At 43.5% G+C, this 144,179-nt stretch overlaps 5 protein-coding genes across 6 annotated transcripts; 4 read left to right on the top strand and 1 right to left on the bottom strand.

The window, feature by feature from the left end:
* The first annotated feature begins 24,376 nt into the window (after positions 1-24,376).
* carmil3 (capping protein regulator and myosin 1 linker 3) lies at positions 24,377-79,601 on the top strand. The gene is made up of 40 exons (XM_076162115.1): positions 24,377-24,434; positions 28,025-28,119; positions 37,175-37,225; positions 38,216-38,275; positions 38,351-38,472; positions 42,158-42,252; positions 42,703-42,773; positions 42,951-43,024; positions 46,730-46,805; positions 47,447-47,535; positions 48,406-48,500; positions 49,643-49,729; positions 51,881-51,990; positions 52,122-52,199; positions 55,110-55,186; positions 59,704-59,808; positions 60,881-60,950; positions 61,046-61,127; positions 62,678-62,774; positions 62,877-62,931; positions 64,128-64,300; positions 65,584-65,652; positions 66,082-66,175; positions 67,079-67,177; positions 67,373-67,492; positions 67,632-67,745; positions 67,864-68,039; positions 68,148-68,241; positions 69,258-69,383; positions 70,578-70,644; positions 70,944-71,134; positions 71,822-71,901; positions 72,401-72,520; positions 73,419-73,584; positions 74,314-74,677; positions 75,724-75,830; positions 75,967-76,162; positions 76,630-76,698; positions 77,045-77,164; positions 79,573-79,601. The coding sequence occupies exons 1-40, from the start codon at positions 24,377-24,379 to the stop codon at positions 79,599-79,601; spliced, it is 4,221 nt and encodes a 1,406-aa protein (XP_076018230.1).
* A 7,309-nt stretch (positions 79,602-86,910) lies between these two features.
* Positions 86,911-89,153, top strand: LOC143010006 (somatostatin receptor type 3). The gene is made up of 2 exons (XM_076162113.1): positions 86,911-87,317; positions 88,427-89,153. The coding sequence occupies exons 1-2, from the start codon at positions 86,911-86,913 to the stop codon at positions 89,151-89,153; spliced, it is 1,134 nt and encodes a 377-aa protein (XP_076018228.1).
* Positions 89,154-94,718: 5,565 nt separating this feature from the next.
* On the top strand, positions 94,719-117,830 carry rem2 (RAS (RAD and GEM)-like GTP binding 2). The gene is made up of 5 exons (XM_076162098.1): positions 94,719-95,134; positions 97,769-98,102; positions 100,133-100,206; positions 107,562-107,739; positions 116,338-117,830. Exons 1-5 carry the CDS (start codon positions 95,123-95,125, stop codon positions 116,664-116,666), a joined length of 927 nt encoding a protein of 308 aa, XP_076018213.1. The 5' UTR covers positions 94,719-95,122; the 3' UTR covers positions 116,667-117,830.
* A 5,342-nt stretch (positions 117,831-123,172) lies between these two features.
* nop9 (NOP9 nucleolar protein) lies at positions 123,173-127,004 on the bottom strand. Of its 2 annotated transcripts, XM_076162399.1 has the most exons (12): positions 126,990-127,004; positions 126,184-126,458; positions 125,720-125,956; positions 125,445-125,633; positions 125,250-125,357; positions 124,904-125,045; positions 124,627-124,819; positions 124,403-124,543; positions 124,101-124,220; positions 123,803-124,015; positions 123,536-123,641; positions 123,173-123,429 (listed from the first exon to the last, which is right to left on the bottom strand). In XM_076162399.1, the coding sequence occupies exons 2-12, from the start codon at positions 126,401-126,403 to the stop codon at positions 123,275-123,277; spliced, it is 1,824 nt and encodes a 607-aa protein (XP_076018514.1). In that variant the 5' UTR covers positions 126,404-126,458; positions 126,990-127,004; the 3' UTR covers positions 123,173-123,274. The 2 variants fall into 2 exon arrangements, with proteins under 2 accessions (XP_076018514.1, XP_076018513.1); XM_076162398.1 differs by lacking the exon at positions 126,990-127,004 and having other exon boundaries at positions 126,184-126,978.
* A 2,159-nt stretch (positions 127,005-129,163) lies between these two features.
* tgm1l1 (transglutaminase 1 like 1) lies at positions 129,164-143,776 on the top strand. Its single transcript, XM_076162148.1, has 14 exons — positions 129,164-129,347; positions 134,095-134,363; positions 134,457-134,648; positions 137,024-137,275; positions 139,242-139,360; positions 139,654-139,761; positions 140,014-140,191; positions 140,721-140,859; positions 141,398-141,590; positions 141,738-141,891; positions 141,989-142,273; positions 142,397-142,557; positions 142,881-143,017; positions 143,129-143,776. The coding sequence occupies exons 2-14, from the start codon at positions 134,096-134,098 to the stop codon at positions 143,271-143,273; spliced, it is 2,331 nt and encodes a 776-aa protein (XP_076018263.1). The 5' UTR covers positions 129,164-129,347; position 134,095; the 3' UTR covers positions 143,274-143,776.
* The last annotated feature ends 403 nt before the right edge of the window (positions 143,777-144,179 follow it).

Here is a 144,179-nt window from a genome sequence, read left to right as displayed (position 1 = left end):
AAATGAAAGTGATCAATCATTTAAATCATCATAAAGACCCCCCCCCCCCCCCCCCCCCCCCCCTCTCTCTCTGTCCACCAGGAAAACCCACAGTGAAAAATTAAAATAATTTCTGGATGTGATTCCCCCCCCAGCTTTATGTTGAGTGTTATTATGTTTACAAAGACACACACACAGACACACACACGCAAACACAAACACAAACACAGAGACTGATTAACTCCATAAGGCTTTGATTGTACTAAATTATGAAAGCAAATTCTATTATTGATCTTTTTAATGCTTTTTTTTTTTTTTTTTTTTACTACTTTTCATTTGTAACCCCCTCAGTCCCCCATGTGATATTCAGTATGCATGATTTCTGAAAAGAAAAAAAAAAAAAAACTGAAGGTGGCAATCAATTCCCATTTTGAGGTCTCTTACTTCCCAAATTAAAATCTCCATACATCGGTAATGAAATAATGGTGGAACACAGCGCGGAGCCTCCCGCGTCGGGCTCTCTGCTCTTGTTAAAGGTCAGGATGCTAATGAGCTGAGTTTTCAGCTGGAATGCACTTTTATACTGTGTGATGTTCGGTAATAGATTATGAATAATGTCAACAAAAAAATGAAAGTTGTTTTTTTTAAAGATGTCAATTTAAAAAATATAAAATGTTTGACTGTATGTAAAAACATTTCAAATGTAAATATCACTGAATATTATTGCATAAAGAGAGTATATTAAAAAGAGAACAACTAAAACAAATGTTACATCTCTTGTTAGAGCACTGTTGGGACTCTGTATGTACTGTAGAATAGATCTGGATTAACAGACGCCTGGACTGAAAACGACCCCATGTATTCAACATGTGTACCAAGCAACCGAGTTAGGGTTTGATTTTGTTGTGGTGCTTTTCGTTTTGATGAGCCAAGGATTCAATACATGCGTCCTCTACAAAAGAAAGTTGGCCTTATTTACACCTCGCATCAACATGTGCTCTTGTATATTGTGATTGGTTTTCAGTATGTGGGCCATTGCCATTACACTATAAATGTCTTGAACTCCATGGACGGTCATTAGCACCGATTTACAGCAAGTCCCAATTCCGGAACAACTTTATTGACGAGAAGATTCACTACGGTGCTTGGCAGATTTTATCCCTTGAATGTGTCCCCACTGTATGGATGGAGGTAGTGACAGTGTGTATAGCAGGTCGGATTACATTTCGATCGCATGGGGTCGACATGGATTTGTCCGTATTCAGATAGCGTATCTGGATACATATCACATTTGAGCTGCTTTTACACATTCCATCAAAATACAATCTCTGGATACGTTAGTGGCACAACAACATCTGGATGCTGCCTGCATGTTGATCAAATATCAGTAGATGAGTGTTACTCTATCACAAGCATTCTCAGGCCTTTAACCCAGCTCTGTGGATGATCATCGCCCATTAAAATGCTTTATGTGCCGGGTGTCACTGTCCACAGAATGAAACCGCACAAAGACAGGAAGGAGTTTTCAACTTTTCATCAACTGCTGTACATTTGCATTCATACGTCTTCTGGCAGATGACAAATCATTCTGAAAGTCGTTACACCATCCAGATAATACACCCAGATAAAGATTGGATGTTTATGCAGGATGTAAATGAGGCAAGTGTGTCCCCGCTGTATGGATTAGTCAAGACAGACTACATTGCCTTCCAATATCAATGTCTTCTGTGTGCATTTACTCCTTGCATAACACGGAGCAGTATAGGAGGTCAATACTCTCTTCCAATGGATACCATGCAAATTATTTTTCAATTAGTAACAAACTGTGAACTAGTATTATTTTAAAATATGCAAGTCAGTCAGTTTGCATTGCCTGAAGTTTATAGTTTTCTAGTAGTAGAAGTACAATCTACTGTCCATTTAAATTATTGAATAAAAGTGAGTTTATTTTTCACATTTCAAGCAATGCAACTGATTGACTGTAAAGGATTTCTCTTCGCCTTCAGCATTAGAAATGTGCAATTCTTTGGCTAATAGCCTTAATATCAATTACAGGTTTAATTTAACTGGGCTTTTGAGTACAAACAGGAATGTTTCCACCCATCCCAACCTGAATGTGGATGACGTCGTCTTTCGGTGTGCCATTTCTGAGAATTCATACTGTCCAGCTGCCAGTTATGCCAGTATGTTGTCCATCATAATCTTGTTGCCGTCATCAGAAAATCAAGCGACATAGAACCCCATGTACTGTTTACCTGAGCCACATATTCATGCCACTGTGGAGGCCAGATGTTTTAATGTGTTACTACTGCACAGGAACTGAAGAGACTGTTGGGGGTGCAGAACTGTGGGGAGCTCACATAATTGATTGTGGCTGATCAATAACCTGAACACCTCAGAGGTACAAACATCTCTAAAAAGATTCCATCAGAATGTGTGATATGCTTGTAATCCACAGTGATGAGCAAACAGAGCCATTGAAACAGAACTAAATACCTTTGAAAATTTTAATCAAGAAGTTTGCTGAATGATTTCCTGCACTTTAATTACTTTTTATAGGTTAAAATTATCGAAGCTTTACCAGAAGTAAAAAAGAAATGCTCAGAATTACATTTTACATAAATCAATGTTTCAAAACTAAGTTTTAAGCCTAAAGCCTGATACACATGAAGAATATGCAAAGTACTGCAACAATTTTTAATCTATCCCTCAGTGCAAAGACATTTTACAAAAATGTGTTTTTTTTGAACAGCTCTATAAACATCAAGCGAGGTCATTGTTGGTCAAACAGTAGTTTAGTTGGTTTAGTTAGGCAAATGTCACATTGATTTTTTTTTGGGGGGGGGGAAATCTGCGGGTAAATTTTGCAAAAATATATTACATATTTAATGAAAAACAAATATTAAAACAAATCAAAAAAATGAAATGGACAAACCCCTGCTAATTTAAACAGATTGTTGATTACATAACTATTTGGCTTCATCTTGATTCGAGTAAATTGCTCCAACATTTGATGGATCAGTTCAGTAAAACAGCCCTTTTACAATGCAGCGTGTTAGATGCAGAAAAAATGCCAAATTCAATAAAAAGTAAAACTGCTGAAAAGCCTTCCGACGCTGGACTTGAATTTGCCATTTGACTTTTCTGCACCGGCATTCTGTGGCATATTAGTATGGAATGCCAGTAAGTGACCTTTCTTGCCATTGATATTGCACATCTTTCTTCCCATTTTCTCTTTCTTTTTCTTTTCTCCCCCTCTCTGTGTACAAACTCTCCAAAATGTCTCATAACTGCATGCTCATTATCATGTCCAATGTGTGCTTCCAATGAAAATATTCCCCCCAAAAAAAAGAAATTGCACAGCTTTCTTCACAGTCTTGATTGTCTGCAGGTGTTTCATCTGTGCAGATTGGTTTAAATTCAAAGTTGTACTTCGGCTGATTGGTCAGAATCAAAGTAATAATTCTGGTGATTTGTGTTATTTGTGAGTTGTGAAGAGCTGCAGTCAGTGAAGCACTCGACAGAGCTGATTATCCACCTCCTGAGTCCAGAAAATTGGTTCAATCAAAACCATGATTAGCTGAATCAGTTGTTTGAAATAGAATAAACGTCTGCGGTCGTTTCAGCATTCCAAATGTTTGTATTTTTCCTGCAGTTTTTAAGTCAATCACAGTGGCACTGGAAAGTTTACCGCTCAGGCCATTTGTTAAAGAATTTGTCAGATAGAGGCTGCAAAGTGTGGTTAACATTAAGTGCTCTTCACAGACACATATATTGCAGCCAAACCATGAATGTGTCTCACTCAATCTGGTATAGAGCACCTTAAGACTTGCTCAGGACTCGAGACTTCCACCTTGGACATTTACCCACTTTACATTGAGCAGACAGAGAGCATCACAAGCATTCTGGTTAAGTCCAACACTCACTCTCTGGCAGTGCCCTCAGGAGTGTGCAAATTCTTTTTGTTGTTGTGAAAACATCACCATTTTGATTTCTAGCGGGTACGTAAGGGCAAATACTGAAATATCTCACCTAAAATGTGGTTTGTACCTTAGACCTCTGTTTGAATCCATTTCTCACTGTTTTGGACTACAATCAATTCCAGACCCACGTTCAACAATCGACCAATTTACATACAATAACAAGTCAAAACAACAGTAGATAGACAAAGAAGCATAAAAGGACCTCATGGGAGAGAGAAGGAAAGAGAAATGACCTTCGCATTAGATTAATATAGAGCACATTGTTGTTTTGCATTATTGTTCTTTCACCTCTGGTTAAAGTTTCATTTTACAATAAAGTTTAAGGGAAATTTCAAATGCAAATAGTGAAAATGTAAGGGTTATTTAAAGGATTATATTCAAAACTTCTGTAGTAATCAGGAGATTTGTGATGCCTATGGGTATTGATTATGTGATTCTTAATTGATTACCAATGTGAAATCTGTCAAAACTCCATCAAAGGACCCTAAACCTTCTACCCTCAATTTTTCTTATTTGATCATCAGGAATTCAACAAATTTTAGTCAATAGATCAAAAGTATTAAAGTCCAGCACTTAAGAGTTTAAGAATCTTCTCAACCTTGAAACGTTGTCTCCCTGAAGTTCTGCACTCCCAGTAACCTCAGAGCCCCTGCACGATGTTGACACAACTCCACAATGGCGTGCTGAATAAAGTGTATTTATTTCTGTTGTACTTTTTCTTTTTGTAAATTTGAATAAAAAATGAATATTTGAAAGAGATGAGTCAGCCTTGCTCTCTGCTGCTTTCTGTACTCTTGAATTTCAGGATAATCAGACTTCCGTTTGTGTGCGTGTGCATGCGTGTGTAAGAGTGTGTGTGTGTGTGTGTGTGTGTGTGTGTGTGTACAAGAGAAACACAGATGAAAAGAAAGAAAGAGCAATTGAGTGAAGTGCTGTGCAGTGCATACAAATAGGGGTGCACCTTGTGAGCGTGTCTCTTGCTGTGAGTAGGTGGGTGTGCTGTGTCAAATTGGCCCCTTGAAATGTTCAGGGTGTGTGTGTGTGCGGGGGTGTGTGGGTGTGTTGCTGCAAGCTCAGACTGCGGCATGAAAGAACACCTTGTCTGGTCTGATTTGGTGATGTGAGGTCAGTAATAGAGGACAGAGAGAGACACACCTTTAGACAGAGGAGGAGAGCCTCTCTGACAGTCTGAGCTCCAGAGCTGCAGCGAATAGAGCGGATCTGACAACTGTGGCCAAAGGTTTTCAGGAGGGGTGTGGACTCCAACTAGACTAGACAACTTTTCTCGGTCATTTGGGGAATACTGATGAAGCTGGGAAGACACTGCACAAGGTCATGTTAATGGTGTTCAACTCACACTACACCTTGAAATCATCAATTCTTCACAGGCAAAGGCTACAAATTCTATATTTACACCGTACGATCCAATCAACAAGTCACACTGGGGGTTTCACAGTGAGCGTTTGCATGCTACCTCCAATTTCTTTGTCGTTTATCCTTCCCAATAAAGTTTTATTCAGACAACATGGCTGTCATTGTCACACTTGCTTAGCTCTGCATTGTGAGGCAACGTGATTTAGTTTGATATATGAACCGAATAATGACTGAGACTGACCAATCAGTGAAGCCGGGGCTCTCGCGTTACATAATTCAGACCAAAGCAAACGGATAACAGGCCTTTAGACTCAACTCAGACTCTACTTGACATGATAAAAAAGACTCAGCTTTTATTGGATTATGTAGTTTATTGGGAAAGTAATTAAACACTCAAAAACATCCACAGTCTATGATGCATTTATTGCCAGAGTAATTATTTGTAAAGTTGATTTAAACGGTGCTTTATGACATGTTTAGGACCTGAAACTAAAAGTCCCAGTTTGATTTGTTGTTGTATATCACTTAATCATAACTTAAAACAGGGTAATTATTTGTATCGTCACTCTCTGACACCCTCAAGTAAATCCAGTCTTGATTTGTGGCTTGACGAGGGACTTGTTAAGGCTGGACTAGTAGGATAAGTAACGGAATATCAGGTTTAAAAAGATTTATTACAATAATCAAACCTGAATGAGGGGATTAGTTCATCATGATGCTTGAGAAGATTGCGTTAGCCGGTGTGATTATGATGATAATATCCACCTCAAATCAAGAAAGAGAGACTGAAAGAGAGAGAGAGAGGGAAGCAGAGCAATATTATCAGCTAATATGCAAGTATGCGTTACATAATCACTATTTGTGTTAGGGCTGAAATCATCCATCCCAGAGTTTTGGTGTAATTGTGAAATGACATAGGTAACATGCCCTCGAGCCCGGCCACAGAGAGTCAACCACCCACGACACACACAACTACATTCCAATCAACTTGCAGCATACACACCATTGTTATTCTTCAGGCCTTAATGTCCCAATGCAGATATCCCATTTATTTCTCTTTCAGTTTCTGGAAAACAGATTGCTTGCTCCAGCTAAGCTTGTATAGAAGCAGCAAGCTCACATTCCTCTTTCCCAAGCCGCATTCCCCAGCTCTTCCTGGGGGATCGTAGGATTGTCCCAGACAGTATAATCCCCCCCAGAGTATTCAGGATCTGCCCCGTGCTCCTCTCCTGCCAGTTCAGCGGGCCTGGAACACCTCCCCAGGGTGCCGTCCAGGAGTCACCCTGATTAGATGTCCCAAACCATCTCTGGTCGGTGTCCTTTCGAGCGGAGAAACAGAGCCTCTACCCTGAGCTCCATTCTGATGTCCCAGCTCCTCACCCTGTCCCCCTGGCTGAGTCCTGGTCCCTTGCAGAGGAAACATACATGACCACTTCATCCACGATCTCGTTCTTTCGGTAACTTCCCACAGCTCTCCAAGAAAAGTAAATTTTAGGTAACTGGACTTGAAAGGTGAAGAAGTCTTTACCAGCAAGTCCAGTTGTCTAAGATTGACTCACCTTTGATGTCATGACCTTCCCACAGCTCGTGGTCGCAGGTAGGACTTGAAATTTAGATTGACCTGTCCTCCATATACTGCATTTATCAAACAAGTTCTCCACTGCCCGCCCTTCGCTGTTGCATCTGTCCTCCCTGTTCATGAGCTGCTGATGCTGATTGATGATGACAGCGACATGCCTAAGTGATGAGGCCTAAAAAAAAAACAATACATCAAATCCAATCTGAGCTTTCACAGATATGAATCAGATCCAGGACCACATATGCAAGTGCAACCAATCTGATTTGGTTTGTTCACACTGATCGGAGCCAAAAATCGGATCTGCGTCACATTTGAATAGATTTGTGAAACTTCAGCCTGGGATATGAAGGTAACACTTGATTTATGAGTCCTATATGTAAGTTTATCAAACTCAGGCCCCGAGCATCAACACTGCAATGCAGCATTCTGGGTGAGATATGCTGTGACGGCACTGTCAATAATTACAGCATGCATAATTGATCATAGTATAATGGAGCTGGAGATGAAATATGATCGGGTGAAGCTGCACACCTGGGATGAGTACCTTACACTATACGGTAGCACTGCACTTACACACCGTACTGTGATCCGGCTCCTGCAGGATTGCGTCACAGGACACGAGTTTGTGTGCGTGCGTGCGTGTGTTTGTGCGTATGAACTGAGTTACATGGCGATTCTTCATTCCCTTTGATCCTCACTGACACTCAGAATCCCTCTGGCTATTCAGCACGGTGTGTGTACTTTACCTCTTTGTGTGCACAGTTTTGTTGTCTGTCTAACCTTTTGGTAACTTTTTAAACAACTTTTACAGGGCAAAGTGAATTTAAATGCCCGGTGTAACCCATGGACGTGTCACTTTCTGACCCACCGTCTAACAGCCGTCTAAGTAGCTTTTAACCACCTGTCCCTGCGGTTTTATGCTCCCCATTCCTCTTCCCCTCTTCTCCTTCTCATGCTCTCTCGCTCATGCATTTCACTCTGGATCCTCTTGGAGTTCAGTGGCTCATTTGAAGTGGAAAATTAAATCTTCATTAACAATCTTAATTAGAGTTCGATCTCCCTGTAGCAAACCGACAGAGAATCCATACTGTAACCGGGGGAGACCTGCAGCAGGAGTTGGTTTTGGTGAGGTGGGGGAGGATTAGAGGATAATTACTAAATAGGAACTTCAGGGTAAATTGCACAAGAGGTATTTACACTTCAGAGGCAGATGACGGATGGAAGAGGTGGATAATGAGTGTGGGCTCCTGTTTGATGGCGGACAGTGAAATTCCTACAAGTGTATAAGATACGTGGCAGGAAGACGTTCACGCATCCTGGGCTAAACATCCAGTCCAGGCGGGGAATTATTAAATTATTAAATTATTATTTTCATTGCGAATGCTGCTTGTCTTGGTGACACGGTGTTAGTTGAGGCGACATAATCCCTTATCACGCTTCCATAAGCATAGAGCATTTGCCTAATACCAGACAGTAATCATTCAAAGACACGGCTAAGCATGCAGCATAATGCTCCCTCTCTTATCCACGTTTACATGCTGTACTTCTACACACACATTCACCACTGCAAATCGGAAAAACAAGAGCCTAGCACATTTTAATGGGATATATTATATTTTTGATATTTGTTCTTATGTTTGTAATGTAGGGAGGAGCATGTGTTCAAATTTGAGACGTACCACGTTTTTGCAGCGGCCAGAAAGCTACAATTCCTCAGAATCCACCTGTCTTCATTCATGTGATTGCAAACATGTAACATGCAAATGTTTCTAATACTCTCATTAAAGCAGTAAATGTTTTTTCATTTTTCAAATGTCACGTAAACACCAGAGTTGGTTTGAAATCCAGTAAATCCATGTCATCTTTTTCTGTTTAATAGGCCTCGATGATGTGATAGTAAATCAATTTACTCCAGCATGAAAAACCTCCATTCCACATTCCCTCACCTGGTGGCCCACCTGCTTACACACCTGGTTGGACACACCCACCAAGTGTATTAATAAAAGCTATTAATATCAGTATCAGACAGAGGCAGTACCTATAATGGATTGTTCTCCTCAATTTACACAGCAGTGTTTCAACAAGGGAGACTAGAAGTGGATCAATGTCAATTTCATCACTCCAAAGTTTTGAAATAGACTAAAAAAGTGAAAGTCTTTATCGTGTTTGTCCTTTTTTCTGAGTCATAGTTAATTCTGTAGCAGCCTGAGGTCTGGTTTTACCAGTCGGTCCCTGAAAGATGAGCCAAGGTAGGAAGCCAAGCAAACGATGCTCCTTAATATCACCACAAACAGATTGCGTTCACTCAGTGTGCACAGCAATTCTGCAGCACGCTATGATAGATGTGGATCAATGTGTTTTTGCCCATTAAGACATTGCAAACTTTTTAAAATATAACTTCTTAATGAAACTTAACTACAGTAACATATCTTAAACTGAAGATATGTCATTGTAGTTAAATTGAAAGCCGTATAATCCGGTGAGATTTTATTTTTAACCATGCTTCTTTTCAATTGCCTCTCCACTGTGGTAGGTCTTTCCACAATATAGTTTTATCGTTGTTATCCTATGAGAAAACAGCGACATCCTTCTGCAGTCCTCTCCAGTTTGTAGATTCAATGAAGTGAGGAGAAGGAGATTTTAGCCTGAGGGGGACCGAGCGAGTGAAAGGGAACCATGACTTAATCCTGTGACAGGAAGGCAGAATACAACAACCTGGCTTAAGTGTGACAATCTGTGTCACTGTGATACGGATGGTGTATCAATCCCACTGCTGCCTTACTTTGCCGAGACAATAAAAGCCACGGTCGCGTGAGTATTTATATTTATAAATGTTAAAGGGGAAGGAGATAGTGTCTGGACCTTTGTTTTATGTATCTGCTCAGCGCTGCTTTCAGGGAGCAGAGCTGTGAACTGAGTGATTCTATCTGTGATAAGGCTCTTGTTGTGTGTGTGGGTGTGGGGAGGTGACAGACTCATCCTATATTTACACTGAGACAGAAAAGAACGAGACAACACAATAATTACATCCACATCCACATCCACAGACAGAGTGAGAAAGTACATTCATTTGCTCTTTGTGTCAGATTGGTTAATTGTTCAATGAAGTGAGTAGAATAATAAGATGATGGCGGTAATGTGCCTTTGGTGAAATATTCATGGGGATTTATTTATTCTCATCATCTGTGCCTCGCATTGTTTTACAAAGAGCAGGAAAAACAAAGCTTTAATCTGCAGAGCCACTCATTCTCTAACAGCAGACACTTCACAATGTTTGGCCATTAAGAATTCTCCTCTAATCTCCAGATTTTATTATGCAGCTCTAGACCTTTACTAAATAAACCTTATCTGTCTCTCTGAGTGCACATAATTGCTTTTGCTTTCTTTAATCATGGCAACAAGAATAAACAAATAACCATCGATTAGAAGAACCTCATGCAGGTGCGGGAGTGTAAGCTCACCCAGGTATCATCAGGTTCCTGAACTCACCATGACAGGTACAATAATGGGCCAACTCTCATCTGCCATGTTCTGTTAAACACCCAGCAGTTGAACACAGCATCTACAGCCAGCGCGCCATCAGCCACACTGACACACACACTGGCCCTGTCAACCTCATACCTTTAGTTTAGTATTTGCTGCCACCTGCTGGACTTTGGTCTTGAGAAACAACATTTTCTTAATCCTTACAGGTGTTGGATGGATCTTTTCCGAGCACAAGCAGGTAGAAGGAGCACCCACAGATAAATTGTATATTCTATCTTTCCACTCATTCTCTACACCAGTACTGATTCAAATATTTAGTTTTGTTAATTTAGGCTCCATAAATCCACCTCTTATCTTAACTATAATCCTACAAAGGTATAAAATGTGAGTTTTAGTACTTTCCCTCATTTTCACATGGTTATTCGGTCTTCTGTAGGGGACTGGAGCCTTATATAACTTATAGGTTGATGTGTTTTTCTGGGCTTAAGTAATTGTCCCCTTTCACTTGCCTGATCCCGCCCAGGCTGAAATCTCCTTCTCCCCTTTTCATTGCGTCTATAAACTGAAGCAGGCTGCAGAGGGAGATCGATGGTTTCTGATCGGATAACTAACAACAGTAAACTTTTATTGTAAGAAGACATTGCTCTCGCTCAGAGGAGAAGCAATTGAAAAGAAGCACAGCACAAAAAGTCAAGTCCAGGCTATATTTTTGGGAACATCCATTCATCCATTCAGTAGAACCACTGTCCACGGTCCTGTTCAGAGCTGTGCCTCTTATCATGGTGTGAAGGCCTTTGTACTCTCACACAGGCTGCAAAGGCCAGAAGGCTTTGTGTGTGACCTTTTGTTTCTTTCTCATGTCGTAGAAGAAATACAATGAGTTGAGAAATACATTGCCGGGTTGCATTTGTGGGTTTGACATCCTCTCTGCCTGTCATGGTCTGGCTTTTCCTGTTTCCTGTTTTATTTTGAAGTATCCAGTGTTTTTGTTTTGCAAGCGGTCTTTAAATGACCTGCGTTCCAGGAAATGAAACGCATGGCTAGAGCTGATGCCACGCAGTCACTGATCAACAGGCAGGATACGTCATGGATAGGTCAGCAATCTGTCACAGGACTGACATACAGACACTGACAAGATTATTCACAGTCATATTCACACCTTCGGGGAATTTTGATTTTCCAGTTCACCAAAGCTTTGTGTCGTTGGAGATGGTAGGAAAGCAGAGCACCTACGTGAAACATGTCAACACAGAAGGGACGCAGCTGGATTTGAAACCAGGACCTTCTTGCCACTGTGCTTGTTTATGATAGGGTTGATTGAGGTATAATTCAGTATTTTGAATATGAAAAAAAACACAAAAAGGGTAAAGGGTGAGGACTGGGAATCAAAATTGTCTCCTCTTTGGCAAGGCTGTGGGGAATACTGCTAAACCTCTTACTGATGCACCAAAGTCATTTGGGCTGAATCGGTTGTTTAAAAGGTTTATTAGGTTAATTAAATCAAATATGTGAGAAGGGATTATTTCAGCGTGGGGTTTTGGAGGATGATCATGTTAGTCGGATTCTCAGCGATAATACGAGGAGAGAGGCAGAGAATAAACCACATTAGCAGGTAATATATTAAAGATTGTGTAATCTTCTTTCAGGATAGAAAATATTACAAAATACACAAACGTGTTCCAGATGGTATCTATCATGCACATTGTTGGATTATGTGCCAACTTGCTGTCTGTTTACTGTGACATTTATATTGACTGTTCATCATTTCCCCTCATCTAAGCAACAAACTCATAAAGCAGCGAGGAGAGAGTTGTTTTAATCCCTCTCTGGTGCTTTACTTTTATGTTCGTAATCAGATTATCCAACTTTTATTGGCTTTGTGTGAAGTAAAATGCCTGGCCGAAAAATGAAATCATGACCAGGCTGATGTCATTTTTATAAAAAAATCCTAAGAATGCCAATATCACAGTCATTCTCCCTCTGTACTTTTTTTGAAGAATCACAGATTGCACCTTTAAATCTAGCATGATATCATTTATTCTCAGTGTCATTTGAATAACCTTCATTAATGTTTCCCTTATCAAGTATTAGACCAAGGTCATGCTATTTAAAAATTAAACTGATTTACTTTTTTTTAACATCAAAGTCACCTCCACATGCATTTCATCACCTGTCAGACTCTCCTCATGGTCCATTTATTTATAGGCATTATCGTATTATTGCATTAACAGCAGAGCAGGCAGAAATCAAATTATAGCGTGCATTTAAATGTACCAAATGGCAAACTGGTGAAATGTAGAGGGGGCTTCATTGACCTGTATTATAAATTAGGAATTGAAAAAGGTGTAATAGAAACACACAATACCGTACATCCATCTCATATTATTGTTTCATTTTCGGAAAAGCTGCTCCATGTTGCCCTCTGACCCAAATGTTGTGGGTACAATCAATTTATAAAAAAGTTGTACACCTGGCACGTGATTTTATGCTCTGTCTGTTCCAATTGGCCAGATGCATCGGTGCTAAACTGGCCACATCAACACACTGTGTGACACACATGCTGGCTGAACACTGGCTCATTAGTGTGTGCGTGTGTATGTGTGTGTGTAGTGTGTGTGTCTAACCAAGTGTGTTGGTGTGTAAATTCACGTCTTACTGGATACATTTCTAAATTTTCATACAACCATCTGGGATCCTTCCCAAAATCTCAAAATGTTTTAAAGCACCATTAGAATAGACAGCATTTTATGTGCTTTATTTAAGATTCATGATAGCATTAATTATAGACCAGTCAGCCCTTAGTCTGCATCATTTTTCTTCATCTGTGCGATCTCTTTTATCTTTTGATACAACAAAACTCTCTTGGTACCCATTCAGAATTTCATAGCTGCCCCTAATTTTATTGGCAGCTCTGTTTGGCGATCCTTCAAAAAGCAGTGGTGATCTATCATCTGGCACAGAGTCAGCGCTGGACTGATGACAGTGATCAGACCAAAAGCAGCCAGAGCAGCACCACAGCTTCAAAATCTGAGTCTACATGTCAGAAAAACATATCAATATTTAATCTTCAAACAAAAAGAAGAAGAAAACAAGAACATTCAATTGTGTGTCTTAATCTGAGCTTGAGGAGTAGCAGAATGGACACTGGTGTGGTAAATAGAAAAGGTAGATAAAGATGCTGTCAACAGCGTTCTGTATGGTTTGGTAGAAAGATGTGTACTGTGGTAGTACTGTGAGAAGTTTCCTGCTGTTGTGTTGCGAAATCCCTGAGGGAACGTCACCGCAATGCATTGAATGAGCGGGTCTGTCAGCGACTATGTTATTGGGCACTGAATATGAAATCAGGTCGCTGAGAAGATGGCTGAAGCCTGGGGGCAAAGCACGGGAGGCAGAGAGCGATTCGGAATGCACACAGTGAACTGAAGGACACGAGATGAAAGGGAATGAAGAGTGTGAGGGCTTCGAAGAAATTAAAGAAACAGATGAGAGAGGAAAATCAACTCAGAATCCCAAACTGTAGCAATAAACTGTTAATCTGCTTTAGACATTTTTTTTGAGAATGTTCATCTTCCAATCTCAGACAAAACTGTTGAAACACAAAGGACAGACTTCATATTGTCAGTCCTAATTCGGATACGTTCCTAAGAAAGGCAAGATCGTTGGCAGGACCTGGATGTACAATTCCCCCCAGGTGTGTGTTGTCGGGTGTAATGCATTAACATTGCAGGACTGTGGTTTCATTAACGTTATAATACTAAAATAATAAACTATGTGATTTGACAGAGACCCATAACGCTAACCGTCCAGGATCAATGTCAATTACACAAACAAAGGTAAAGAATGTTATTGATTGTTTTCTCCTGGTGATTGACAAGTAATTTTATTTATGTGATTTCTTTTCTTTCTCTTTTTTCTTTCATGCTGTGATGAACTATAAATGCAGTGTTGAAAAACAAATCTCAGCTTTGGTAACTCAATAACCTCTTATTGGGCCGTATGTTTAAAACAAAAAAAGAAGTAAAATCTATTTTCGTCGCATCTCAGCTTGTTCTGCAAGTAATAACCTTGAATAAACCCGATCTCTGATTAGTTCCAGGGATCTGATAAGCTCCATATGGAAGGTTTGTCAGTACAAATTGTATTTTTAAACTGAATATGACATCAGAGGAGACAGATACTCTGTAGGAATGGAAGGACTGTACGCGCAGCCTTGTTAAGGACGGAAGACTTTGAATAAGATATCTTCCAATGCTCATCATGCTGCAGTTCAGACTCTTCCTGGTGTTCTCTGTGCAAATCCCCTCAAGGTGAACTTTTGTCTTTTCCACTTCTTATACGTGCATGCTTTTCGAATTGGCCTCTGCCCACCGGCTCCTCACTCAGTGATATGAGTCATGTTTATGGATTATTGGGTATGAACTCTGAAACTGAATTTCTGTCTGACTTTTTAAATGACACTCATAACAAAGAATAACAGCCTTTTATGATCAACCGGTCATTACTCAGACCACCAAAACCACCATGACCAAACAACAATTTAAAGTAATTGTGATAGAAAAAAGTCAGTTAAAACATTTGTGCACAATTAGCATGTGATTTTTATGGGTGAAAACAATGTCTAATCTTGCTTTGGGGAAGGTTTGGGGTGAAGTCATGGATGAGAGGTGTTGTCATGTTGCAAGTCTTTTTCCATATTGAAGTTGTATCCCAAGTCAACAAATTTGTGTTTGCAGTCCAAATCCAGTCCACACGCATGTCGATTACAATCCTGTGGTTGCTTTGTCAGTAAACCTGCTTTATCCTGCTTTGTTATTTTTTTCTCGAGCAAACAGCCTGAAGGTTCTGCAGCAGTCGAAGCATCTTCAGTCATTTTTGCAATAACAAAACCCCCGTAGTTTTAATTTCCCACCTGGAGCTCTCCATCAGACTCTTTACAGTTCAAATCAAATTACTGATACGACCTCGTCAGGGTCGCTCCATGTGTATCAGGCCTGACGGCTCACTTTTGTCTGATACTTTATTGATCCCCAAGCCAAATTCTCTTTTTACTCACCCCTCTTGTTATTTCACCAATTGGAACTGACACATTGTATTTCATCCTCTGATGAATTGTTGTTTTCCAGGAGCCAGCAGCCTTTGTATTGATCTTGACTGTTTAATATTTCACCTTAGGGCTCTCAGACTACTTTCTACTTTTTGTGTGGAATCACCAACAACAGAAACAGAAGCAAAGCCAGAGAAATAACAGCTCTCTGTTGGTTTTCTTACCTGCTTCATATCTGCAATCCACATTGATGCAGTGAAATATTGTACAAGTATGCATGGGGGTTGGGGTTTGTGTGAGTGTGTGAGTGTCTGTGTGTGTCTGTGGGCTGTCCAGTCCAATGATTTTGGTCTGACATCAACAGAAAACATTGTAGTTTGGCTTGGGTTGAGGTTTTGCTTGAGGCAAGTGAGTGTTTAGGATACTGATGGATGGCCTGCAGGAAGAAGCTGTTACATAGTCTGGTGGAGAAGGAGAGGATGCTCCAGAAAACATTTCCCCAGTTGGCAGTAGGGTGGAGAGTCTATGGGAGGGCTGAGAGGAGTCACCTACAATACTGGAGTCTTTTTGGGCATTTCATGCTCTGTAGATGTCCAGTATATGTCCAGTCTGGAGGACAGAGAGACACCAATGACCTTTCCAGCTGTGCTCACTGTTCATTCCTGGGACTTGCCGGTGTAGGCTTTGCAATTCCTGTTCCAGACAGTGATACACTCTTGATGTTGCCTCTGTGTGAAGGGGGGTTCTTTACACTAGGAGGACAGGAAGAACATGACAAGTTGAAATCACCAAAGCACTGCCAGATCTGGTAACAACTTGTGTCCATGTATCAGACCGAACATAAGGAACCAGCTCGCAACCCAACACGTATGAGATTGAGACCGACAGCTCCATGTTGACCCCAGGGCACTGCAGAGCCCAGCTGGAGATTGCCAGACTAATGACTGAAGGATTGATGTGAATGATTGGTGTGAAAGTGTGGTCTGAGACACAGCGGTGGTCGTCAGGAAACAGGACTGAGACCGCTGCATGAGTGTATGCAGGCATGTGCTGGATGCATCCAACGCCAGCCTAATGTCAATAAGATGTTACAAAAACATGGCTGTAACATGTTTCAAGACACATTTTGGCCATTTTTTGCATTGACTTATCTTTGATTAGATACACTTTCTTAGGATACAGTGTGTTCCTTTAATTGTTTTGTACACTTTGTACTACGGACTCTCTCCCTCTTTCACAAATGAAGCCTAAACTTTCCAATCATTACACTTAAATGTGTTATAAATGGAGCTGATATGTAATCATCTGTAATCATGAGGGTGATCATAGCTATCATTTGAAAATAACACTCTTTACACAAACAATCTGCTTGATGTTGTCACACATCGCCTGCGAGCATCTGCTTCATTCAGAGTTAAGTGTCCATTACATTTACTTAAAGGGCTGTATCATTGCTTTTGGTAGAGGGTCTGATGATTCTTAGCTTTATTAGATGCCTTATCTCAGACTTTATTTGTTTTCTTATCGCTACTTATGTGAAATATATCAAAACATTAAGTGTCTTGTAGGCATCAAAAATATAAATGAGATGATGACAATGATGACTGATTTGTGCAGACTGATAAATGAAAAGTAGGCTCGGAAATCAGTTACAAAGTGAGCCACCGCACACAAATGCTGCATGTGAGGAATGCATCGCAATACCATCAGTCGACAAATGAACACTTGTAGTATTCAGACATACTGGAAAGTTTGTTGAGTGAAGAATGTACATTGTTTTGTAATGACAACAACACACTGAAATGAGGTTTCATTGGAGTTTGATTGGAGTTCATTCCCAGTCTGATGATGTAAGCATTGTTTCTTTTCTGACCAGGGATACAAACATCATTTTCCAGATTATATTGCAGTATAACATGTCTTCAACTGATTTGTTTCCATGCTTTCCATGGTGATGCGTGTGGGGATGAACTTAATCCACCCGATCCCAAATTGGAATGAATCAGCCACAGAATGAATGAATGAATGAATGAATGAATGAATGATAGACTCAAGGCTGTTTTTTCACCTTGTATTCAGAATTCCCATGTGTTTGCCTTATCTCAATACTGTTCTGCAAGCATTTACAAAGTTGTCTGCAACAAAGCCAGAGAAGGACAGGGACAGATGCCCATTGTTACTCTACAAACAGTTAATGTTTTCTGTGGGCATGTTTTATTATCATATCTTCAAACTGTTACACTCCAGCCTGCTGCCAACTCTCTCTATACACCCAAAATGACTATTACTAACTACGTCTTTGATGTGTATTATGTAAGTTTTGCAATAACACACTCAAGTGGCAATCGTTCTCTTAAGGTTTAGTGCTACTGCTACGTAAACACTCGCCAACTCTTCCACTTGAGCTCTTTCTAAACCATGCAGTTAGATTAAATGGAGCATGCTAAAGTCTTATAAAGCTTTTATACTCCCGGCATCAACAAATATAAGCTAATAGATCTATGTAGCTATTGTAATGTCACCTGGCATATAAAAACACTAGTAAACTATTAAAGTAATTCTCTCTCTTTTGTTCTATTGTTCTCATTTTACGTCAATTGTTCTTTTTCAGTTTGTGCGTGTAAGAAGTTCCTGTTCAGCAAGCAGCAGCAACACACAATACACAAGTAATGTAGTTCCAAACCCCCATGGCACAAATGAATTACATGTGTTGTGAATACATGCTTGAATGCCGAATTTGTCAAAGTGGCACCTTTTGGCTCTTTGACCTAACTTGTTACAGTTGATCCAAAACGTTGTTCAACTTCACAGTTTTCATAGGGCAGCTGTCATATTCATGTGTGTCTTCCCCCAAAAGGTATTGTCTCTATAGATTTGTTCCCTTGCTGCTTTCAACTCAAAAATCTCCCGAATTTTACCAAAATGAGGACAATATCATTTAATGGACATTTAGTTCTGCGGACGTATCCAGGCCAACGCTCGGGTCACTGCATGCAGACTGCACCACTTCATTCTCCAGGGTTTAGATTGAAATGAAATGGTCTGGAAACCTACCTACAGCGTCAACGACATTCTTTACATTTCTGTGATAGATTTTTTTTCTGAAATGTGAAGACAAAATCTTTGTTTTATGAACATACAGCTGGGATTTGTAGCAGAAGGTTAGACACAAACACAGAGGACAGTACAGACTCTTTACAGCACAAACAGCAGATCTGAATAGTCAGAGTGAATGTGCACATCATATCCCCTCCCACTTTGTTGCCATTTTTGGACCAACAGCTCATTTCAAGCTTGGTGAGGTTGCATTTCTGTGTAGAAAACAATCTGTTTATAAATAGCTTTAAGGCTCTCAGCCGCGAAAAGTCCATGTAATCCTTCCATTGTGAAAGTGTTAAAATCGCCACATTTGGACATGATTTTCAGAAGCACAACACATCCCAAAAATACAGACATACAAAACAAACACAGATGGATGGAGATGATCACATCACTGTCACCGAGGTAAAAATAAATACAGTTAAATAGGAGAAAGTGTGGCGTTTGTTTTTACCTCTTTTGCCTCAAGCTTATTGCAAAGAATCTGTCATAGGATTGTATTTCACATGAATAAACTCCAGCTGCAGGCAACCTCTGTGCCTGGTTGAACTCGCAAGGAGGAAAATCCACTCAGTAATGACACAGTGCATAGAGGGGACTGGATATAGACATGTTTAGTGTTTCCCCTCCTGGTTACTGCAACAATGATCTAGTTCAGTGTGTTTGCTTTAGGTGTATTCATTTTAAGACCCCATAAAGAATACTTTGATGTTTTGCAAAGGGCAACAAAGCCCTCTGACCACCGTGTGTGTCTGATCTGGGACATTAAAGGTAGGAGGATACTTCAAAGAGGTTGGTGACCATTTCCTGTCATTTTTATATTTGCAATAACCTTAGAGTTGTCTTTTGTATTTTCCACTTCTGATACCTCCCCTGGCTGTAATTAGCCCAGATATCACATGACTTGTTGCATCATCAGTGAGAGGCCAGTGGGCAGAGCGCAACCAGCCATATGGTATTTGCACCGATTACATCCTGAGGCAGGTATTAGACGTAGAGAAGACAAGCTCTCCTTGGGGGGGCCTGTGCGAAGAACACTGAAATCGCCGGGATACTTCCGAAGATATTAGACAGAAAGACAAGAGAAGTGAGTGGCGAACATGTCCCAGGCCACCATTTACCAGACTTTAAGAAGTGTGTTTTTAGTTTTGCAATGTCTGATACCCCCTCCTGGACATAATCGGTGCAAATGTCACATGCGTTGTTGCATCACTGGTGAGGAGCCAGCAGGCAGAGCCCAACCAGCCATGAGATATTGGCTCTTTCTGATTCTGAGCTCAACTCCCTTCCCCTACCCACTCCCACTCGGTTTGCCATCTGCCATATTAAGTGCCATTCCAATCCAACTAACGCTGAGTGGGACCGGGCTTTAAAGTCTTCCATCAGCGAGTGTGCACGACTGCAGACTGCAGACAAGCGCTCCAGGAAGAGCAGCATGGAAGAAACAACTTCCTTTAATAGTGTATCCGGTTGGTTCCTCTTCAAATAACATATTGGGGTGCCTTTGATTTGAAAAAATGTTTTAAAGTGAAATTAGGCAGCATAAAAAAGAGGAAGTTACACTCATATGTTTTTTCTCCCATGCTGGTACACATGCTGCACGTTTTTGCAAGTCTGCATTCCTGTATTCTCGCTGATGGAGGGTTTAAAATCCCAACCCCAACGCCCAAACGGAGTGGGAGTGTGTGCGGGAAGGGAGTAGGGCTCAGAATGAGAAAGCTCCACATTCTAACACAACGATTGCAAGACCTTACAAATCATCTTCTGTCTTTCTACTTCTGAACCCTCCCTCTGGCTGTAACTGGCCCAAATATTACAAACTCCACAAAAGCAAAGGGCCATAGATCAACTGCACCATTGACAATAAGGAGCAGGAATCAAAAAGCAGCAGTAGCCCATGCTGAGCAGTGTGTGTAGCCTCAAGTGCGGACGACGCAGCCCATTCAGCCAGTCAAGCTGTTCTTAGTCAATCTAACCAGCTGTTTCACTTTCCCTCCTCATCTCTTTGCACACTAATTCGGCAACTGGCTGCTGTGGGCTTTCACCTGATGAATTATTGCTGTAAAGCTGGAATTCATGATCTAAGCACATTTGACAGACTGTTAATCCATATTGAACTTTTGTGGAAAAGCTGGTTTGACGATGACAAACATACATGGCAAGAATGTTTCCTGTGATCCACCAGATGAGGGCAGTGTATCATAACTCTGCTGCTGTGTGTGTGTGTTACTCGAGCAGAAACGAGGCCAGACGGGGTGACTGTGGTTCAAAAGCTGCTTTGATCAAATGTGTTGACTAATTACCGAAGAGCAGGAAGAGCAGTGAGAGTCGGTTGGATATCATTTTAATATCTACTGAGTGTTGTGAACGATACAGTGGTCCTCTGCTTTTCCTCTCCCGCATTCAGAGTGCGGGAGAGGACGAGACATTGAATAGGACGAGACGTTGAAGCTGTGTTCCTATTCCAGTTTTGCATGAAGAATAGGACCATTTTTAATAAGTCAAACACAAGTTCAAATGCAAATTGGCAGCGTTTCTATTAAATGATGCTGTGTGAGTGAGGTTTGCTTTTCTCATCCTGCAATATTAACACCAGAGGTCAACATGGAGTCTGCCTTTGTCTAGCCTGTCTCTCTGTTTTTCACAAGGTCGAGATTCTTTGTTATTTTAGAAGTCGATTAATCTTCTGGTTGATTCTTAACCGAGTAATCGATATATGTATATGTTTCTATATCACAGTCTGTTATACATTATAGCTGCAAAATTCCAATCCCAACTAATAACAATATTAATGAATCATCTTAATCTCATAAGGGAATGATATTGTAATTGAAGGCACTGACAAGTTAATGGTGCGTTGTCACTTTATGAAGCAATGACATGTGGTGACCTTCCGTGCGTGGTGTTACATTTTCATTGGTTGTTATCTTCTAGTTTCAGAAGAAAGGGTGAATATAATGCAAGTATCTTGTACCGGGGCTGATTTCTTATTCTTAAAACACATTAAAAAAACAACAAAGTCCAAGGCGAAGAATAAAAAGTGCCAAAAGAAATGTAGAATGAAAAGAATTGCTTCAAGTCAGAAACACAACGTCGGTGTTTCTGCCTGGTTGTGTTCTGTCACCATGGAGAACACGGGAGAACTTAGCTCACCTTACCTGAGCCATGTCAGGTGCGGTCTTTGTGTCTTTGCCACTTTGATAAATAATCGATAACATAACAAATTAATCTTTAACTAATCGATTATATTGTAAAAGCCTTAGTTTGTTGCAGATTGGAGGTGACAACTAAATGCTTGGGCTACAATGAAAGAAATGGCCACTAGTTATGTTTACGATGACATCATAGTCTACTAAAACTATTCAGCCATCCAGAAATATCAACATATCAACCTGACCTTTGTAGACTTCCTGAACTATCTGCATTTTTACCAATATTTGTCCATCTGGCCAAACACAACTTGTTTATAGTATAGATACTTACATTGGTTTGCAATTCTTGGTAGATTCTTGTGTTATACTGTTGCTTTCTGTCTGCCTGCAACTCATTTTCTCTCCTCTTTGCTCCAAACAAATGTAAGTGTGCAAGTGTGCAATGAAGTGCTTAATGACTTTCATTCAAGTCTGTTTCAATTACGATCACTTTTGTATTGACTTCGCTCACAATCCACCTCAAAGAAGCATAAAAACTTTTGTTGCAATGTCTGAAATTTGCAATTAAAAACCCTTTGGTTGACGGAAACCCCCTTGTGATACGAGGTTGTCTACTCTTCTGTGTACAGTTGTTATCTTGTCCATCCATAAGTTGAAAGAGGAAGGATAGGTTCCTCTTAGAAACATGCAAATCAGTGTTTCTGTATTCCATGCTGTATTGGAGAGGAGATGAGCCTTTGTAAAAGCTTTTATTTCTGAGTTTTATGTAAGCACATTCATGTATATGCTACCCAAACAGAGGAATAATTGAGGGCATATTGAGTCTCTCCAATCCATGAGATGCTGCATTGATGAATAAATAATAGTTTGTCCTTTCAAGTGCATCTTTGAACAGCGCTGAAGTTTTTAACCCTACGAAACCCGGAGACAAATCTGGTAGTGACAAACCTGCAGATACCAGCTGCTGCCATTCTCCTCCAGCACCCCAACCCCCTTTCTGTGGCAAAATGCCCCCTGCTGGGTTTTCTTTCACCAGGATACGGAATCAGGGAGACACAGACACAAAGCTCTCTCACACACATGCGCAAACATACACTCAAGAATGCATGCAATATGGCAGGCACCGCACGATTCAAGAGCCAATTTTTTGGAAGAGACAGCTGCACGTCTGAACGAGGGCATGAGCACATTTGTCATATTAATGAATGATGTATGGGGTTAGAGGGTTAAAAACATGCAGGTCTAATTTTGGCTGCCGCTTTGAAAAGACATCTAAGCCGGGTTGCATAAGCCACGACATTGATAAGTAGCAGCCATTCAGATGAGTGGGCGGATCATACATCAGTGTTACTTACAGCCTGAGCCTGAGCCTGGCCTCCCGGCTCGCTACCCCCAAATCCTATCACAGCCATGAGTGGTGAGGAAAACAGCTTGGAATGAAATCATTTGATATATCGTTCAATTCCCTCAATGTCCTCACATCATTACTGAAATATTGCCATGAAAACTCGTTTTTCAAAACCATCAAATCAGCACTGAAGTCTGACAAAAACATTACTTTTTTTTTTACGAGCGCAGATGTTAAACTTTCATCAAACGCAGCATTTGTTATTTTCACTGAGGGAAGTATAGACTCCCTGTAATGAAACCCTCTCTGATTAGATCCTGTTGGAACGTTTTGGAATATTAAACATTAAACCATAGAAATCAATTAATCAAATCAAGTCAATCATCATCATCGGAACCACCTGAAATGACCCTTTAGTGTCCTCCTATTTATTATTATCTGTGCCGAGGAGATGCCTTGGTTTCTGTGTGTGTTTGTAGGGCTATGACGTTGTTTGTGTGCAAAAGGTTACCGACACTTGATTCATTTTAAACATTTCAGGCCATAGACAACCATTACTTGTTAACACTGGAATGCCACAAGATGGCAGCAGAGGCCATAAACGTTTACAGCCAGCCTTCATACGCCTTCAAACCAAAACACTCGAATTTGGATCTGTGCAACTACGATTTGGTGCACAAAAATGCATTTTCAGATAGAAGCTGTGTTTATTCTGTAGATGTACAAATATGCAGCTCCCACCATCATCTAGCCCAGATTGTGCTGACTCAGTTTAAACACATCTTCAATAACAACTGAGCTCAATCCAGCACAGTTCCATCGCTATCAATTCCCTATGAATGCCCCCCAAACTAATAAAGATAAAGGTGAACGGTAAACTACTAACTTTACCTGAAAATCATTCATCATCATCAATCACGTTAACCACAGATGGTCTTAGAGCCCCTGACAACATGGAACATTAATCCAACACTGTCACGCTGTATCATGTTGTAACAAATGGAGTCCCTGATTTTATGGACTCACACCATCTCTTTGCACAGTGAGACAAATAATTAAAATCCAAACAAAACTCAAGTGGACGGTGTGACCTTTAACACCCCTCCCCTCTCCCTCTCCCCTTCCCGTCTCTCTCTCTCTCTCTCCCCCCCTCTCGCTCTCTCCCTCTCACACACTCATTGCGCACCGCGGCATCGTTTGCCAACACACTGCATTTGGCCGTGGCTGCGCCACGGATCACCGGCAGCTCTCAAGACAGGAGGAGAGAAGAGTACACAGAAACGATTTGAGCTCCATTTAAAAGAGAGGAGGGGAGGGAGGAGGAAGCACAACATGGCCTCAAAGGAGACCACGGCGGCCGGCTTCATCAACGTCAGCAGAGAAATCACAGGTGAGGTCAAAGTGGAGTTTTTTGTTGAGTGGGACGTGATCAATTCCGTCTGCTCGGGAAGCTCGGGACACGAAGCTGTGTCACGACGCGTGGAAACATGTCAGGTTGGTTTGTCTTTACTCCGCTGCTCTTTAATCACTGCGTGCACGTTTGTTTTGGGAGTTATGGCCGCACACAAGCGCTGGGAATGGAGTTTACGACTGTCCGACCGGGGAGATGATCCGGATCGATCCCGGAGTGTTCACTTTCACTTCGTCCCTTACAGCGCACGTGGTTTTTCCACAGCGGTCACACTGATTAACGCGTGGCTGTGTTAGATAGAACTGTGCGTGCGTGTGTGTGTTAGTGCTGTAGATGTATTAACGGCGACTTTCCTTACTGCGTGTGCGTGCGTGGGAGTTGTTAATGTGCGAGCTGGAGCACTTTGAGTGCAGCACGCATGGGTTTTAATTGCTCACAGGCTGATCCACAGTGTGCTGGAGTCTGTTCAACACACACACACACACACACACACATCTATACACGCTGGATGACACTCATGAAGGCGCTCAATAAGGATTTTACTTAGCACTTTACTTTAAGGAAAGGGTGGAATTCGCCTTGGGTCTGTAAATATTGAATTATGTATAGAAATAGAAACACAAGAATCTTTCTTATTTATAACTTTTATTGAGGCTGTGCTGAACTAACAGACAGCTAAATCTAGTCTCCAGGACCAGCAGGTTGTTTTCCATGAGAAATGAAACCTAAACACAATGGACTAACACGCTCTGCATCACAAACTCCTATTTAGCTCAGATTCTAGAAGCTAATGACCCTCGACTTCCATTTGTGTTCCAACTGATCCAAAAGAAAAACGGCATCTGGAAACAAAATTGGATTGTGCTTGTCTATGTTAAGTCCGTATATAAAAAAGACTTTTCAGCAGGTTCTTATCCTGTGATGTCAGCATGGAGGTATATTCAATTCACATCTATATCTTATCTCATCTTGTGGTTGGTTAGGGAAAGGGCCCAATACCAGGGTTTCTCAGTGAAGAAGTCGACCCCTGGAGGAAGGTGTGTCTGGCTCTTAATTAACCTGACATGTTGAGTTAAATCCAAACTGTTTACCATGGTGAGCAGCCAAGCCCCGTCTGTCTGGCCTGGTGATAAGGGCCAGCAGCATAACACCTGCTTGTCACAGAGATGGAGGATGAGAGGGTTGAGGATAGTGGGGGTAAGGGCGGGGGTGTGGGGGTAAGTGGGCAGATCCATCAAACTGTCATAATGGTAGTGTGATGATAGGAAGTGAAATTGAAGGGGGGAAGGGAGGGGTCTGACCGGTCTTGGTCCATTTCCCCCCCCTCTCTGACCCTCTTCAGCACTTAAGGAGCAGATGCTAAGGTCAGACCAAGAGGCACTGGGGCCCCACCAAGTGTGTTAAAGGATTTAAGTGATTGGGTCTCACTAAGCTTAACAGTGATAACTCTCTGTTTGCTTTGGTCTGATCCTTCCTTCGATCTCCCTCCTTCCCTCCTTCCCTCCCAAGACCTCTTTTGCTGCTGCTCACTCAAGTGTCAGAGCCAACTTCCCGGCTGAAAGTGAAGTGAGAATTCTGAGAGGGAAATGGTGAGAATAATATGGATCATGGTGACACAGCATGACGCACTGTATTGCCATCTGGAGGACTTCATGAGTGCACACACACTACTTATTTAGCATGGGTGGCCACTCTTGCAATTGGCGATGAATATCAACACTTGCAGGCATATGTGTATGTTTGTATCCTACAGATATAGGGTGACATTGCGTGCGTGTGTGCGTGTGAGCGTGTGTGTGTGCGTGTGTGTGTGTGTGTGTGTGTGTGTGTGTGTGTGTGTGTGTGTGTGTGTGTGTGTGTGTGTGTGTGTGTGTGTGTGTGTGTGTGTGTGTGTGTGTGTGTGTGTGTGTGTGTGTGTGTGTGTGTGTGTGTGTAGCAGATTGTCTTCTGTTGGTGTTTTCTCATATTGTGGGGGAAGAAGTCCCCAGTGCAGTTCATTGAGCTTGAGCAGGGTCGTCTGGCGCGGTAGAGAAGTGCCCCTTAAAGACTGCAGATCTGAATCTGGTGCTTTGGTCCCGTTGAGACGAGCCGGGCTGCTTCTTCCTTTTTATTTTTCCTCAATATCTTTCTCCGAGGCTATAAATAGCCCGGCACTCTTCAGCTGGTGGTTGTGTGTGTGTGTGTTTCTTCTGTGTGTGTGTGTGTGCGCATGTGCTGGTGTTGTGTCCTGTTTGCCTTTGTGTCTGTCTTGCCCAGCATTATTCCGATCATGCTCCTGTAACACTTGTACACTCTTTTCCTTAACTACTTAAAAAAATACTGCTTTTAGAAATATCCACACTATTCTTGCTCTACTGAGTTCATTCTGGGAGTCAGCATCACATTGCATCCTTTATTTTGGAGACCCATAGTGATACGCCTGGAACATTCACAGTGAAGATTGTTCAGGATGTTTACGGGCAAAAAACTGAGCCTCAAAATGAAACGGAAACAAAACGAAAGTGTTTGTCTCATAACTTCATCCCCTATAAATGCACCTGTAATTGTCAAATATTTTTCTTCAGATGTTTGCTGCTGCCAAATTTGCCATCTTTTCTATACCACTTGCTTTTGTACCTGTCCTCTTTATTTCTATTTTTTATTAACTAGACTGTAAGGTGTAGAGTCAGACACTGAGCAAGGATATACGGATATACGGCTGAATGCTGAACATTCTGATCAGAGCGTTTTTCTCACAGCAGTCACATAGCCAGAGATCAGGTTTTTAATCAGATCCAGGACGACACATGAAAGTGGACCAAGTCTGATAGGGTTTCTTCACATCGTTCAGAAATCAGACCTATTTTTTTTCACCTTCATTTCATCAAGGCAAGACATTAAGAACAAATTCTTCTTTGCAACGGCAGCCTTTAAAGGGAAGGGAACAGTTGCATGAGTCAGTAAGAATGTCTGAGATGGCATTTTCAAAGGCAGAATAAGGTAAAAGGTCTGTTCAATTGTAGAGGTTTTTTTTTTGCAGAGCATTCCAATCATGGGCAGCAGCGTGTTGGAATGGTGCCAGAAGAGAAGAATAGGTTTTTGGAGGTTTTTTATTTTTGTTGAAGAAAGCGTTGGACTTGACAGCGAGCATGCAGTTATGAAACATTTTCACATTTTCTTTTCTCCTCCTCCTCTGTGTATAAAAAACAAAAACAAAGAAGGAAGGATGGAAATATTAATGAGGACCTAGGAAATGTGATACACATGTGAACTAGACGTATAAGGGGATGAAGGGACGGTAACCTGAGCTGGTGACTTGTACGGTCGAACTTGTAGGTACAGATTTTACAGAATGGAATCGTACCACCGTACAGGCAAACGCTGCAAAACGCATCATGGGCTGCGGCGAGAGAAAGAAAACAGGGAGAGACGAGGGGGGGGGGGGGGGGGGGGACAAAGACGGAACAACAAAAAGGGTAGAAATCCCACCCAAAGTGTGAGTCTGTCCATATCTGGGCAGCTTTCATGTAATTCTGTGTGCCTTTTATGTTTTGTAAGAGCCTCTGTGTGTTTTGTGATTTTCTTCCCAGAGAGCATCAGGAGGGTGGTGGACAAGCAGGCTTTTAAGTTTGTGCGATCCGTCAAGCAGGACACCAAGAGCGGCAAATCGGAGGACAGGATTTTGGTGAGACCCCGCCTCTTCTATGCCTCATCTGTACACCAGGTCACCTAATGCCAAGCAGACAGTGTGTGATTCAAATGATTAAGCAATGTGTGTGCGTTGAGTCAAATGCAGAAGCGTCTTTCATCCATTCTGAATGGCCAATCTGAAATGAAACGGCCAGTCTGCTGGTATTGAGACACAGCGAAGCTTCTTGTGACTGCATGTATTGATGTACCGTCCTGGAGGAGCTGGACTACCTGTACAACCTGTGATTGGGCTGTAGGTACCGCCTCATGTTACCGGTAGTGACAAGGACCCTAGCAGAACACAGAAGAGAAGAATCAGTCAGGAAGGATGAGGAGAGAGCATTTATCTGTGGCCAAAGCAACACCATTCCCTCTTGCTTTTGCCTCTCCATTGCACCTGTTGTCTCTTTCATTTGCACCAAAGCTGGCTTGTGCTTCCTAAATGGACAGATTGATATCCCTGCACTTTAACTGACTTGGTGTTGTACAGTGACGATGAAGTGTAGTATGGAATACCTCAGACTCCTTACAAACACAATGACAACTTGTTGGGTCTTCATTGGAACAAATGGCAAGGCCACACAGAGGTCACACAGTACGTGTCCAGATACACGCACAACACACGCACTGTCCAAACTCAGGCTTAGGACAGATGTTGCTGGAGCAGAGTAGAGTTGACGCCAGGCCAGCGCCTATTGAGTCCGAACTCATCCTTTATTAGATGTGGCAGGATGGCCTTAATGCTGCAGGCAGGAGTTTGGTGTGTGTGTGTATGTGTGACAGGTCTATTTACATTTATCTCTCTGAAGAAGTGTGTTTGAGTATATACCAGAGTGTGTGTGTGACTTACTGTAAATGTGTGTTAGTCAAGCACATTACTGACAAATCAGTGATATATACACACACACACGCGCGCACGGACGCACACACACAGCTCCAATGTCCATGCTCGTTCCGTCCAGTTTATTTTGACTGCCATCAGGCATAAAACAAAGCTGATAAGTGAGTGAAACTATTAATCAGTCCGTCTCTGTGTTTTCTATCTCAGGGATTATTATGTCTCGTGTCTCTCTCTTGTGTTTTTCATCTCCACCCTCCTCCTCCTCACTGCCCCCACCATCTATCTCCATCATCGCCCCCCCCCCCCCCCCCCCACTATTTTTGTCTTCTCCTCTTTGTTTCCTCTCTCCTTATCTGTCCATCTCGATTATCCTCCTCATCATCGCCCTCCATCTCCCCGCTGTGGCAGTCGCCTCTCTCGCTCCCCCCTCTCCCTCCTTTCATCATCGTGCCCTTCTCTCCCCGTCTTTACTTGAACCAGTAAAAGGGTATCGAGCTCCTCTTTCCATCACAAGCAATTCAATTAGGTCTCTCCCTTACGAGGTTTTTTTTTTTACTTTCCAAATGGGCCTTGGCTGACGCAGCGCTTCCAAATTCTTCCACGCGGCGAGATGGATATGAGCATTCACTCCAGCTCATTGTCAAGATCCCTCTCCTAAAAGGCAATCCTTCCATTTTATGGGTAAAATGATTTAGGTGGATACAGAGCAGAGTTTAATATGATTATTCAAGTCCAGCTTGGTCAGATTCAGATATTTCTAAAACACACTTTGAGCTCACAAATTTCACATTCAGGTTCTGTGACGAAGCACCGCAATCACACACATATCACACATATGTGGGGAAATGGAGACGAGTGATTTGAGGGAACAACTCCACTCACATTTGTAGACTCGTAAATTGGACATATGGAAGTTGTGTGGCATTTATGATGAAACGGCTGTTGTAAAAATGTCAAGTTCTCTCCGGTTGCTCGCTGGTCGGCTTCTAGTCATGTCTGAATTTTGTTGGTTTACAGGCTGAACACACGAGCATATCTACTCCGTTTCCCTGCATGAAATTTGGCGCACTACTCTAGCTTCCATCTTCCTGTGGAAAAAAACCCATCCCGGATTTTATGAAGCGTTCATTTGCACAAAGGGATCACTCCATCTTTATATAACGGCAAAAATAATATCGCCCTCTTTTAACTCTGCATCCCCAGGAACATCAATCCAAATTATATTGGTAATATTAAAATAGAAAGAAAAATGCAAATCTCAATTTTCATTAAACAAAGTCATCTGTTATTGTAAATGAATCCTTCGTATGGACTCGTGTGTGTGTGTGTTGTCTTTGTTCTGCAGTCTCGCTCTGCATTTTTGCCTCTTTTTTACCCTCGGGAGATTTCTTGTATCCAGCTGTCTGTGTGTGTTGTCTGTACCAGCCATCACCCCTACATGGACATGCGCGCACACACACGCACACACACACACACACACACACACACACACACACACACACACACACACACACACACACACAACACACACACACACACACACACACACACACACACACACACACACACACACACACACACACACACAGGCTGTACACAATGTTGATCCCCCCCCCCACCCCAGCTCCGGCAGGCAAGTGGAGCGCCCAGCGGAGCGCCCAGCCTGTCATCCAAGCAGCACCCACAGCATTGTGTTGGGGAGCATCAACCCACATTTCAATCATGGCATGTCCATACACACTCACCACGTAGACACACACACACACACACGCACTTTCACATGGACAGGAGGCGTGTGCACAGGCACGCACAGTTCAGCGTGTCAAAACTCTCACACTCAAAGCGTCCATTATTAGATCAGCCCATTCGCAGATTAGCGCCAACTCTGAGAACAAGGCTTCTTCAAAGGCAGAGAGCGTGAGACGGGCAGATTGAGGCGGGAGCGCAGGGGGTTGGTGTGATGGAACGGGGGTGGCATCTCACCAGAGGAAAGACTGGAGCGAGGGAGGGGGGGGGGGGGGGAGAAAATCTCTGTCATGTTGTGGTGCCCTAGTTGCTGATTTCACTCTTCCTCCACTTATTTATCCTGATTGCTTGCTCGGTTTTATCCTCCGTTGACTCCGTTGCTTCCCTCGCTCCGGCCCGGTAATGGGGCCTATTACCGCTACAGTTTGACAGTCCTAAGCACACTCGGATGCATCAGATGCTTATTTCCACTGACTGCGGTTACACAGAGGTCCAGATCATGAAACCACGACGGGGATTTGAGGCTGTGTCGGCCGCTCTAAAGATTTGGTTGCGGTGGTGTGTTCCCTCTGTCTGCTCCTGGGCTGTTTACAGCTCGGCTGTCATTTTCTAAATTGGTAGGGGTGAATAATGAGGATTTATGTTGAGCCATCGGTTTTAAAGTTGGATTTCACAATCAGCCATAAATCATTTGTTATAGTATAATTGAGTCTGACTGTGGTAAACCTAAATGCATTAGAAATACAGATTATTAGGTTTTAAATGACACTGTGCCAAAATATAACTGTCATATTTATGAATGCATGAAATAGCCGAGCACTCAGTAACAAATATGTCCAAGTAAGACCTCTCAGTTCCACAATATACCTCGTATTTTGAGTTAATCCCCTTTCCTCGAGATTCTTTGTCAGATAAAAACAGCAGGAAATAATTTCCATTAATATTACTGTTCCGTTCATTTTTTATCTCTCTGCATTCCCTTGCTGAGATAAGATGCTTTGTTAGGCCTTTTGTATGTTTGTCTGCCCTCACCTGCTTAAATCCGTCATTTGCATCTCCTCTCTGTTCCATTCTGATTATTTTATGACATCCTTATTTTTGTGGAGTGCTAGTCTGGAACTTTCGTAAGACTCTGCTCACGTTTCTGCAGGTTGGGGAGTGTGTTGGTTATGTAACAGTTTGTTAAAGTTTTTCAAATTCACCCTGGATTTCCCTAAAAAATCTGTTGGTCGCCTTTGCAAACCTAGTTCTGCTGGTTTCTGTATTTATCCGTGACAAGATTGTTAGGTCAAGTAGACGGGGTTGTGTCTGTGTATTGGTGCCGACTTTGATTTTTAAAGACAATGCCCTCTAAAGATGTCGGGTCATGTAGAGACGGGGTGAGGACGGGCTTGCAGCATGCAGTGAAGGATTGGGGATGGTGCTTGGGGCGACGGTGATAGATGCAGAATCTTTTTCCCCGTGCAGCTCTCCAATACAAAGTTGGCTCCTCCTGAACAAACCAAGGTAGTGCTTGATGCACTTCCCCCACCTCCGGCGTCTGGCTTCACTGGTTCCTTGGTGCTAGACCAGCAGCTTCTGGAGGCCAAAATGGCAACCACTTTTCTGGCCCGGAGCCAAAGCTTGTTATGGAATTCCATGCTGCTCTCCAAAGACTTTGGCACCGCGTCTACACACACTGGTTGGACACAAGTAGGCTAAAGAGTGTTTTAACATTTAATAGCAAACATTAACTCCAAAATCTTTGCGGTACAGTATAAACCTCCAGTCTTATACAATATGAATGAGATGCTTGATGATTGAGTTTTCCATGCTGAGATCACGGGGAGGAAAATGTAGACAATGTGGAGAATCTCACAGATTCTCGTCAACACCTTTTGGCTTTTATTGTTGTCCTCTGTCTACTGCCCAGGTGGTTCAAGCAGGTGTTATACATAAGAATGCTAGGGACCAGCAAATGTGTGTTAGGGCACTAAAATTTCAAACAGACTTCAGACGTAATTGGACTATAAACCACAATTTATGGAGTCAGAACCACACTGTTTCTGCAACAAAAGTTAAGGTGAGTACCAAATTCAGAAGTATAGAGAGACAATTATTGAATTACATCATCAAAATGTGCAATTTTAAACCTTTCAACCGGTCCTCCCTCTCAGCTCGGCGCCTGAGTGTTCTTTTATAGCTCTGATCACACTCCACCGTCTCTCCCCATGGTAACATTCTGCGCGTAATATTCCCGGGTAACAGTGAACTTTTCTTTCCCCCCGTTTCACCGGAGGCTGTTTGATGCCAGCAGCTCTTTGCGGATTCGTTTTGCTCAGCCGCCATCCGCCCGGGGTTTGCCATCTGACTGTATGTGTGGCGAGGGCTCTGTGCTGTAATTACGACTTGTGCTTTTCTAATTATCATAACAAACATTGGCCCGATGGCAGAGAGTCTAGATTGTGGAGCTGCTGACCTTCCCGCTTCTCCCACGAGAAGACGACCACGACCCAGGCCATCTCTGCCACATCGAGTTTGTTTGAATGCACAGCTGGTACTTTAGGGCCACATTTGCTCAGCGTGACACAAATTATCGTCCTGCAAATGCGTTTAGTGTAAACGAGCACAGCCGCAGTGATTTGACTTCAATGCTGCTATTTAAAACGCTTCTTGTATCTGTCAGGGAAACAATATTAAAGGGCCCCTCGCTTTGGGAATATGATAAAGCAAAACATTTGATGCAGCACAGCTTTCAGCACCAGGGACAGCACTTTTGGAAAAAACGCAGACTGTGAGCTCCCAACTAATGTAGTGACTGTGCACTGGAATAAGCCAGAAGCCAGGAAAAGAAGTTTTGTAGTTATGAGTTTAGCAGGGAGGCTGTGTGGCTTCGCTTTGATGTCGGCTCCAGATCCAGCTCAGTAACTGGAGTATGGCATGATTTCGGGAGGCTTGCAGGTTGAGCGCACCTTCTCCCCTGACGTCTCTCAAACGCTCTCACCTTCCGCAAAACAAACTCTTGACGATGACGACGTCTCGTCAGAAGAATGAGAACAGTTGCCATGCCTACAATCTAGGGGCCACGAAGAAGTGAACACCTGCTTTTCAAAGACGCTAAATCATAGACGCAATTACCTTTGCCGCAACGGCGACCAGCAATGATAAATCAACTGAAGCGAGCCGCGGAAAACCCTCAGTAAATCTGGCCCTAGGTTATGAACCCGTGTTGTTGTTATTTCCTCATGGCTTTAAGTTTCTCCTCATCTTTCACCTAAAGGTTTTCGCCATATTACTGCGCGTCATATTTCATCTCTATCCCCCGCTCTCACTCTGTTTCTCTCCCATATCTTTTTCCATCTTCTTCTTTTTTTTCAGAGGTCTTTCAGGTACGAGAGTGCTTGTGGCCATTGCTTTGATTTAGAAGGGCTGGACGAGGTTTTTATGAGAGAATCTGGAACGGGATGTGATATTTTTGTAGTTTTTTTTGGCTCATCTTTGTGTCTCTGTAACCCTCTCCCACTCCAAAGTCCTGTTAGAAACAGTTCCTGGGGCATCTGTGCTTTGAAACCTTCTGTCACGCACGCACACACACACACTCACACTCACAGTCACACTCACAGACACAGACACAAACATATGCACATGCACAACCCGACAGATTGACGGATGGCAGGGTTGTGGTCTTCTGATGCCCAGTTCACTTGAGTGATGATAGAGAGGTGTATGTGTGTGTTGCCCTTGTGGCAGGGCCTGCGATACAAGGGGCGACCATAACTGGCACCGACTCTCCTTGGCTTGCTCCTTTACAGGCAGCACTGCAACACACACACACACACACACACACACACACACACACACACACACACACACACACACACACACACACACACACACACACACACACACACACACACACACACACACACAACTCAGAGACACACTTTGATTTGTACCATCTCGTTTGAAAAGCAAGACCCCAGAGCCTGACAGCTTATGATTAATATAAGCCCCCGCCCCGCTCGCTCTGCCGTGCATGCACACGGATATATTTACACTGCTTGTATTTGTCTCGGATGCACACATTCTCACACAGACACACTCCCCATGACACACACTCACACACACACACACACCAACCTGCCCTCTCGGTATGCTTTGGCCTGCCTCTTTGAACTCGTGTTGCTGATGCTGTGCCATCACAGCGAGGGCGCCTCTTCGCCCCCATCCCATCACGCTCACCTCCCTCTCTCATAAGACGGAGACGGGCCGCCTTCTCACCACTTCGTCTCACTTTGAGATTGTCGCCCTCTCGTCCTTGGCTGACCGGGTCAAAAAAAGCCGGGGCCATCTCATCTCAAAGGATTTCCTTCGGCTGAAAATTAATCTTTTGCGTGGATTTTAGGATTTCTGATTGATCCTTGGTGGAGATGTGTGAGGCCATGAGGGATAATGGAAACATCCGGCATTCTGGAGTGCTTTGATCAGATAAAGGGGGGGGGATAAAGGGACCCCAACTTATGCAACATGTTACTTTGTGCATTTGGGGTGGAGTGGGGCAACATCAGACGGCAACGGTGGAAAGTTTTGAATAGAAACTGTCACATTGACCCTTTGTACTCTGAAAATGTAGACAAACAATGACCAATAAATGAAGGTTTACCTCTAAGTGAATGAATAGCAACTGAATGAATAATAAAATAATGAATGCAACAGTGAAATGAAGGTCTAGCTGCAGCATCAACACATGTAAGGTCATTTAAGGCAGTTTAAAACTATGAATGTCGGAGGTTTTACATTGGTTACATTGTTTTGCATCCCTTTTAGCTGTATTCATCCATCCTGCTTCCCTCTGCCACTGCCCCATCCAAGTAATGCAAAAATAACCAGGGTATCGATTGCCTCTAATCACGTCTTGATACACTGTAAGTGATATCACAAGAGAGGAGAAACGCTACGCAGGAGGCTTTCTTCAGCATCAGAGGATGAAATCAGCCGCCGTCACAGGCTTTGCATTATTGATGCCTGTGTTTATATGATAAGACCTTATGTCAGACTGAGAGGCTTTTGAAGGGAAGATGGCTCTGGTTTTGATTTTTCTCTCTCTACGTGTCGTTTTTTTTCCCCTCTGTGCAAGGAATCAAAGGTCCCCCCTGCTCCTTTTTCTCTTTGGAACAGAGTTTTCAAAAATGTCACAGAACTGGGAAGAGACTGTGGTGGGGCGTTCACATGCCGCTGAGGGTGGAGGGTGTGTTGTTTTTGTTTTGAGGAAGGGAGGGGTGTCTGTATCTGTTTGTCATGCCTTTAAGTGCCTCATTTTCATTCCTCTCCCTTCTCCTCCGTCTGTTCTCGGCGGGAGTCTGTTATGGATGTCTCTTTGGTTTAGACACAGGCCTGATCTGTGACGCCAGACTCGCCTGGAGTTAGTGTAGTACAGCAGAGGGAAATCTGAGGACTCCATCATCCGGGGAAATCTGTTGTCCCCGTCCTTCATCAGCTGCCTCTGTCCCTCCCTCTTCCTCTCCTCCTCTTGCTTTGTATGTTTCATTTTCTTTCTTCCTCTCGGTGCCACTCAGCAGGGCGCCATTAGCCATTCAGCAGCGAGAGAGGCCTTGAGGAATTGAAAGCGACAGAGCAGAAAAAGAAGAGAAAGACCACGTCGGGGAAAGTAGACCTAGGGAATTGGGAGACAGGATCCAGGAGTGAGGGGGGGGGGGGTGTGGGACAGTGAGGTGTTGAGCCGCGAGCAACGGGACGGGGACCGCGGCGCTCCTGGAAGTGGCAATGAGATGGAAGGATTAAGAAAGAAGATGGGAGGGGGAATGAAGAGATTTCCATGGAGATGAGGAGAGAAATCGGAGGAATGACAGCGGGAATTATGGACAGGTCAGGAATGGAATCTGAAACACTGCTGGAAAAGAACAAAAACTGGCTGAGTGGGGCAAGGGTGGAGGTAGAGGGGGGGAGGAAGAGGAAGAGGGAGGAATGGAGGGGAGAGAGATGCATATACGGTGGCGGGAGCTTATTATGGATTTTTGAATAATGAATGAGATTGGATTAGCAGACTTGAATATGTTCACATTTTTCTCACCCTCACTTTTAAATGGTAATGCCTTTTGCTTCTCACTCATCTTCTTTGTCCTCTTCCTCTGCTCACTCCATATGCCGCCATCAGTGCCCGCTGACAAATTGAGGAGTCTGTTGAATAAGTGCTACTTAGTTCCATCAAGAAAACTTTGTACGATAAATTGTGCTGTCACATGATGTGCAATCTCACCCCAATATTTCTTACACGCACACACACCCCCACACACACATTATCATTATCTTGCTAATGTATGGGTGCTTATCATGACTTACGAGCCGTTTGAATGAACTGCAGAGATGATTTGCCCTCTTTATGGGATGTTTGTGCTGTGGTGTTTTTTGCTGCGATTTGCATTTCCTGCCTTGTGACAGAAAAATGAATGTGTTCTCCCCTCAGGTCCTGGCAACATGGAGACTGTATCTCTTTGCTGTCAAAGTCCCGGCCAAGGTAACTGCCCTCCCCCCACCCCTGTAGATCTTTACGACTTTCCAGCCTTGATCTCGTGCTAACATGCAAGACATGCAGACTGCCTGAGAACAATGATGTGATGATGTTTTTGAAAGAAAGCGGTGACGGCAGCATCAGACGCTACGTTTCTATTGAAGTTTCAAATAGAAATTCAGCGAATCTCTTAAATATAGCAATGGGAAAATGCGACTCAAACAAACAAACATCAGCCATCTACAAGCTATTAAAACTCGTCATCAAAGAAGAAATACAGAGTAGTGTAAAATGTGGTACACGTACCTGAATTAAAGCTGGAGGAGCCCTGGCTGTTCTGATGCATTATTCAGTTACTGAGATCTGATCACAGGGCTAGCATGTACACCTTGCATTTAAATGTGTCCTGGTTATGTGGATATGCTGTCCCCTGTGCCTCTCCTGGCTCCATGGGCGCTCCTCATTCATTCATTAGATATCTAATCTAGTCATTGCTACGTATCAGCAACAGGTCCCCATTCACTGCAAGTCTAAAACTCCCACTCGGATAACTGCATGAATGAATGAGTGTGGAGCAGAGCTGGGTAGAGGAGGCCGGGGGGTGTTTACTACTTGTGGGCGGATTGGACACAACACAGCGTTTACACCTGGAATACAGAGCTCTGATTGCAAAGCCCTGACAAACAGCATGTATGAGGTCATCCGGATCGGATTGCAATCTGATCCGAGTGCTTCCTGCATGCATTTGCACCTCGCATTAACGTGTGACCTCATTGACTAGCTGGTGTATCCAAAAGCTGCTTCTGACTAACAAATCATTCCGTATAATTCAAGAAAGAAAACGTTTCTTTTAATCTTACTGCCACTATTTGTCCTCACCACAGATTGTCATATTCTTTACGCAGCATACATGCAGCTAATTCCAGCTAATATTACACTTTTGCGTTCCTCCAATGTTTTTGTTCTGTCCACAATTTCTGTTTTCCATGTTTTTAGGTGGAGGTGACCTTCAACTTCCTGGAAATCCGTGCGATGAACACGTACGCCGAGCACCAGGTTAGACTCGTTTACACCTGCTCAAGTTCATTTCTGTTTCCAGTGTGCAAATCCTCTCATATCCGTACACCGTAGGTTGTCATCGATACAGACAAGACCACCTACTCTTTGAGACTGCAGTGCCAGGACCAGCTGGATCACATGGTGGGCCACATCAACTACGCCCTCTCCCGCGTCTTCAACAACTCCATTTACGCGTAAGCTTCTCCAAGTATCGCTTTGAGTAAACGTACAACTCCCCGTGTTGTTTTAGAGCTGAGAGTTGTTGAAGAGTTGACACGATTTGGCCGGCGTTAACAGCACTTGACAGTGTTTTGGCAAGTTGGCGGCTTCACTCTGGGGTTGCTTTCATCCTCGGCAGCCAACTGCATTTTTTTGTTGTGCAGTACTTTGCATCTTTCCTGCTTCTGTGTCACCCCAGACTTAACACCGAGCAATCACTGGGATTAAATCAGCCGCCTGACAGTGTGTGGACCAAGTGTTTGTTGTTACCTGAGGGCATTTTCTTGGCTGTATTAAATTTTTTAAGCATTTTTTTTTTTTTCATTGTATAAAAGCTCTTTCAGTCCCTGGCAGGGCTGAGCAGGATGTCTCAGACTGTCGGTCACAAAGTCTACCCGATAAGACACATACAATATATCATTTCTTCAAATTATGGTCTTTTAAAAAATCAGTCTAATACTTTATGTTGTGAGGTCCCAAATCTTGATATTTCGCCCTGGAATTTAGGAGTTTTCTTGTCAAATCAGTACTCGCAAAAATGCAAGTAAGCCTAATAATTCCAATCCTTCATTACCACCATATGGCAAATCTGAAAGACAAACAGGATGAGCTATAAGGATCTTCTGGGATCAGCCCAACTTGATGATTTAAAACAGACAAAGCTTATGAGAATGAGACCACTATATGTCTGTTGGTGTAATCTACAGTTGAGTGATCTGAATGGTTAAATGAGCAAATCCTGTACGATGTTAAAAAGCTGACATTCACCGATCTTTACCATTTACCAATGTTGATGATGTAGAAGCTGATGACGGCTGTTCTGGAACTTCCACGTTTTCCACCTGTCTCCCGTGCAGCTGGTGGCACATGGAAAAGAGGGCAATCAATCTGACACATTGGGTCCCCTACTTTGCACAAATCTTTTTGATCTGCCCAGATGCTCCAGACATCTTTTGATGCAGCTGTAAAAGTTTGCCAGCGCTTCTGAGCAGCTGAACCAGGCGATGCCGTACTCAGTCGGAAACCTTGGCGTCTCCGAAAGTTGCCATTCTTTACCGATCCCATTTTCAAGAAACTGTTGAAACTGTGAAGTAAAGTTTCGCCCTACAGTATTTACTCGATGAAAGAATTAAGCACCTGCGCTGGTCTGCATCCTTTGAGGAACAAAGCTTGAGACATTTCTGTGCACTGATCGTCTGGAAAGTGCACAGGTGAGCAGGGAGAGTGTATTCATCTCTAGAGTCCCATCTGCCAAGACTAAGAGCAACGAGATTGACTGTGCTCCGACTATTGACCTGCACGAGGCCATCACCAAACTCTATCAACTATCAGAATGGCTCTTTTCCATTAAGGCCACAACAGATGATTGCTTCGAGTGAGAACATTTAAAGAAAATAAAGTGGAAGGGAAGGAAAGAGGTGGGAAGGTGGGTATGATTTTGTTGTGCTGTAACCGACGCAGTGCTGCCCTGAAGTACATAACATCAAGAGGGCATGTGCACACTTTCTCACACAGATATACATGTGCCGCAGGGACTTGATGTTGATTGTTGAGATCCAGCAGGGATTAGGGTCGCGGCTGCAGGTGTGCTGTGTTGTTTTTCTGCAAATAGGATTAAGGATCAGGTATACAGTATTGGATGCATCTGAGGTGGTGTAATTCTATCCATGGCAAATGAGGTATAGTGTAGTTTTAAACATGAAAAAGGGTATTTGTTTTCTGCATGTCCTCTTTTTGGATAAATAAAGCTTAAAAGAAAGAGTGGAAAGGAGAGCCATCCATCCATTTTCAGCTGTTTATCCAGGTAGGGGTCACGGAGCTGATGAGCCTAGATCTCCCGTTGCCTGGCCCCATCCTTCACCTTCAGAATATATAATCCCTCCAGAGTATTCCGAGTCTGTCCCGTGCTCTCTTCCCAGTTGGAAGTGGCTGGAACACCTGCCTAGGGAGGCATCCAGCAAGCATCATGATTCCATGCTCCAAACTCACTTTATTTGGCTCCTTGCAATAGAGTAAGCAGCTCTGTTCCCAGCTCACCCCTAATGTCATCGCCCGTCACTCGGGTGAGTCTCAACAACCTGCGAAAGAAAGCTTTACTCTGGCCGCTTGCTTTATTCTTTCATTTAGTTAGCAGAGCATCATGACGGGTGTGAACCGGAGTGTAGATGGACCTGTATATTGGGAGCTTCTCCTTTGTGAGGCTGTAGACGGTGATTGGATAAGTGGGAAGGCTTCATTTGCCCGTCTTTACTAATAACCATTATTGGCAATTACAGACTTACAGTTTCCCTCTGGAGACTGAATGGAGCGGTTGAAATCAATGAAAACATTTTCATGCAAATTAGCATCTTGCCAATGCAAATCAGGCAGTGTTATCCCTGTGAGATGTTGCGTAACAGTTTGCTGTGTTGGGCTTAAGGGAAATCTGTATTGGCCTTGCATCTTCTTTCCCAGTCTTACACCTTTTAGTAACCGTATATTACTGTGGGAGGTGACTGAGGATGTATTTGTGTGTGTGTATATATAACAGAGTTGAAGGAGTAGTTGCAGGTTTGCGTTCATTCATCATAGACGCCTGGGAGCTGCTGGGTTCTGTTACTGCCAGTCTCTTCTTCGTGTCTCCATGCCTCGTGTCAGCAGTGGTGTCTTTGTTCTGGCACTGCTTATCTTCCATCTATTCCTGCTTTACGTTCCTGATTACATGAATCACGTGTGTGTATCTTCATCTAGTGAACATGCCCGATGTGGCTGATCAGATACTTTATGTAGGGCAGGATCAGAATTGGCAGCCACTTTTTCAGAGGGTTCAGCAGTAAGACATGAGGATGCATCAATATTTCAGCTGTTTGGGAATTTGAACTAATGACCTTTTGGCTGCAACCTTGCTCCTGAATGTTGATATATCTGAATGATGGTCAATCCAGCATTGTTTGAAATTGATTTAGACCTGGGTTGTGTTTTCCTGCATGGTGTGGTTTGTTGGAGGCAGTCTTCTTTCCATCAGGTGTAACAACATGAGGTTTTTCCGCACGCTGTCTTCAAGTCAAATCCAGCTTGGTAGCTGGCAGTTGCTTGTTATACAGACCTACATGACGACATCAGATCGAAGCAGTTGCCAGTGTTTTTGTTACACAGCTACCTGGATGCGCTTCTTGATCTTTTGACTCGTCTTCATTTTGTCTGACCGGTCGGCAGAGAGAATCCTCAACTGACTTGTGTTATTTTTTGCTTTGCTTCGGAAAAATTCAGCAACCAAGTTTTCATGCAGTCAGATATCGGATTACTTGTCCATTCTGCGATAAAGGCAACAATGCAAGTAAGCCACATAATGTACATGGATGGAATGAAGAACATTCCTTTATTCTCCATCTATACATGCTGCTTTGTGTAATCAGAGCATAAGGGATGCCCCCCCGCCCCCTACTTCAAATGCTTGAATAAATTAAGTAACAGGTCTAGATTACACTTTGATTAATGATGATTTCAATCTAATTATGGTGTTAACACGATGCTTGAAAAAAATGATTTATTGCCTCGATCAGAGTATAATGGAAATGGAACAAAAATACACTCATTCACTTGTTTGGCCCAGAACAAACTGGACCATAAGTCATAAAAGACAGCAAAACAAAGGAGGTTCTCACTCTCTTTGTCTCTCAGTCCTCCCATTTGCCGAGCAGAGGCAGAGATCTCCGACGGGGGCCACAAGTTTTCGCCAAACTCCGAAGCAGCACTGGAGAGCCAGAAAACCTGCGGTGAGTCAGCTACATTTTCCGAGCTTATTTCTAACCCCCTCACACACACACACACACTCCCACACAGAAACACTCTCACACTTTGATGTATAGGAATAACATGCATGCATACCTCTACTCACTTCTCCGCTGACGCATACCGTCTCACTTTGGAGACGAAACCTTTAAGTAGGTCAGGCGAGTAAAGTTGTTGGACAGACTTCCTTTTGTGATAAATTATCCTTTTAATCTAGGAGAAGAGATCATTCACTCTGCAACACTTTAATCTCACCTCAGTATTTGCAACTAATCTTCAGTCTCTCCTGCCGCCTTCGTCTCATCCCACTTATTTTCTCTACCCTGCATTATTTTATGGCCGCTTTTGCTCCTCCGTGCTGAGGTGCTTTGGTCTCTCTCTCCTCCTAAATCATAACCTCTCCTCTCCTCTCCTCTCCTCTCTCGGCCTTCCAGGAGGTTTTTCTGAGACCTACGCGGCTCTTTGTGACTACAATGGGATCGGCTGCAAAGAAGAAGTGCAGTGGGTGAGACGACTGCACACACACACACCTACCTGCCTTTTATTTGGTTTTATGCCCCATTTTCTTTAGGAAATTATGTTTATTACGCTTTAATGAAATGTTACAGTGGGGATACCTGAATGTCATAACTGCCTCTTGTGTTTTTCTTCATCTTTCTTTACTTCTTTCTCTTTGTTCCAGGATGTTGACACCATCTACCACTCTCAGGACAACAGAGAGTTCAACTTATTGGATTTCAGCCATCTTGACAGCAGGTGACACAGTTTAGTGACCTATTGATCACCCACAGCACAAACTTTTGATTTGGTAAGGTTTAATTCAGCTTGTCATGAAGCGGGCTCCAAGTCTCAAAAGAGTTTCACAGAGCGTCTCCCAGCAGTGGCTTTATACACTCCATAGATTGGATAGATAGACTAAATGAATAGTACGTTCTTGAGATAGATAATATGATGAATATTAAGGTTACAGTGACGCAATGATATGCTGACACCATTAAAGGTTGTGTAAGAACCTGGTGACCTGTCAGTATTACATGGTTACTAGATACAGCTATCTAATGGTCACAAAACAGTAACAGTTAAGTCATATTTCCTGGTGTTGCACCTCCTCAGCTGTCAGTTCTCCTCTTTTGTGACATCACAGTTACTACAGTCTGTCTCTAACAGGACGGTGCCTTGGTTAGGGTGTGTGTACTAATATTTCATTCTCGCTGCGGCTGACTTTTTGCTCTGTTTTGTTGCAAGATAGTGAAAGATAATGACAGGAAATTATGTGCTTGTCAGAGCCAGAGTGCAGTGTGTGGGAACAGCTGTGAGACTGCAAGACTTCTCTACCTCCTCGTTGTATCTTTTATGTGTCACATCCCGCCCGCCCCGCCCCTTCCTGTCTCCTTTTATATGGAGGAAGAGCAAATGTGCCACTTGAATACTGCTGCTACTTGACAGCTGACATGCAAATAGGATTCAACCTTGCTTAGGTGTTTCTCAGGAACATTTTGTCCCGAGGAAACCAAGAAGCTCATTGAATCATCTTCACTTTTCCATCTAGTATCAACCGTGAGAGTGCAGAGGATAAATCCTCACTTTAAAAATGCATAGCTCATCATAGGCTTGAAGCTGTGCTGCTGAATCAAAGCCATTCATGAAAGCTTGATTGCAGCAGTAAATACTGAATATATTAATGTCCTTGGTGTCCTGGGTTATTCCCTCAATATCAAACTACCATGTGGATTACATCTGTCATTCCTGTTGTTTCTTACTTTCATTCTGTTGCTCAGCAGACGTCATATTTATATGTTTATACAGTATATATATATATATATATATATATATATATATATATATACTATATATACACACACACACACACACACACACACACACACACACACACACACACACACCATTTGAACCTTGGTGTGAGTAAAGATTCTAAATACTGGAAGGCAGTGTATCCCAAAGTGTGGCCTGTGGCCCCCTGGTGGGCTGTGAAAGTACTTTAAGTGGGCCAAGAGGTTTAAAATTTTGTAATTAAGTTTAAAATTAGCACAAGATATTTTGATTAAATGTAAACATTACAAAGCCATGGGATTTAAATTATTTTTAAATTGTAGTGGTGTTGCCATTTATGGTCATTATAGCTTTATATTCTTCATATGCCTCCAGTAAAATGATTAACTTCTGAAGTGAAATGAGCTGCAGGTGGCCGTTACATCTTGTTCCTATATGCTCGTATTTGCAGACTCCGCCCCTTTCACGGCTACACGCATAGTGTTAACAAAGTGAATTGATTACCATCGTCATGATATCTGTTAAGCCCGATTGCGGTGGTCGCAAACATGGCCGAGCTCTGTTAAGCCTCTGGGGTTTGTCTCTATGTGCAGGAACGTCTGATCAGGGGAAACATGACGACCCCAGAGGGTTTAGAATAGGACACCTTCAAAACTTTCAACTTTTTCCCCCTCAATCTCTTGATTCTTCTCTCCAATGCTTGACACTCTGACCCTGCTCTTCTAATAAAGTTGTAGAACAGGATTGGACTGAGGAAGGAAATGCCTCAGGGCTGTCATGCGCAGAATCAGGAAAATAAATTCAAGGAAACGCAAACTACTGAAAAATGCACAAACACCAGGAAAAGGTTTAAACGACCAAGTAAAGCGTCTAAAAATCACTTTCCCTGAACTTGTGCCAGAGGCTATTTGTGCTGCATTACTCTCCTCCGCCCCTGCTTGTCCTTCCACATTTCCATTACCTTCGTCTCTCCTGATGCGGCCCGTCTACCGTTACCGCTGGCGACAGGACGATGGTTTTTCTGCTGACTGCTGTCAGTCCAAACATCGTCTCTGCTCATTGCTCCTGACTGAAAGCAGACACCGCTTTACCCACGTCCCTCCCATTCTCGTTATCCACTTCCTGTAGTCTTTTCCCTTTCATTTCATCTGCTTCCATCTGTCCCTCTGATTCATTTGTAAACTGTCCCTGGTGCTGAATACACTGTTATGGCGCACATATAAGTCAATTTTCCCCACATTCACATTGTTTTTGTGGCCAGTTGGAGCATTTTCTAGACCTGTATGCTTGGAAAATGTTGAAATTTGCTGCAATTTGAGATAAATATGTTTTCTGTTGCAATAGAAAGTTTTTGTTCATTTCCCATTTGACCCTGAGAAAGACCCGGAGAAATACATGGAAGGTTGTGCAAGTGAAAACGGCAGCAAAGCACAGTTCTATTGGGGAATCCATGAATACTTTTAGCTCTAACTGTGGCGTGCACAACATCTTTGTGCTGTTGAAGAAATGGTATCTGTAAAGGCTCCATTCAAAGGCCTATGGAGCCGGTAAGTAAATATCAAATGGCCCTAAAATGCTTTCAAAGTAAATTCATTTAGTAATATTGACAGTGAATCACTTCAACATGATACAACTGGGATTTGTTTCACTCCCGAGTCACAGTATGAGAATGAAGAGCTGCGCAGTCCCCGGGCTGTGGCACAGTGGGGATAATTGACTCCTCACCTTGACGAGAGCGGCTTCTGTGAGCGACTGGGTCTCCATTAAAACACACAAATGTACAGTAACGAGATCACACAGACGGACTGGATGAGACATAGAGGCCAATTACATGTCCTGCTGTCATAATAGGATTCACAGACTGTGTAGATGATGAATGTTGACATGTGCAGCCTCACACACACGCACACAGAGCAGTATTAGTCAGATTGAGCTGGTCTGATGCCTGGCTTGGTGATGGAGACGAAGAGACACAGCTCAGAGATGTACTTTAATGTGCCGGCAGCAGGTCACTGGCTGGATTATACTGTGCCTCTCTCTCTTTTGCTCTCTCATCCTCCCACTGCTCTGTGTTGACACTTGTTTGTCCAGTGATGTATAGCGTGCAACGCAGCAAAGTGGCTTTAGTTGGACTGTGGAGGATTCTGAACCTGAATTCTCTTCTCTCTCCCTTGATATCTCTCTTTCTGTCTGTCTTGTGTGTTTGTGTGTACGTGTGTGCTGTGTTTGACGTCTGTAGCCGGGATCAAACTCTGGCTTTATTTAATAATCCACTGACCCAACCATCGATCTTTACTGTTTTCCCTCTCTCTCACTCTCTCCTGCCTGCTCTCTCTCTCTCTCTCTCGTCTGCTCTCTTTTTCAGCAGCTCTCTTTTGCTGTCTCTTTCCCTCTCTCTCTCCCGCCTCTTGTTTCTTATTCCGCGCCTCTCCTCCTCGGCGGGCTGCAGGCTTTGGTATCACTCATCTTTCTGAAAGCCGCCCTGCCCACAGCGTTCCCAGTGTCACCATGATAAACAGCTTTTTCTAAAATTATGAGTTTGGCCAACGATTATGAGTTTATGGATCAATGACATTGAATGTTTGTGAGCACATGGAGTTTGCTAATTTTAAGGATTGCCCTTCTGTTGTGTATAATGTGTGTTTGTGTGTGTGTGTGTGTCCATTGCAGGGACTTGGCGGTCATCGTGGCATCGATTGCGTACAACACATGGTTCACCAAGCTGTACTGCAAAGACATGCGCATAGTAATTATCCTTTTTCTGTTATTGTTGCTTTGATGCAAGAGGTCTTCACTGGTTCAAACTTTGGGTCCTAAGCCAAACAAACACTCTGGGAAAACAAAATGTGCCTGAGCGCAAAGTGCATAATTCCTTTAAAGTAAGACTTCTCACACTGAATCTGGGCGTAGGAGGCTTTTACCCTACGTTTGTTAATGTGTACATGCCTGGGTATATCACTTTATAATGGATTTCAGTCATATGGTGTCTAGATATCTGAAAACTCCTGCACACTCCTGTAAATAATAATAAGTGCAGTAAAGAGGAAAACCAAATGCCAAGAAGAAAATAGATCTCACTAAAATTACTCTGTCTTCATTTTCCAGAAATTGACAAAAAGGTTGACAAAGCTTCCTTCTTGAAATGTTGAATCCTCATTAGTAAGGCCCATCTGTCCCAAAGCAGAAGATAAGGAATGATCACTTTTAACTATGAGATTTGTACAAATGTGCTTTCGTACAATTTCCCATCCCTATGTGGATGTTAAGGTTAAAGGTTCTTTTACTCTCTGTTGTGCTGCAGTTACACCACAGTTGAGTGAGGTCATTCTCTCTGCTCTGTGACCTTGAACCTCCAGTCACCAGCTTTAATGTTGTTTTGTTGATCAGGGGTCAGAGGTGGTGGACCAGGTTCTTCACACAGTCAGCAAGTCCAACAGCCTGGAGGAGCTCACGCTGGAGAACGCTGGGCTCAAGTCGTAAGTTTCCTGCCGGCTGCAATCATCATCATCAGCAGCAGCAGCAGTTGCAGCCTCTGCACCTTTTTACTTCTCTGTTCTTACTCCTGTTCTCCTCCTCATTTCTTAACGTTTCAGCCTCTTTTGTCAACCACACTTTCTCATCCAATTGATCCTTTCTTTGTATTCCACCTCCATCTTTTCTTCTCACCTTGCTTCATCTCACCTCCCTGCTCTTCCTCCCACTCTTCTCCTCACCTCTGCTGTCATGCCCTTTCCAATTCTGTCTCCTCCTCCTCCTCTTCTGTACCTCCTTTTCTTCTCCCACTCACCCCTGTTAACCTCTTCTGCTTTCATCTCTGCACTAAAGCTCCTTCTTTTCATCCTGAATCTAACTCACCCTTTATGCAATAGAAACTAAAGTCTAAAGACAAATCTCTTCACCTTCATATGCATGTAGATTATCAGAAAGCAGAGAACTTCCCTTACTCAGTAATAATTGATATTGATGGGCCTGCTGGTTAACTGCAGCAGCATCATCCTTCTCTGGATGAATGCGTGTTGTGTTGCTGATTCTAAAAGGTGTTTTTGGCCACTGTGAGGTTTAACACACTTGACTGCAAAAAGCATATGGAAAAAAATCTGAGTGCAGCACAGTAATAAAGGGATTTCAGCAACAAAATGACTACAGTATTATATTCCAATATAAACAGAAATCTTGCTGCTTGATTAAATTAGCTGCTAGTTATCTACAGGTGATACTGGGAACTGTGCAGCTTTGTCAGGTGCACAGTGATTAGGAAACGAGCCATTATGGATTGAATTGGGTGCAAATAAGTGTGAATTTTTGTGTTTTACTATGATATTTCCTGCTTTGCTGTTTACCTCCAGGGATTTTCCACAGAAGATGGCCTCGGCCCTGTCCGAGAACCCAGCCTCTGTGATTCACTCTCTCAACCTGGCCCATAACACGTTAGACAACCAAGGTACGTGTGTGTGTGTGTGTGTGTGTGTGTGTGTGTGTGTGTGTGTGTGTGTGTGTGTGTGTGTGTGTGTGTGTGTGTGTGTGTGTGTGTGTGTGTGTGTGTGTGTGTGTGTGTGTGTGTGTGTGTGTGTGTGTGTGTGTGTGTGTGTGTGTGTGTGTGTGTGTGTGTGTGTGTGTGCGAGAGAGAAAGGGAGAGCAGGGCCAAGAAGTGTGAATTCTTGCCTTCTCTCGCTGTTATCTTTCCCCAGGTGCATGTGTTTGTTCTCTTGCCTTTACTCGGCTGGTGCTTTTGTTTGCTGCCAAAGCATCACAATTGATTCCTGTCCACACAGAAGCTTTATGTTCCTTCTCTGGTTGTTTCTTCCTTCGTTCCGTCTCTGATCTGTCTTTGATGCTTTGATGCATGTCTGCGAGTGTTATGGCAGTTTCTTTAAGGGGACATGTACTGCTTCTTCTTCTTCTTCTTCTTTTATTTTACACCGTTGTACAATAGGAGTATGAAGAAGTAGAAGTGTGAAAAAGTTGAGTCTTGATTGTGGTTGACTGTAGTTTTTATGTAACCGCTAATTGACAATTAGAACATGGAAGTCGTGTCTCAATGTTTTTTGTTGTTTTTTAGACCTTAGCCCACTCAAACATGAATTCTCCCCGCCACACACATACATGTCCACACGTTTGAAGAGACGCACCTTGAATTCCTGTCTCTCCCTTCATATCACAACATCAAGTGTTTGGCAAATCACAGCAGTGACGATGCAAAGCCAAATTACAGAGAAGAATGGTGAAGTAACCATGGCTACCTATTACAACAAAGCTGGCAATACAATAAAATCAGTGAAAGTGTGTGAGTGTGAGATGATATGTTGGTCTGGTGTGTTTGTTGTTATGACAGTATGTGTGTGTGTTTAGGTGTGTGTGGTTTAGTATGATACTGGTTTGTTTTTGTGGCAGTGTTGTGTGGGCTGTGTGTTCTGTGTCTAAATACACACACTCTCTCTTCTCTCTTCTCCTCTCTTCATCTCCTTGTGTCCTCTCTTCCCTATCCACACATTGTTCCCTCCTCTGTTTATTCAATCTCTCCTCCTCTTACTCTTACTTTCCTCTCCTTCTTTTATCATCCCCTTCCTCCTCTCCTCTCACCAGGAGTCTCCAATCTGATTCAACAAGTGTGTCGTCTTAATAAGGGCCTGCGTCTCCTCAATCTCTCAAAGACTTCCCTCTCCTCTAAAGGTAGGAGTTCCCCCTTTGTGACACAGAAGCCCAGTGTGGTTGAGAATTTAACATACACGCATTTCAACATTTCAGCAGTTGGAATCCAGTGACGTACTCAAAGGCACATCAGCAGAGTGGAGGGCTTTGGTACGACCTGGCACACACAGATAAACAGACCCGTGCATGTATCAGCCGTCGACAAAATGATATTCAGGTCAAAGTTTTTAGCTGATGGTTTTTTTTTCCCCCTGAAATCCCATCGAGGCATTAGTCTGTGTCCCAATTCTGCTGCTTTATTCCAGACGTGCACCCATCCTCAGCACCACAGCTCAGCCGCAAGCATCACAGGATATAGAAGTAAACACATCCATAAAGACTTTGTTTTGGTTTCTACACATAATTGTCCAATTAATTCCCATGAAAAGGATTACCTAAAGTAAACTTAAGAAATTTCAGGAAAATTCTGCCCCAAACTGGATCACTGATGCCTTCTGTGATCAAGGTCATAATTCAAGTTTTTCGGCCACAAGGATGAGATGAGACGGGTGAAACTCAGGGTTTGCTCCCCTGCAGGACACAATGGGCTGTGACAATAGAGGGATCAAGTCCTTGTTGTTAGTCAGTGACTCCTACTGGCAATGTCTGGCGTTGTAACCTAAGTGCAAAGCAAAATCAGAATAGGGCATCTCATGACAAGTTGCTATGGCAACCAGCACATTGGCAGTCTGATTTCCTAAGATGATGCGAGAATGAACCTCTAGGAATTCAAAATATCTTTTCATTTCAAGATGACCACATTCCCATGACTTTTCTGGAAACTTTTCAGGTATTTCATCATTTTCCAAAACATGTCCAGGCCTGGAGAACATATTTTTTTAAACTTTTCAAGGATTTTATTGACCTTGGACATCCCTGTAGGTGTAGGTGAGGAGATGATGAATGTCAATTTAATGCAAAGGATCATCCATACGCTGCAGAGGAAGGCCTGAGTTTTCCGTCAGTGTTTGTTATGAATGGGAACGCCGCACTGGATGTGATTTAAAAGGCGTTGGGTTGACACACTGATTCAAGGGGGGATGCAGCGCTGCTACTGACCTTGGAATGTTGGATGCTGGTGTGACTTTGCAGGGGCTGAGCATTTTTTTGTTGAATATTTATAGATGGCTCCCCCTGTCTCTCTGCCTCCCTCTCCCTTTTTACTTGTCTGTCTCTGACTCCCACACACACGCACAAGCTTCAGCTGAATACACACACACACGCATCACCTGTTTGTGATCAGAAATGCAAATATGTAGATTTCTGTCTTTCATCTCCGCTCACACGCTCATACTTGGGAATGTCAAACATGTACGGACGAAAGCACACACACACACACACACACACACACGCTTAACCCATGCAAACAAGAAGGGCTTGTGGAAATCAGATACGGTTGATAGGGAGGATCAGACTCCCTGTCCCCTCTTTCCCTCTAAACCACCACAAAATCGGGATGAAGAGCGCCTTGCCTGCCTCAGAGCGGCACGTATTTATCTTCCTCCTAGAAACGGCAGAAACCCACTTCCTGCAAATGGCGACTGTGCAGATGTAGCTGAATATTGAAGAATCTTGTGATGGAGTAGCGACGGTTCAACTGTTGTTTGCTTTTGTATTTTGTTGCTGCTGCAAGATATTTCACTTGTTTCTATTGCATCGACTGTATATTTAATCCTCTGTGTGGCGGTTTGCTGTGGTTTGCAGCTGTTATGCAAGATGAAGTTTTTAATGAGGAGCTCCATCAGGCCTGTGGGTGTAATAGTGTAGTGATCTGATTTGAGGGCTTGTTTTGTGTGTTGTGTTTTGGGTTTCATGATGAGCTTGGAATGCAGCCTTACAGAGAGAATGATGCTCGGAATCTTCCAACATAATTGTATTCTAACATACCACATGAGCTCCAGAGGTAGAAATTACCCTGGGTTTTTCGCTCCGGCAATTTTACAAAATGTCTTCAATTTTCTGAAAATTTGTGTTCGAACTGGGTCACTGACATTTTGTAAATTCTGGCATTGTGGAGTTATTCAGCATTCACCTACTAGGCCCTTTGAATGGAGCTCGGTTTTCCCTTTATCTGTTATTTGCTCTCAATTTTCTTTTTCCATCCCTCCTCGTTTCCTTCTCTCTGCCCTCTAGGCGTCGTTTCTCTGTCCCAGGCGTTGTGTTCAAGCGACGAATACTCCAACTCTCTGCTGCATCTGGACCTCAGCAAAAACCCTGGAGTTCTGTCTGGAGATGACGCCACAGTGAGGGACACGCACAGACCCAGACACCCACACACTGCAGTTTATAAAATATCATTTATATTTACTAGACAAGAATATGCACATGGTGTGTGTATAGCTCATCTTGCTCCTGCCTTGTTCTTCCTCTGCAGAACCTGTACCTTTTCCTCGCCCAGCCCAACTGCCTGGTCCACTTGGACCTGTCGGGAACAGACTGCGCCGTGGACTCGGTTTGTGCTCGCTGTCTCTGTTACACTCCCTCTTCACTCATATCTCTAGAATGGGACACAGGCCAGGAAACAAACAGGGGGTAGAATCCTGAATATGAATCAGCCACCACACAAATCCAATATTACCCCAGGTGACTTACAGTCACGCTTTCCTTTTCTATTCATAATAAAACCAGAAACGGTAAAACCTCTCAGAAGGCAGAGGGGTTGCTCAACAAAAGAAGTATATAGAGTGACTGGCACACAGAAGCCTTTGCTCTATGCAGTCTTTGTCACTCGGATGACTTGTTCCAGTGCCTAAGCAGACTTTACAGTGTACAGTTAAGCAGTTGAAGGGATGATGGTGCTTCCTCTCCGACATGGTTCAGTCACCACACCTGCATGTGTCTGCCCCTGCTGGTTATGACTGAGACAGCTGCTCCCTGGGCTCAATGTACACGGAATTAAGTGGGGAAACTCAAATCTCAGTCAGTGCTCAGAGTTATAGAGACATGAGACTAAAGCACAACACAGATTTGGAATGCAAATGTTTAATTCAAAGTCATGTAGCAGAGACTCTAAAAAGCTGCACCAAATCAATCCGTTTTGATTCCTTCGTTTTTTTGTGTATTTTTTCAAGGTTTTAACATTGTTCCCACTTTTTTTTTCAAATGTTTTGTTAGAAATGCTAAATTATTGTCAATTCATTTCAGAATTTTGATTAACTGACATTTTTTGAATTTTTTTTCTCCTGTATTTCAGAAACTATTTAATAAAATTTTTGTTTTATGAACTAAAACTTAACATTTTTTAAGAATGTTTTTAGTAAATATTTAAGAATTTGCAGTCAATAAACACAACATTTATCACAGTTCTTGTGGTGATATATGTTTGGTCTGTCTTTATAGGCAGTTTGTCATCAGTTCTCTCTCTGTTGTACTGGTGTGTCATTTTATTTCAACATCTTGTTTGGGAGCCTGTAATGTGGGTTTACTTCAAACTCAGCCCCATTCATCAGTTTCAGGAGGTGTAATTCACACTGTAAAACTGCCATGAAAGTGCCTCCGCTTGTGAATTGCGGCGAACCTTATTTTTTATTTTCCCCTTTAAAAACCCCTTAGAGATTCCGAGCGCATCCTTTAATAGCTGTTGACCTGTTTTACCACTTTCCTCCTGTCCTTCAGAGAGAAGCTGTCTGAGGGAGAATTTTTCTTTTTTAGTGTTGCCTTGTTTGACTGAATTATTAATCAGTTCCTGTTTTAATCTGCACTAGCTTGAGCAGTGATGGGGAATATTGATTAGTCAATTTCCGTGATGAATCGCAGTGCCAGGGAAAAATTGATTTTGCTAATAGTTTCGCCTTTTTCCAGTGATGAGACGATACCTAAAGTCTAACGAGAAATTAGCTTTTGTTGCTGATTGTTTTTGCCTCCAGGCCGTTTCTTTCTAGGAAAGGCAGATTTATAATCTTTGTTCCAAGATCAATCGGGTCAGAAAATCCTGTGCACTTAGTTTTATTCAACGTTGTGCTCTGAGTGATATCTGGAAAAGGAGTTTAATTTGACAGCGTGTTGAAACATTGGGGACGAATGGCTGAAGGGTGTTATTGTGATGATAAAGCAGGCAGATTGATTACACCTGCGATCTGTAAGTGGGTTGTAATCACAGTTGAACCTGGCGGGTTGGTTGGGGTAAGGGTCAGATCGGACAAAGGTCAAAGTTTCAGCTCGATGCTAATGCACGGGGGAACAAACTGATGGCATATTTTATGGAAATGACCTGAAATACAAGTATCCTACATTTGTGTAGGACTATTCCAGCTCCTATTTTCTTAAATTTGCTCTTGGAGTGCAGTTCTAGTTTTAGGTGATGCAGCATACTTAACATTCGACTCAATTTGCATTTTCATACGCAGACATTTTGTCCTGTGAATATTTATTGGAACACAGTAAAGAGGTCTAAGCAAACCTTCTCCCAGCAGTGGGTTCAGCTTGACTCTGTGCCTTTATAATAACTCCTTAAATTCCATTCTGTCTGTAGCTGAATTTTTCTGAATGATGAGTATTTAAGTGGGCATTCAAAGGGACAAAGTGTATATAGTGACATGCATATATGGATTTTATTAGTCAGTATATTAATTTACCAGTTTTACTTACTCGCATTTGTGCAAGGAACTAAAAAGCTATGATCTAAATACTCAGCACAGCCTGTTTAAAGTATGATGTAATAGTTTGCGTAGAGCACCTGAGACACCTATAGACGTGCATACATTGAGACAAATGCATCGGTCCTGAACTGCCCTGAAGGCTTCATTTCCAATTGGTACTTAACTTCTCCAGCACGTTGACAGCAACATGACATAACAGTGAATTAACCTCCTCACACACCTGCCCACACACACCCTCCAAGTTCGCGAAGAGTGCATTATTCATGCGCGTTGGAGTGGCGAGCCAATCTGAACAGAAGGGTGCCTGAAACAGACGGTATCAAAAAAATGGGCTGTTTTCACTCCATGTGGACAACGGTGCTGCAGCAAATTAAGAAATAAAATTAAGAGCATGGAGATTTGTTTGAAACCTCCATTCATTTGTTTTCTTCTCATTCACTTTAGTCTGCAGTTTCTTCTCTGTTCCAAAACTTTGTGTTCCATTAAATTACTTCTCTGTGATTCCATAGATCCATGCTAACGTCCTTATAGACGTGATGTATGATGCAATGTTTTTATTGAAGAGGCTTTGTTTTAGCATCATTTCTTAGGCTGTTTAAAATTGCATTTGTGTCAGCCGCAATCTGAGCAATAACCATTTGTGCACAGTACCAGAGCCAAAATAACAGTTACATAATCGTCACACACTGAAAATAACATCACACATCTCTCACTCTCTCTCTCCTCCCTCCCTCCCTCTCTCTCTCTCTCTCTCTCTCTCTCAGTTGTTCGGGGCCTTGCTGCGTGGCTGCTGCGCCGACCTCTCCTACCTGAACCTATCCAAGAACTGCTTCTCTCACAGGTGGGCATTCACCTCCACCATGCCGGCCGAGTGCAGATCCCAGTTGAAGCCGTTTTTATGGCGTTCCTGTCCTCCCTCTGACTCAGCCGGAGAGCTCTGGAGGAATTCCAGTCAGCGGGCTCTGTGTGGAGGGAGCGCCGTCATTTATTTTCTCCCATAGTTTAGCGTTGAGCTTCTGGACCTCACTGACAGAATCGGTGTTCAGCCACTCATTAGTTCTGGTTTACTACCCGTGTGTGTCTGTGTGTGTGCGTGTTTGTGCACGTGTGTAAGAGGCGAGGGTGTCGTTTCTTTCTATAACATACACCTGTGTCTGTTTGCTAACAAGTTTTGAGTCAGTCACAAAATTTTTATGCATTCCCACAAGTCTTTTGGGTGTGTGCGTGTGTGTGTGCACGCTGTGGAATGTGTATATGTGTGTAGGTGTGTCTGTTTACCTCGCTCGCAGGCAGGAGCAGCTCCGGCTCTCATCATTCCGTGTCCCGCAGGAGCCCAGAAGCTTCCCTGCTCAGCATATTACATTACAGAGAAAAAAGTTGGTGAAAAATGAGACTAATTTTAGATGGGAATTATTGTTCCAATCCCCAGACTCCCACGCCTGCACTCTCTCTCTCTCTGTCTCTGTCTGTTGCCGTGCCTCTCTTTGTATCCATCCCTCTCTCACACACACATGCCTCCATCTTTTACTTCTCTAATGTCTCGGCTGCATCTCTCGTACCTTTTCGGCTCATTACCCGCCGCCGTCTTTTGTAGTGCTGTGGCTATTATCTCCATATCAACCTGGACACGTTGTAATAATGCGTAAGGCAGATGAGTCCTGTGTCACTTCAGATGATGCCCTCCTGTACCCTGGTTTTCCTGTATTTTCCAATTTGCTGGGTCAAAAAATAATTGCTTTAGCGCATGAATGAAGGGCAACATAGCAATTTTGCACACCTGACTGATTCTGAAATAGGAGGACGGACTTTCCCAGTATTTTCCTCTCCATGTGTGTCCAGCAGCACTCTTCGTCTTCCTTCTCTTGGCTTTTTTTTCTATCTCACCCACTCTTTTATCCATCCACCTATCTCCAGATCCGTCCTCTGATGTTTCTACCAGTTGTCTCTCTCTCTGCACCTCCATTCTCTTGCTGCTCCTGCCACCTCTTGCCTCCTCTGCCCTTCTTTCCCCACTTCTTTCCTTTACCCTGCAACCACTCTACCTCCTGGCAACCCTCATCCCCTTCTCACTGCTTCCCTCCCTCTGTTCACGCTTCATCCCTCCTCCTGCTGGACTCGGGTCTTCTTCGGGTATTAGAGCGAGCTGGCCGCCGTGGCACTGCGATGACAACGCGGTGCCACAAAGCTGAACTGAGCTGATAAGAACCGCCTGGCCTGACGGTCATGAATATGGAATGGACCCCTGAACACCCCTCTTACCCACCCACCCACCCACACACACACACACTGTACGACTCTCATATCTTGATGCTTGAGAAACGATGAACAATGGATGTAAATACATTTGCAGACAAATGCAGTTGCGGATCCTGCTTGCTCTCTTAAGCAAGTTTGTGTCAGACGGTGACATTGCATCTGCTTATGCGACAGAAGCCATTCTGTATCTGGAGTCTTGACAGGCTCTCTGCTAATCGTTACAAATGGGTCAGCGAGCATGCTGGCAGACACGGGGAGGTTTTCACAAAGAGCATGGTTATCCAAGCTCATAAAGCAGCTGCCTCTCTTGCTCTCCCTCTCTCTCCCTCTCTCTCTCTCTCTCTCTCTCTCTTTCTTGCCCCCCCCCCCCAATACTTTAACTGAAGCAATGTGCTGGTGATTTTTCAAAGGTTTGTTGTTTGTTTGTGGGGGCGGGGGTTACAGCCCACAGGTGGGGTCGGTGTATCTTTCGTTCATTGAATTCTCGACTGTGGAACACTTTTGAAATCGTTTTATGGCTGACACAGAAAGTTTGTTTGTGGTAATATGGCTTGAATTTCTATATTTTTATTCTTTGTCCATTTTTGACGCTGGTAAAAAAATAGAAAAAGTTTGTTTGTTTGCAGGTGGTTAAGTAAGAACTATATCCTGTTTAAGGGAAACAAGAGAATTGTCTTCGAGGCAGACGACACGTTCGCCCTGGAATGATGTCGTCAGTGGAGGTTGATACTCCTGATTAGTCCTCCTGGTTGTTGTAATGGCTGTCGTTAGAGCGATCGGAGTCCCCCGCGGCCAGGTGTGCGACAGTCGTTGGGCTTCTCCTTTCTGCCGTAACGAAGTTCATTAGAGGCTGAAAGATTCCATCTCCTGGGGAGGGATGAGGGAACAGCGTTGTACGTGGGTGATAAGTGGTGTTGTAGACCTCCTCCCCTCTTCTTTCTTTACAGATATAGCCTTGTTTACGCCTCGTTCAAACCATCCGTCTTCCCTATCCAAGATATGTACATTGTAGTTTGGTCTCTCTTCTTGTGTTTGGGTGTGGTGTCTTTTGGATGGACCAGTTTCTCTCTCAGCATGTGGAAAGCTAGAGGGATATGTTTATGTATACTCATGAGTTTCTCAGATACTCCTGACACATATGGAATAACAATGTTGTTGCGTTGGTTCTTCTTCTCTTCGTCAATCATCATGCTGGCAGCTCCTTCCACTGCGTTGTTCCGTGAAGTCTTGCATTTCCTGGGTTTGTGGCTCGGCGTTGCTCCTCTGTTAGAATTTAGGTTTTTTAAGCTTTCCACTTTTTCCATGTAGAGATTAGACACAATTGGAGAGCCTGGTTGAGCCCGTGGCACATCCATGTTTCCGTCTGTAAACCCCCCGATGTGTTTGAAGTGGGTGGTGTTCAGGCACAGGTCGAGCAGCAGATGTGTGGATGTTGTTTTATTCACTTGACAGGTTATGTCAAAATCCTTCAAGAGCCAAGACAACACAATCTTACTTTGTTACCAAAATGTAACAAAATGGGGCCGTTTGGTTCATTTTCCGATGTCTGTTTCAGAGTAGGAACCGGAACGGAGGTGAAGGTGCACCTGACAAAAAACGACATCTGACAAAGAATGTAATTATTGCCTTCACAGGAGTTTACTTAGAGTTTTAAGATGCACCTAAACTTAGAGAGTAGAAACCTGCTCGGTGTCTCTCAGGGTGAACAAGTTGCCAAAAAAAAGGCTGCGGTGCCAAACAAACAAGCTGCTCGACATGCAGCAAGTAATCTCTTCCCCCAAAAAACAAACACATCCCTCTGAAAGATGAATTCTTTCTCCCTCCGTCTCTTTTTCTTTCCCCCTCATCACTTTCTCTGCCTCGTTGCCCCCCCCCCCCTCTTCTTCCCCTGTGCTGAGTTATTTGTGCAGTATGTGGAATGACAGATCGGCTGTTTCGACTTGTTCTAAACACATTTAATAACCGATGCAGACACCAGTCACGTGGCCGCTGCTGCTCTTTGTGTTTTACGACTCGGAGGGCCTTTGTTCACACACACAGACAAATGCAGCCCTATTCTAATTGTCTATTGTCTGTCCGTCCTCTGATGACAGGCTAATGTAGTGTATATGCCAGGCAGATAGTTGGATAATTGGTCAGTGTTGCCTTTTAACTGGTGGCAGTAATTAATGTCACCCTCACCTTTTCATGGTGGCTGCTTGATATAATACTGAGCGAAATGTCACAACCAGCATCTCTCCCTCTCTCTGTGTCCGTCCCTCTCTGTGTGTGTGTCTCTCTCTCTCTGTCTCTGTCTCCCCCCCTCTCTGTGTCTCGATTCCTCCGTGTTTCTCTCTCCCCCTCTGTCTCTCTCTTTCTCTCTGTCTTCCTCTTCCTGCTTTTAGTCATCTTCATCTCTCTCACTACTACTCCAAATTTGATACTAACAGTATTGTAAGTATTGAAATTCAATACCATTTTTAAGTATAGATATTTCAATACACTCCCTCTCTTTCTCTCTCTCGCTCTCTATCCGATTCAATAACCTTTATTAACACGACCATATTAACTGTGTGCACGTGTGTGTTATCATACCTGTGTGTAGAGCGTTACATGCTCTATGGGTCCAGCTCAGCTGACATTCTCAGCAGGACTGTGCGGTACAACAGGTTGGCTATGGGAGCCGACCGGGTTGACGGCAATCAACTCATTCCCTTGAATTACCCCAACAGGATGTATAAAGTATTCTTTCTATCTGTCATCTTGTGGCTGGCAGACATATTGCCCTGCTAGGGTGCTGCTCTCTGTCTCCTCTCCCTGGAGTGTGTGCATTTGTGTGCCTCTAGATGTTTCGGGCCTGGGACTGTTAGAGTGGAGGGTCGTTCTCTGACGTGTTGCCAATATTTGACTCCTGCTGCTCCGAACTTTCCGTCACTCTCAATTACTACACGTCCTCCTGTCACCCCCTTCCTTGTCTCGATCGGTCTCTTATCTGTTCTCGTCTCTTCTCCTCCTTTATCTTTGTTTACCCACCTCCTCCCTTCATTTCCTGACTATCTGGCACCCACATTGTAATCTTTTGTTCATCATTCTGTTCTTCTTTCTTCCCATCACCTTGTCCAGGAAAGCAAGGGATTCTCTGCCAACCTTCCGCCAGTTCTTCAGTTCAGCCTTCAGCCTGACCCACGTCAGCCTGGCGTCCATGAAAGTCCCTCCTGATTCTCTCAGGTGAGTCACTGCCATAACTGGAAAGTCTTGTCAACCAAACCTTAAATGCAAATCAGTGTTTTAGAAAATTGATGGGACTTTCCAGGCTTCAGTGTTTTTTAATTTCAGATCCATTTGTAATTATTGGAAAATGGCTAAAGAGGTGTGATGGTTTGTATGCAGTATCCATCGTATCCTTGAAGAAGGCGGTACATTGTAATGCATAGTTGATGAAGACTGGCCTTGAGAGGGCAGCACAACCTCAACACGGTTTTATAGTCCTGAATACTAAATGGTTCACACCATATGGGCTTTTATCGGGAGCTTTAGCGATATTTACACCTGCCAAACCCTTATTCTCAACAGTAGAGCCCTTTGATTCAAGGCCAGGCTGATGAAACAGCAGAGGACACCGATTTCTGAGCCCCATAGCCGCATGTATCGGCTGCATCATTACCAAGCTGTAGCTGAACCTGTGCTGAGTGAGCATAAAAGTGGAAAGAGCTTCCCTGTGGGGGGTGAATGGAGCATTGCAATATCCTACTCCTCTCTTTGGTTTGTAGCCTGCTGAGAGGTTCATATAGCCAAAAACACAATCGATGTGGCAACGAACTAAGGAAACGGCTTATAATTGAAGTTGTTGTGTTCCGCATGAAGGATCTCCGCCAAAAAAAGACAACGCAGACTCCCCACAGAGCACTTCTCATTAACTCCTTGTGTGCCTGAATTCATACTCGGAAACAACCGTTGCTCTTATAAGGTCGTGTGTGTGTGTGTGTGTGTGTGTGTGTGTGTGTGTGTTGCATCAAGTTGTGCAATGTCCTTAAGCTTTTCTCTTAATCCTTTTCAGTGGTTCAAAAACTTTTAGTTATGGAGGTGGGGGGGGAGGGGGCTTGGTGGTTGGATAAACTATTCTGCTTGTTAGAGAGAGAATTGGATTTACGCAGGACTGATCTTTCCTTTCATCTCATCTTTTTTTATATTCTGCCATTGTCTTCTCTAATTTCTCTGCTCTCGTATTTTGCTCTCAGTCTCATTGCTTTTGCGTTTTCTCTCATTTTGTTATTCTACCCTGTCTGTGTTTTTCTTGCAGGGCTCTGTTCCTGGGTCTGTCCAACAACCCTCATATCAGTGATTTACACCTGGACATCAGCAGCTGCGAGGTACGGTTGTGTCGTCTGCACTGCTCTACAAACCTTCATCTCACCACCTGCGGCTACTCGCTTTTATTCTATTTCTCTCTGCCTTTCTCCCGTAGTTGAGGACAGCAGGCGCCGGGGTCATTCAGGAGCTGTTTCCTCGAGTCTCCTGTGTGGGGACCCTAGATATCTCTGATAATGGTGAGAGAGACACCTGAACTGTTCTGCATTAAGACACATACATGAGGATTTGGCGACAATGCCTTAAATTCACATCTGAAATGCCCTGAGGAACCACATGGTTACTTCAGTGTGTTCCGTTTGAAATGCTTCCCCATCTTATTCAGAGGTCCTGAAACTGAAGCAAGCTCAACTCGGCATTTGAAGCACTGTTCGTGTAGCGGTATCACACATGCACGTTCTCCCTGCGGCTTCGTAGGTTAGAGGCCTTAGATAGGTCCTCTCAGTTCAATCTAATTGGGCCGGACCCACGGACTATTGCCGTGGGTCTTGGGTCTGTCAGGAAACCGAGCACACTCCCCGTAGCAGCACTGACCACGAGGTCACCACAGGTCAAATCAAGAGGGAAAATGGGGGCGTTGAAATGAATGAAATGAAAAATGGAGAGAGAGAAGCTGCAAGGCTGAGCGTCGTGTTGCTGCCAGCGTTGGTGTTCTCTTTAAACGGGAAGACCACATTTTGGATCTAGTCTAATTATCCTCAGGTGCCTTATCATTATTATAATATCATCAATATTTAATTCTATTTGAGATTTTTAATCCAATTTGGAGCGGCCAATTCCCCTGCTCTTTCAGTCCTGCATGGCCCCCCTCCTCTGTCTCCCGAGGGGACGTGCAGGCAGCCAAGCATGTGATGTCCCCCAGAGACAGGGACGCAGGACACATGACAACATTAACAGGCCAGAGGCACAGAGGTACCAGGTGTTGAGAAGGAATGTAAAAAAAAAGCATGTCAGGCTCTGGTAGGTGTTCTATAGGGTGTATTTCGGGTCTCTTGAAGTCCTCTTGTCTTGGTACAAAACAATGGGAAGTACCTGAAAAGGCTCTGAAGGGTACTTAAGACAGTAAATGTAAAGACAGGAGGACATAGACGCCACAGTTGTCGTCAGCAGAGGCTGGTCTTCTTCTGTGATGAGCTTTCTGGATGTTACCGCACACGTGCACGATAGAAATCGCACTGCAGAAGAGCTCATTTGTTTACAGAACACATTTGGCTGTCTTTAAGCCAAGATGATTTGCAAAAACTCGAAATTGTAGCACACCGATCCCATTGAACACAGCACAAGACTTTTCTTCACTTAACAAAGAGCCGTTGTCCCTGAAATGTCTTGTTATGGCAACCACTTCCTTCACAGCCTGCGTCCTTGAGCTTTAGAAATTGGGAGTTAGTGTGTGTGTGTGTGTGCGGGGGGTTAATGGGTACAAACTTCAGTGGCCAGAAAAAAGGTGTTTTGAAAGCCAGAAACGTCAGTACTTGGCAAAGTAAACAATGAGTCATGGATACGGATCCTACACGTACACAACAAATCAGCCCATTTTATCCTGTAAAATATGACTCGTGTCCACATGCAATATACCAGATGTCCAATAATGATTCTAGGTATTCAGTTGAGCATGAAAGGTTCACCTGTGCCCTCTATCTGTTTGGATCCACAGCGTTGGATTCACTTGTGGCTCGATCTCGATGCTGCTTTTGCACTTTCAGCCACAGTGTGTTTGTGTTGTGCGCAGGTCTGGATGCTGACTTGCTGGCAGTCATCCCGGCATTCTCCAGACACCCCTCCGTCAAACACCTGATGCTGGGGAAGAACTTCAACATCAAGGGCAGGTAGGCACCACGCTGGGAGTTGGCGTAATGGGAGACAGATGGTTGCGAAGACGATGATGCTAATGATGAATGTTTTTTTCCTTCGTCTGTGTGCCTCCTCAGGGTGCTGGATGAAATACTGCAGAAGCTGGTTCACTTGGTGCAAGAGGAGGAGTGTGTGAGTCGGGTTGCATAACAAACTGTACACACGCACGCCTACAAATGCCTTTTATTCACAGATTTTGAATGAATACAGAGTGAGTCAGTGATTCATTTGGTCCGGGTATCTTTTACAGAGGCTCCCTCTGCTCTCCAAATCCAGCATGACAAGTAGCTCACTCAATTATTTACAAGTGCTGATGGTGATAATTCGCAACCATGACTGAAGCACGAGCACAAGCTGACAAAGGCCCAGAACCCACTACATTTTAAAGTGTGAAGAGTTATTGTAGAAATCAAATGGCATGCTTTTCAGGTTTTCAGCTACAGTATGCAATGTTTTCATATTTGCTGAAATCCTCATTAGAACCTGAAAGGAATCAACCAATATCTCCTACGGATGGAATCTGATCTAAAAATCAAACACTGTATCATTGTAGTAAGCATGAACTCACACCACATGTCAAACATTAAGCATCAAATGCAATATATTGAGGAACCCTGAACTTTCAATCTTCTGCATGTTTAGTCACAATTCAGTATTCATTCATGTGTGATTTTTTTTTTTTTTTTTTTTTTTTTTTTTTTTTTTTTTTTACACAAAATGTTCAATTACTACCTTTTGAGCTTCCAAGTTGTTATGTCTGACATGCCAAGCTAGATGGCCGGACCGTAGAGGATGAATATTGAAACTTGGACTCTGAAATCAGCCTAACAGATTATGTGATTATGTGTAGGCACGCAAAGGAACAGGTGTATCCCATTTAGTGCTTTTTGTGAAGCAGCCTTCACGTCCATCAAAATGGATGATTGCATGGGTGGATGACGTTAGTTCAAAATAGTAAAAAGTAATTACATTAGCACCACACATGGTTGTTTAATATGGAGCAAAATCCCCACAAAAAATGAAATGATATCCCTCTGGAGGCAGACGTATTAATTCATTTCTCTCAAAAAAAGAGGGGATTTAATTTCTAGGTTTTGGATTTGTATTGTACTTTGCAGTCTTAGAAGAGTCAACTGTGATTAGTGGTGTAACTGTTACTTCTCTTTTGCACACACGTCTCTGGTCATTGAGAGATGTGCAAGTTCCTGCTTACCCTTGCAAGGTTTGCAGGTTGAACGGCCACTTTGTACTTGTTATGACCTCGCCAACATGGCAGGTTGTTTTGTCAATCAGGCCGAATATGCTCTCTCCTCTCCTGCGTCTACCAGGCCCTGCAGTCCTTATCCCTAGCCGACTCGAGGCTTCGACAGCGGGGCACCGTGCTGGTCAACGCCCTAGGCTCCAACACTTGCTTACGGAAGGTGGACCTCAGTGGGAATGGCCTGGAGGACGCTGGGGCTAAGATGCTGAGCAAAGCCCTGCAGATCAACACAACACTCAGGTGTGTGGAACTCCTAAAATACTCTGTACCCCCGTAGGAGTGAAGAGGGAAGAATGGAGGAATCTACTACCAAAAAAAAGGCTGAAACCGTTTTTTTGAGGACGGATGAAGTCAGAGTACAAATGAATGTTCCGTGTGGTCTGACAGCAAAGGAATAATTTCATCAATGCCACGCTTTAATGATGGGGGAGAGAGGAACATGGAGGAGATAAGAGGGTGGAACTCAGTGGGAACGATAACGAGGCGAAGGAGAAAAGCAATGCCCTTCAGGCAGATAGTGCGTAAGTGAGGGAAGAGCAAGGAGAAGGGGATTTGGAGGAGGGGGAGGATGTGTTTTGGAGGAAAACTGGGAGGATGGAAGAGTAATGGAAGGAGAGAGAAGGGGGTGTATAGAGGAAATGCCTCAGAGGGTAGGAACAGAAAGTTAGATAGAGGCTAAGAGAGGAGCCTTTGGATGTGGAGTAGAGGCATGACATGAGGACAAGTGAGATTGAGAGTGAGGTCGAGTGAGAAGGCACGAGAGAAGGAGGAAGAGTGCAAGAAAGGTGGAGAAGGCGAGGAAAGAAACGGAGAGCAAGCAGGTGAGGGTAAGAAATGGAGAGGAAGAGCGAAGTCAGAGATCACCTCAGAAGTGAGATTTGGGTTTTGCCGATTTGGTTTCTAGGGCAGAACGAGCCGGGGGAAGGAGAGGAGGAGGAGGAGGAGGAGGAGAAATGATGAAAGGAAAAGAGGGGCAGAGTGAGTGATGTATTTAAAGCAAGAGTTAGACGATGTCAGGTGGAGGTGGAGAGTCGGCTCTGTGCAGCTCGTTAGCAGCATCAGAGCGTTCTGCCGTGATGAGATTGAATCCTTTACAGATGCGCTCCATTGTGAAATGTTTATCCAGCCACAAGGACAAATAGTGTGTGCTTGTTCCCCTCTCTCTCTCTCTCTTTCTCACCACCTTCCTCTTGCTCTCTCTCATCTCCTCCTTCCCTCCCCTTTTATCACTCTCTATTTATTATTTGTATTCTCTTCCTCCATCGCCTTTCTTTTTCTGCCATCCCTTCTCTTTCATCTTCTCTCCTCCCTCCCCTTCTGGCTCTCTCTCCCTCCCTCCCTCGCTCACTAAAGTTTTTTCCTCCCCCTTTCTCTCACCCTCTCCTTATTCCTCATCTCATTTGTAACCACTCACTCCCGGTGTCCTCTTGTTCTCTCACACTCGTCTCTCTCACCCCCCTTCTCTCCATCTCTATCTGTCATCCGTCTATCTATCCTTCTATCATCTCTCTACCGTCTCTCAGGAGTGTAGCATGGGATCGCAACAACACCACAGCAACTGGGTTCCAGGATGTTGCGCGAGCACTGGAGCAGTAAGATGCACACACACACACACACACACACACACACACGCTCACGCATTCCAAAAGTCTCAGCTCCAGCATCAGATATGAAAGCCAGATAGCCGTCTCTGAGCAGCACTGCGATGTTTACTATTACACAGCATTTCATCAGTCCTTTGATGTGCTTCCCACTGCTCAAACACCTTTTTTCCCCCCCCATTGTGTGTGGGTGTGTACTTTGTTTGTGTTTGTCGGGATGTGTGGAAGCTTTTGCATAATCGGGCAACTGGAGAGAGAAGATGATTGTTGTAATTCACAGCTGCCCCGAGGCCTTTCCTGTTTGTTCTTGTTAACAGTGTGGTAATTCTAATTATTACAGCGAATGTATTATTGATGCACGTTTTCTTACCTTCCCTCTCTTCTCTCCTCCTCCGCCCTCGCCCTCGCTCCTCCTGGTAGTAATTTCACCCTGCAGTATATGCCCCTCCCCCTCAGTGATATCACTCAGGCGTATCGCAGCGCCCCGGAGAAGACGGACCAAGCCCTCACCAAGGTGAGACGAGTCTGCCGCAGGTTATAAAAGATCCAAGTAACGTAAGATACTACAGCCCAACCTAACGGGACAGGTTAGACTGAAGACGGGACGGGTTAGACTGATAACAGAACAGGTTAGGCTGAAGCAGAACAGGTTAGACTAAGGACGGGACAGGTTAGACTGAAGGCGGGACAGGTTAGACCGAAGACGGGACAGGTTAGACTGAAGACGGGACAGGTTAGACCGAAGACGGGACAGGTTAGGCTGAAGCAGAACAGGTTAGACTGAAGACGGGATAGGTTAGACTGAAGACGGGACAGGTTGGACTGAAGACAGGACAGGTTAGACCGAGGACGGGACAGGTTAGGCTGAAGCAGAACAGGTTAGACTGAAGACGGGATAGGTTAGACTGAAGACGGGACAGGTTAGACTGAAGCAGAACAGGTTAGACTGAAGACGGGATAGGTTAGACTGAAGACGGGATAGGTTAGACTGAAGACGGGACAGGTTAGACTGAAGACGGGACAGGTTAGACTGAAGACGGGACAGGTTAGGCTGAAGCAGAACAGGTTAGACTGAAGACGGGACAGGTTTGACTGGAGACAAGACAGGTTAGGCTGTTACCTGTTTTTTTGAGTGTATTAAAGAACCCAGGCATCTGTGTGTGTGTATGAGGTGCGCTTGTTTCTTCTCATAAATGTATTAATCCCTGAATGTGCCCACCTGCTGAGTCTAGCAAAGCGTATCAAAGACCTGCTGTTTATTTAAGGGGATCAGATCTTCTCCCCGCTCTTCTTATTACTATGCAAATGGTCTGAACTCGTCTCCTGTCTGCTGCACACTGTGCTTTGTAAACACCTGTCAACTGACTCCTGCTGGATTTGTTGTGTGTGCGTGTGTGTTTCTGTGTGTGTATGACAGATCCAACGTGCCCTGCTTAGGAATAACCAGACTCAGCATTTCTCCCAGAAACAGGCGCTCAGGCTGCACCAAGGCCTCGTCACCAGCACGGCGGAACAGGTGTGTGTGTAGATGCGTGTGTGTGTGGGTGTTTGTTTGTATTTGTGTGTGTGTGCGTGTGTCTGCAAGCCTGCTTTGGGCATGTGGTTAATAAGTGAGGTGAGGTTTTTGACATTTTTCATTGTGAATGATTGGGTGCGTCTCTATCTCCATTTGTTCCTCTTGTGTTGTGCGTGCGTGTGTGTGTGTCTACAGGTGATGGAGCGTCTCTGTGTGCGCGTGCAGCAGCAGGTGTCTGTCCTGAAGGGCTGCGAGGAAGCAGAGGAGGTTCAGACAGCTAAACAAATCCTCAAAGAGGCCAGGAACTCAAGGGCTGTAAGTGGATTCTCAATTTCTACCTTTCTCTCTCTCTCCGAGTCTCTTTCCTTACATAATAGCGTTGTTTTAACCTAACCTGTGTGTGTGTGTGTGTGTGTGTGTGTGTGTGGTTGTGTTGTGTTGTGTTGTGTTGTAGCTGTACCCGTCTCTGTGTGAGCTGGCCCATGTGCTGTCAGTGGATGGTCCTGTCAAACAGAGACTAGACACACTGTCCGGAGAACTCGCAAAGGCTGCTGACAAAGAACTGCAGGTAGGAATTACAGTTCAACACCATGCATACGGCAATTTTATGTTTCAGGTATTCTTGTTTCCTTCCAGACTTAATTGGTAAGTTAATGTCTCTTAATGTCTCTTGGATTTGTGTGCAGGTGATCGTCGACTCCATGGTGTCTCTGTGCCGCGAGTTGTGTCCCATGTCCTGCTCAGCCACAGAGAGAATCAACCCACCTCTCTCAGCCATCGCCGAACAAGTTTCCATCCCTCGCTCCGCCATCCGCAACGCTCTGATGGAGAGAGCCTCCGAGGATATCAACAGAGCCCTGGAGTACGAAGAAGAGCTTTTCAAACTAGCTAAGCAATGCAGGCTGGAATGTATTCATTTTGTTCATCTTTGTCATTCCGGTTTCTTTCTTTCCCTCTGTTTCTTACTCAGGGAGGTGAAGTTGTCTGTGGTCTCCTATCTGACGAACTCCATAGTGGATCAGATTCTGCAAGAACTCTACGGCACTCATAAAGCCCTGGTACTGGTAACATCCCTTTTCTACATGACCTTTAGTAGAAGTGTAAAAACCAGATTTACTACTAAAATTGTGATAATAGTATTCTTGTATATTAGTTGGTTGCTACTTTGTATGCGTCACCATTTGTGGAGTCATGCCAGGGTCCTGTGTTCCCCAACTCTACATAGCACACAATAGGAACCTGAGAAAGATGTTCCTCAGCTCTGTATTCACTTAATATGACATGAGCTATTGTGGGAACCTGTCAAAGGGATTTCCTGCTCCCCGCACCGGCATATTAATGCTGTAAAAAAGCTATAGTAATTATATCCTGCCTAGGGTGTGATGTCGATTGTCATTCTTCCTCAGTGGAATGTAGCCTCGACTTGAATGTATGTTGGCATGGGAATCTACAGTGATTGTACCTCAAATTATGCACAAACGTAATTACAGATTGGATCAGAATGGATGTTTGTATGTGTGGGTATGTTCCTGGAACATAACATGGAGTTGAACATAGGGACCAGGGCACAAGAGTCCCTGACAACATAAAACCTTTTGAAAATGTAACAGAATATGGAACTGGGAAACAAAAACCTTTGGGACTTATAGATGCAAATCTCTCTGGCATCATTGGTGTGTTACACCCCCATACATTGGCTCTGTTGCGCAGATCCTGGATGCTCTTTGGCGTTTGCTACTTCTGTAATCAGTGAGTCAGCTCTGAGTCAGATAATGGAAATGGTTTGACAATGGCATCTCCTCCATGAGATTGAAAAACAAATTTGGCGAACAAGTTGCCGCCTGTGTTCGGTTCTGCATTCTTTCCTCTGCACACTTTTTCTATCGCATGTCATTTTGTTTTTGCTTTGTTTTGCTCCAGTGCCAGTTTGTCCAGAAATAGATTTGAGTCCCCTGTGAGCTTTCTCGGGCACAAAGACGTAAACACTTCTCCTCAGAGATTGCATTGTATGAAGGAAATTGGGGTGTCATCTCTTTGTGTGAACGTGCATTTCTGTCCACGCTTCTGTGTTTTACACCAGCTGCGGCAGGTGTCTCAGGCAAAGCTTTGGGACGACGTTGGGACGGGCAGACGCGCTTACAGACAATCCAGAATAGTCGAGTCTTTGGAATTCCCTGATGAGGACCTGGGTATCAATTTGGGAATAGTAAGTTTGTATCGAGGACATGTCAAATACTTCACCAGTGTGTTCTGTTTTGAAGCATTTGATGCTTACATTTGCTGTCGTCATGCAAGTGATATAAGTAGGCATCCAGGTTACATCGATTGCTCGTATCCATGAAGTTTTCGCACAAAATCAATCTTGCGTTTGAGTGGAATGGGAAACTAATTGTTAATTTGGTATTCCCAAACGTACCACTGCGAAAACAAGTCATCAAAACACATAAAACCCCTTGATGTGAGGAAAATTTACCAGATATGACGTATAATGTGACCCTCTCACCTTTTGGGCTGAGCAGTACCACAAAACATTTTTATTTTTTTATTTACATAAAAGGACAAAATCAGTATCTTATCTGAGAAGCACTCAAACCCGCTAATGCCAAACGTTCACCTTTACCTTTCTCTATCTACAACCTTCTAATGAGCACTCGAATGCAGGTGGATGGATACAGTGACGCTTTTGTTTTACCTTTGTTACCTCTGCCAAGGATGTTTGCTTTTCATCTGCAGTTTGATGTTTTTCATTATGAAACGTCACAGGTGGTTTTCAATGGTATTTTGTTGAAAATCCTTTTTTTTGTTTTGCGTGCGTAGACTATCTGGGTCATGTTCATGAATAGTCATGAGGCACAACGCTGGCTGAGTTGCGAAGCACAAAATGCCACAAATATTCAATAATTTGTGTTTTTAGGGTTTAGGAAAGGGATGTGAAGCTGAAAATACAACTTTAAAGCCATATTCTCACAAATCTGAGAAAGAGGTTCAAGATTTCATATGATACCAATTGGCCAATAACGTGATTCTCTCCTGCTTCCTAAACCCTCTGAGATTTTCCATTACTTCATTTCCACCAACACGGAACTGGTTCCATTGTTCTGAGCATTTCCATAAAAAAATTAATTGTCTCAGAACCCAAAAAGTAGCTTCCTAGTGAGAACCAGGATATAGTCGGAGGAAACAATTTGTTGCTCAGTTCCACCACATTTTCGGTGGAAAAGAGGCTTCAGTGAACTCCTTTAACTCTGGTTCAGAGTGTGTTAAGGTCATTGTTTTGAATGAAATTGATTGATTTTCTGACATAGCGTCTTCCTTGTTTGTTGTTTTTTCTGTCTAAATGTATTCAATCAATACTGCACAAACTAAATCAATTCAATATCTGTATTTGTTTTGTCAAAAGGACACCATGGCGATTAAGAAGCCCAGCTCCAGAACTCGAAGAATTCGCCCCGTCTCCACCAGACTGAGTGAGATTTATGTTTTGACTCACAGATTAAAAACCCCTGGTTGATGGAACGTCACATTTTTTATTAACAGAGGGGTCAGAGTCAAGGACCTTCCATTTCATTAGTTGAGGAAGTGTTATATTGTGAAAAATGACTTTAAACATATTTCAGTTTCATTTCTTTCACTACAGGAAAGCTTTAGAATTCATGGAACTGAAAGAGGATCAACCTTAAATCAGGCTGACATGCAGCTCAGCTCAGAATGTGAAGTGAAAATAACTTTGACAAGAACATTTTCCTTTCCCGCGTTTTGGTTGCAGGTCTGGGTGACGAACCTGCCTCCTCTCCGACCCCCTCGGCTCCAGCCCACAACCCTGCAGCCCTTTCCCTCTCAGCGTCGTGGGAGTGCCTGTCCACCCTCCCCACCAATGGCTCGCCGTTACGCCACGTGACACACATAAGGCCACGCCCCCCGCGGAGACACAGACCAGGACATCTTCCCCCAGATTCTGTGAGTGGACGGCCCGTTATGTGGATGGATTCAGCTTTCCTGATGGGGATCTTTTCTCATCGGTAGCACAAGAGTGATTTGTCATACATTAAGTATCGTATGACTGATGAGCAGTGAAGACCTCTAGTATCGTGCTAAAGTGTAGTAGCACCACTGTACGTTGAGTTCTCCTCTGCACTCATATTACTTTGTGACTTTTTTTCTCTCACAATGTTGTGTTGAGAATGAACCAAAGTCGACTGTATGTACGTCTATTTTCCTTTAATCTTTATCTCTCATCTCTACTATAGCACTTGGTGCAAACTTGAGTCATTCCTCCTGTTTTCCATGCCAGTGGCGCTCTCCAAAAATAAGTTCCTTTTAAACAGGAAGCAGTCACATGTGTCGCTGTGACTCAATTGTTAATGATGCAAAGCCATCTCCAGGGGCTAACGGCCTGTTTGTTTTGCGACTTTATAAAGCTGTTTTGGAAATCGGTACAAATTCTGTTAGGGCGGCAGTGATGAGGAGTTGTTTTACAAGCCGGATTGTATTGGCGGATCCATTTAGACTGTCAGCCGTCTGATACGATAATGGCCTATGTCAGCCTTTCAGCTTTTCCTTGATAATGGTGGATTGATTATGCTATCCTGTTATGCGTTTCGTGTGTGTGTGTGTGTGTGTGTGTGTGTGTGTGTGTGTGTGTAGCATTGCTCAGAGAACGGAGGAGTCGATATGCTGGAGGATGGACTGCCTGATTTCTACAGCAAGAGAGTTCTGCCTGACAGGTATCACAGAAAATGAGTTTTATTTTAGTCCAGTCGTTGAAAACTCCAGTAGAGGTATAATGTTGCCCTCTGCAAAGACTCTCCACCAGGGGGCATGACCGCTCTGTCTCCACCCCAGGTTGTATATCTAGCATTTTATCCAAAGTACCTTCAAGTCCAAACCGCTATAAAGAGAAGTGGAACACTCCCCTGTCGCAGCAATCTATTTCCCTAATAACATGGAAATAAATTGTGGTTCCCAAACAGTTATTAGGCCACGTTAGTGTGTGCTTAATGCCCACCGGTTGTATATAAAATAGGTTTTCATGAGGCAGCATAAACTATGGCTTCTGTCAGATGCATTAAAGTGTCCCCACAGTCCAACTCACATATAATTCAGCATTTAATTGTTGTCATAACCCAGTAGCGTAAGAAACGGATGCAGGACTAAAAATGTATTTTCTTGATATAATTTCTCACGTGTCCTCCCCCTCTCTCTTCATATTTTTCTCCATATCAGTCAGTTGTCATCCCTCCATCAGGCCCAGTCTCTGCGGAGGAAGAAAAGGCGCAGTGTGTTGTCCATCTTCTCCGGGTTCAGGAAGAGTCGCAACTCCACCATCTCTAATCAGGACTCGGAGTAAGCACCATGCAGAACAGCTGAAGGAGAGCAGGAAATGAAAGTGGAACTAAAGTGCGCCCGTTGGAACGCGGCCGCTCGCTGTTAAACCAATCCAGCGCTGGACGTTAATGTCACTGCATAACTTCATAAATATTTTAAAGCAAGAAAATACTTCGCTTAGATGTTACGGCACTGCGTATGTTTAGGAAGTACTCAAAAAGATTAGTAAGCGAGTAAAGAGAACGGCACACAGGAGACTCCTCATTGTGAAATGGTGACAGAGATTCAAAACCGAGAAGAAGGCCATCTGGGTTCAGAGAGGTGTGACAGGGCTTAAACATGCTGATCATCTCTGCTGGCGAGGAGCTTAGGGTCTCACCATACAGAGACATATACATTCATCTCTCCATCTCTCCCTCTGTCTAATTAGTTATCATTATCAGATCCAAAATACTATATGTACAGTAGTTATATAATCATAGTGATTTAGCAGCTATGCATGAAGGAGATAAAAGCAGTAAATTCAATGACGGCATGGAAATCTGCAAGACTGGGGCTCATTGAGGCCTGGGGCTGGAGACTCGTGACATAACGGGGTTTCAATGCATATTTTCACTTCACTTCTCAATTCATTCTCAGATTCCGTCTCATTCCTTTTGTTAATGTGCAGTTTTTCGTGATTTCTTTTCCAGTGAACATTTTTTCCGCAGTCCTTTACAACTCCTAATAATTAAATTGGACATTTCCTTTTATGTCAAAGCTACTGGGTGGTATATCGCTACCACCGCTACATCTATTATTAAAATCCTGTGTCGGTCAGATTCTAGTATATTAATATTCCCTGAGTTTATCCAGCAGCTTACTCATATCTGCTCAGGTCAAGCTGACAAAAATAACTGTGTTTGTCTGTCTGCAGCGCGTCGGAGAACATCTACTCCATGATTCAGCACCCTAAGGACCCTGGGAGGGCAGAGAGTACTGTCCCAGGAGCAAACGGGACCATAGCCTCACCTCAGCCAGCACACGGTGTGACTGTGCACACGATGAGGCCCGTCAGTCCTCCATGCCTTATTCAAAGACAGGTACAGTGCAACAGTGTTTAAATGGTTGGATTGTTTTATTGATGACATTGTCTGGCACGTGTAGAGGGTTGGGACGTACCGTCGCACTAGCAGGGGGCCTTGCAAGATAAGGGAAAAGTCACAATGACCCTCTACATCTTTCAGATGATTTTTCAGATGACATCTTTTAAAGGATCATTACTGTGATTTCAGTTCTCTAGAATCACTTAGAGGAGACTGTTCTGTATACCTTCCTCCACTTCTTATCACTAAGGACACTGAATACGCCACTTGTCTTGTTGCCCTTGGACATTGCAATTGATTTTATCTACTTTATCCCACTACTGTTGGGGCAAAAATATGTTTAACCATCTTACTTTGTTCAATTCCCAATCTTTACTTTCTGAATCAAATTCTAAAAAAGCAATGGTTGAGTTGACTGTTATCTGTTTAGTAATGAGCATTTTATCCTGGACCATTTCACTTGTTTTTTTAGGAGCGGCACTCATCATTGCTGCTCCTTTGTGTGGACTATTATGCAGTACACTTCCTAAAATCTGTCTACCTAATTTGGGAGGGTGCTTAAAGTAAATGCGTCTGTGTGAGCTGTGGGATCGACCTGAGGCCTCCTAGGTGCCACAGTCCAGCGCCTCAAAATGAGCAAATCTCGTTCTGGTCTGGTGGTGCGATTTAGTATTCAGTATGCTTCTGTATTAAGTGTCTTCAGTATCTGTCTGTGTTCTTGTTCAGACCACAGACCTGGTCAGCATGGTGTACAGCTGCATCGGGGCCGACATCGAGGATTCGGACGCCAGCAGCACTTGTGACGCCAAACTGACAGACCTAGACAGTGACGCGTCAGCCTCCGTCCCCGCTGCGGACACCCCGACCAACGGCCTCACCAGCTCCCCCCACCGCCAGATGGACAGACAGATGGAGACGGGCAGGCAGGAGAGGATCCAGCCCCTCACAGACTCGCGGACAGAGGTGGAGGAGGACAGACAGGGTAGCGGAAGGGGGGTTGCCCTCTCCGGGCTGAGACCAGAACCACCGCCACAGAGCAGCAAACCCAGCCTGGCTGTCATGAGGCAGAGACACCTGCAGGAGAGTCTAGGTACTGCAACACGTGAATATGCGTTACTTGTGACTTACAGAACAATTACCTGGTGCAATAAAAAAAAAGCATGAATGGAAATGAAGTATAAAAGAGACCACATCATAGAGATACTATCACCAAAACAAAATGTAAAAACAAGTCTGTTTAATAAGGAGCACACAAATCCCAAGGATATGTTGTTCCAAATGTTGGCATCTTTACAGAGAGCAGTTATTAGTTTTGTCTTGACTCACAAAAACCACAGACTGGATGAGCTTGCAGATGACCTGGAGCCAAGAACAAATCAAAGCCATGCCATCCCTGCAATGACAAATCTTCTGTCCACCCTGCATTTCCTGGCTTCTGGCTCATCTCAAAGGCTGTTTTTAAAAATGCGCTGTCCTTGGTGCTGAAAGCTGTGCTGCCTTGGAATGCTGCCCTATGACAGAACAAACAAATAGGGCCACACTTAGTAAGATGGGTCAAACAGAGTAAACATTAAAACCTTAAATATTAAATATTAATGTTGAATATAAAGAGTCATCGTTTTCTCCTGTGGAAGCAATAAAATTTCTAGCAGTTTTGCGAGGCGTCTGTTTCTTTCATCAACCAGGATTTCTTGCTAGATGGAGGAGAACTTTGACTTTCTTTTCTTTGAGTCCAGTTTATTGCTTTCCTGTCAGACAAGAAGCCTCTTAAATACCAGCAGTACATTCACATCACATCATCTCGCTGTGGCTGTGGCTGTGTTGTTTTACATAATCAGCCTTAGTTAATAACCTGCTCAGCTGAAAACATAAACGCACACTTTGCATCATGTTGGAATGCAACACGGAAACGAAAGCCACAAAATCTGCCTCTTATCCGGAGCACACTGAAGGTTTGTAAAACCATTCAACCAATGATTTAATTTCTAATCAACCGTTTTCACTGTGGACTAATAACTGCTATTATTGCTGCATTTGGTGTGAAAATACCAGGGCCATCCAGCAGAACTCTATGACTGTTATTCCATCTATTCAGATTCCAGGGGAATATTGAAAGGAATTTTGTTTGTCCCCCAGATGATGCAGGAAGGCTGGAAGGAGATGATGAGCAGAGTGAAAGAATGCATGAAGACAATCAGAGAGTGAGGGGGGCAGAGAGACGATGCTCTCCTATTCACAAGAAGGTTTGTTTCTGTCATAAAAGAAAAAATGTGTGTGTATGTGGTCTGTACTAATCTTCTGAGAAGTAAGTTATTTCTTCAGTTTTACTTATTTAGTTTGGTGATAGATTAAATTTAAAAAAACTTATGCCCCCCTTAGCCCAGTTTGGACTTATCAAGAGAGCAGAACTCTCCAGAAGAGACTGAGAGCTCTCCTGAAATCTCACCTGGCACTGAAGATCCCACCACTTCCATCATCCAAGAGGAGGGACACATAGAGAGGAAAAGTCCAGTATCTATACTGTCAACATCTGCCAAGAGGGGGAGTGGCTCAGCAGATCCAGCTGCCAGTCAAGGTACTGTCACAATGTTATATTGCAGAGAAGGCAGCAGCAGACTTGGTGATTTGGGGGCTCAGGGCGAATACCTGAAACTGGCCCCTCCGTGACCAACTGTCAGATGTACAGTATGTGGAAGAGCAGAGGTCATCCTGGTAGAGCCACATCACCTTAAACGCAACAGCAAAGCACAATATTGCTCTTCTTACATTTTTTCTCTTGCTGGGGAGCTCATTGATTTCATGAGTGGGCAACTTGGAAGAGCGTCTGAAAAGCTGCACCAGGATCCTGTTTCATCACCGTGTCCACGTTGCGTTGTTGTTGCATAGCCACGCAATATTTTGAACACAGGATGTCACCTCTCTTCTTCCTTAGATGTGGTCGTTTAATCGGAATCGTCGTGGTTAACCTGAATTACAGCAGCTGCTTTATTGTAGAGTTTGGAAAAGATACAGATGATGATTATGATGATTTTCCCCAATCAGATGGAGGAGGAACTAATGGATTTTCTGCATCATCACATCACAACCGGAAAGCCATCTCATTTGACATAGGTGAGTTTGATATGTGTATTAGATGTCATTTACCGCAGTCTTTCCTATCAGTCTTGTTTGCATGCTTGTTTTGAGTTGAGCTTGAGTTTGACTTTTGTTTTGCATGCTTACACTGTATTCAGCTATAAAGAAGAATATCTGAGGCTTCAGATCAGTCTTTCAGGCTGTGTTGGCATCTTTCTGTTATTCATAATTGATAACAATGGCCCAATGCCTTTGTTATATCCATGAATTGTAAGCAGTGTCAGTCTGTGGTTTGACTTGTTTCCAAGTACTGTCGAGCTTGTTGGCTGTTTCCCATATCCCTGCCTCCCCCAATCTGTGTGTCTCGTGCCATTCCTCTCAGACATTGACCGGGACAGCCCCAGCGATCTGGAGAGGCCTTCAGATCGCAGATTCCCTTTGAAAAAGTCCTGCTTCCCCCAGCACAGAAACAGATCTCTGGACTTCCCTGGTGGGACCAGATGTATGTATCTGTTTCTCACTTTGCACATGCTTTACATGTTATGAACATAATATAATGCCTGCTTTGCTGTGAAAGTTTTGCACACGCTCCGCCATGAAAATCAGAAAATTCAAACATTGGTTTTCCAATGTTTAGGAAACCATCAAATCACTGTTTTATGTACTGTACTTATCTTTGTCTGTATTGCGAAAATACGAATAAGACATGTATGTGGATAGAATTAACCTGATTCTGCAGTTCTGAGTATACTGGACACATTGTGCAATCACAGCATGAGCTGAGTCTGTGCATTGAAGCCATGCATGCGTCTCACTCAGACTATAGCATAGACATGTCTGAATAAATCATTTATCACATAATCCAGGTCTGTTGCATGCAACATTTATGCAGGTTTCAGCAACATAGTATGCACAAAAACAGGAGTTGTCTTTATGACATCACAATTGAAGTTTAAATACGGGTGTAGAATTATTAAGTCTAGAACCAAGTCATAAAAATCTCTATTTTCTGAAGTTAGTCATCCAAATGAAGGAAATGTGAAGAGCTTCCAGCATGAGCACACATGCAGCATATTCAGTGTTGTGTGTGTGGATGAGTCACTCCTTCCATATGAATGCATGCTTGTTCCAGTAATTTCCCAAAAGAAACTCAAGTTGACCATTTTCCTGATAGATCATTGCAGCTGGCAGCTGGTTTTAACACTTCTTGAATATGTAATATGTGCTATTGGATGATAATATCACCACTTTTGAAAGCGGAGCCTTGTGAGCTGATTCCCTTTTGATACCGTGCTCCATTACTGGGATAATTTGCTACAATATTTAGCTGATTCATCATCTTATTTTACTCCAGGCCGGTTGGCATTCAGGATAGAAACCCTCAGGTTGTGGAAGTCAAGGGCCACTAATGACGCTGCAATATAGCTGCAATTATGTCTGTAATCTGGAAGTATATATCAGAAGCTGCCTCAGGGGTTTCAGTTACCCTCACAATGAAAATGATAACATGCACCACATCACAGCAATGCAACATATTGCAGCTTATATGAGAAAGCGTAACCTTAAGTGGCGCTCTATGCCATTTCTGACTAAATTTGAATAATATCAGAAACTCCATATGCAGGACCAGACTACATACCTCCCTCAAGGCAGGCAACAGTTCTGATCATTGTCTTTTTTGCTAATATAAACCCAGGCACATAAATATTATAATAGTATAATATAAAAGATACTGGCAGGTATGATATGGATTGTATTGATACTGTCATAGTAAATGTACAATTGAAACATACTCAAATTGAGGAAATGTGAAACTAACTCAAGTTATTTCAAGTTCATGCTGCTCAACATGGTGTTAGAATGAACAAGAAATTAAATCTGCCTCTAATTGTTTCCGTTTAGAGTTGTTTGTCAATTTACAGTGATTTCCTTTTTTAGAGTAATTACTGTGCCTTGAGTTTGCTCCATATAAGAGCTTTAGGCTGTTAAGGGGAAATAGGTGTGGGAGTCGGCTGGTGAACACAGCGTGGGTGACGGCTGGAGGAAGGAGAAGTGTGGCAGGTTCTGAAATGACAGGAGAGTAAATGGACATAATGACAGAAACTGGACAAATATACGGAGTAACTGATCAGATCAAGATGTTGCCGTGACACCAGAATGTAGCTTATTATTTACATGCATTCAGGTAAATTATAGTGACACCATAAATGTAATCCCATCATATATAGTGTTTTAATTCAACAGATCTGGTTCTATATCTACATCTGGTGGGTTTTGCTTTTATGTAACTACAACCCAATTGACTTATCACTTGCGTATTGTTAAACCTATTTCATGTTGCCTCTGTAACATCTGGCCTGGGACGATAGATCAGTCTTTTAGCTATACTTTATATGGCCAAATTGAATTTACTGTATTATTTATTCACACAGGCCCCTTTAAAAGAAAATCCTAAAATAAAAACTAATAAATGTTGACAAGTTTACTCTCTTGCCAGTGAAATTGGGCGGGTAATCAATCTCTCAAACTGTAATCAAAGTCCACCCCTTAGTTTTAGAGATAACCCACTAATATACTCAAATGTGTGTTATAATTAACCCCTTAGGAGCCTATTCTACCTTCAAATGAACCAATGATAAAAACCACAGTGTATCTCCTCCTTTTAGGTCAGGGAAGTCCTCCGCTTGGTAACAGAGAAGATTTATGACATCACCAGTGGACGAGAGGAGGCTTGTCGGGACGAGGAGCAGCAGAGGATTGGACAGAGACGAGCTTTTAAACTCTGTGGCTCCAAGAGGCAAAGATCCAAAACAGTGTTTTAAATCCGTGTAGACATTTGTTTTGCAGAACATGCATGTACTGTCTGCTTTATGTTTTAATTGGTTGCACTTGGTGTCATTTTTTTCTCAGGCATGGACATTCTGACCTGCAGTACATGAGGTACACACATACAGTATATTTAGACGGTACTTTAGCGCCTCGCCGGTATTATAATGAGCTGTTGTTTTGTGCATTTCATACTGCAAACTTCTCATCCCCCCTCCCTCTCTCTTTTACGGACAATCTGACAACAGCTATTAAAGTGAATTTGTATTTATTTATTCTAATGGATCTGCAAATACTAAATATAAAACTGCACTAACCCGTGTTAACTGGTAGAATCAATCCTGTTTTTATTTGTGATAATATATAATGAATTTGATGTGTGTGTTGTATGCAAGTATGCTGACACTGATGATTGAGAAAGGTGCATCGTGGCACTCCAGTCTCTTTGAGAAGATGATGTCATTCAGTGGATCATTTAGTTTGAATCTGATTTTGCAGGCCTGGAAATGAGTATATTTTCTAAAAATGCTTCTATGAATCGGAAATAAAATTGACTTTACACAAGGAAGTGACTTGTTGAAATTGTGTTTAGTGGTGTCTTACATCTCCTCATTGGTGATCACTGTAATCCCAGCGCTCCTGGTGGTTATTCAGGATAGTTCTAGTCTTAAAGCTCCTTGTATTTCTCATACAAACTACTTTAAGTTTATGTTTACATGCACTTTTAAACTTTCCCTCAATTAGCTCTTTTTTTCTCTATCAATCTTCCTCTAGTAGATGGCTATGTACCCCAGGCCTCTAAAGTAGCTGTAATTAAACCACTTCTAAAAACCTACTCTTGATCCAAGCATTTTAACCAACTACAGGTCTATCTAACCGTCTCTTTCTCTCCAGATCCTTGAGAAAGCAGTGGCCAATTGAGCAGCCTTGTTGGGATTTGGTCCAAGAGACAGGTTGATGAAAGACCATTAAGATGAAGAAGTCATTGAAGATAGGAGGATAAGTTTGAGCCAAACTAGTGTACACTTAGATGTACAGTGGAAATTATGCAAAATGAACTTGAGTTATAGCAGAATTAAGAAAAGTGTAATCAAAACGCTTTTAGTGAGGCTGAACAACAACCCTGCTCGCTGGTCCCTCACTCTTGACACTCATGTCATCACAAGTAGAGAAGACATAAGTCGGTGTCTTTTGAAGTACACTGGAGCCTTTAGCTGGCAAGACGCTGATTTGAGATCCACATGTTCTACTGAAGAGTGGACAGATGTATGTCCTGATGTGGTAATGAACATGGCTAGTTGTGCCTTTCCAAGTCTCTCGTTCCTTTGATGCCTTTTGGTCTCAGTTGCATGATGGAGGCCGTCTTCAAACCATATGGTCCTTCAGGGGACAGTCAATCTTCAGATATCTCTGTCCAGTGCTTTATCCTCCCATCCATTCATATTGGTTTGGCGTGTTTTGCCGACTTTTAGCACTGTGAAGGTGTCTTCAAGAGCCATGTAATATCTACATACAGTTGCTGCAACAAGTCAAACACAAATTCAAAAGGGCTCTACCATATATCGGACAATTGAACCAAAATGTAATCATTTACACATCAAAATCAGTGTATTGATCATGGAGAACTCTATTTAGCATGTGAAAACTGCATAAAAGCTTTTCAGGTGATTTATTGTCACAATGGTTAAAGGTATTTGATTCTCTTGCTGATAAGACTCATTTTCTTCTCCTGTAGTAGCACTCATTTAACCAGCAGGTGGCACTAGAGACCAACTATCAGACAGTGTCACTGCCAAGTCATCATGCACTGTCATTAACATATCGTGAATGCCAGCAGCAGACATTGTTCCTGCTTTAATGCAGGGAGAATATTCATGGAGGATACAGCTGTTGTGATTTTGATTAGGCGAGAGATCACATCAGAACAGGATTGCCTGGGGAGAGCCACACTGACACTTCTAGATGAGACTTGCTAATGAGACAGATCAGCACTTAATTGACAGTATAAACGTTCTCTGTAATTACCACCTCTCACATGTAAACAACTCCAAGTGCATACCGATTCTTGTGGATCTTGCAACATGTTTCGTAGGTGCATACGAGCACAGATGCTGTCATATGAGCTTTAATAGAAACGATGAGCTGCTTTGTCCTGTGACAATCAAGAGCGTTTAATTATTTCATTACACAAATTGCATTTATTAGTTTATCAGGGGGTCTCTGTAATTTTCTGCATCCCCATGTTCAGTCCCACACACACCATATGCTCAGCTAGATGTGTCGGTAAACATAGGGATCCACTAGCACACCATTGTGTGTGAATTTCTCTGGCTGTGTTCCTGCATATTCATTCATTTCAAGCCACATCAGATGTGAACATGTGTTGGCACTCTTGTTATCTGAATTCATGCAAGCTCATTCATCTGTATTTGTGTTTTCCCCATAGTTGTCTGATTGTGTGTGTGTGTCGGTGCATTGCTGTGTGTCAGACGTGTTCAGCATCAGCAGATGGGTCAGCGGCAAGCCACTTGAGTCTCTGTGTCAACAGCGGCAGGCTGGTAATAAGTTTATATGAGCCACCGTGTTCCTACTGAGCAGCACAAAACCAGGGGAGAAGCCTGACTGATGAAGTGTTTTTGGGAGATAGCTGAACCAATGTTAAGAGTGTCAGTTCTTGATTATGAGCTTAGCTGGATGCCATGTTGATATAACAACAGAAATATAAGAAAGGCACTTTCTTTAACCCCCTTGGGCTTCACCATTGTAGCTGGAGTTTATAGAGTTCTTGTTACACTGACATCATTCTGTCACCTGGCATCAAACAAAATATATATTTGTTTCATGAGCTGGACTTTCGTTAACATATCTGCCAAATTAGAGACATTAAAATCCTTCTATTTTGCTCTGGAAATTAAGTCTCAACTAGCGTCTCAACTTAACATAACAAATTCCAATGTTTTAAATGTACATGTTGATTTTTGTAAATCAAGGCTTTCCTCATAAAGTTGAAGTGACTTTTTTTGCAGCCATCGTCCTTCCAACATCCTTTCCACATGGAGTCACTGGGAACAAGTGAATGCAAATCAATTATTCATATGCAATGTTGAGTTACTGCTTCTGTGAAAGGCTCCTCCCCCCTTGTTGCCGGTGCTGTTTTATGCCGTCATACACAGTACAGTAATGTCTGGGCTCTTCACAATGTCACAAATCCTTATATGATACACCTAGAAATGTATCAGTGACTTGCAGCTATTCTTTAGGGTCTATCACAGAAAAACAAAGATGATGGCCTCCTGACTCTGCTGTAACCCAATTCAGAGCCAGCTTCAAGTGGACCAGTAAAGCCATAAACTTTACAGCTTCCATTTTCCAAGCATATGTTACGTTAATGCTTTTATTCCCCCTTAAAATAACGAGCATGATGCAAACAGCTTTCACACCCATGACAGATTCCTGTGACTCCATCCTGAACTCTGCACGACTCAGACATTTCCAGCGAGACAGCTGTCACTGTGTGTTCCCTCTCCACTTCATTAAAGGATTCTGTTCAGTTTCCCTCACATCTAATGAACTGAGGAGGCGTCTCTGACACTTTCTAATTGTCCACCATTCCTCGGTCTTCAGCTGTCTGTCTGCACTCTGCTCTCTCGCCTCAATACCTGATTAATTTCAGAAGGGTCTCTTGTGCTAGAGGTTATTGAGGTCCTTTATTCTCTTTTTAACCTCTCTAAATCACTAAATGCTGCATACAGAGATTTAATTTCAGAGTTCTGGTGCCTGCTCAATATGTTTACATGCACATTAACATTTTGGTGAACAGCAGAATCCTTTTTATGCCGTCCATGTTTACTCACAAAATGATGTGTGATGATGAGTGAGTGATCTTCCACTTCTTTCCACAGGGTTCAGGGATGATGGGAAATGTAATCTCTCTTGTGTATTCTGGGTCTGTCCTGTGGTCTCTTTTGGACGTCAGTTATTTGTCCATACTGCAGTGTAGTTTTGAATTGGAATTTTTACCCATTCTTGCTTAAATTAAGTCTTCAGCTGCTCAACATTCTGGTGATGAGCAGCAGCTGTTTTATTTTGCACTTCATAACATGCCACATATTTTCTATAAGACCGGTCTGGACTGCAGGCAGGCAGGCAGGCAGCACCCGCACTCTTTTCCTACAGAGCCATGCTGATGTTAACATGTGCATAATGTGACTCTGCAGTGTCTTACTGAATTATGCAGGGAAGTCCCTGAAAAGGACGTCATCTACATATCAGCATATGTTGAATGTTATATGCTCCAAAACATGCTCTTCAGCGTTAATGGTGCCTTCAAAGGTGTGCAAGTTACCCATACCATGACCATTTATTTTAAGAACACGTGCTTTTGAGAACTCGTTTGACCCAAAACCTGAACACTATGAGGACCACCTGGCTGCAAGTCCACATCCAGTCCACCACTTGGAAGGGCTTCAAAGAGGTGAGGTGAGTTTTCAACATCAAACACTAACACTGGGATGGCACACAGCTCCTGACACTGTGTGTGGTGTGCGCGTGTGTGTGCGTGTGCGTGTGTGTGTGAGAGAGGGGGGGAGGATATAGGGAGTTATGCAGGTGTGTAACCTCTCTCTTTCCTCTTTGCAGCACAGGAAGGTGAGCAGTTGTCTTTTCTCTGGAGTGGGTCACTGTTCACAGTAAGTGAGACATTCAGACATTTAACATTTCTTGTCTCTCCACCAGAGTCTCAGACATCTGTGTTCTCTTCAGTCCAGACTTGCATGACTCAGATGTTTTAACCTACAGAAACTTTGACTTTTGACTTCATGACAAAAGTATGAATGAAAAGGTCAGTAAGGCAAAAGTGAATCTGATATTTGGTGCAAGAATTGATAGAAACCATTTTCTTCTTCATTTCTGTTTAGAATATGGTGATTTTGTTGCCTAAAAAGAAGTTATGTAAAAAACTTCTTCCCCACAAATATGATTTTGATAATCATTCCACATATCTTCTTGGAATTGCTGTTACTTTCTACAATTACTAAAACAAAAAAATTATCATGAAAGCAAGTGTGGAGGATTTGTGTCTTCTTGCTTATCTGTGACTTTAAAGGGTTAAACCAAATATAATTCCTCCATATTTTTATTTTTAGTGTTAAAACATCAATTTCACTGTTCCACATCAATGTCAAATCTAATCAGATAATATTTCTGGATTAAACATTGCGATCTGTTTTTTCCTCCCTGCTAAAGTGGGACTTTCATTCTGGAAACCATATTGATTGAATTTGCTGCCGTGTGTAAATCAATAATGTGACCGAGGAGTGAAAGTGGAAGAACTGAAAATAGCCCCAAAATCTAAAACCAGTTCAGCTGGAGATCAGTATGTCTAAAATTACACACACTCGGTTTGGCCTTGATTCATTTAAGATCTTTGTTCCTTGCTCTTTCATCATCATATTACGTGTCACATCTCTCCATTTTATCCCTTTTTCTCCAATTCCACTAATTAAGCTGTTACTGCACAGACAGGACCAGTGAGAGAAAAGAAGAATAGGAAGCTTTTTTCTGGAATTACTAGAGTGTTCACCAGAGTGCAGAGTGCTGGAGGCTAAGAAATATTATCTTCCCTTAATGCGCTGAAGACATTTGAATGGCGTTTGAACTTTACTTGCTACTAAATGTGGACTTTATTTGCCTCCTATAAAGCAGCAGTGTAAAAAAAATAGTTTCATTGTCCAATAAAAACCTTTTTGTCCAGCATCACTATTGTCTTCCTGTTTCCAGAATAATCCAGCACTTTCAAGACATTGTTTTCTTAACTAAACAATCAGAGATCCTATTTGAACAGGACAGATGGGTGGAGGCATGAACAAACTTTTGTCCTTTACTCTGTCCATCTGTCCATCAGTATCGCTGACACAGCTTATCACATTTCAACAAAACTGAGAGTAATGATTCGTCCCGGCAGCCCTCTCTCATAACGATATGGCTGTGTGGCGCCATAATTACACGTCAACAACGACAACTCTGCGGCTGTGGGGAAGCGGCAATCGGACTGTGTGGTTTAATTCTGGCAAAAATTGGGCCAGAACTTGTGGCCTCACGAGTCCCTATCCTGTTTTTATTTATTACGACTGTGAGTTTATTTACTGTGTGTGTGCTTTTATCACTGGTGTGTTTTTGCTATTGCCTGTGTTGCTGCTGCGACAAAACAATTTTCCAATTTGGGATCAATAAAAGTCTCTCTCTCTCTCTCTCTCTCGCTCTTGCTCTCTCTCTCTCTGACATGTCTCATAAAAGGCTAATTCATGGGAAAAACACTGAAATCGGCACGAGGTTTAAAAGAAATACATTCCATTAAATGATGGCTTTACAAAGAGAAGAAGGAGAAACAAGAGAACTTAACATATTATATTGTTAGGCTTCAGTGCTTCAGTGCTAAGACTTGGTAATGTAAAATCAATATTCTGCACAACAAACCTTCTTGAATGTCATTACGTAAGAAGCGCTGTTGTTTCTTAGACAGCAAACAAGCAGATTGTTTATTCATCTTCGTCTCAGCTTTTACGGTGGTCAACAAATGCCAGCTCTTTACTGAAAAGCCTTCACTTTATTGTGCTGTTTATCCCCCTGGGAGGACACACACACACACACACACACACACACACACACACACACACACACACACACACACACACACACACACACACACTGTCACCCAGCCCCATGTGACATGTCTGCACTTTGTGTCTGCGTTGCTTCCTGATGCAGTTGACTTGCTGCATTTGTTGCTGGGGTCTCCTGAGAGAGAAAAAGGGGAGTAGATTGTCTCGCCTGAGTCGTCGGGCTTGTCAGTCACAAAGGGAGCCTTGCAAGCTACGCAGGTGATTCAGCGGCAGCAATTATCGCATGAATAATGCATGAGAGGTTGTTATTATTCTAAATTTACATCTCAAAATGATCACGGCTCTGCATGTCTCTCAGCATTCCTGACTTTGTGGACCCTGCTCGCTTGTTGTTGATAAATTTCTGTCACCTTCTTTTTCTCGGTCACTGTTTATTCTGATGATGTCTGATAATGTAATCGTTGTTTCTCTCTCCTCTCATTTCTAATCCCTAGCACCTCCAATTTCCTCTATACTGACTTCACCTTCAGCACATCACTCTTTCGTTGGTTCATTCGTTTGTTGGTTGGTTGGTTGGCAGAATCCCACAGTGCTGTTCCTGGTGGAGGCACTCTAGCAACCATATCAGATTTAAAAGCTTTTATTTCAATAGCTATGAATGGGATTTTGTTTTAGAGAAGATGTTATTTTAATGGAAATGTTCCTTTCATGATCAGATTACATTCACCCTTTTCTGTTTTACATCTCTCCACTCCATCTCACAGAGACATTTCTACAGATCTGCTACCACCGTGCTGTCACCATGCCGGCTATAGTCAACCTGCTCTTCAACGCCGTCTCTACCAACACAACCATTGCCTTCACCGTGGTGCTGCCGCTGGTCAGCCTGGTGTCCCTTCTGGTAGGGGTTGGAGGTCACCTCCTCCTGTGGCTGGTGTTAATAAGGAACCCCCAGAGCCGCTCTAAGCCGAGCTCCATCCTCCTCCTCAACCTTAGCCTGGCTGACCTAGGTGCCCTGCTCACACTGCCATGTATACTTCTGAGTGCTAGTTTCCAGAACTGGCAGCTCGGTGGTGGGATCTGCATCCTCTTGGGGTTTACGACATCGCTGACAGCTGGCGTGGATATTTTCAGTCTGGCAGCTTTGTCAGTGCTGAGGTATCGTATTGTTGCCCCGCGGACGAGACCTCCTGCGAGCCCCATACAAGTGTGAGTATCTCTTGTCAAACGTAGGTGAGTTGGTCCTGAGGTAGGTAGGGCCGTCCAAACTGGGGTGTCTCTAATGTTGGTGCCAACAACAAAAGGAGCCAAATATTGATACATACCCCCATGGTCCTCTCCTTTACACCTGCTTTAAAATCCATTCTTGTTACCTGGATGTTATCTGCATTGCAATCAGATCTCAGTAGGCGTTAAGCTATTCCCCATTCCTCCTTCTTGTTCCATGGACGATCATCATTCATTCATGAAATAACTAATAGCTTTTATGCTGTCACTGCCCACATTCAAGTAAAGAGAGCGATTTAGCACCATGGACACACTGCACTGCACTCACTGAACTCCAACAACTCCAGAGTGTGCAGTGTTTCAAAGCAATGGGCCTTCAGGATAATGGGCTTTGGTTTTTGGGATAACAGGCCATCGCACCAATGGCATGGCACCAAGGAGAGCAACCTGGTTAAGGCAGAAACGAACAGTTAATGGTACAGATAACAATGTTACACCAGCAGACCCTTACCCTGGTTACTGGAACCAGGTTTCAAGTTTGCATGGCATTTTAGAAGCCAAGTTACTGCTGCAAGTGGGGAATAACCAGGTGGTAATTAAAGCTTAAAATGCGCTGTAGTTAAAGTTTATGACTGCTCTCAACATTCTTGCATAACAGTCCTGCTTCTTCTGCCGCAGTTAGTGTCTATGTCTCACATCCATTCAGAAAGATTGTTTTGACAAACAGTCAAACAGTAGAGCCAAAGCTAAACCAAAGCTTTGGCACAGTCACAGTCAAATCCATCATTAATCAAAAAGCACCATGCATGCACTACACAATTGTTCTTACATTGCAGAGGTATTTTAAGGAAGATGTGTCAATGTCACATGTAAGCGAAGATACCTTTAACTCTGGGTGAACTATAAGCTGCATTTTGGGAGCAAAATAAAGCAGAGAAGAAGAGGGAAAGTTTAGGTTACAGCAGAAACGCTGCCTGGAAGCAATTCACAAAATACATTCGGACATTTGGAGTCCTTTTGAGACTAACAGGGAGTAATGGCTAACAGAGTTAATGGCCAAATAATCCTGCTTTCTCTTTTTCCTCCCCCAGGTTATGCACAGTGGTAGTCATTTGGCTGGTGTCAGTAACCATGGCATTACCAAAGGTCACCTATATTAACTTTGACAGTGGTTGCACATGGTCAGTAGGTGCAGACCAGTGGCTGGGCTTCCTGGTTCCGGCCTTTCTGGTTTATTATGTGGCCCCCCTCCTCTGTATCGCTATCAACTGCGGCCTCATCATCTCCCACCTCCACGGCTGTAAGAAAACTCTGGCTGCCGACCGGCGCAACAAAAAAGCGACTGCTCTGCTGCTGGGCTCCACTCTGGTGTTTGCAGTTAGCTGGCTGCCTTATTACGCACTTGAGTTTGTTAATGTTGTGTCTCCTTACGTCAGCTCTGCAGCCTTTCCCCTTAACATACCAAAAAGTAACAGACCTTCAGTCCTTAGCTCAACCTTATCTCCCCCATATTCCTCTACTGTGCCAAGTGAGGAAACAGAAACAGAGGTGTCCTTGATGTGGGAGGTGGCGTCCCTGTCTGCCATTTTGTTGGTGTGTCTGGCGCCGTGCTGGAACCCGCCGCTCTACTTCCTGTTGTCTCGTCCGGCGGTGCGTCAGCTCCGGGCTCTGCTGCCTGCGTTCTTACATAAACACTGGGGGAAGAAGCGAGTGCAGCGCTGGCGTGTAGCTCCTGCTCCGCCACCGTGTCGACCACATTCTCTACCTGACACACACTCGATTACACGTCCAACGTTGACACATAGACTGACCCAGTAGAATAAGCACAGAGAACTCATTCACAATAGAATCTACTGATCCCCCTGATCCCCGTGTTGAAGTATTCAAATACTCGTTTGTTACTGAAATACTGTACCACAAAATTACAATTCGGAGTATTTCTTTTTTGGACAAAGTAGCCTGATCCATAATTGAGCTAGAAATATGCAGAGGTAATTATTTCATTTTCCCTCACTCCTATGACTGGATAACAGATTTCAGTTACTTGAAACATTTTAGATGATTTTTAATTCCTACGCAAGAACTAAGCCGAAATTCTGTAGTTGGTTGTAGTAGTACAATGGCAGCAGGACTGACATGTTGGAAACTGCACCTTATTGCTGCAATTCCAATGTGGTTAATGTGTTCGTTATGTATTTGGGTTAGCTCATTTTTGCAAAGCTCCACAGAAATCCTTAGTATTGTTATGAATGTAACAGTTTTGTCGACTGATAGTTCAAAAACTTGTTTGGAAAATGTATCAAATTCTTGAATCCTGATACCAGTGTGTGGTCCCAGCCCCATAAGAAACACACAGATACAAATGTGACTCATTATACGTATTTGCTAAGATGCTTGTGTTGTTAAGGCCACATCCTCTTTGCTTTTATGACATTTCTTGTATAGAAGGACGTAGGCGACAGCATGTGAGGCTCTTGGAATAATGACAGTGTAGAATAAATAGAATTTACCATGTGCCATAAAAACACAACAGGGTTTATAGTTTGGAACACAATCCCAGAATCACTAAGCAACGCATCAGCCTGGCCGTGTGAGGCATACAGAGGAGAAGACTACAAATCCAAATGAACCAAAGAGACAATAAAAAAGTGTTCTTACAGTTTAGACCTGAAGCAGCAAAATATCACAGACAGAAATAATTGACACATTAAAATACTTGCAGCTTGGGCTCATGTGCAGGAGCAAATGTGAGTTAGTCGTGTAAATGTAGCAAGAGACATCTTCTAAGAACTGCTTTCCTTATTGGACCTGAGCATGCACCTGTATTTCCAGACACTAAAGGCCCTGTAGCTAGCCCACATTAACAAATTTGACCTACCCAAACATAGATCAGATTCCCTGTAGAGCTTTTAAGAACCCAGCCAGACCTTTACTGAATGTGCACTGCATGAAAACAGAAAAGCTTCTTACAAGTAGTCTCCACAGGGCTTCCTTACATTGCATCAAGTGAATTACAACACGCAGTACACCCTTGTAACCCCATTACTAAGCCATCTGACAGACTCAAAACCCAGGGGACCCAGGGCACCTCGGTTCGCTGTAAAGCACCCTGCAAAGCCCTTTGCTGTAACATTAACCAGTAACCTTGGAAAAAGAGGTTTCCTGACTTATGACGCTCGCTAATGGAAGCTGACTTGTTTTGTTCTGAGGCTGAATACACAGATGTGCTTATTAAACAGGGATATGACAAAATGAATACATCAGAGAATGACTGGGGAAATGACTTATTAACAAGTGGAACCTATCTGGATCCAGAGTGGGTTAAAATTACAATAAGAAGGGCATGTCATGAATTTGCATCGGTCAGGGGTTTTGTTTGACAAACTGCCTCTGGAAAAGTAATTGGATTTGCTGTTGCTGTTGCTACCAATGCTAAGAAATGCAGTGATTGAGAATGTAGAAACACTTGACCCCACAATGGAGATATAATGGTTTTGTTTCCCTGTTTGGGTGCGCAGAGAGTGAAATATACTTTATGTATATACTATATATATACATATATATCCTTTTCTCTCCTCTGTCTTTGTTTATACATTGTTTTTGATTCTTTAAATCTAAAAAATCTGCAATTTTCTAGGTTTTATCAAACTTTGGGGGTCTTATTTTTTTTTAAATTCTACAATTGAGAATTCTCTAGAATCAGGGATTTGTTTTAGATTTTTTCCCTCAACTCTTTCTATGTACAGAAATGTTTTTGTCATTTAGATCTGCAATAATAATCATAGAATTAATCGAATAAAACACTTGTGAGGAATTTTCCAATGACTCATTTTTGGATTAGCTGTGATGTTACAGGGTTAAAATAATGAACAATCCAACAGCAGCAGAGATTATGGAGAGCTTTGTACAGCTTGTATTGTCACCATGACACTATGAGGCACTGTCTGACCTTGCAGGGATCTTCTCATTGGCAGCCATTAATCCTCCCTGGTTACCTCTTGACCTCTTGACATCTCCCAGCCTGCACCGCTGCATGATGTAATGACAGAACCGTGTTTCCATTAGCGGGAAACAGGCGGTTCTTTGTCGACACCATCTTTGTGGATAATGCGAACACTTAGCTCTGTCATCTGCCTCTGCTGTGATCATGCACACAGTGCAACACATGAGCAAGCTCTCAAGTCCTGACGAGACTTAATTAAGTCGGCAGATTGGTGAACGATTACAACAGAAGTCGTGATAAGTAGGCGCAATTAAAGGCTCCTTCCCATTCAAACTGTTTACTGTGACATCTTTGGAGGCCTGTTACACGGTGACATCAGGATAAGTCACATCCCAGGTAGAATGGGCTGCAAACTGGTGCTGGAATGAGAGGGTAATCATAAAGATGTACCAATTTCAGCAACGTGGGAGAGGGTTATGATGAAGGAAGGGGCAGCCCTTTGTCTTGACATGTTGAGAGAAATGGTTCATTTAACACTTAATATTCTCAAATGGGTGTCAGGAGGTCATTCACTGCCATTAAATCCTACAGGGAGGATGTTTAAGAGATCAAGCTCACCAACTGTTTGACAAATGGGCTTTCAGCTTCGGCACTTGGTTCACACAAAAAACTCAATATGCATGAATGAAAAGAGGGGGGAACACAATCATGCAACTCGTCTCTTCAAATGCTGTCAGACATTTTCCCAAGTTCATCTTTTGTCACCTTATTTTCTCTTTTGAGAAACAAACATAAAGCCATGAATGAAATGTCCTTAACATTTCAAGCTGTGTTCCCTTAATTCTTTTTTGACTCACTTATATTCCCTTAAATTGATGTAAATTCAATATTAATATATATTCAGTGATATAAAATACATATTTCCACATCCCTGTTGCAAATTTGGATACTTAAATTTATTCTTAAACATGTGAACACTGCTTTTGTAGCATGTGACTGCTCTGTGCAGACCAGCTGTGTGACAGGTGATTCCACCAAGAGGGACAGAATCTGGGGGCATCTAGTGGGCAGGTGTTGTACAACAGGGTCTAAAATGACAAAAGGTGAAGACAGGAGAAAGAGAGAATCATAGACAGGAGGGGAGGCTGGGATATGGAGCAAAGACTGTAGTTGAGGTTTAAATGTGTGCATTGTGGACCACGTGAAGCCATTTTGGTATATTTATAGGTAACTTAAATTATTGACTGAGTCATCGAGTCCGTGAGTGAGTCAGTCAGTCTGAGCATTATGAAACAACAAAGCCATTAAATATTCATTTCTTTGAGTTTCATAATGAATAACAGAACAGAGAGCCAGGGAAAAGGACACGTTAACACTGGCGGTGGTGAGAAGTTTTATTATGAAAGCCGCGGGCTTCCAAATGGCAGTTTTTTTTATTTTAAACTATAAAAAACAACAAGAAAAACAGCTCTCTCCTTCCCTGCATGGCTACCCTATTGTAATGGAGGGATATGAATGCCCACTTGACCTTGGGACCTCTATTGTCAAGGTCATTTGTCCCTGGTGGCGTCGCTCAAGACAAATTGGTCCCAGGTGAGGGGGCAGACTAAGAGCAGTTCAATAAAAGCCTTGTGAATTTGTTTCAATTGGATAGAACTACCTCGCACAGAGCAGGGAGACCGGGACCAGGCCTGAGAGGGGGGCCTGCAGGAAAGCGTCTGATGGCCCGGCCTTTACCCACAGAGCCCAATCAGGCTCTAAAAAACAACATGGGACCACTGCTGTATGGAACCACCATCTGAATGGGAGACTGAGATTTGGAGGAAGGAGAAAAAGTGACACAAAAATAGGACCCAAACAGTTTGCAACAAAAACATTTAAACCTGTAGAATGTTTTAAGGGTAAAGCACAAAGATCTTTGATTTGGATAAAAAGATTCAATTAAAATTCACTAAAACAAACGCAGCTTAAACCTTTTTGGAGAAATGTTTGAATCAATGCCAGCCGTTTCTGAAATATAACCGAGAGGTGAAAGAGTGACCAAAGAGATATGACCTTTGGGGAGTTGACAGGGAGGGGGTCAGGGTGACCCAGTGTTATGGGAAGCTGAATTTATGTCTCGCAAAAAGAAATGAACCAATAAATGAAGTTTGCCAGCAGTAACAGTCACATTTAACAAGAACAGCTTATGAGAATCCTTCACTTATACCACAGTTCACTTGTAAATGCACCTTCAGGTGAGGTTCTGTATGTTAATTGGTTCAAATATCACATTTATGGGAGGTATCAGAAGACTTAATACATTTCTTAAGGAATATGTACATTGCTGTGCTGTGTTCTAGAATGTGTTCACTTTCTTTTCATCCTTTTGTAGTGTGTTGTGACCTTAAAAGTCTAATGCATTAATATGCCAGCCTAGAAAGGGTATAAGAAGGGATATAATATAAGGTGGGAGCTTATGTAATAAATGTCAAGTCTTCCTTTGCCCTTTACATTGTCCTTAACTCTGAGGTCATCAGCAATCTTCTCAGCTGTAAAGAATAATGCTATATAATATGGAAATAATCTGAAAAGACAAAAGCATATTTAATGCTTGTTTTATTTCCTGATTATTTAATGTATATAAACATAATGTCACTTGCTGGCAACAGTTAACTAAAGCAACCAAAATCTACGAGAAATTCATCGAGGCAGCTTCAAACATCTAAGCACATCAAGTCATGGTATTTTAATGAATAGGTTATTTTTGTATGACATGAATCAGACATTATTCATATTTGCTGTATGACACAACCAGTTAGTCTCAGGTATGTGCCAGACCCGTCTCTATGGTAACAGCTGCCCTTGTACCACTTTTTCAAAGTGAAAGTGGAGGTGACCGCCTTATTTTTTATAGTCTCCTAAAGTTGTCATTTTGTTCCAATTAGTGCATGATTTATTTGTCTGTTGATCTTTGGTTTCTATGTGTTTTACAGATATCGAGAACACAAAATCTAGAACTCGGTGTTTGTTGTTTTTATTTATTTGTCCTTGGTTGGAAGGACAATAAACACAATTCAAACGTGAACACATGTATTTCATCCAGAGAGAATGGGTTCAGCCGCTGTATTCTCATGAAATACATGAAACAAATGCTAAACTTTTGCCTCATAAATGTTACACAAAAATCGCCCGCATTTCCTGACTTTGACTCCCCCTGCAGGTCGATTTGCGTCACAGCACCACATCGATTTCTGATGTGGATGTGTGAATTAAACAGCAAAAGCAAAGTGTATTTGGAGAAAAGGTTGTGATACATTCAGTGAATTCACATTGGAATGGAAATGGGGGGAGAGAGAGAGAGAGAGAGAGAGAGAGAGAGAGAGAGAGAGAGAGAGAGAGAGAGAGAGAGAGAGAGAGAGAGAGAGAGAGAGAGAGAGAGAGAGAGAGAGAGTGTCATACAGTCAGGCAGAATGACAAGAGGAGGAGGAGGAGGAGTAGGGGGAGACCGCGTCGCTGTCCTCATGGCTTTCACTCTTCCTCACCGCCTCCCGAGTCGTCTCTTCTTCCTCACGGAGGCGAAGGTGTAGCCTCTCCCTCCTTCCCTCCCTCCTCCAGCAGCCTGCTCTCACTCTACCTGTCCTATTTTCTCTCGCGCCGGCCGCCCTCAGACGCTCCTTTAAAGTCGCCACAAAGGGGATTTTACGCGCCACGGCGGGGCACAGATCCCCAGCATGTGCAGTAAAATTTGGGGCGTCGCTGTCGTTGTGAGCCGGTGTGCATCCAGCGCGGATGACCTGAAACGGGGAGGAGGCTGCAACTAAAGCACTTGTTTCGCAAAGAGAGAAGACTTTATCGATCGGAAATGGCTGACCAGGTAAGCGACAGAGATTTTCCACCTTCCCGCGTGCGTTCTGCACAATGGGCTTTTCACTACACACACACACACGCCAGGTGGAATACACACCCTCTGATGTGCAGCTCAGATGGCAGCACCGGGCTCTGATCGTTGTTTACGTGCTTGGAACACGTTGCTCGCTCTGTTGTTAGAGGAATTCCGTTCTTCCCGGTGTGTTATCCCATCTTCCCCTCTTGATGTTCTAGTGACCTAATTGTAACGCTCTGTACACGTGGGCTTTTCTGATATTCGGTGGTTTTAAAGACATTTTTTAAAGTTCCCTCTTATATGTGTGCAGTTTCCTGTGTATACTACCGCGCGGCTGTGTTGTAGTGTAGTGTTCTGTTAAGGTTGTGTCTTTCCTTCCAGATCATCTAATTTCCCATAGATCAAATCACAAAACGCTCTAAAAAATGATTTCCAACGAGCTTCACGTCCTGTGACACAAACCTCTCCAGGCACATAGAGACGCAGCAGAATGATGAAGAATGGCTGGAGTCTGTATGTTGTGTTTGTGCTGTTGTTGGTCCTAGTTTGTTCAGTGTGTGAGACCACTGACACCAGTCTAGCCCCCCGGTCACAGAGCCTCCATCTCTGCCTGGATCGCTCCCCATGTGCCCTGCTCTCGATAAAGACCATGCTTAATTGATTAGCTCGATTCAATTAGGCTAATGTGTATGTGTGTGTGTGTGTGTGTATGTGTGTCAGTCACAGTAGCCACCCTTCACCTGCACCCCTATGAAATGTATATAGTAGCCACACCCACACTTATAATGATTATAGGAATAGTATGGATGTGTATTTTTGATCATTTGAATCCCTCTGCACAATACAGAGACTTTACTGAGGCTCAATTCATGGTTGATCACATATTCATCAAGAGTGAATTTAGTTTGTTGACAGAACAGTGTTTTCTTTTTGTCAGGGTGTAGAATTGTTTCATTTAGGAAATTCTCCATGATTTTGTGAAAACTATATACATAGATGTTTTGGAAGTAAATTTGTAGATTTTGTACTTTTTAATGAATTGAACAACTTTCTGCACTCACTTTCACAATTAACAACAATCTGTCTTTAGTTTAACGTACTTAACTACTAAATTCACAGATTTTAGGTTGTTCGAATTTACACTAAGGAGTATATTTATATATTTTCAAGTGAATAAGAGTATGTGTGTGTGTGTGTGTGTGTGTGATCAGTTTCTACTAGTTTAGGGTTAGACTTAAACATCAGTTGTAAAAGCTTAAATATGAGTGAATGTGTTTGTGATGGTGTCCAGCCCCTGTAATTCATACTGTGCAGTACTTACGTTTGCCACAGGCAGACGATAGGCCACTCATACCCAGGGGTCCTGCTGTACTTGATTAATTGCTGTATTAATATTGATGAGACTCCTCTCTGGTTGACCTGCTCCTGCACACGCATGCATTATACACACACACAAGCGCACACACACACACACACTCTTCCCAGTCCTGCTATTGTTCTGTGCAATACCAGTGCTACCCTAGAGTATTGTACTGGTAATTTGTGCTTCAGTCACCATCTCTGCTCCGCCCAGTACAGCCACTTGGCCTTATTAAACATGGCTGCAGACTCTCACTCGCATCTGGCCTCCTTTCTTGCAAAAAAACAGATAAAAACGAGGAGTAACTGGAGATAAACACAGCTGCCACACCCACTCTGCTTTGACAGAATAGCTCCCCCATGCATTAACATTGGGCTGAACATTGACCTTGCCCTGTGACCTTGTGTTTTGAATGATTTGAAAACAAATGGCAAGTGACGGTATTGACCTTAACCCCGACCAACCTGCCAAGTCCGACCTCAACCTGATTAAAATAGTTTTGATTTATTGATGTGACCGTCAAAACACCAGTAATTACAATAAAATACACACCGGCCTAGAAAAAAAGAGTGTGAGCAAACAAATGGGTAAGGAAACCATGGTGGCCTGAGACAAGGACTTGATAAAATGAGGAGCAACGTCAATGGACACTGACGTCTTAATCCTTTTAATCATTCATCTGCTTTATTGCATTTACAAGTATTGCGTGTATTTTGGTTTTATCACAATGGTCCCTTGGAAAACGCAATGGTTTCTGGATACTGCGAGCCCGGCAAGCATTTCTTTGAAGACAAAGGCCCCATTTCTTGGCCACATTGGAAGGATCCTGCTCAATGGCTTGTCGTGAACAATTGTGATGCAAGTGGGATTCCAATGACGCCTCAGGATGCGTCCCATGAAATGAGACGCATCTGTCCTTTTTCCTTATCAAACTGCTGTGACACTGTCCTCATCTCCTGTCATTCCTTTATCCCATCCATCTTCCTCCTTTCAGGTTTCCCTTTTGACAACCTCTGTGTTCATCAGTATCTTCCTGCTCACTCCCCTGCTTCTTATCAGTCTCGTCTCCATGTGTTGACACCTCCCTCCTTTGTAAATGCAGACAGACACCTTTTTTTTGCCCTTCCCCCATTCCACACGGTGGTAACATCTACAAGAGCAGACGGTGTCACAGGTGAATCTACCAGGCAGTGTGTTGTTGCGTACTTGGTGACCCCCGTGTAGATTGACGCATCTGTCTTTCACCTTCTGTGTCTCCTTTTTAGTACAGCATGTTTCTCACCACGGCGCCCCCTCTCCGACGAGGGAGCACACCTCTGCCCGTCAAACACCAGCTGAGGCGAGAAGAGGCCGTGTCCGACGACACCGACTGGATCCCGGGCTTGGAGGAGCCTTCCACGTCGTTGCCGAACAGCGACACATTGGCGTCTCGGGATGAGTCGTTCAGCCAGTCGGCGGCCGCCCAGTCAGGTTACCACAGCCACGGCGGCGCTTTGAGGATAGTGCTGCTGGGACAGAATGGAGTGGGAAAGACGTCGCTGGCCTTGTCTCTGGCCGGCCAGACGGACAGATCCCTTTCCGTAGACTCTGAAAACTGCGGTAATGGCTCACGCGAGAGTGTGTTCTCATGTGTGTCTGTGCGTTAGAAGCGAGTGAAAGTTCCTCATTGAAGTGCTTTGTATAGTTGGTTGCCACTCTTGGAAGATTTATGCTCCTAAATGGGTCAAATGGATCTTTACATTATCCAGAATCAAAAGGAAAATCCACCCAATTTTTCTTCTCATCTTCTCACACAGCTTTCCCTCTGGTGTTAGGGGTCCCCCTGACTACAAATGTACAAATCCTTTTTTAGAAACGTGTTTTCGGTGCAGAAAAATGCAACAGCCAGCATAGCCGATTGTGCCGCTCCTGTTCTGACACGCTTGTGTACTCTTAAGTCTGTCAATTGATCGTGTCTGATCTCGAGAGACTTGGCGAGCAGCAGTGATAATCAGCGCTGCTCCTTGACAATCCAACCAGCAGATCGATTGATCAGTGTCAGAGAGAGAGACTGCTTCGCCTCGCTCTCTCTCCATCAAGCTGCCACCAACTCGCTGCATACACTATTCATTCACTGCTCATGTAACGTTCTTGGATTCATGCATCATAAATGCACAGAATGAGCCTGCGGAAAAGCACTTGCATCCGAGCAGCTCATAGGGAGCTTTTATGACGGCACTCATCTTGTATTGAAATTCTAACATATGCGACGATTCCATGAGCGAGGCGGGAAAAACCCCATGTAACAGGAAACATTCCTCACAGCAGACATATTGACTTGTTAGCACACAAAAGTCACAGGTGTTTGTAATAAAAAGGGAATGATGGCATTAATTGATGCCAGGGACGAGGATCTGGCACATCTAAGTGGATTGCAGTCATTAACAAACGGGACATATAACCCAGATTTTCATGATTATTCTTTATTTTCAGTTGGGGTTTTTTTGCGAGGCTTTAATTGATTGTCTTCAAGTCTCCTGTGCTGCATCACTGATGTGCAAACAGAGTGGAAAACAGACTTGTATGAAGGTATCCAGGTACTGTCTCCATTAATTTATGTAGCTTTTTTTTTTTTGTGGCTTAAATCCTCATTACATCCTGACGGAATCCATAAATTGAGTGTTTTGCGAATGTCTCTGTAGTGCCTCGATTGTGGAGTCTGATTTGGTTAAGGAGTACGAGTTGAGGAGGCAGGACTCGGGGTGCAGCGGGTCGGAAGGGAGAGGAGGGAGTCGAGCACATATTTAAAGAGATTCCACCCAATCCACAATCACAGACTGCTGGTTTAATACTCCTTCTGAAAAGCCCCTTCTGCCCTGATTTCAGCTGCATTAGGTCCTTAGTTCCTTAAAGGACCTATGAAGCTTTCAGGACCTATGGGGTTCTTCCTAGTGGATAGCGTTTCCTTTGTCTAAACCTATTTGTGCATCTTCTGCTGACTGAAGCCACTCGTTCAACAAGCCACAATGTGGGTACTTGCGCTCACTGTTCCTGTAATGGTTTTGTTGTTGTCGTTTCAAGTTTTATCCAAATTAGACAGCCTGGAAAGATGTTACTAATATTAGTTGGCTTTCGCTGACGCACTGGAATAGGTCAACACCTGAATTGTGGGGCAATCATTCAAGAAATGCGAGGTGAGATCTGGCAGTTAATTAATTGGATGTGGAGACCCTCGCACCGCACAATACAATTCTAAATTTAGTCGAGTATCTGGGTTAAAATCTGGGTTAACAGCGCACAGTGAGTCTAGACAATTAAAGTCGCATTAAACAAAAAAGCTGACTGTCCCCTTTAATGATGTTATTCACACCTGTGTGACAAGGAGAAATGTCTGTTGTGAGAACATTTTCAGATGAAGAAACACTTGGTACGCCTCTACACTAAATCATTTTCACTAAAACGAACACTGATTATTAACACTTTAATATTTGTTGCGCTTGTATGTCAAACATTGTTTTCCACATTTCCGCCTCCTTCATGCACCATTGTTTTAAACTATATGTACGTTTATATGCTATTGGTAGTGTGACGTGTTGAGGTTTTGCTATTTCACCCGGTGTGTGTTTGTGTGACGTGGTTGTTGCTTACAGGTGAAGGCTATGAGAGCAGAGTGACGGTGGACGACGAGGACAGCAAAGTCATCGTTTATGATAACTGGAAGCAGGTGAGCTCTCGCTGTCAGACTTCCATTTATTACCGTAAACTGTCGGAGCGCATTTAGTTAGAGAACTGAAGAAGCCATTTATTTCCCCTGAAAGGGCAGGGTGTGTGTGAGGAGGCAGAATGAGAGCAAGTGCCAGCAGAGAGTCTGCATCTGTGTGTTGTGTGTTTGTGTGTATATTGCACAGAAACCTCGAGGCGACAGCTGTGCCGACATTAGCTTTCTCAAGTTCTGCCACTCGGAAAAGTGGAACTCATTCCCGTATTACCCTCACTTGTTTAGATCCAGATCCACAGGGAATAGGAGATGAAGCGAGGGCTGAAATTGCTGCGACTCTTCAGGATGGTGAGCGGTTTGCCTGGGGTCACCAGCTTAGAGCGCCACCAACGGATGTAAATCTACAATAAGGTTTAGCTATAATGGATATCAAACCATTGTTTCATTCGAACTTATGCCTTTTATGAACTAGAATCATGTTAAAAGGGCCCAAACGTTTATGTGAAATCGAACAATCCCTGATTTGGTCAATACTACATTAGTTTGATGATGCTTTAATGCCTACTTTGTTTGCATCTGGTTCAGTTTGTTACAGGTGTGAACACATTTCAGCCCTAAGCATATCGCTCTGTTAATGTTACTCTGGTCTATGGCTAAGCTCTACTTACTACTCTCACTCCCAGTGTTAAAATATTAAATTTGGCAGCAATATAGTGTTGAACCATATTTCGCTAGTGGCAATAACCTGGAGTGCAGATCCAGGTTTGCTGCCAGCAATAAATCATCTTGTCTGCTGTGCATGTTTACACTGTTGAGCAGTTCAAATACTTGCAATATTTTCAATTTCAGGCTGAGAAAACACTGAAAATAGCAAAGGTAAGATGCTCAACATGTCAAATGTTATAATTGTGCGTCTCCCAGCAGCAACACAACCCACGCAACATTTCCTTGTTAGCGCCTCCACCTGCGTCCCACTTTAACCTCGATGTGTATGAACTGTGTGGATGTTCGTAAACATGGCTGTGTTAAACGTTTTGAAAAGGAAAAGAAAACTTCCGTCAGTGGCAGGGAAGAAAAGCGTGTCAACAAACACGACAATGAGGCAAATCTGCATATACGCAGTCATTATCGGCTATTAATGCTGTAATGAAACAGTAGAGCGCTTTAATTAGTCTGCTCTTCGATGGCTGCATCGGGGATGCTGCAGATGTCCACTTTGCCTTGAGGGGATCTCCCAGAAGGCTGAATTATTCACACGCCGCTCCATTTAGCCCACGGGAACTCCACAGAAGACTCCGATGGCCTCATGTGGTTGCTTTTCTCAACCCCAAAATCTGTTGGCTTTCCCTCCTGCAGCTGTCTCCATGTCCAAACAGAACAGGACTTTCTGCATCTGTTCATGCTTGCTTGTTTGTCTTCTTGCGTTTGCCTTTTTCTGCCACACTGAGAAGTCTTTACATTTGTCATTCTGTGTGTTGTTACAATGCAGGGCTTTGAGGCTGAGGCAACATGTTGAAGCTGGCTTTGCTCCATTGAGTCGGCCATTAATACGTGCCAATATCAAGGACCGGGGCCCTTGGCACACGTAAATGTAATGCAGCCATTATTGAGGGGGATATGATGCAGATTACATTCATTTAGGAGTCCATATTGAAGCATTTGCGTCTCTTCAATGGGCAAAGACGTCACTGTTGTGCACCCTGAGTTAAAACGGGCTGTCTCATTTTATCTGAGGCGTCTTCTGAAGATGGCACAGTTGCCAGACTCTATTGTCTCATTTAGGAGGATCCTTAGAGTGCAACCGAGAAATGCAGCCTTTGTTTGAAGGTATGACAAAGGCCCGTTGTATGTTAGGAATACAAAGGCTGTTTACCATGAAACCAGACGCAGCATTGGTGTCTCTTTAAAGAACATTTCTTGTAAAGCCTTCTCTGCCCCTCACCAGCCTTTCCTTGTGTATGTGCCTAACCAGGGGCATGCTTGTGTGTGTGTGTGATATATACAAAGAGTTGTGTGATGCTCAATAGAGCAAAATGACTGACTTGAAACTGATTTTCATTAAGAAAACATGCATGGCCTCCTTTACACAATCTTTTCTTCATAAATCATCATGCGCACTGTGCACACCAAAAACTCCATTGACTTTTCTGTCTCTGTTCTCTCTCGCATGCTTGTGTCTTACCTTGGTCATTTTCTGCCATGCTGAGACTTAATTACATTTGTAATTCTGTGTGTGTTAAGGCGAGGCAGGGCTTTAAGGCAGAAGCAACAGACGTAAGCTGGCGGGGAGCTTGGAGAAACTCCAAAAAGGGCTTTAAGCAAGCAGGCAGAGAGGAGTAGACAGGGGTCCACATCATAGGCCGGTATCGCTACATAGTTTTGGGGTTTTGTGTGTATGTAGGACAAAAGCTTATTACACACACACACACACACACACACACACACACACACACACACACACACACACACACACACACACACACACACACACACACACACTAAAAAAAACACTAAAAAAACCACAATCTAAACACATATGTGGTCCCACTGCTTGTCATGTGGCGCGATCTTGAATTGGCACAGCATCAGCCGCCAGCACTCACGTTCCCAAGAGGCAGCGCTTCTGGCCTTGTAGCAAGCTGCAAGTGCTCTCTGTGGGGCACCCCAACCTACACCTAGGTTACCATAGCAACACACACACACACACGCTGTCACACACACACTGTCACTTAATCACTCACTCACCCATAAGATCATGCTAGAACAGTCAGCATCCAACACCAACTGTGAAAGCTTCGGCCAATCTCCGGCCAGCGCGACCCGCCTGTAATACAAACACGCAGAAAAAATGGAAAGCTGTTAACAATCACACTTCTTGATTGTTCTTTCAAGTGCTTCTTGGCCGAACCTGCTGCTGACTGACACATGTCGAGCAATTATTTCCACAAGAGTAGCGCACAAGGTTCCCTGCACAGAAGTGTGTAGGGAACCCCGGGCATCGTTTGCTGCAGTGTACAGACACAATGACATTGACGCAGGTATGTGCTGACAGACGCAAGTGTGGAAAGACGCAGAACAGCGTGCTACTCCAGTGTGTAAACACACACACACATATGCAGAGAAGGCTGAGAGTCTCGGAAGCAGATGCTGGGACACTGAGCGTAGCTGATGTAAAGGGATCGGAGGGTTTAAATAAGTCATGATCCTAAAATAGATGCCCTGACATGCTTGGCCTTGACTGAGTCTGGGCTGGCATTGGTTGTTTGACGGACACACACAACTCAAATGGCCAATCAGATTCTGTATTTAATCGTCCAAGTGAGAAGATTGAGGTCACTGAAGGCCAGGGGGAGGGGCTCACTCACTTTGTGTGTGTGTGTCTGGCAGTCTACATAGTGAGGGGTGGTGATCATTAATCTTTGATTGCTGAAATTGAAAATATTTCTTAAAGCAAACCTAAGGCCTGGGAAAATAACCGTTTTTGCTTCTGTCCAGCAAGACTGCAGGGACATGTTGGACAATGTTGTAGCAAATTAGTGCAAAAGTCAAGGATGTAATTTGGATGAAGATAATCGCCGCCACATTCTTTCCCTCCATTAGAGAGGAAGTGAAACATGGTCCTGCCCTCCACCACTTGGAACAGAAACAGATTTTGCTTCAAGCTTCAGTCTTGTCTCTCTCCCAGGACATGTTGTGTTGTTGTTGAAAATAGCTTGAGACCATTTAAGGGTTTCCTTTTTCTTGCCCCAATCCACACAGGCCGTTACGCCTTCTGAAGTTCTTAACTGTGTTACTCTGCTGGGTATAAGCAGCTTTTTCTGCTTCTATTTATTGCAAATGACCCCTCACGGCCCACCTGTAGTACCTACAGTATACTGTGACCTTTGCTGGTTTTAACCTCCACCAAGGCCCTATTTTGTGATCTTTTTCTGTTATGTGAAATATAATGAATGGTTGGTTTGGTCCCTTTGCAGGATTAGGTGAAAAGTTCCAAACTGATTTAGACCAAACTTGCTGGCAGGCTGGGACTCGAGGCAGGGAAGGCATTGGATTCTGGTGCAGACCCATGGGTGGATTAAGGAATTGGTGCATGTTTGATTCATTCCATTTGTTCAAAAGCCAGACACTTACCTCAATCCATCCATTGATTTTGCATGGTTTCTCCGAGTCTTGGAGGCAGCAAGCAAAGCGAGGTATCCCAGATGTTCTTCTCCCTGGCCACATCCTCCAGGTACTCCTGGTGGTCCCAATACTTTCCCAGCACATATGGGATTTTTAATCATGTTTTGCCCTGTGGTCTCCTCCCTATGGATGGATGGTTTCTCACAGACACGCTGATTAGAAGCCCGAGCCACTTCAGCTTGCTGGACGTGCAGGAGCAGCAGCTGTATTCTGTCCTCTCTCCTGACCAAACTAATTCCAACCGCTTCAATCCAATATAGAATAAAGTTGAAGCATAAGATTTACCAATAAATTGAAGGCTTCGCTTTCAGGTTCAGCTTATCACCCGTTTGACACGGCAACAGAAATCGCTGCCCGAATAAAAATAATCTAAATGGATATGGACATACTCTGAATGTGGTGGATTCAGAGTATGTATAGAATCTAAGAAATGCAACATCTCACATGTCAAACACACAGCAATCATCTTTAGTAAACCATGGCTTAAATATGTACTTGAGCCAGATGGATGCTGTACATACACAGTATATTAAGACTTGTATTAAGGTCATTCAATGGAAGGATGGATACATAAAGGAGGACGCAGTTGGAGTGTGATGCTGTGGGGGCTGGCGTTCACGTGTTTCTGTGTCGTGACGTCAGTTGTGTTCAGCGGTGATGCGGTCATTTGTAGTGAGGTCAGCTTACGCAATGTCTGTTTGTGTGTGAGGTCTGGTCACTGGCGACCAGATGGCCTCTGTAATACATTTCCTTAGGGGAATGTTTGTTGTTGTGCAGCCACCATCGTAACATTCCATCTGCACTAATCCTATTATAGGATTTTGACTTCACCACCTGGGCAAAATGATTCTTGTCTTGTCGTCCTGCTTCTACTGATCTCCACTTTACTCTTTTCCCCTCACCTTTCTTTGTTCCTGTCCCTTTGTTCCTCATCCAAACATCATTATTAATCTGCCCGTGTTTTCATTTTTGACAGTAGGAGTTCAGGGAGAGACGGTGCTGACTGCTTGTCTTTGTTTTGGAGTAAGCAGAATGGAAGCATGAGCATGTATGTCTTTGTGCACGTGTGCTTTGTGAGCAGTTCACGGAGGTTGGCGCTGGCAGGTGCAGATGGATGACCTTTTGTTTCTATGTAAAGGCCGTAAGCTGCTTTGCTTGTGTACCTTCCTCTGTCTCACTAAATGAGCTGGCAGGGGTTGCATTTTAATAGTTTTGGGTACACACTCCAGGCAGGGGCGAACGTGAACGGTAATAAACATTTAGTCATTTTCCATAGTATACACTGAATGAATTACTACATATATTAAAAATGTAGATTGACTCAGTATCATATTGGTTCATTTAAGCATGGACAATTTTGGATTCTCTTTAAGATTCCCTTCAGTGTGGATTTTTTCAGAGTGCATCTCTGGTCTGCTTGGGTGCCTGTCGGGCTGCACTGATTACAATCCATTCTGATCTACAGTATCTGATGGTGTTGTTCAGGGGGAACACAGCATTTACGCCTGGCTAGTTGTAAAAGGGAGTCGTAATGTGTTCTGAGAGCATCTTGCATTTACATGCATCGAGAAGGCATGTTGCAGGGTGGAAATGTAGATGTTGCCTTTTCCCTGCCAACACAACAATCCTAGAGAGTGTTATTTATAACAAAAACACATAGCTTTGTCATTTAGTGGCCAAAATGTATCCTGGTGTGGGTTTGGTGTCGGTCAATGAAATCTGGTTAAAATTGAAATTAAACTAGTGCCGAACTGCCAAGCTTTAGACTCATGTAGTATATTGTCTTATGGGTGTTACGTAAGCATCGGATCTAAATGTAGACGGCTTTAGTATTTGGAACATCTGAAACTGTGCACTTTTGAAGATAAAGGTGAACCGCTGGTAATGATGTGTAGAACAAATGGACAGGTGGCTGTAAGGTAAGACCCAAACAGACCCCTGTAATCTGGAGAAAATAGACAATCGGGCAGATCTTTCGATAAATGTGTTTTTGAAAATACACCAACATTATTTTGCTCATGAGTGCGTATTTCCACACAGTTTGAATGCTTCTGTATGCAGGGATTGCTTTTGTGTGTCCATCCGTATGAGTCATGTTTATACTGGTGTGTGTGTGTGTGTGTGTGTGTGTGTGTGTGTGTGTGTGTGTGTGTGTGTGTGTGTGTGTGTGTGTGTGTGTGTGTGTGTGTGTGTGTGTGTGTGTGTGTGTGTGTGTGTGTGTGTGTGTGTGTGTGTGTGTGTGTGTGTGTGTGTGTGTGTGTGTGTGTGTGTGTGTGTAAAAGGAGGAGCGGATATTGACAGATGGCCCTCGCTCTGAACAGAGAAGGGCCGAGGGAAAATTGGCACCGTCATGAATTGCTCATACTCCGTTAGATAGAGAGGCATATTTACTCGGTCACAGTTTTGGTCCCGGAGCGTTCCATCACGCTCCTAATCGATGTCCACTCCACTGCCCCTCCCTCCCCCCCTCCCCTCTCTGTCTTTTGTCTCGTTCTTGTTGTTTCCAGCCTCGCCGCCTGTCTCTCATTCAGACGGTGACAGGTGGCCGAGTCGCCTTCCGCACCAGTACATCCCTCCCTTACACTTGTCCTTTCCTGCACTCCGCCAAACAGAGTGCCAAGGTGCTCACCATGAAATGTCTGCCTCGGGATCTGATCCAACACTGTTGTGGAAGATGCGATGTGGATCTTTCTGTGACTGTTGTGATTATTGAAATGTGTTTCACTGGCTGACATCTTCACTCTATTTGTCTATATGTATATGTGGCAATCATCACAATTAGATTTCTTTGACTAAATCATGGCATGATCATACGGCCTAGTCTGAAGCACGTTCAAGGTGATTCACCTGGAGCCACTCTCACTAATTGAGAATTGGAGTGTGACAGATTGACTATTAAAAGGGTCAGGAGATTCAAAGCAAGGCGTCATAGTTGAACCGTCAAGCTGACCAAAGGCTCCTGAGTCCTCACTGGAAGTCACGGTTTATTGTCTTCTCATTGGCTATGCTCAAGTACAAACTGCCATTTTGTATATGGTGTGTGTGTGTGGGTGCATAGTTATGTCCTGGGGTGATATTCCACACCTGTTCATGTATTACAGCATCGTTCCTTTGCACATTCAACACTAACCTCTTCATTTACGCTCATGTTTTATTAATGCGCGCTCTTGTGTCCTCAGGACTTGTCTGGCCTGCAGTGTGAGGTGTGTATTCTGGTCTTCTCGGTGACGGACAGGCGAAGTTTCCATCGAATAGCCCAGCTCCGCCTCCTCCTCAGGGAGTCGCAGCCTCATACGCCAATTATCCTGGTGGGCAACAAGAGTGACCTTGTCCGCTCCCGTGAAATCAGCACAGAGGGTAGGTAAGGGGATGTGGGACCAGTCTGTAATGTAAACCTGTTACACAAGCATGCACGCAGGCACACAGCAGCTCAAATGTCCACACACGGCGCCATAGAGGCAGGAGTGTACGTCTGGATACTTGGGACACAATGAGATGTGGATGGGTAGATCATGGATTGAGCTCCTTCAAATTAGGGCTTTTTAAGACTTTGAGTATTTGTTAGTTCTCAAGCTGCATCTTTCAATATATCCAGCAATAATGTACATCTATGGCACAAATGAACTACATGCGTGATTACGTGCTTGAAAAAAGACTGCTGTTCAAACTTTTTCGCACAAACCAACTTCCAGAATAAACTAGGATAACTACCTGACATCAGTAATGACAACAAATAAGCTTAATCTCAAAAACGACTGTCACACTATCGGTCAGACTCGATTCCTCCGACCATGTGCTACGGAATGATTGGACATACTGCGGATGTGTGGCAGTGACATTTGCAATAAAGCGATATTGTGGCCATTTCCCCCCAAATGCGATTTACTTTATGTACAAACTAGGTCAGTCGTTTTTGTAATCATAGACCAGATACTTTGTCCACAAAAAATTGAATTCCACATTGTAGCTCGAATACCAACATAGTGAACAATCATTAGAATACTCCAGCAGCAGGGGCCAGATCTGTACTTCATCTCTCCATAAGTAGTTCTTGATTGGATGCTCTTACTGTCCTTTCCAAGGGTTTTCTTGTAATTACATCGGCTTTGTGCAGCGAATGCTTCATTTATTGGGTTTTATGGAGGATTGTTACAATGCCCCAATGCCTGCATTGTAAAGGGAATGTGTAAACTCGCGCATACACTTTCCTCAAGAGAGCAGCAGTACTGTGCTTTCTACTATCACTCATCAATCACTTCTAATTAAGCCTTTTCATTCTGTATTTGCCTTGTCTGAAGTTTTTCTCTGCCCTTGTATTTTCTCATTTTCCTCCCTCCAAACCTATATTACATCATCATTAGAAAGACTCTTTGGGCTATAATCTTTGAAAGTAGTAGTAGTAGTAGTCGATGTGTTGTCCAATATCCAGCAGGGATAAATGTTCCCTGGATATTATGCTAACTGGAAGGAAAATCCATCATATGTTGAAGGGGCAAAGACGGAGGAGCTGTTTGCAGCAGTTGAGGCAAACTGAATGAATGAAGGAGATTTGTATCACCCGAGGACCTTGTGTAAATTTTAACCTTTAGGAAATGACTCCCAATATGTGTGTTTAATGTGAGCATTTCCTCATGGGATAGAACTTTATTTTAGTGGTCTGCACTCCAGGGTGAGTCGCACAGGGCTCGCTGCAATGGTCTGCGGCGCCAGGGATCTTGACTGCAGGCGTGTAGATGAAGATTTAATTTTATCATAGATTATTTATGGATCCCCTAAAGTGAATTATGCAAAAATGATATATTCCCAAGTTTAATGTGGGCACCAAGCACCAGATAATATGGTGGAACGCTCCCAACAGCAGTTTCAACTATTTAAAAGACCAGTTCATTCATGTGATTCCCTCATAGTGTTCTGAGTAAAAGTGCCTGAAAGTGATGCTTGATGCATTCATTAGTCTTTTGCATGGTTGTTGTTGCATGGTATGTTGGTGTCGCGATGGCGCATGTTGACAGACATGTAGGAGCAGTACATTGCTTTCTCTGCGACTGAAAGAATCAGATACCTTCATTAATAGACTAATGCATTTAAACAGTGTTTGCTGTTACTTTCAATCATTGAGCACATTGACAATCGCATTTCTTTCAATTGGCCAAATCTTGAAAAAATAAAAAAATAATGCAATGCCTCTGGTTTTGCTCAAGTTCAGCTTTGTGGGACTTCAGTGGTTGGAAATCTACAGCACAGAGCTCAGGCTGTAGTGTAGGTCGACAATATGAGGGAATGTGTTTGGTCTGTGTACATTTCATTAATGTCTCTAATGGAAGAATGGCTCAAACTGAAATCGAAGAAAGTGCCAGGCGGCAGAGTTTGACCTGAATCTGAACTTGGATGCAATATAAATTCAGACACTCACAGTCACATCTGCAATTTCCGTGTGCATTCAGTTTGTAAATGTATCTGCGGTCACATCCATCCAGCATCATGTGTGATCACTTGCTCTCTGCAGACATCACCTGGTTATTGTTCCCTATCTCACCCTCGCACAGGGACTGTGAGCCACTCATTTTATTTCTCATGGCACATTCATCTGGATTATCTCCCTAACACAGGACACCGCTGCCCTCAATACCTACATGTATGCTCATGCTATCCATACATGCACCACAGCCAGCATGTATGCACACACAGGAAACGCACAACCCAGACAGAAACCACATCTGCGCCTGAAAGCCAGCGCTGTGTGGAAGGTGATAAGGGGCAAACGCGTGGCATTTATGTTTGTTTGAATAGTGAAGCTGAATACGGCCTAAGATTTTGAAGCTGACCTGGAAGCCAAGAGCAAGCCATTCGTTTTGAATCTGAACCTCGTTGGTTGTTTGCAAACTGATGGCATCAATTGTGACCGGCTATTCTGCCAATTTGAAATTTTCATAAAATTGGGAGAAAATGGGTATAGTCTAGTGATTTTGGGGGTAACTCCTAAAATACAGCGTAGGACTAAACTTATTAAGGGCCAAATGCTTCACGACTGTCAGGATTTACCTTGCCTTATCACATACATGTTAAAGATCTGCACACTCAGTTGACTTTGAACCTGTAACCCAAGAGTGCTTTACAAGTTGGGGCCCAACCCGTGGGATACCATGTTTTGAATCTGCACCTGTTCATAGTTCTTCAGCTCCTGTTCAGAGCATAGAGTGTTGAATCTGGGCTTGCTCAACAAGTTTGGTTTGTTTGGTCATATTTAAACGTAAGCAGTAGGCAACTGGAGCAAACTCAACTCTTACATTGTTTCATTATAGTTGTGTCGTTCCTTTACATCCATGACCTTATTTCTGTGATGCATGGACTTGAACCTGACCTGAACCCAGTGTCTTACATCAGTTTGGACAGTCATTTAAGCTCTCGTCGTCTCGTTGCTGGAGGAGTTTTCAGCTCTTCAAACTGGATGTAGTTTCCCCACTTTCTTTTTTCTTTTTCTTTTTTGATTACCACATATCGGCTTTTTGGTGCTAAGTTAAATGGGCTGATCTCCAGCTCCTTCGTGAAATTATTCCCCTCCTGGCCTGGCCATTTTGTCAAATTGCCCACTTGTGGCTTTTTCAGAAATCATTAAATTGCTTCACTCAGCCACTGCCAATCAGTCTTAAAAGGCTTTGACACAATGGTTTCTCAGGGTGGCCTGGTGCCCCGAAAAGCTGCCAACAAAGGGGGGATTTGTGACCCCAAAGTGATGAAATTGACAAAGTGACCAGAAATGAATGTCAAATTAAAGGGAAAAAAATGGATAAGAACCATTGTCTGTAGTGTAATTGGCGAAGCTCTTTGATATCTGGACTACTACCTGATGACAGACCGCCTCAAAAAAGCATTTGGTGGATTAACCATGTTCTAGTAGTGATTGGGACTCCTAAAGTACTAGCTGTAAGTATTGGACATCAGCATCTTCCGTCATCACTGCCTATAATATCCCATATTGGTTGGAAACCTTCTCGGTCCTTCAAGGAGTCAATTTAACAATTACGCAATCAGATTCATAGTTGAGGGTATAATTGGAATCAGAATTGATTACATTTTATGGCCATGTTCAGACTGCAAGCCTCGGTGCTCAATTCTGATTTACCCGAGCAAAGAGCCCTTTGGGTGCTTTCCTAATCATCTCCAATGAAAACTTTCACGCTGCTGGCTCTCTCCCCCCCCCGGAGAAGGTGTCGTGCCCCCGCGAGTAAACATAGGCTGAGGAAGGTACATGTCGACTCATCATTTCTGTCGTGGTGCAGCCTCTTGCCGACAGTGATGCTCGTTGGAGGCGAGTGTTTGTGTGGACAAGCATCTTTCCTACAAAATGGCAGACAGGCGCTCTCTAATTGTTCTTGCCGCCCTGCTCTGCTTGCCTCCCCCCTTGAAAGCGCCTTTTGGGAATCTCGACCTTTTCTTGCTGACCGTCCTGTAAAAACACAGCACTCTCCAATTATTGTAGTAAGATGAAATGAAAAGCACCTTATGCAAATGCCAGACAACTCAACACACACTCTCCAATATGATGAGTGTTTATTTAGTCATCTTAGGTTGTATCCTTCTAGAGATGTGTGTCGTTAAATCAGAATGTTCCACTACGACAGTACAGCTCTCTTCCTGTCTGGCTTCTTCACGACTGTCCTTCTCAAAATCTAAAAACAAAATATATTTAAAATGTAAACACGACGTGCCGGGACATCATTCATGTTGTCAGCTATTCACTCTCCCATCTCCCACTACTGATATTTGCATAAGGTGTTTATTGCCAATAAAACATCAAATAAATATGCAAATAACATGAAAAGCATGTCAAAAAAATGTCAAACAAGAAAAACTGTTTCTGTCCTTCGACCCAGACATAAAAAATGCTCTGGGTGACAGCGTCATCGCTCAAGCTTCAAAAGCCTGGAAGTCAGACTGCTCATATACCGAAAACAAAGGCCCAGTGCTCGGTGGTAACTCTCTGTAAAGCCACATGAGCGGAGGAGCAGACAGTGCTGGAAGTCTATCCTCAGTCAAGGTTGGTCTCACAGCACAAACTGCCTCAAGGATATATTTTGTTGTGGGGATTTTCTGGTGCTATATTGAGTGTGAAGTTTAAATACAAATAGCTGTTTCTTTTTAAGGGTTGGTTTCATTTTTGAGTCTTAGGGTTCCTAGATCCAAACGTACTAAACAACCATCACAGTTAATAGTCCAGTATAATGGCTGTTGGTCTCATGAAGAAAGGATGTATTATATGCAATGCTGAGTGCCAGAATTACCTCTTAAGGTTGAGTGTAACACTGAATTTCAGCTTAGGTTCAGACTTGCAGGGATGAGGAGTAATCCTGAGAAGAAGAATATGGAGGTCAGTGAAGGTAAAGAAAAACCGATGTGAGCTTAGACGTCTACCCGGGCTACACATGGATCTGTGTTTTCACGTTGAACAGAAGTAGCAGGTGTCAAATGTGTGCATATTGGTGCCTGCACATGGCAGTCGACTTGAGCTCAGTCACAGTGGTGTGCATCTAATCATAGACGAGGATGTGAAGAGGAGCAGACAGGGGGAGAGGAAGAATAATGAGAGGAGCAGGAGAACATGTTCTGCCTATACGCAGCATATTCCCTCCTCATAAAAATAACACGGACCTGTAGCGTGGTCAGCGATATGGAAATGTCTCCGTTTTGAAAGGATGTTCAGGTTTCTCTGAATAGACCACATATCTTCTCTCTGATAAGCGAGCCCGACACAGGAAGTGAACGAGCCTGCCTGGCTGCAGAACATCTTCCTCAGAGAAGCTCCGAGAGCGGAACTCATAAAGTCTATTTATGGCCTTTACAGTGACACTTTAATTCCCCCCCTCCGCAACACCACACACACACACACACCCAGGCTTCGTCTCTTTCTCATATCTACACTGTCACACTGTCAAACTGTGAACACATTTATCACTGATCAACCCTGTGAAGTCGCAGCCAATCAGCAAACTGATGCTTCTGATTCTAGAAGATTGTTTGTTTCCCCTCGTTTAAATTCAGCCTTTGGTATTCTGAGATGAAAGAAATTGCAGAAGTAAACCTGATCTTAATTTTGATCACCTTGATTGTATGACTTTACAGTAGATTTTAACCAAACAAATCCAAACAATATAAAGATTACTCAAGTGCCATGTGATTCAGTTTTGATCCATGTCGGAAGTTTTAGCCTCAATTCTTTTTACAATGCAACTTTTTACTTATTTTTATTTTAGTCCTGTTTGTTCTTTGTATCTCTCTCTGTCCATCCCTTGTTCCTTGTCTCCTGGTCAGCTCGCAGGTCCGACGTGCCTTCACCCTCCTCGCTCAATCACTTAGCATCACTGTGAGCTCATGTCTGCCCCGTGTCAGTTCCGTTGTGACGCCACGCAGGATGAGGACTTCTCTCCTCCTGTTCAATTCAATTTCCCGTCACAACTCATGAACACTACTGTTCAGCAGCTGTCATTGATATCAGAATAAACCCCTGTGATTTGGTTTGGGATTTGTCACGTTTCCTCTCATTCTAACCGACAGCTGCTGTGGGGCTAGATTATTACACACATCGAATCATGTTATTGTTTTTGTCTCACCTGTGACGGGTGTGTAGTGTGTTTGTGCTGTTTGTGCTGTGAACACACTTCACTTCATCAGATTAACATTCACTTTGCGTTAACCTGATTTAAGTGGATTAACAAGGGTTTGACAGATCCACTGCGTTACCAATATGGTTTTTGGCTGAAATGCAATCTAATCCACTCTCGTACAGTAACTCTCCCTTAAATGCTCCCTCATGGATTTCAGATTTATTAAAACATGTCAATGTCAGAACGCTTGATTCAATTCTGTGGTCTTGCGGTGCTGTAGTGGTATGGAATTGTGGTTGTGTTGTGTCTAGTTTGCTTGGGTAGGTGTATGGACCAATAGACTATGGCTCCGAACATACGGCAATTCTGTTCTATGATACGATTAAGGCTGCAACTAATCAACAATCGATTAAAATTTATTACAAAAGACCATTGAGACTATTAATAAGTAATGAGTTTCTCCTGGACTGGAGACTTTATGGTTGGTTTACTGTTTGATATCCAGGACATCCAGAGTAATGTTTTATTCTGTATGTGACGATCTAAGGACTCCGACTTCACGAAATGTCCTCAATTTGCACATTTCCTCTGGTTGTGTTTTTGGAAGAGAACCTATTTTTTGTGGAACATTTTGGAAATGAGACCCAAGAGCTTTAGGCCTCAAGTTCCTTTCCTAACTTTTCATACAGTTTTTATTCTTTCTCTGTATATTTAGGACACGTTCTATGTCACCACACCAACAGCTTATTTAAGTGTCTTATTGGGTCCTGTGGGCACAAAATGAAAATCAATCAAACAGTCAAAGCACTCATTCATTGATTTTGTCCATCCTTTGGGTACTTTTCAGCTGCCATTGCTAAATCCCAAGTAACGGTCAGACTTAATGGTGACAGTTAAGGAAAAATAAAAGGTGTTTATGTAGCATAGATTTTTCGGAGGGGCTCCGCCACTTGAAGATAAAGGTTCTGGCAGTGGCTACTTATCTTCCTTAACATCAGGTATTATTATAGTGTTTATGACCATATCGCCATTTAATGTTGTATTTATTTATTGTCATTCCATATATGTATACCCTTTCATTGATGTAAAGGGAAGCTGTTTGCACTTCCATGGTATTGTGTACTTTTAATCCTTTTTTGTAGCCAAGTTCATATTTTACTGGCACAGAATCTACGGCTGCAATCTCTCCCTGCTACATCATTTGGCAGCCATTATAGGTCATGCAATGGGTCCAAAATTTTCAATATCGGTAATAAGCCTTAAAAGCCTTCCTTTGTGTGCCAGGTATATACTGTTAAGTATGGATGATTGGTTGCTGGCCCTCAGTGGTCAAAGCAGAGGTATAGAGGAAAGCCGAGAATAAAGCCTGTTTGTTGCTGAATGGTCCGTATCTGTCAGCCTTCCTTATCACCCGGGCCTGTTTGACCAAGGACAAACGGGCGCTTAAAGCCAGATAGTGAGTCTTGTCAACAACGCACTGAGTCACCTGTCGTTATCTAGGAAATGGACAGGAAGCACTTTCCCATCGGAGCTGCAGCCAAGAGATTTGAGCTCCTCCAGCACAGCAAAGAGCATTTACATTAACCCCATCTTACCATCGCTGACATGTTTGCAAAACAGTAGTCAAGAAAATGGACATTTGCATGTTGTGACACTGCAATATAGACTAAAGCAAAGTTTACACACAAGTACTGGTAAGATGAAGTAAATGAGAATATAGTAAGAGGATATAGTATCAAGATTCTTGATCACTGAATATTTTTTTGCATATTTTTATTTATGTTTCTGTTCCAACTCGAAGAGAGAGAAAGCGCAAACCCAGCCGTGAACTTAGACACGAGTATGGCACGCTGTCCTTCCTGTTCAGGTTCATATGCTCAGGGCAGATTGAACGAGCTCAGGTCACTGCAAATCCAAAGGGAGGAGAGACATGGAGACAGGCGAACACACAGGGATCTCCTGCTCTCCCTCTCTGTGGTCTGTTGGTTGCAGCTCCTTGTATGTAAATGAGTGTTTACAGGAGAGAGGGGGACCGCTTGAGGCATGAATACTGCTTATGTGTACCGCTTGACCATGTTCAACACAAACTCCTTAATATTACACTCTTAACATGAAAGGCATAGAGAAGAAAAGAAAATAAGTCGTATGTAGTCGTGCACATGAAGAGGGAAACAAAAAGAGAGAGAATAAAGAGAAAAGCCTCAGGCAGCTCGGATGACATCACTGTTTGTTTTGATTGTTAACCTTGTTAGTTCACCTTGTATATTTCAATACTCTGGCACTGCTATTATGGTACTATGCTGCTGTGCTCTGTGTTACTGAATTTTGTGTTGTTTTTCTGTTTTGACACCAGAGGCCCAGTCCAGTGCCTCGATGTTCGACTGCCTTTACTTGGAGCTATCTGCCTCTCTGGAACACGGCACCCAGGAGCTGCTGGAGGCAGCGGTTCGGACAGCCAGAGGTGACTGTGTGGGCCCCAGCTGGGCCGACGGCGAGTACGGTGGAGGCCGCAGAGAGAGCCTGACCAGCAGGGCCAAGCGCTTCCTGTCCGGGCTGGTACCGCGCTCATACGGCCGAGACAGGGAACAGGGCAGGGGCCGCTACCGTGCGATGAACCGGCCCAAGGGCAGCAGGATCCTCCGGCAGAAATCCCGCTCTTGCCATGACCTCAGTGCACTGTGACACAAAAACACATAAGTATACTCCCTACATGCATACACACACAGAGGACTGAAGCATACACAGGAATGGGGCGGTGTTGATAGATGGAAGAGTTTGAAATGGAGGAGAAGATGACTAAATGAAAGGAATTGGAGCACTGGGTGAGGGGAAAGAGGGGAGCGTATGGAGAGAGAAGACAGAGGCAGGTGCGAAGAATAGATGGATAGACAGAAGAAAAGTCATCAGTTTGAAATGAGGCGAGTGAAATCGCCACACCAGCTCGGGCGTATTAGCAGGCGAGTCACCGGATAAAGAGCCGGAGAGAGAGAGGGGCAATTGAAAAGTCTCGTCTCAAGAGGCTGATTGTATGATTACTGTGCTGAAAGTATGGGGGGGGACTATGTCATGAAGGAACACTCACCCACGTAGCACGCAGTGATTATGTAGAGACTTATAGCAATCTAGTTTATTCGTATTTATAAGAGCCTGTTTTATAGCATGCCGTGAGTAGACGATATAAGACGTGACCCTGCAGGTCTCACAGTGGCGGTACTGGTTCCTCTGGGCCTCAGTGACCAACAGCTACTACACAATCTCGCTAGTATCTCTAGCAACGCCATTTGAAAGGCACAACCCTTTATTTCTCCCACGTCCACGCTGCATCAGGTGTTTGTGTTCCAGCTTTTGATCGATGAAAATAAAGAAGTCGTTGACACCAATGGCATACATCCATCTGTGACTTTCTCTGACTTTTGTATCAGGCTGAAGATCAATGCCCAAGCCATATTCCGCTGACTGCATCAGCACAAAGAACCCTTTATGAATAGGACGTGGAGCAAACGGAGAGTTATAAAAGGAGACGAACATCAGCCGGACTGACTTGACTTCCTTTTGATGGAGGCCGAGTCAGCAGAACAGATTACCGGAGCAAAGGACAAACGAGGAAAACGAATCTACCTGTGGCTGTGCGTATACAACTGTCTTTATACCCTGTGTGCGTGTGTGTATGTGTGTGTGTGATTTAGCACTTTTGTGGGGGCTGGCCACACGGGTGAATCCGAAGAGAACGTTTTGGAACTGTCTGGATGTCATGGCAGCGTAGCAGGGTCTCACGCTCACCAGTTTGTCACCGTCTACTCTCGTCTTTCCACAGAGAATAAATTAAGTTTTGTTTGACGTCCTTAATGGCTGCCTTGTCCTTTTCTTCTTAACATCATTAAATGGAATGTCTTGTTTTGGTTGTTACTAGGTTGATGACTCACAGGTTTCCTAGACTGTGAGGGGGCTTCTCCGGACGGCCGCATGTCTTTGTTCCTTTTCGGAATGTGGCTGCAAAAACATGCAATGTCAACTCTTTGCAGCCGTAACAAAACCCCAGGACAAAAATAGCTTGTGCCAGGAGAGGATATGAATCTGGAGGAAGACACGACCCAACATCAGCAACATGAGCCGTCTCCAATTTAAGGTAAAGGCGACACTGGAAGGAAGATATTTTTTGGTTCGTTTTCAGGGTAAGTTGAGGAAACATTTACTAGACGTAACGTTTCCCAGAGATGGGCAGATATTGCAGCCACAGCTGAATCTTTGCTGAAATGATCATCGTTCAGCAATGGCAGGAATGTATATCGATCAGTATGTCACATTTCTGTTTAATTAAGGCCTGACAGGCTGGAAAGCTTTATGCCTGCTACATACATTAGTATGTGTCACCTCAGTTGATTAGATCTCCAGAAAAAGTCATCGTCTTAGCAAAACAGTTGAACAATGATATATGCAATTTCGACAACCTAAGATCAATCTTTTCCAAACAATCAATCGACCAAGTCAAGGTTATCTGTACAGCCCACTACCACAATGTCTCAAAGGGTTTGAGTGGCCCTCACAATAATAGTTTCCTACCAGACGAAAGCTCTCTGATAATACAGAGAAGAACTCGTTGAAAACCACAACATAAGTTTTTAAAAATTGAGGAAACAATCTGAAGTAATTCACAGAGATTATCTTGACTCAAATGGCCAGCAATAGGAGCCATGGTGGCCTGAAACGGAGCACTGTATTAGTTCAAGCAGAACACTAATCGGTTCTCTTAAGCTGTCTGAACAAAGTGCTGAAAATGAGTCCAGAATGTTATGGTATGAGCGGAAAACACCCAGTGGCTCCAGTGTATCTTTCTGACCTCATTGCCACTTATGTTCTTGTGCGACCTTTCAGATCTCAGCAGGCAGGCATGCTTGTCATCCCAAAGGAAATAGAGCATTTCCATGCCAAGTTCCTTTTTTCTGGAATGCACTTCCTGCACTAATTAAAGAGGCAGGCTCCCTAGAAATGTTAAAATCCCGTCTGAAGAAGCACTTCAGTGTGGTGGAGTATACTCAGTATAATTGCTAACTCACCAATGAACAGGAAGTACAGTCTCCTTTTTGCAGGAGAGTGATTAGCCAACCCAGATTTAGTTCACGTTCACCTTAGATAGACCCAATCTGTATCCGACCAGAAAACTCAGTTCCCTCCTGAAAATCCACAAATCCTATTATAAGGTGATTTTGAATGAATCTACCATAAAATGTCATGTAAAGATGTGCTCTGCTGATTACTAAACAGTTTTCTCATTGGAGTGAATATACAATAATTCCCACTTCTCTGGCCTCTGGGCCACACACTCTTGAGTGTAGTGTCAACAGGTCAGCTATTTTTCAGCTCAGTGGCTCCTGAGCTGTCTCAAGGGCAGGCAGCTTCTCACCAACAGGGACTCTGGGGTGTGTATCCACCTACAGGGCTCCCTCTGCCATCTGCCCCCCTTCCCCTAACTTCGCCTGTTCCAACTTCCATGGCAGACCCCTCCCTGCCACATCCCTCCCACCCTGCCATTTTTCCCATCCCCAACTAACCTCACACCATCAGATTGCCAAGATGCCCCTCTCTCTCTCTCTTGCTCTCTCTCGCCCTCTCTTGCATGTTGCATGACTGTTAGTGTGCACTGCTTTGCATGCTTTTTTGTGCCTCTGTATAATGCCACTGGAAGTTCCTTATTGCACCCAGCCATTTATAGAGACATAATCTCTCTTGGAAGTGCCTCTCCTGAGGTGTCTTTCTTTGTTTCTTTTACATTAAGGTTTTCTCAAGAGTTTTTTCTCATCTTCCTAAAGCTTCAGTCGGGGTCGGGAATTTTCCCGATGTTGTGGGTCTGTGATATTGGGCTACAGAAATAAAATTGACTTGACACATATAATGGAAGAATAAAATGTGCATGTGGGTAAGTTGTGCTATTTACTTGAATTAAATAATAATAATCAATTTAAAAAAACTATATGGCAGACCGTCACAGGAAGCTTCAAGTACCACTGGTGGTACACGTTCCATAGTGTGAGAACCACTGCCTCAGCTTGCAAGGGAAAAGTTATAGGACCTCTCATATCACATATCAGAGGGATGAAACCTGCCAAAGGAGATAGAGGGGTTGAGAGGAAGAGATGGGGTTGGAGAAACGCTTTGAGGAGTAATGGTTGCTTGGAGACTGTTGTCAAGGATACGACGAGTCCTACAGTCCTTTGGCATCTCAGCTGTCCTATATTTATGGTGATTTTTCAGAAACAGGGATTTTTGCTTATTCTACTACTTTTCTTCAGAGAAAAGATGAAGAGACGGGGTACGTTCCATACAACATTTCACGCACCCGGCATCCCACATCACAATGGAAAATGAGTCACAACACACCGAAACAAGTCAAATAATTGCCAGATAATTGACTAAATGTGACAATCGGCCAGAAGCTCAGTGGAAATCAGATACAGATTCTCTTTGTGACACCCTATCAGTCTCTAATCATGACAGAAAGCACCCCCCTCTTTGTGTTTTTCTGTCTCTGACTCATTCTCTGAACATTTAGTGGAAGTCAGAATACTTGCAGATAGAAGAAAAGACAGAGTTATGAAACCTCCTACTGTGTGCCAGTGAAAGCTTCTCTTACTTACTCCTCACTTTGCTCTAAAGAAAGACTATTTTCTGTCGCTACTGTGCATAACTAATGAGATGCAAATTTTCCATAGGTGTGGGTGTCGGAGGTAATGGTGGGGATGAGTTCTGTGTGTGTATATAGACCAGGTCTGGGTGTGTGTGGGGGCTGCGACGACATGTCATTCACTGGTGCAGCCCAGACGTTGAGTGGCAACGATCAAAGTGCATTTGAATGCCTCGGGAATCCGTGTGATATATTTTCATGGAGCGATGCCTCATTGTACCTCAAAGGTCATTGTTTTTCTGCTTTGTCTCTCTTGTGCACACAGCCAATTATACAAGCAACAGAGCTATAATAACAGAACACTGTAATTGAATATCACGCTTGGGATGAAGCATGTGTAATTAAAACTGCTTTGCTCAAAGCTCAAATCCACACTGAAGCATTAGACCAAGTGATTATAACAGCAGGTAGAAGAAGGGTCAAGTCAGCTTTATTATGGTCCCAGTAGCTTGTGCAATGCTCTCTCTAATGTTGATGAATAGCAGGTCAAGGGGGGCGGGGTTTCTGTGCACTGTGTAAACTCCTGCACCAGTATAGCAAGAGGCCTTAAGGATTTTAGTATTGATCTTACATGTATGTAATTAGAAATGTGTCAGGGACAACGTAATGCATCAAGAAAATGTAAAGGGTTCCGAAAAAAATCATTCCTCCTTTTCTCACCTTTACTGTGGACTACCAGCTCTGCATATTGTCCATTGCTCCTGGCTATACGTGCATCTCAATGGCTAATTCAGCTGTCAACAGTTGATCAGGAGTTGCTGTCTCCCCTCCTGGCTCCTGTCATCCACTTTGAAAACTTTTTTTTCTTTAATTGGCTGTCACTGAATTCCAGGTGCAGGTCCGCTTTTACACAAAGTCACAACCCCTACTGAAAATAACTGACTGAGAGTGAGCATAGCCAGGAAGAGGACATTTGCGGGCAGATTGTGTATCACAAAAGTGTATGGATCGCATTTAAACCTGGCTAGATGTTACAGAGGTCCGATCAGAGTGCGAGCAAGTCATCTGTATGTGGTTTGTAGCCCACAGTATGTGTACTGATGGAATGAACATACTGATGATTCAGCAGTTTGTAAAGCCTCATTCATATCAAAAGATGACCAAGTGTCGTGAGAAGGAGCCTGTCTGGGTTCTGGCCAATCAGAGCTGCTCTTATTGCTATGAAGGTTGGACCTCTTAGGGCACCTGTAAGTTATCTTTAAACTGACTCTTTAGATGTTAGAGTAAACGTGGAATTCATTGAGAGATGAGATACGATTGGCCGGTGCCTCTGTAAAGGGATCAGTTTAATTTTGATGCCTCTTGGAAAATCAGTTTAAGAACTCATTAATTAACTTATAATTCAATTAATCACATCATTGTGTTCTTGAATGCCTCCTTTCCCTCCCACTTGAAAGGGCGATAATTATTCCAGTGGCCGACTCCAGGCTCCACAGCCAACCACACACAGGCTTGATGTTGTGTATTATCACATTTTACTGTGTGGAGGTATTTTGACAGTATGCAGAGGCAAAATCTATTCAGACTGCCTGACAGAAAACAAAGGGTAGGTGTATTTGATCGCTTATTTTGATGCAACATGTTTCTCAATGACAAAGACCATGAGTAATCCCGACCTAGGTCTACTAAAATATGGGATTGAAAACTAAAGAAGTAAAATGTACATTGAACAGCCAACCTGACTATTGAAAATCAAAAAATGACTACATTAATTGTAATGTTAATGGAATGCATGGTTCAGGAGGGTAGAGCTGCCGTCTAGGGATTGGGTGGTTCTCCTCGCCTGTCAGTGTTGTCGTTGAATCCCTCTGCTATCAGTGGATAACAGTATAATTGGGTGAATGTGAGGTATCGTCAAACATTTAAAAGAATTTGAAAAGCTTCATACCTTCAGTAAATCAATTATATTGGTCATTTTTAAACAATCAGGAAAATACTATGTAGATTTTAGAAAGCATCAATAACATTTGTAATACTAATTATTATTCTGTATTGAAATGTCCAGTTTTGACTCATGACTTCCCTGTTCTTATTTAGAAGTTGAATTCCAAGACCTGTCACTAACTGACTTTAGCTTTGTCGTACTAAAACGATAAAAGCAAACACTCCATTGGTGATGGTTGGCATAGATGGGGTTGTTTGCTGTCATACTGCACTCTGGTGGCCAACACCTGTATGTACAGTAAAGCTGGCAACAGGAGCAGACAGCAGGGTTCAATATGAGGACAAATGAAAACACTTCCATGTACCAGCTAAGGATAATTTCATGTTAATTCTTTGGCATCTGTTGTTCCCAATGCTGCCTCGCACTGTGGCTTCAATTTGTTTGTTTCCACTGAAGAATTATGGGTAAGGATGCATTCAGAGGAACGGAAGAATCAATTATCTTTCGAAAGGTGGCGTGAAAAATTTCTGCACTGATGCGTGGATTCATCTGATAAATGATCAAGAGCTCCCTCTCAAAAGTGAAATGTGTGATGATTAAGCACCACAAGAAGGAAAACAAGAATATTGTTGCATTTGTTGTATATATTTTTGAAATTGGTCACTGTAGTCTACAGAAATAGAGAGAATAATATACTAAAGATGACAAAGTGGCTGCATCTGTGTTTCACTCCAGGATGTCGCTGAAAAGCTTCCGTTTCTTTGACTCTCCAGTCTGTATTTCCAACCAGTGGGCTTTTCTTTGTACAAAGTGGGAGAGGGCGAATTTGGCCCAAACGTGGCGGGCGAACTGATCAGACCTCAACTGGGATTCACCGGGCACTGTGAGACGAGAGAGAGAAAAGGAGGCATGAGGATCAATTGCAACCCAAAGCATCGAGCCAACTCCACGCAACACACTCACTCACACATATTGTACTTCTCTCACCTAGTTCCTGTGCGATGTTCTGCCTGTGACTCACTGAGGCAGTGTTCCAGATGGCCTCCAGCACACGGCTGCCCAACCTGGAGCAGGCCAATTGGACATACTGGCCCTGGAATGATGAATGACAAGACGGTAAAAGAATGTAGGCGCCTTTGTTCTGTTATAAAAGCTCAAGAGAGGCTGCATATCACATTTGGATCGATTGTTGTCTACAAATAAGTGACCTGTTGATCTTGTCGTCATAAACCAAACATGTTTTCCAGCTCGTACCTCCAGCCTCTTCAGGATCTTGCCTCTGCCTTTGTCGCTGGACGTAGTGATGAGGGCCTGGAGGACGTGGCTGCCCGAAGGGTCGGACGCCAGGGTCAGGAGGTCGGCGGGGGTCAAGCTGCGCAGGCTGCTGAGGAGGAGCGAGCGTTCCTTAAACTTGGCCAGCGCCTGCACCAGCCGGGAGCCGTGGTAGCACATGGATGACAGCGGGACCTGGGGAAGAAGAAGAAGAGAAATCCATTAGCAGACTTTTGGTGAAACGGTGGCTGAGTCCACAAAATTAGTTTCAGATATTTACCTCTGTGTTTATGTTGCCCTCTGCTGTGTCAGAGTGGTAATACACTTCGTAAGTGAGCAGAGACATGAAGAGAGGAAGGCAGCTGACGTGACGGGAGCCGGGCTCTGCACAGTGGAAGGCCTAAAAGTGAAAGTGAGGGTGAAGGAGCAAAACATCAGCAGGGTCTCCATCATCATCATCATCATGACATCCACATAGTTATCTTCATATTCACATTTGAGCTTTGCTGTGATCGATTATTTGCGTTTCCATTCCAGTGTTGCGCAATACTAAATCTATGAAATCAGCTAACTGTCATTTACCCGCAGGAGGCACTGCATCATCTCTTCCTGTTTCTCGCCACTCTCCGCACAGCTTTCCGCCAACTGGACGATCACACCCATGTGACCTACCGCCAAGATGGCCTCCACACCTTGGACCAGCTGGTCGAACAACGTGAGGAACTGCAAGGGGAGAAAGAGATGAAGTCACACACACGTGCAACTGGGGCGATTCTCTCCCAAACATGCAGGTATTTGGGACTTGCCACTTTGTGCTTGGCGGAGGCCGCGGTTAGCCTCTGTACGGGGAAGTTGGCGATCGGGTGGAGGGCCAGGTCCACCAGGTGGTCCTTGAGATGGTTCTTGTAGAGGTCGCGGAGGAGAGACTTGTGGGAAAGCAGTATGATGGTCTCGATGAGGCGACTGGAGGCCTGGTCCTTCAGGAAGACGAGAAGTGGGCTGGAGAAGGAACACAAACAATTAAATTCCACGCATTTCCTGGACTCCACGGCACAGCAGCACCTGCGAGGGATCCTATCTCACCTCACTCCCGGAGCGGCGCTGCGAGATGTCAGGTACTGCATCACGCTTGCGAGGAGCTTCTTGCAGAGTTTGGGCCGCTTGCGGTGGCACACGGTCAACATGGTCTGGAACACCGCACTGGCCACGGCATCGGTCACGCTCGCTAAGAAACAAAGGAGACGCCAGGGAAAGAGAAGCGGCTCAAACGGATGTGCTAACTGGACTTAAAGTGCAGCCTTGTAAACAGAAAGCACCTCAAAGTGTAGCAGGCACATGCAAACACTCAAATGTAATCCGTGCCATCTGCATCTCCATACTTGTGCATTTCAATCAAGTACAAGTGAGGCCAGCGTGAAAGACGACTCACAGTTTATGTTCTCCATCAAAGTCTCGGTGAGGCTCTTCAGCTCGTACCAAAACGACGTGGGAGCCTCAAAATCTGTCAGCTGGGGAGGGACGTTGCGATTTTTTGTCCCTAAAATAAGTCAAGAAGAACAACTCAAGAGAGCTCAGAGTGAATGTGTCACTTATGACGGCAACCGATGAATGAGCTTGTTTGTACCTGGACGAGATTCTGTCCGCGGTGGACCCACACAGCCCGCTAACACGTGGATGAGTGTGCGGGTCACGTGTGAGCCGTAAGTGTGTTTGACAAACTCCTCGCTGTTGTCTCTCACAACCTGAGATAAAGATAACACCTGGGCCTCCAGGGCGCCGCAGACCTCCTCTTCTTCTGGCTCCGTCGGGGACTCTAAGATGGAAGAGACAAGCTGTGAGATGATGGGACACAGAATGATCCCTGCAGCTCCACACTCGGAACCAGAACACGGATCTCACCCGTCCACCTGGACATCTGTCTGAGCGCGCTCTCCACCACGTGACCTCCGCACCGGTCGCACGACACTGCGGTAAGTTCTGCCCCGGTTTCTCCGCCCAGTTCAGTGAGCACCTCAGCCACCTGGTCAAGACTGGCCAATGGGAGCAGCCGCTGCAGGGTGATGCTTCCCGTCAGGTCCGTCGCCACCAGGGCGGCTTTGCCTCGAATTTCTGTGAGGACGTTCTCCACAAACATCACTAAAGAGACACAAGAAGTATCAATCACAACGTATCACCTGAAATATGTAAGAAGGCACCAGGAAGTTACTTTGTTATAGCTATATTTAAAAAATAGAGATGTTTCAGGGTCAAAGGTCGCAGGAAAACACTTCAGGAAAACATATTTGCATCGGACTTCTAACTTCATGTAGAGAAGCTTTCAGCAGCTTTTATGCATGGATGTCCTACAGAATCCTCCTCCTCACCTCTTTCCTCGTCCTCTTCAAAGCCTTCGCCGAGTCTGTCTCCGACTCGGCGGAAATATCCAACGCTGAGAGCGTCCAGGCGCTTCCTGGCACCACCCCGAGTATTATCTCCTCCATCGCCTCCTTTCCTCTTCCCCTCTCCATGCCCCATTTCATCGGGATGCTTCCTCTTCTGGCCTCCGCCTTTCTTTGTGTGCTGTTCCTCTGCTTTCTCCAGCATCTTGTTCTCACGTTACCGGGGCGATGACTCGAGGGGGGATGTGTGTAACTTCCACCTGATATAAAAGAGACAGAGACCTTTAACTACCCCCTGGGGAGCAATGAAGTACTGAGTATTGAGTTGTTTTCATTTGCCAATCCTTTATGGGTACAAGAGTGCTTAGGATGAATACCAGAACTAGAAGTCTGAGTGTGGTAAAGTGTTTTTGTAGGATCATAAAGCGTTCATTGTTGCTGATAAAGTGCAATAACAAGCGTAACACAGGTGAGACAGTACTTACAACAGCAAATACATATAAATACTATTATTATTTTATGTGACCAATAAATACTTTATATTCTAGAAATCAGTGTGTTTCATTGACTGATCTCTCCGAATAAAGATAGTTCGTGGAGTCGTTAGCTACATCGATGTTTCTGCTATTTCCAACCGAACCTACGGTGATAATAAACCATCTCGAGTGAGAACGTTCGGAAAAATGTACAAGAAAACAACTCGATTGCGTCTTTGGCTCGATTCAAGCATCGTGCGTTTCGATAAACAATAGTTTAAATGAGGTTACGATGCAGCTTCAAGGCTAACTCACGTGTGATGTTTGGACCAGGCTGACAGAGACGTTGTCGACGCGCCGTGATGACGTAGTTTCGCCGCGACGTCGAATACGGTAAAACATTTTTTGATTATTCAAAATTCTACCATACAGCTACTAAAAGCAGAGGTCAAATTAGATGGAAATAAACAAACAAGATGTGTTTTTGTATATTTAATTTGAGCCGTGTCTGTATTTATATCGGTTTAGTTACTTTTAAGTTTTGCAGTTTGTTTTCAAGTTTTCCAAAAGCCAAAATGTAACCCTGCGCATTAAGGGATGTGTGTAACATTTAAAGATCGTCAACAAATAAATAAGCATTGCCACAAAACACAAGAGGTATCAATGAGCAGCTTTGTTGCAGCCACCAGAGGGCAACACGGTGAATTGCTTGGCTGAGTTCAGTGACTTCAGTCCAAGTCATGTGATTTGACTAAAAAAAGCTTTGTTTTTGTCTTTAACACTAATGGCACTTGGTTCAGTGAAAGACTGGATACCTTTCCACAGCCTGAATCAGAGGAATGGCTGTTGTTTGCTGTATTGATTGACACGGCAGATCATCGGCAAACATTGTGACAACATGAATTTCTAGTAGTTGTTGTAAGAATGACTGAAAGTAGAGATGAGTTCTTACATTGATCCCCCTTGGTACCAAGTTGACACATCCCTTGTTACTGGATTTATATGAATCAGCAATCAGATAAATTTCGCAGTAACAGCCAGGTTCCTTTTTCTTGTGTATTTGTGTCATCTCCACGTACCGTGGCAGAGTAAAGTTGAGTCCCATCTGTGAATGAGGGGGTGCTGCTGATAACGACACAGACGTATGCAGACAGATTCAATCATCCCATTATTGCAAAACACACACCAAGTCACCCAATCACTCAGTCACCCACTCCATGTTGTCCCTCGCTGAACTCTCTGCTTTGAATCATAATAATTAGAGTCAGCGGCAGAGTGTTTAATTGCTTAATACTCCACAACCACTAACTGTGCTGTAGATGTTTTGAATAGTAAATCCGTTATCACACATTTCAGGCCTCACTCGATTGTGGTCTGGCTGCTGGTCAACATAAACGAAGAAAGTAAAGTTTATGCATTCATTTGTTCTTCGTCACACTGAAAACAGTATTAAAGGGCCCAAAAAAGAAAGAATGAAACCACAACAAAAAGAGAAAAGGCCTAGAAACTGCAAGCAAAGCATCGTCCTTATGATCTGTTCTGTGTCTTCTCCACTTCTGAGGTTTCCCCCTGATTGTAATTGGCTCGTACATCATGTGGCAACTCAACCCCTGCTCCCTCTAAGTAACAGGAAAGCAACAGTGAGCTGCAGAGGAGGCTATCAAACCAATATTTCCACACACAATACAGGGAAGACCCTGCATTCAGGAAGTTTGCTTCCTGGCTGTTTGGTTTCCCACATTCAGTGTGAGAATCATGTGGACGTTTCATTAGTTACACACACATACTCAGTGAACCGCGCTCACCATTGTGTTTCTAGGAAATGTGACCAAATTTAAACAAATATTTGAGGGTTGACCTTGTAAAAATATCAAAATTAGGCCTTCAAAACGATTTTAAACATTGTAGAAACAAATACAGGACAAACATAAATAAACTGCCTTCCCTTGATAATACATCCCATGACCTGTAATGTCATGTGAAAGCTCTACTCTGCTCTTTCATTTGGAATTCTTGCATGCACTGATAGTTTGAGTAGCCTCTTCTCCAGTTCCATCACCAGTAATCATGCTGGGGTGGTGATACTACATCATGCACGTCTGCTGGCAAGTCAACAAGTTGGTATCACATGCGTAATCATTGACTTGCCCTGCTTTCATTGGTTGCTGACAGTTTGGCACAATCCAGAGTCTATGAGGTAAAATGACCTCAGGGGAAAATATCAAGTGTGATCATCAGGGATTTCATAAGAGTTTGTAGAGTGCAAACTCTCTACGTAGCCACGTAATGATTGATTGATTCGGCTGGGTTATACGGTTGACTCATTCTCCACATGTTGGCCGTCTCCAGCCTCACCGTGCCATTCAAGATTCCGTCATCAGAAATGTTCTCCTGCTCCTCTCTGTAACTCCCTCCCATGTGCGCAACTCACCACTGCAGTTTATGGTTAACACACACCCTCTGGGTGGGCAGCCTGCTGGATGTGAGTGGGCTGGGCTGTGAGGCAGAGGGGTGTGTCAGTTTAGAGTGCTGTGCAGAGCATTCCAGGCCAGGCGTATAAAGAATCGGGTCCAAGAACTGGCAAGCAGAGGGAAAGTTTCCAAAAGCTTTCCAGAGCTGGTCGACTGAAGCAAGGGGTTTACAGCACGTCGAGGAAGAATCAACACACACAAAGTAAGACGCACAGAATTCTGTCTTCTACGACAGTTAACTCTCTCAGATTTTGGGAAGTTTCTTCTTTTATTTAAATATAAGGAGGGGAAGGGGAGGTGAAGTGAAGTGAAGCAAAGCGAAAACTTGAATGATCTCAGTTTCCTCTTTTGGACAAGAGAAAGTAGTGAAAGAGTCAAGAGTTAAGGAAAAGCTGTGAATACAGTCAGAGCTTAAAAGGATGCAGCCTGTTGAAGGGTGTTTCACATCCTATGGGCCACGAGGGAGGCAAGAGTGTGAGAGAGGTACAGTCAATTATTCTACAGAGAAAAACACATGTTCCTGCACACTGAACATTTGCTTCTTACTTCATTTGGCATTCTTGGTTTTATCCATCAAAGTGAGTCATAACTTCACGTCTGGAAATCTTGGAAGGACCGAGTTACTTATTAACAGCATGAGAAGCTTTTATTCATCTCAGTCACAATGACAGAAAAATGAGTTATTTGTAGTGTAACTAAATTAAACGCCACTCATTGCAACAAACACCAGGCAGGACAAAATGCACCAAGATGAAGAAGGTTCGTCCCGGGGTCATGCTTCCACCCTTCCACCCAGCTTCATCCTGATAGATTCATCACAAATTGACTTATACGTGGTGCTTGGTGATGAATCTGTTACGACGTTGAACATATTTGTTCTTGAGTTGTTTTGCTTTTATTTGTGGCTTGTCTCTGAGCAACACCTCCTGGGGACGCTCCTGCTGTGTTCTCCTCATTTGTTTGATTATAAATGGATGTGTGGGGGATCATACCTGCTTCCCTTTACAAATCTATCAAGTTATCTATCTTTAACTTGAGTGATCCTGCATGTGCACTGGTCTGAGTCTTCATGTCCGTACTGCAATTGTACGGCGATGTGTTGAACCCCATCATATCTTTGTGTCACTTTGATGGAGCTGCAGGTTCACATTCTAAAGCAGAGACATTCACAGCTACAAATGGGTCATAGTCAAGTTTGGGGTGGAGACGTGTGTTGCAATACCTGCCTTTTGTGAACATCATGTTGCCTGTGAATGTCAAGTATTTAAGAGGAGGTGAGGTGAAGTGAAGCATGACTTGCTTGATTGATATCTGTTTCCTCCTTTGGACAAGAGAAAGAAGTTACAGAGTAAACAAGAGTTCACGAAAAGCTGTGAATACAGTCAAAGCTTGAAAGGATGCAGCCCGTTGAAGGGTGTTTCACATCCTATGGGCCACCAGGGAGGCAAGAGTGTGAGAGAGGTGCAGTCAATTAAACACGTGTTCCTGCACACTGAACATTTGCTTCTTACTTCATTTGGTTTTATCAATCAAAGTGACGTTTGGCTAAAAAGTTAAAAAGAACAAATATTGACAATTTCATTGATATAACATGAAACATATTTGAATGGAATGAATGAAATCTGTTTTTGCAAATTAACTATTTGTTACAAACAACAAAACTAATCTTGTAGTTCTTTATTCTCAGCTAGTGTGATAAACTCATTAGTCCGTGGGTGAAGTTTACAATCCAATCATCGAGTTAACATGTTTGCTATTAAGTGTATTTAGTGATTTCATGAGGAAATCCTCCCATCCCTCCCTCCTGCTCAGCTCCACCAAGCCGTTCTGTCACGTCCTGTGTGCAACTTACAATAGAAAGTGATTAAGTAATTTGAATTCTTCCTGATTTGTTGATCGGTGGCCAAACAGCAGCTGCTTAATCCCTCTTTATTCCCCTAGACAGTTAAAAGGATGTGCTGCTATGTCTGTGCATTGTGTTCATGCCTTTTGTTGTTGTGTGCTAACACTCTTCACACATCTGTCATTACTTCTCAGAGATTCTTCATGTTGTTATCATTAAACACGGCACCCTCAGCTGCAGACAGGCAGACAGGGCATCCAGCCCGGCCATTTGGTTCTGTTGTTTTGGGAACGACTGACTTGAAGTCTCAGTGCTTATCTCACAGAGCAGTAGGCATACCAGCTGCGTCGGCGTGCCAACACAAACTGAGCAGAAACAGCAGCGGTGGATGTTCAGAGGGCGGTGAAGGAGCAGAGTGGAAGAAGCGACACATGTGGTATTGATAAGCATGGCAATAATATGACGTCATGCATAATTCCCAGCTTTGTAGACATCTGTTAGAATCACATCTTAGTTGTGCAGTAACGCCTGACCCCAGAGCGATGGCAGCACAAGTTGCATTCGCGGGCATGTGGGGTTTTATGATTCCAGAAGACGAGGGAATAAATCAAAGGCGTGACTAAGGCATAACTTCACGTATTTATTAACAGCATGAGAAGCAGTCACAATGACAGAAATATTTGTTATTTGTAGTGCAACTAAATTAAACGCCACTCATTAACGCCCTGCACTAGATTGACTCTATTGGTCGTCTATCATTGGATATATACAGTAAATGACATGATACACTGTTCAGTGAGACTCCTGTGTTGCTTTGGAAGAATTTGACAAATACCTTATGATGCAATGTTAAGAAATGAAGTGGGTTCGTCCCGGGGTCATGCTCCACCCTTCCACCGAGTTTCATCCCAATAGATTCATCACAATTTGACCTTTTGCTTGGTGAATAATCTGTTAGGCTGTGGAACATACAGTATTTGTTCTTGAGTTGTTTTGCTTTTATTAGTGGCTTGTCTCTGAGCAACACCTCCTGGGGACGCTCTCCTCATTTGTTTGATTTTAAATGGATCCCTTCCCTTCCCTTCCCTTTACAATTGTATCAAGTTATCTATCTGTTACTTGAGTGATCCTGCATGTGCACTGGTCTGAGTCTTCATGTCTGTACTGCAATGTCATATCTTTGTGTCACTTTGATGAAGCTGCAGGTTCACATTCTCAACCAGAGACATTCACAGCTACAAATGGGTCACAAGTGACTAAGTTTGGGGTGGAGACGCGTGTTGCAATACATGCTGACGTGAGCCTTTTGTAAACGTCATCGTGCCTGTTTTTGCCAAGTATTTAAAGGATTTGGAAACAGTTAAAGGGTGGGGAAGGAATCTGACCAGGTCATAATCTCAAGACCTCTCAAGAGAGGGCTGGATTATATAATATCTCTCTCTCTCACACGCTCACAGATGGAGCTCACACATGCACCCGCATTCTATACATACCCGTGGATGTTAAGGGTGTAACATTGCGATGTGACCCTCCCTTCCACCTCTCCTTCAGCTGTTGCCTGTCCTTTGACCTGAGCCACAGACACTTACATTATCACTGCATTCTTTCCAAAAACTGCCTCAGCCTGTGTGATCCACCTGCCCCGTGCTAATATTTAACCATTTAATCAATGGGAACACTGTAACACCCCTTTGGTTCAAAGTGTCCGGGATAAACTAAAATGTCTGGCATGGTGACACACTTTGACACTCTCTCTTTGAAAGAAACCTCATACAGATCACACAAACATATAAGATAAGGCGAATCATTCAAGGCACATTCCTCTTCCAGTATGTCTCTCTCTCTCTCTCTCTCTCTCTCTCTCTCTCTCTCTCTCTCTCTCTCTCTCTCTCTCTCTCTCTCTCACTCTTTTCGGTTGTCTTTCTGATTGCACTCGGGGAAGCGACTGTCCGACCAATCAGCAATCCTTGGGGCGAGCACCACCCAGGAGAGCGTGTAACCTGTTAAATGGTTCTGGTACTAAAATGGGTCCTGTTTCCTGTAGAGGATGGAAAATTTCCGAAAATGTTCCTGCTGTGCATGAGGCTGAACATGTGTGCACATCTGAAAACGTGTTGGTGGAGTGAAATCACCCTGTAAACCAAACATCTCATTCATGTTTCCTGTATTTAACCGTGCAGCATGTCTGTGTGTGCAGCTTATAACCGTTTACAGGTTGTTAAAATACAAAATAAAGGAAAACTCCATGAAAATGTTAGGGTTTTTGGATTAATTGTTGATTCAATGCCCAGAGTGGCTTCATGTTCAGATGGAGATGATGCAGACAGTGACAAGGAGGGAAAAGGCACCAACATTTAGCTCTTGACCTTTGACCTCTCGTTCAAAAGTAGAGGATGAGCAGGGAGGACTGGAGGTCTGGCCGGTGTTCAGCGTGATAAATGATCCAATTCCACATTGATTATCAGGGCATTATAGATGGGTGCGGCTGTGACAGTTTGATAAATGTTCAACAGATCTACTGTATACCGACACACACACACACACACACACACACACACACACACACACTGCACGCACACAGCCACAAACACCATGCATCACTCGGTAACAGTTGGACTGAGACAGATGGGATCCAGCTGCTTTTACATAAATGTGGCTTGTTACAGTGCTATGGGAGTTTTGTTAACTACACTGAAAGGCTAAATACCCTCAAATGTTTTGGGAACGGCAGATGGTTGAAGAGAGCCTATGTGTGGAATGTGGTAATTGTGGGAAATAATGAAGGGAAAAGTGGATTGTTTGTTGCGTGATGCGTGACAGAAGGGGAGGAGAGAAATTGGGCAAACGCTGGATAAATCTAATTTTTATTAAGAATCTTTGGCGCGGTCTCTACAGCTTGAACACAGATCTGAGGCACTTTGGACTCCTCTGTGTCCTCTCCTAATCTCGCCACCATCTGCATCTATTCATATCTCCTGTGATCACTATGCATCTTTTCTTCTCATCTTCTTATACAAACAAATATTGATATGCAGAACTCAGAGCACTAAGACAAACCCATTGGTCCTGAACTTCCCCTGAATGATTTGTGTTTGGTGTCTTCCAGAATGCCAGGGGAGCGGTTGATAGCTAGGGACACGTCGGCTGTAGGGCGTTTCCCAGGTGCGGCCCCGCCCACCAGGGTGCACGTGACCATTCAGAAGGAGGGCGAGAAGAAGCAAGAAGAGGGAGCCTGTTGTCGCTGGTTCAGGAAGGCATGTTCGTGCTGCTGTAAGCATGAGGACCTTACAGATACAGTGGAGGTGATCACACCTGGCGTCCCGGAGCCTGTCAAACCTCCAAAGCTCGAGCTAGAACATGCCAGAGAAATGGACGGTAAATGTTACAATGTAACCATATGGTACAATAACCAAAATTTCAACAAGTGCTGTGTCATCATATCATCTCATACCATCCGTCTTCTCTCAGACATGGGGTTGTCCGTGTGTTCTGTGGACCTGCTGAGCTCCAAGACGGGTCAGAACCGACTGGAACACCACACCGACTTGTACGAAGCGGACGAGCTGATCATCCGTCGAGGTCAAACATTCCAGATCGAGATAGAACTCAACAGGCCCTTCCAGCCTGACCATGATAAACTACACCTGGACATGAAAATAGGTATGGAATTAATGGACGGGGCATGTGTGTTATGTGTGCTCTGAGGGTAGAGCGGGGTTCATATGGTGGAGCTATATTTGGGACGACTGTACGTTCAGGTTCACGTCTAAGAGGGGAGGAAAGAGTCCTCAGTCTTGCACTTCCTCATATGATGATGGTTCAGGTTCCCGGTCGTTCACAGGCCTCATAGGATATCTAATCTCTACGGTGTATTCTGGACCGTGGTCAGTTGAAAGTAGCAGGAACATCTCCTTAGGGAGCCGTCCAATGGGAGTGCTGATTAAATACCCCAAATACTTCACCTTTCAATGTGAAAGGAGCAGCGGCCTCCCTCTTAAAGCCATAGATCCTCACCCTGTCTTAACACCATACAGAGAAACTCATTTCAGCAGCTTGTGTTATAGGTAAGAGCTGGAACCAGTAAATTAAATTACATTACATGACGGTCATTTAGCAGACGCTTTTATCCAAAGCGACTTCCAATAAGTGTGTTCAACAAAGGTAGATAAAAGAACTTCAGGTCACAAGAAATCGTAAGCGCATTTCCTTCCAAAACCAACAGCTAAGAGCATAACTAGAGCTAGAGTAGAAGTGCAATAAGTTAGGTAAGAAGTGCAATAAGTTAGGTAAATTGAGAGCTTCACCTGCAGGCTCAGTTCTCTCTCCACCATGACGGTTCATTACAGGAACCACATCAATGCAGAAGTGTAAGCAAGAGCCAAAGGCCATCTGCCGGTTAGCAGACATAAATAATTTTGGTTTGTTATCTTCTCATTGCACAACTTTCACACACACATTCTCTCCAGATTAGAGAACGACATGCAGGTCTTGATATGACATGACATCCAGCTGTTAACCCCTGATAGAGGGAGGCATGGCAACTACAGAGGCCTATTAAACAACCATCTGTAAGATATGGTATCATTATATACTGTATTATTGTCACAACTCCAGCCACAGTGCAGTCCCTGAGGGACCAACTCTTTCACTTGATGTAGCCACACAGCTGCTACACACAATATCATTGATTCATCTGAATTTAACTCATGGTGAATGTAGCGCCTGTTTCAGAGCACTGAGGAAAATAGGAAGCCTAAACGTTTGCTCTCTAGTTTCTAAAAGAGAAGGTGGAGGATGATGTTGGCCGGGCACAGATAGACATGTGACCGCATAATTCGCTTCACTACACACAATTGGGATTTTCACAAACAAGAGAGAGAGACGGGTGATCAGTCCTTATTACGATCACAACGTACGAGAGACTCCTCACCTGAATTTTGCTCACCTTGGCAGAATAAGGGCACAATGTCAATTCTAAACAAAGGTGATGTCATTCCACCACAGAAGAGGCGGTGTTTCACATTGATTTCCTTTTCTGTGAGTACTCCGCAGTGGGAGAGGAAGGGTGGAGAGTCTTCGCTCGGGTCAGATGGAGCAATGCTGCTTGATAACTCCACACTCCCTCCAGCAAACAGAAGCTAGAGGGGGTCAGAGGAAAGTCACAGCTAGTCTGGAAAATACACCAGTCTATGTTTTCACACTCATTTATCAAAACAAAAGAAAGACCAAAAGGGGCACAGAAGAAATAAATAAATACATCTAATCCTAAAAGGTGATTTTTATACAAACGTTATACCAAATGCCAGAAATTAAAGCCAAATAACAAAAATGACCAAAATTTAAGGACATTATTGTTTACAGGAAATTATTATTTATTCTTTTGAAATCAGCAAAGCCTGTTAAGCAAGATCTGTCGTCAAAGTCTTGAGATAAACATGTTTGTTTTCAGGCTAAATATCTGGAGAGACTGAAGTGTGGGAGGTTTGTTTTCGTGGAGAAAGTGTGCATAGATAAGTGAAGCCTTGTGATATGTGCGGTCTACAGTTTAGCTTCAGCTGTGTGATTCACAGTGGTAAGATGATTGTGTTTACTCTGCGTTTGACCACATGTTGCCATAAAGTCTCTCCAATGTCCCCGCTTGTCTATTTCATCAAATTGCACAAGGGCAAAGATCATTTGAATTACAAGTAACAGCATAAATAACAACAAAAATGTGCACACACATAAATGCATTCACAAACATACACACAGTGTGTGCGTGTCTAAACTGGGTGTGTCTGTTTCTATGCATGAGTGATGATGCTTATTATGAAACATTTGCTGGATTTATGACATTCAGAAAAATGTACTGATAGGTAATTTTAGTGTTTGTGGTAACTACAAAACTACAAATCACTTGCATCTAATTTACTTCAGTGTGTATAGAATTTACAGCAACATACAGTAAACAAAATACAACACAACACCACCACATGACACAGAATAGAATGCAATCCAGCACTGGCTTTTGTTCATGAAGAATTTGTCCCGTGCAGGTTCCTTGCCGCTGGTGTCCAAAGGCACCCATGTCATCATACTACTTGTGAATGACCTGGAGGATGAACGCTGGGAGGCCAAGGTCGTGGAGCAGGACGGCAACAAAATCAAGCTGTCTGTCAACTCTCCTGCTAATGCTGTGATTGGCCTGTACGGCCTCAGCGTGGCAACTCGTTCTCCCAAAGGCGAAGCAATGACGACCCATAGTTGCGCCAAGAATATCGTCATGCTGTTTAACCCCTGGTGTGAAGGTAAGATGGCAGATGGTGGATGTGTTTGATCTGGATGGTGCGTGTGTGAGCAAGTATGAATAATATCTCATACTGCCTCCCATACTAGTGAGTTGATCACAACATAGACATGTGTTTGCCTGCGATCAGAGTCATTCATGTACTGTATAACGTTACACACGGGCAGGATGGGCCAATTTACAATCCATGAGCATGTCGCTGTCTGTCAAGCAGCTACAACATGACACGTGTATAACTATGGGAGTTATGTAACTCCACTGGCTGCCATCCGAGACCACTGGCACACTTTGTGATTGAAAACCTGGTAGCTGCTTGCTTAAGATAAAAACAGATTCCCATTGTTTATTCTTCAAAGCATCTATCAGTTTTTTGCAGATCATCTGTGCAGGATGTTTGACCCAAATGTGAATCTGCAGCAGAGCAATATAAACTAGAAATGGATTTCCTGAAAAAAGAAATAGGCCGTTATTGCAAGCTGCTGAATTGTTTTGCTGAAAAAGTTGAAAGTAAGCTGAAATGACTTAAAGGCAGAAAAAGACATAGGGACGTAAACAAAGTACAAAGAGTCAGGAAGAGGCAGAATCCAAAAACACAACCGGGATCAAACAGGCCGGCACAAAACAGAGTGCTGGGAAGCAGACACACATGGCGAGAAACCAGTCTGAGAGGGAGGGGGGGGGGGGGGGGGGGGCAACACACACGTATATAAAGGGAGCTGATGAGGTAATGATGAGCAGGTGAGTGAATAAGGAGGGCAGGTGAGGCTAATACAGGCAGACGGGAGTGGCCGGGTCTGAAGTGACAGCAGAGTTAGATCATGACTAAATAAACAAACATAAACAGTGAACAGAGCACGAAGCCAGACTATGACGCTGTAGGCAGAAGCATGTACGGACAAATGTATGGAAGAAATTAAAAAGAAGAACAATGCCTGCAACAGAGCACTGAGTCAGTCTGTGAGTAATGTCGTACCTGTGCTGGCTCCAAACCCAGACTCCTCCTCCCCTGTCCATATATCTTCTCCCAAGGGGGCCAGTAATTCTTTGTTTTCCACAAACATCAGAGTCTAATTACTGATTCAAACATTGGCCCGTCACATTGCCTCACTCTGCATTTTGTCCCTTTAAGTCTCTTCCCCATTCTGTTATTATGAAACACTTGTGTGTGATGACTTGACCCCGGCTCCATTGCTCTGTCTCTGGCTTCTTTCTCCTCCTCTATGCTACATTCCAGAAATACTCAGTAAGTAAAATCTGTATAAAAGCACAGCTGCCAGATTCTGTCAGGACTCCTCCATCCTGCACCTCCCTCCACTCTCCCCTGCAAAAACCTTCAAACACTCTCTCCCTTCGCCCGCTCTTCCCTCCCAAGCATAACTTCCTCTCTTTCTCCCTCTTTGCTTTCCTCCCTTCCAGTTGCATTTTCACATGCCCATCTTAAAAAGTCCCTACTTTTACTTTCCTCTTTTTATTGTCCCTTTTCCCCACACACTATAAATCACATGGATGGGGGAAAAAGGAGAGAAACAGAATGTGAGGCTGCTGCTGTCAGGGGTGTATCCCCACAGTGGAACGGTGATGTCACCCAACATAAACCGTTTCCCCCACAAATGAATGTGGGCCCCACAGTATTGTCTTTAACCATTTCCTGGCCTCAGAGACCCATTTAGTGAAGGAAGGTCACATTCTTAAGACAGTTTGTCACTTAAAAGTTCTATGGGAAACTTTCAGGAAAGCGAGCCAAACATCCCCCCACACATTAAAACACATAATATGTTTATAGTCATTTTTGGACACATGGGTAGAGCGTGGAGAGTTGGGATCAATTGGATTCACACTTCCCAAGTTTACATCAACTGTACCCTTATTCTTTGTCTGTCCTGCTCTTGCTGTGCATTCTTGACTCCCTCCACTTCCCTTTGAAATAAAGACTAAATGTCCTTACTGGTTAATTTATTTCTTTCAAGAGGACACGGTGTTCCTGGATGACGAGGAGGAAAGGAAGGAGTACGTACTAAACGATACTGGCAGGATTTACTACGGCACAGAGAAACAAATCGGTGCTCGCACGTGGAACTTTGGACAGGTAAGCCAATCAATACACAACAAGGCTCTCACAAGATACTGCACGTTCATTTTTCATGACCTTTTTATAACAAGCAAAGCTCATGAAACAAAACTCCGTCAGTCCAACCCTGAAGAGGATTGCTGTACCTTTCACTTCCTGGGAACAGTTTCTAATCCATCTTTATTGCTAGAGTAGCTCACAGGGAAGTGACGACTTTCTCCACAGGATCAATAGTGTGTAAACTTCTATCTGTCTGACATTGTTGCCTTGGAAACGCGTCCTCATTGGTAGTTTGATTGTCTCCTCTGCAGTTTCACGAGGGCGTCATGGAGGCCTGTCTGTTTATCCTGGAAAAGAGTAACATGCCTCCATCTGGACGAAGTGACCCTATCAACGTGGTCCGGGTCTTATCTGCCATGGTAACCTAATATCCAAAATGCTGTCATAATATTGATCGACATTAATTATGATTGATTGTGTTTCAGTTGGTGATTGTTGTACGATCACAACAATCACTTCATCCGCATACATCACTGCTAACACCCCTCTATCATTTCTCATGCTGTGTTGTGAAAATGAACACTGAAACTTTAACAACATTGTGATAGATTCTGTGCATTCTGTGTCAATTTGTTACCGCGGCCAATTTGACACCTCCCTCCTCTTTCCAGGTAAACGCTCAGGATGACTTTGGGGTGCTGATTGGAAATTGGTCCGGAGATTATGCGGACGGCGTCTGTCCTGCAGCCTGGAGTAGCAGCGTGGAGATCCTTAGGAAATACCATTCCTCCAATGGAACGCCTGTGTCCTATGGACAGTGTTGGGTCTTCTCTGGGGTCACAACAACAGGTGAGAAGGGTCTCGCTGGTTCCCTCTCTTTTGGTCAAAAGGGCCTAGATGTAGTTGTTCTCAGTCCTGGTCTTTGAATTTCCCAGCAATGCACATTTTCCATTTCTCCTTGAGTGCAAAGGTACTCTGGGATTGAAAACCACTGCTCATGTCTGTTGTGTTGATGTCCATTTAGTTGCGTAGTTAGTCTTCAAACTGCTGAAATTGTGGTCTCCTGTCTATCAAACCCTAACGGAACACTTCATTCATTGTGCAAGACTCTACACATGATCGCTCGCTGACCTTAGCACATGGCATTGCCCTTGACAGCAAATCGTATTTCAAATATACCCACAATACACCCATACCCCCACACGGCATTCCTCTCATACCTCTTATTTTTACGACAGAGAGAGGCACATGTGTCGCTTTCTCTCAGGATAGCAACATTCCACGCAACCATCTGGAGTTGCTAGTTGAAGTCTTTGCAACTTGAAAAGCATAGATCAGTTATCATGATGATCTTAACCCTTAATTTGTCTCTTTCCAGTGCTAAGGTGTCTTGGCATACCTGCCCGCAGTGTGACAAACTTCCAGTCTGCTCATGACACTGACGTATCGCTCACTACGGATGTTTATTTCGATGAGAATTTGGAGCCCATCGACTACCTCAATAAAGACTCTGTGTGGTAAGTCCTCTATCTTTACAGGTCCAGGGACACACAGGGAGAGAGAATTGCTTGCTGCTAAATCCATACCTTAGGAATGCATTGTAAATATAGACATATACACCATAGATCCAACAAATCCATGGATAGCTACACACACCCAAGAGCTCTTTGATTTATCTATTCTAAGTCTAAACGACCGTGAAGAGATCTTTGTATACTGTCGCTAAACATTTGGACAGGAGTTAATCTGGTATCTCAGATATTTCACTCACTCCTTGTGGGGGAGGGACTCCGTGTTTACCGCCTTGATTCAATTATCTATGCCAAGTCGATACAGAATGTGAGGGCAGATCTATAAATACTGTCACAGCACATTTGTACAGGAATCGATCTGGTATCTCTGGGTGCATTTCTTATGTCCTCTGGTTAATGTGGGACATTTTTATTCATTCATTCATTCATCTTCAAAGCCCCATCATCAGAGACGGTAACGATGAGTCTTTGTTTTATTGTTGATAAACTCAGATGTTTCACATGTAACCCTAACAACGAACAGGAACTTCCATGTATGGAATGATTGCTGGATGGCAAGACCAGACCTGCCCCCTGGTCATGGAGGCTGGCAGGCTGTTGACTCCACCCCCCAGGAGACGAGCCAGGGCACCTTCCGCTGTGGCCCCGCCTCAGTTTGTGCCATCCGTTCAGGCCATGTCTACCTCAAACACGACACGCCCTTCGTCTTTGCTGAGGTGAGTGCCTGACGTGTTCAAATATGTATGTGGAAAGATTTGTGTGGTATGGCACTTGAATATGTTTGCATCACCAGGAGTTGAGAGAAATAGGGAGATGGCCAAGCTAAATATCAGGCATGAGAGACAAATGTCTTTCCCTATCAGGTCAACAGCGATAAGATCTACTGGCAGAGAAGCCTAGACGGCAACTTCAGTCAGATTCACAGCGAGAAGAAAGCTGTCGGCCACCACATCAGCACCAAAGCGGTTGGCTCTGAGGAGCGTGCAGACATCACACACCTGTACAAACACCAGGAAGGTACTGGCACTTCTTTTATTTTGATAATGATGAATTTAGATGAGAGCTCTCACTGAGTGAAAGTCAACACATTTCTGTCTCCATGTCTGTCTGACAGATTCGGAAGAGGAACGCATCGCTGTGGAGACAGCCAGCCGCTACGGCACCAAGCCAGATATCTACTCCTCTCCCATTGCAGAGGATGTGAGCGTGGAGGTGAGGATGGCCGGCGAGGGGCCCGAGATGGGGGCTGACGCACAGTTGACCATCGTGGTGAAGAACCAGAGTTCGGAATCCCGTCGAACAACGCTGCATAGCCAGGTGGCCGTCATGTACTACACGGGTGTGCTGAGGGGAACCATCAAGAAGGAGCAAATGCCAGTAGATCTTTTGCCAAATGAAGGTTGGATTCTACTCAAATTTATTCTCCACAAAATAAACAAAAATAAAAATAATACACATCTGCACAAATGTCCGATCAGACTGGATATGAAGTCCAACTGTTCCTCTGTCTCTGTCCACACAGAGAAGACCATCGAGTGGGTTCTACCCTACCAGCAGTACCAGGACCAACTGGTGGATCAGGCGGCCCTGATGCTAACTCTGTCTGGAAGGGTTACTGAGACCCAACAAGTCTTAGCCAACCAGACCACCTTCAGGCTCCGTACACCCAACCTCACCGTACTGGTAGGTAATTTAATAGTTTAGCTAGATAGAGAGTGGACTGGGGTGGACTAACCAAAATGGTTTAGTAGTCCAACCCTCATGCTTGACTCGATAAAATTACAAAGAAGGACGTTAATCAACCACAATTGGTACTTATTCATACTATAATGAAAGATTTCTTACATTTGAGGACAAAATGTCTCAGAGCTTTATCTGGAGCAGACACAGACACAATGCAGATGTGCTTTCTCTAAGATACCAATAGAGGGCAGTCACCACAAGCCCAAATGCATTATATGACCAGCATTGATATTTAAGATGCACCCTGTGTTTCTTTCCTGCAGCCTTTGGGAGAAGCTATGGTTGGTAAGGAGATGGCTGCAAAGATCACCTTCACCAACCCACTGCCACGGACATTAAAGGATGTGGTTTTCAGAGTGGAGGGCCTAGGTCTGCAGAAGGGCCATGAAGTGATAGTTGGGTAAAGCATCTCCTCTTTTCTGTCTTTCTATTTGACTCAAAACCAAAGTGTCTACATTCTGTTCTCCACAGTCATACTAACATCTCACTCTTCTCTGTCCCCCCCCCTCAGTGATGTCAGCAGCCACTCCACAGTGACCCTGACCGAGCATTTCATCCCCACCCAACCCGGACCGAGGAAGCTGGTGGCTTCCCTAGACTGCAAACAGCTCACACAAGTGCACGGAGTGGCTGACATCATCGTTCTCAACAAATGAGAGGGTATCAGATAGATCTCTTTCTGCCTTTGTGTTCATAAACTCAGTGGGCTCTAATGACTCCAAACAGCATTTGGTCTTGTGACTATATCTGAAGGTATTGTGTGACTTGTGTACAGTAACATTTCAATTTAGTTATCTTACAATTTCAATTGATGATTTACAATTATAGCAATGTCAGTATTATTGTTTGACTTGAAAAACTATGAATTCACTGCTCTGCCTAGCCCTGAAATACAAGGAAAACATACATTTAACTGCATGCACATAAACCTTTACAGGCATTTGTACTGTATAGTTATTAACTGTTGTAGCAAAAAAAACTCTTCTTTCCACCATCATTTCTTGCCTTTCATAATATTTATTATCTAGCTTGTTCCATGTTTCCTGCACTATAATTATAATTACTATATATGTCAGACAGACCACTTAATTATTGCTATGTGTGAAGAGTATTTTCAGACAAAATTAAAACGCGTTTATGAAGGAAGGAGGCTACAGAATGTTTTGAAAAGGAATGATACTGAAATTTGTACATTCTGCAGAGGGGAATGTTATAGTTTTCTAAGTTTTCTATAAATATTATTATTGTTAGTATTATTAGCTAAATGTTAGGAACTACACAAAAGATGAAAGTAGACAATGTCAAACATATGGAGAATTTCAGGAGAATGTTCATCTGTGATAACGTGACTAAATAGCATAATGCCAAAGGACTACTTTTGCTTTATGAACCAACATGAAACCACTAGAAATGTCTCTTTTTGCAGTATTCATAGGGTGGAATTCAAACAAAGGCTGCTCTACCTTGTTTATCCATGATGATTGAACCGCCACACTGATCTTGGCAGTGTGTTTGAAATCATTTGCAAGATGGAACGTGTCTGTTTTCATCACTGCTGTGAA

This window comes from Genypterus blacodes, unplaced genomic scaffold (assembly GCF_046128005.1).
Source record: "Genypterus blacodes isolate CSIRO-AG114 ecotype Tasmania unplaced genomic scaffold, CSIRO-AGI_Gbla_v1 ptg000120l_1, whole genome shotgun sequence".
Lineage (NCBI taxonomy): Eukaryota > Metazoa > Chordata > Actinopteri > Ophidiiformes > Ophidiidae > Genypterus > Genypterus blacodes.
Note: the sequence above shows the minus strand (reverse complement) of the source record. Positions and strands in the feature narration are given on the sequence as shown.

Bases quoted from the DNA above. Each gene is read 5' to 3' on its own strand.
- carmil3 (XM_076162115.1), top strand. From the start codon at position 24,377: ATGGCCTCAAAGGAGACCACGGCGGCCGGCTTCATCAACGTCAGCAGA. The intron at 48,501-49,642 runs GTACGTGTGTGT...TCCTCTCACCAG, and splicing joins TAACACGTTAGACAACCAAG to GAGTCTCCAATCTGATTCAA. The intron at 70,645-70,943 runs GTGAGATTTATG...TTTTGGTTGCAG, and splicing joins CCCCGTCTCCACCAGACTGA to GTCTGGGTGACGAACCTGCC.
- LOC143010006 (XM_076162113.1), top strand. From the start codon at position 86,911: ATGCCGGCTATAGTCAACCTGCTCTTCAACGCCGTCTCTACCAACACA. The intron at 87,318-88,426 runs GTGAGTATCTCT...TTCCTCCCCCAG, and splicing joins CCTGCGAGCCCCATACAAGT to GTTATGCACAGTGGTAGTCA.
- rem2 (XM_076162098.1), top strand. The intron at 98,103-100,132 runs GTAATGGCTCAC...TGTTGCTTACAG, and splicing joins CGTAGACTCTGAAAACTGCG to GTGAAGGCTATGAGAGCAGA. The intron at 100,207-107,561 runs GTGAGCTCTCGC...TTGTGTCCTCAG, and splicing joins TTTATGATAACTGGAAGCAG to GACTTGTCTGGCCTGCAGTG.
- nop9 (XM_076162399.1), bottom strand. From the start codon at position 126,403: ATGCTGGAGAAAGCAGAGGAACAGCACACAAAGAAAGGCGGAGGCCAG. The intron at 125,358-125,444 runs GTACAAACAAGC...GACTTATTTTAG, and splicing joins GCGGACAGAATCTCGTCCAG to GGACAAAAAATCGCAACGTC. The intron at 123,642-123,802 runs GTACGAGCTGGA...TCATCATTCCAG, and splicing joins AGATCCTGAAGAGGCTGGAG to GGCCAGTATGTCCAATTGGC.
- tgm1l1 (XM_076162148.1), top strand. From the start codon at position 134,096: ATGCCAGGGGAGCGGTTGATAGCTAGGGACACGTCGGCTGTAGGGCGT. The intron at 141,591-141,737 runs GTGAGTGCCTGA...TTTCCCTATCAG, and splicing joins CGCCCTTCGTCTTTGCTGAG to GTCAACAGCGATAAGATCTA. The intron at 142,274-142,396 runs GTTGGATTCTAC...CTGTCCACACAG, and splicing joins AGATCTTTTGCCAAATGAAG to AGAAGACCATCGAGTGGGTT.